This window comes from Cervus canadensis, chromosome 25 (genome assembly GCF_019320065.1).
Source record: "Cervus canadensis isolate Bull #8, Minnesota chromosome 25, ASM1932006v1, whole genome shotgun sequence".
Lineage (NCBI taxonomy): Eukaryota > Metazoa > Chordata > Mammalia > Artiodactyla > Cervidae > Cervus > Cervus canadensis.
The window spans coordinates 9711893-9856071 of NC_057410.1; the positions used below are offsets into that span (position 1 = coordinate 9711893).

A 144179-nucleotide genomic window follows, 5' to 3' on the forward strand; every position below is an offset into this window, starting at 1 on the left:
TAAAGAATCTGTCTGCAATGCGGGAGACCTGGGTTCAATCCCTGGGTTGGGAAGATCCCCTGGAGAAGGGAAAGGCTACCCACTCCAGTATTCTGGCCTTGAGAATTCCATGGACTACAGTCCATGGGGTCGCAAAGAGTCAGACACGATTGAGCAACTTTCACAAAGATTAGGGAAAAGGAGAATCATTAAGTGTGGAAAATTCTGAAGGAGATGGGAATACCAGACCACCTGACCTGCCTCTTGAGAAACCTATATGCAGGTTAGGGAGCAACAGTTAGAACTGGACATGGAACAGACTGGTTCCAAATAGGAAAAGGAGTACGTCAAAGCTGTATATTGTCACCCTGCTTATTTAACTTATATGCAGAGTACATCGTGAGAAACGCTGGGCTGGAAGAAGCACAAACTGGAATCAAGATTGCCGGGAAAAATATCAATAACCTCAGATATGCAGATGACACCACCCTTATGGCAGAAAGTGAAGAGGAACTAAAAAGCCTCTTGATGAAAGTGAAAGAGAAGGGTGAAAAAGTTGGCTTAAAGCTTAACATTCAGAAAACTAAGATCATGGCATCCAGTCCCATCACCTCATGGGAAATAGATGGGGAGACAGTGGAAACAGTGTCAGACTTTATTTTTTGGGCTCCAAAATCACTCCAGATGGTGACTGCAGCCATGAAATTAAAAGACGCTTACTCCTTGGAAGGAAAGTTATGACCAACCTAGATAGCATATTAAAAAGCAGAGACATTACTTTGCCAACAAAGGTCCATCTGGTCAAGACTATGGTTTTTCCAGTGGTCATGTATGGATGTGAGAGTTGGACTGTGAAGAAAGCTGAGCCCCGAAAAATTGATGCTTTTGAATTATGGTGTTGGAGAAGACTCTTGAGAGTCCCTTGGACTGCAAGGAGATCCAAACAGTCCATCCTGAAGGAGATAAGTCCTGGGTGTTCATTGGAAGGACTGATGCTGAAGCTGAAACTCCAATACTTTGGCCACCTCATGCGAAGAGTTGACTCATTGGACAAGACCCTGATGCTGGGAGGGATTGGGGGCAGGAGGAGAAGGGGACGACAGAGGATGAGATGGCTGGATGGCATCACCGACTCGATGGACATGAGTTTGAGTAAACTCCAGGAGTTTGTGATGGACAGGGAGGCCTGGCACGCTGCGATTCATGGGGTCGCAAAGAGACAGACACAACTGAGCGACTGAACTGAACTGATACAAAATAGATTTGTGATGCACAAAGAAAGTATACAAGATAAAATAGTGACATCATTGACTTTGTCCATTTGTTAGGGGAAACACACTGACTGAAACTTCCCTCCCTGGCCCATAGTAACTATTGGCATGAGTTGTTTTGCAACAGGAGGTCCTCGTAAGGAAAATGGAACTAATAAGCCACCACCAACCAGAAGAGTTCAGGAAAGATCAAAAGGAGACACCACCGTGTCTGACCACATCCCAGAATCCCTCTCGCTGGCGTCCATCTTGGCTGAGCAATGTGTGTACCACCAGGAAGGACACTTGAGTCAGAATGACTGGCCAAAGACTATTTGGAAATTAATCCCATCACCAGAAAACCCAAGACTGCGAGCCATGCGGCAGAGCAGTCCTGGGTTCCCTTACCCTCCTGCTCTCTGCCCGGGTGCCCTTTCCCAATAAAAGCTCTTGCTTTGTTAGCTCATGTGTCTCCTCAGACAATTCATTTCCAAGTGCTAGACAAGAGCCCACTTTCAGGCCTGGAAGGGGTCCCCCTTCCTGCAACACATTCAGAGCCCAAATCCAGCTGATATAATTAGCGAATTTTCAATTTGATATACTCACAGAGAGATAATATCTGGGTTTTTTTTGAGGATCAGTGTCTTGTTTCAAGTTTTCTAAATAAAACTACCAACTTGAAAGTGCTATTTTTACTATAGAAAGGAACTATAGAAAAGAAGCTCTTATTCTAGAAGAGCACCCAAAACATGGCACACCCAAGAAAAACAGTCTGTTGAATTAGAACCTCAATCATACTTGCAAAGACAATGATGAGATTATCTGGCACCACAGAGAAACTGAGGTCATGTATTTTCAGCACATAAACTCCTAACTATCCCAAGAGTTGTGCCTGTCTTTTTTGAAAGAAATGTACCACGCATTTTGAATTTCCTTTGATCAATCCTGTTATTTTCCAAGTATCTACCTATATTTCAACAGATACAAACATAGTGTGTTGAATTCAAAGAAAGAAAGGAAAAGAAAAGGATGAGGAAGAGAGGGAGAGAAGAAAACATTCAGAGAAAAGAGAGATACAGAAGAGAGAGAGGGAGAAGGAGAAACAGAGAGAGATCAGAGGGGCTGGAGGAGGAGGCCGAGGATAAGACAGTGATGGGGCAGAGATAAGAAGTCCAAAGAGGGAGGAGGGAAGGGTGGGGGACGCAGGAAGGAGGGAGTACAGCACAAGAAAGGTGAGAAAGGAAAAAGAAAAAGAAAAGCAAGAGAGAAAGGGTAGAAAAAGACAGGGAGAAAAAATTACCATGGAATAGAGGGGAATGAGGGATTCCCAGGTGGCTCAGAGACCAACTGCCAATGCAGGAGACACAGGAGGCAGAGACGTGAGCTCAATCCCTGGGTGGGGAAGATCCCCTGGAGAAGAGAATGGCAACCCACTCCAGTCTTCTTGCCTGGAGAATTCCATGAATGGAGGAGCCTCCCGGGCCACAGTCTGAGAAGTTGGACACGACTGAGCACACACATACACACACACTCTCTCTCTCTCTCTGAATGAAAGAATCAAAGAAAGGTAGTAACGGATGGATCCCTGGAGAGGCTGAGGAACAAAGGTAATGACCTGGTTACCCAGCTGTTTAGAAACTCAGCAGGTCCGAGATGGAAGGAATATTATCGAACATCTCCTCCAACCCTTCAGAGTACACATTCGGAAATAGAGTGCAGGGGAGGTTAAATTACTAAATGTAAGTCACATACCTGGATATCACTGTTGAAAATAAGTCACAGAAACAAAGCAAACTTAGGCACCGCAGCTTTTCGATCATCGTATAAACGCTTGAGCATCCTCCTTGCGCTTCAGACGGCTGTTGGATTAGTCTGAGAAATGGAACCCAGCATCCGCAGCGGAGGGTGGTCCGCGTGCCAAGAGGAGGCAGAGGCGATCGTGATCCAGCCTCCTCTGAGGTCAGCACTCCATTCCCAGCGCAACCGACAGCTCCATAATCAAATAGAAGTATCAGAAACCAAGAGCAATAATAACAAAACTCTAATCCCTCTGGTATTTAGAGGAGGATAGGAGCTTGAACTCTAAGGTCAGACTGCCTCCGTGTGAATCCTCACTGAGCCACTGTCCTGTGACCTGAGCGAACATTTTCTTTACCACAGTTCCCTAGTCGGAACATTGAGGTAATCACAGTATTTGCCAGCTCAGTGTTACTGTGAGGATTAATTAAAACAATCCGCGGAGCGTGTTGACGGCAATACCTGGCACACCAAACACAAATGCTTTGGGATTCTTGTTGGCTGTTTTCAGCTTCAGCACCACCCAGCTGTATTTAAAGTATGGAACTGACTACTTCATTTTTGTAAAATACCTGATTATGAAAACGCCTTTGGCAGTTATTTTGAATGAATGAGGAGGACGAGTACTAGGCTGGCATCAAGACAGTTTAAACCTCTTTCTTAGAAGACCTCTGAGGTGAGTTTTCCAAGCACTAGTCACCTAGTTTTGAGACTTCAATGCCCAATGTTATCAGTTATGAAGGATAAACCTAATTCAGCATTTGACTTGATTGGCTGCAGACCTGCTGAAGGCGATTTGCTTTGAAATGAAAATGGAAACAAAGGCAGGACTTGTTCATTTACAAACATTAATGTTGATCTGTTGCTTTTACTATTAAAATAGCCTTCTATCCATTTCAGCTGAGGTGCTGATCCCTTGGTGACCACCTCCACATCTTTAATGCCACTTCTGAGTGCTCTTTTATTACAGGAAGTGGGGCAAACCAGTGGGGAGGCTGATTAGAATCCCCTTTAGAGGCAAGTGGATAAAAATGAGATTAGGGAATGTGAGCGCATCTCTAAATCACTGCACTTGCCCGAACGAATTACATTTAAATGTGCCTTCTCCTCCAGTCCAAAGGAGTGAGCAGTGATTGGAAAGAAGAGACGCAAACTCTGAGGTAAGCTATTGTCAATGGCTTCTCACACACACACACACACACACACACACACACACACACACACACACACACACACACACACAGTATGCGTGACTTTCCTCAGGTGAAGTGGTATTTTCCCTTTGTAACTTCTCCAGATGTTCTAGCTTTCCAATAACAATACTTCCTATTTATGGTGTACAGTTTCGGGTACTGGGCTGGGAGTTTTACATATGTAATTTCATTTAAGCATCATAACAAATCTGTGTGTTGCCTCTTTAAAGATGAGGAAACGAAAGCTCTGAGGATAAAAATATTAATAATAATAGTTACTTTTTAAAACACGAACATGTGCTAGATGGTTTTACACACACTGCTTCATCTAATCTTTTATAATAATCTAATAATTTTGTGAGATAGATTTTTGTCCCCATTTTAAAGGTGAGGAGAATGTAGCTCATGATTATTTATAATAGCTACCACTTATTACATACTAATTATGTGCTGTAGGTACTGTGATAATCACTGTATCACATTTTCTGTGTATATTATCTTTTAAAATTTTTATTTATTTATTATTTTGGCTGCACTGGGTCTTCATTGCTGCTCCTGAGATTTCTCTAGTTGTAGTGAGTAGGGGCTACTCTTCTTGTTGTGGTGGCTTCTCTGGTTGTGGAGAATAGACTCTAGAGTTTGAGGCCTCAGTAGTTGCAGCGCACAGGCTTAGTTGCCCCAAGGTATATGGGATCTTTCCGGATCCGAAATGAAACCTGTGTCCCCTGCATTGGCAGGCAGATTCTTAACCACTGGACCACCACCAGGGAAGTTTCCACAGTATCTTTTTAATTCTTACAACCTAGTAAATCACTGCAGATGGTGACTGCAGCCATGAAATTAAAAGATGCTTACTCCTTGGAAGGAAAGTTATGACCACCCTAGATAGCATATTAAAAAGGAGAGACATTATTTTGCCAACAAAGGTCCGTCTAGTCAAGGCTATGGTTTTTCCAGTGGTCATGTATGGATGTGAGACTAGGACTGTGAAGAAAGTTGAGCACTGAAAAATTGATGCTTTTGAACTGTGGTGTTGGAGGAGACTCTTGAGAGTCCCTTGAACTGCAAGGAGATCCAACCAGTCCATCCTAAAGGAGATCAGTCCTGGGTGTTCTTTGGAAGGACTGATGCTGAAGCTGAAAGTCCAGTACTTTGGCCACCTCATGCGAAGAGCTGACTCATTGGAAAAGACCCTGATGCTGGGAGGGATTGGGGGCAGGAGGAGAAGGGGACAACAGAGGATGAGATGGCTGGATGGCATCACCGACTCAATGGACATGAGTTTAAGTAAATTCTGGGAGTTGGTGATGGACAGGGAGGCCTGGCGTGCTGCGATTTATGGGGTTGCAAAGAGTCAGACACGACTGAGTGACTGAACTGAACTGAACTGAGTAACGTAAATCTTATCATCAGTTCAGTTCAGTTGCTCAGTCGTGTCCAACTCTTTGCGACCCCGTGGACTGCAGCATGCTAGACTAAATGAAGGTACAGCAGAGCAGATGATTTGCTCAATATCATTCAACTAAGACAAGATGAAGCCAGGATTTTAACTAAGATTTAGGTAATTCCAAAGCCTAAATTCTATACTTAACCTATACCATGCACTATCCCTATTTCATTGCTTTTCTAATTTTGCACTTATTTTTTCCCTTATTTCCATTTAATGTAATGTAAATGGCATTATAAAAGAAACTTCAGATCTGGAAAACATGGATTCAAAACCAATTTGAAGGGGCTCCCACTGTCTAAATCTGGGACATTTGAGCATCAAAATAAAAAATGACAATCATGGATTATGATCCTTTTGATAAGAATTCATGAGTCCATGCTGATGTGAATGAATAAATGAAGAGAAAGTTCTTCCTGAAAGTAGAAAAACTGTCAATAAATACAGAAAGAATGATGGAATTAGAAAACCACTATAGTGGCAATCACCACAGTAATAATTTACTCTCACAAGAAATATCGGTGGATGTCAAAACAAGTGGGTGGAAGTGGAGTGAGGAATATGGTCTCAAAGTATCTCCCCACAAAATATTTATTAATACAAGAGGGAAAATACTTTTACAACAGAGACACAAGGCAGACACCACAGTCTTAATCAAGAGATCAAAGCTAATACCACCAGTCACAGGACAGACACCACATGCCTCTCAATAAAATACAATAAAGAGAACGCAGCATCTATGATATCATAGCCAAAAATGCATCCTGGGGTCTAATCATGAGAAAACGTCAGAAAAACACAACTAGAGGGACGGTTTACAAAATGACAAGTGTATAATTTTTAAAAATGTCAAGATCATGAAAAGATTGATGACGTGTTCCAGAATAGAGAGACTGAAAACACAACTGAGAATAACATGTGGCCCTGGATTAGATTCTTTGTTATTCAAGGTATCGCTGGGAAAACGGGCAGCATTTAAATGGGGCCTTTAGGTGAAGAATATACATTTCTTTTTACCTTTCTTGCAAATTTTCAAGTTTGAAATCTGTCAAATAAAAGGCATTTTGAAAAAAATTCAACCACTTTCCATGTGACCTTGGGCAAGTCAATGAACTTCCCTGAGTTTGTTTTTTGTTCTGTAAAAGTGGGAAATAATTCAATAGTTTCATTGAGGCCACAAGTGAGATGGTATATGAAAAATATTGGGCATTTATCAAGGGCATCTATAAATACTTGTTTCCTTTTTTGGCCTGTTTACCTAGTACTTTGAACTTGACCTTTTAGGGGTGAGGGTTGAGAAGAAGAGCATGACTTATGCTTTGTTTTACAGGGTGAACAAGTCTCAGCATTAGAAACATCCCAGAAGTTCCAAATCTGATGCTCCTCCTTGGATGACCTTATCTGCTTGGGAACTATCATTCCATTGGGTAGTGCTTCCAAAATCGGGGTCCTTAGATGTAGCCTGGGAGATCCAGAGAGTTTTTTTGGAGTAAATTTTGTGTTTTCATTTAAATTAATGTAAACTAACTAATTAATTAAAATTAATGTAATCTTATCAGCGTGAGCTGATCATAGTTAATTAAGTGACTTTCAGTGCCCACGTTTGCAATTGTCTTTGAAATTTCAGAGCCCACATTTACAGCGGTGCTTACAACTGTTTAGAAAGCAAAGAGTTCCACTTTGGTTATCACAGGCTAGTGAGAAAAAGAAGTGGATTCTATCGGTAATTTATGAATTCACACCAAGTGACGGCTACTGCCAGCAAATACAGAATACCCTGTGACTACAAAAGAGATGCTCCTTCCTTGAGACGTCTTATTTCCACCTATCCAACAAATTGTTCTCCTATAAACAATAAACACAACAAATTAGTAAGTGATGTACTGCTAGAAAGTGATGTGTTGTCGAAAAAGAAAAAATAGAGCAAACTGGAAGGAATCAGAAGTACTGGCTCAGGATCAGGGAGCGGTGTCAGGTTCAGTATTAAATATATTGGCCTGGTACTTCCCTGGTGGTCCAGGGGCTAAGACTCCACACTTCCAGAGCAGGAGGCCTAGATTCAATCCCTGGTCAAGGAACTAGATCCCACCTGCCGCAACTAAGACCCCACAAAACCAAATAACCCTGGAGTCATCAAAAGAGACCCTAAGAGAGGTAAGAAGTGGCCAGATTATGGGTCTCTTTGGAAGTAGAACCAATTGAATTTGCTTAGAGATTGGAAAGGGATGTGAGAGAAAGAGAAGACTCATTGATGACTCTGAGGTTATCAACCTGAAAGATGGATGTTCCAATCACCGAAGGAGACAAGGCTGAAGGTAGAGCAGTTTTAGAAAGGCATACTGAGTTTCAGATGTCTGTTAGATATCCCAAAGGATATATGAATATGGAGCTCAGAACTGGCTAGCAGTGAAAGTGGGGTGTCCTTGGTACAGAGAGCCCTAAGTCTACAACGTGATGAAAAGCGAATATAAGCAAATAGCAAAGAATGCAAAAGAATGAGCCCTGGGAATCTCCTGCTGAATGCTTGGGGAGAGAAGGATCTACAAAAGAAACTTAGAAGGAATATTCAGGGCCATGCCAGGCTCAGTCACTCAGTCCTTCAACTCTTTTGCAACCCCAGGGACTGTAGCCCACCAGGCTCCTCTGTCCAAGGAATTTTCAGTCAAGAATACTGGATTTGGCTGCCATTTCCTACACCAGGGGATCTTCCTCACCCAGGGATTGAACCCGCGTCTCTTGCATCTTCTTCACTGGCAGGCAGATTCTTTACCATTGTGCCACCTGGGAAGGCCAATATCCAGTGAGGCAAGCAAATAATCATAAGATGTCTTGGAAGCCAGATGAAGACAAGGATTATTGATCCAGTTCTTCACTTACCTGTCATAGGACTATAGCCCCATACCGTTTGCCATGTAGCTTTATAATGCCTGCCCACTGCGGGTGAGGGTACTTCCTCACCTCCCCTGGGCCTGGGTACATGACTTATTTCCAGTAGGTGTGAATGAAGCAGAGGCTTGACGTGCACTTGCATGATTTGTTCTATTTCTTGCTTTCCTGGCATTTCCCATGAGAAGAACATGTTCCAGGTGGTTGCTGGTTGGACGAACATGAAAGACTGGTGGAGCACACCTGAACCCAACCTATACCCCAAGCAGATCTGCTCTGTCTAACTTGCAGACCTGTGAGGACAGGAAATAAATGTACTCTTGCAAGCCACTGACTTTGTGATACATCACTGAAGTGATCGCTGACTATCATAACCACAGAGAAGTCCCCAGGAACACTTATACAACCCAAAGAGATTTGTGTGATTTAGATAAATGATGTGACATTTCTTGCACCTGCATGATGTGGTGTAAATTCATTCCTGCCAGTATGTGTGATTGTGTGTGTGTTTGTTTTAATATTTCTCAGTTGATGTTCATGGCCAGGCCCAGGAACTGCTACACTAGGTGACCTCCAAGGTGTCTTCCAGATTCTCAAACTTCATGATTCAACACGATCCAGCTTGTGCCATTTATTCACTGTGTTACATGTAGCCTCTCCATTCTGACAGCTTCTGCTTTAAGTCAGGCAGAGGTCATTGTGTGCCCCTGTGCTTTGGTACCATTACTTCTGAGATCCTTGGCAATCAGCAAATTCAAGAGGCCCGCAACTTTTTCGAGGCTTATGCACAGCCTTTAGGTGACGGGGAAGGAGGTGCATACAAAGATGGAAGGGGGCGTGGCATGAGTTACCGCAGGATTCAGGGAGGAGCAGGGAAGATGGTTGGCGTTGCAAGATCCTGGGTCTCCAGGTCAAATGACTGCTTGTAATAAGTTGGGAGGGGGGAAATAGGTCAAATTTTGATTAGTAGTACAAACGTGGAAAATAAAAGTACCATACTGGAAATATTGGATAGACATTAGGGACTTCCCTGGCTGCCCAGGGATTAGGACCCTGTGCTTCCAGTGCAGGAGATATGGGTTCAATTCATGGTCAGGAAACTAAGATCCTGCGTTCCGAGTGGCGTGGCGAAAAAAAAAGTGCTGCCTCAAAGGTCATATGGTGGTCTGTACTCCGCTTTGTGGATAGATATGAACACTTAATAGATACTTGGTTGATTTGTCACTTGAATAGAAGACCTAAGATAGAGGAAAAATGAAACTATGTGGAATATTTGAAAGTCTCACCATCACAGATATTCCATTGATATACTGGAAATTCCTAGACAGGGCCTGACCTTAAATGTAGATGGATATTGGGAAAATAACTGCTGTGATATCTGTCTCCCTCTTTTTAAACAAGCTCCCTGTAACTTCTGGAGAGCAGACGAAGTTAGTGGGAGATAAATTCCACCTTTTGGGGAACTCTTAAGCACTTTTAAAGTTGCAGTTCATCTTAATAAGGCGTCAACATAGAAAGGCAACCAGTATTCACATGAGCCTGGAAAGAATTCTTCCTATCTAAAGAGGCTGAAGTTAGATTGGATGAGAAAGGCATTTCCCTCTTTATCTTTAGAGATTTTAGAATTCCTTCCTTTATTATTACTTCCTTCTCTTTCTCTCCTGGAAGGCTCATCTCTTTCTACTTTTTTACTGATTCATCTCAGCCTACTCCAAAGCAAGTCAGCTTAGGTTTAGATAGATCACAGACTAAATTTCATTGTTCAACTACTGTAAGAGCGTCATAAGGATCCGAGAAGCACAGCTAACTTTTCTTAAACATTTTTAGTATCTTTCTTAGGCAACTTTTCATTGTAATTCAGGTGGTGTCTGGGTGTGCGTGTGTGTGTGTGTAGGCATATGTGGAACTAAAAATATTATATAAATATACATATTCATTTTTATTTTTTGGCTGCACTGTAAGGCTTGTGGATCTTAGATCCCTGACCAGGTATTGAACTTGAGCGCCCCCTGCAGTGGAAGCTCAGAGTCTTAACCACTGGACCACCAGGGAAGTCCCAGTGATAACATATTTTTAAAACATAAAACAACTTTCTTCAAAAATGTACCTGCTGTTAAGTGCCTCTAGGAGGCCATATGCTTATTTCAGCTTTGAGGTATTTGTTCATCAAGATATTTCTAAAGGCTGGCTACATTGACGGGAATATAGTCATTTGACAATATAATTTCTGTTGGGTTCATCAATCTCAGTTAAATAAACCAATTTAAGCTAAATAAAATTATGGTGCAAACATACAATGGAAAGTATTCCTGACTCAGCCGTTGTTAAAATGAATTATTTAGCTCACCTCCAGGATACATTAATAAGTGAAAAAAGACAGATGCAACAGTGTGTGGCGTGCTACCATTTATATGAGAGGAAAAAAGAATATATATGTGTGTGTTTATAAAAGCACAAACTATTTCTGAAAGGACACATAGGAAATTTTGCCTGCGGTGGGTAGAGGCAGTGTGGCCGGGGGAGGAGGAATGGAAGGACAGGAACCTCAGCGTGCCCGTCTTTGACTTTATCATGCATGTGACATCCACTCCACAAAAAGGCAAAATAATCAGAAAAAGTCTCCCTGGGCCCCCTTGTGAGTTCTCATGCGGTAGAGTGCCCCAGTGGTGGCTCTAGTGGTAAAGAATCCACCTGCCAATGCAGGAGACGCAGGTTCGATCCCTGGGAAGGGAAGTTCCCTTGGAGAAGGAAATGGCAACTCCAGCATTCTTGCCTGGAGACAAGACAAGAGGAGCCGGGCGGGCTATATATAGTCCATGGGGGTGCAAGGAGCTGGACAGGATTGAGCAATTGGGCGCCATGGGAACACAAAGGGCTCTGCGGACACAAAGTCACACTCTGGGGTGAGCCAGGTTAAGATGTGAACCCACATGTTAACTGAGGGACTTCCTATGGGTCCCTTAACTTCCCTGAAGTTCTCTCCTCCGTGAAATGGGGGAAATGATAACTACCTTAGGGAAGGAATGGCAGAACATAGTAGGCACTCAGAAAACCCTAACCCCGATTCCCTCCTAGCATGTAGGAAGGGACTTGCTCTGGTTATATGACGTCCTTAATAGCTTTTAAAGAGTTAATTGATTGCAGCCTGTCCCTTTCACCTCTGCCACTTTCAAAGGTTATAAACAAGCCTTTAATGAGGAATGCCTCCCTATGCCACAGGGATCAGATCTTGGTGCCTCAAAATCAAGATCCCGGTTGAGGCATTACCATGAGAGAAAAGGTGGGTTTGAAGGCAAAAAAGGGAAAGGAACTTTTACTACTTGTCTTGGTACATGAAATTTCACCAATAAATTTCTCTTTTATATCCTAGTGGCTAGTAAATCCCTAGCAGCCTTGGTATAGATGATATTTAAACCTCATCTGCTAACACTTTGCAGGGAATTAGTTTAAGCAATTAAAATCTTTCCCTTCCCCAAACACCACCACCCATAAAACAGAGGACCAGTGAAAAGGGAGGCCGAGAAGCCCCTAGCCCAGCACCAACTGCAAGTTAATTTTAAAAGTACCGTGCCTCAAGACCCTTTACTGCCATCTGCTGGAAAACTGTAGGTATGAACTATCAAGGTTCATTGGAGACAATAGCACTCCAGGAATTGGGAGCTGCAAAGCCGGCACAAATGGTAATTTAAAGGGTAAAGAATCTGCCTGCGAAGCAGGAAACCAGGGTTCGATTCCTGGGTTGGAAAGTTCCTCTGCAAAAGGGAATGGCAATCCACTCCAGTATTCTTGCCTGGAGAATTCTGTGGACAGAGAAGCCTGGCGGGCTACAGTCTGTGGGGAGACTAACAACAGTCCACAAACCTGCATGACTGTGAGCAACATCTCAAAACAAGCTTCCTAGTTTTGCCAAGGCACAACGCCTGCAGGACACATCACTGATGAGTGGCTGTCCCCTTTAGGAGTGGGTCTTGCATGAATTCTTCTCCGCAAGTACTCTCCTTGCCCACTGATGATACTGCATTAAACACTGTTCCCTTTTCCCAGAACCTCTGGACTGAGAATATCATTTTAAAGACCCTTCATCAGTCCATAACCTTCCCAGGTGAAAAAGTCTTTAAGGAGTGTGAATTCATCTTTCCATCATTGTTTGAGGCAGCACCATAAATTGTGACGGTCAATTGAGGGCCAGTGGAATGCAGCATCATATGCAAGCTCTGTGGATGGGAAACAGATCTGTCTAGGTGCCATCAAAGCATGGAACTGGCCATTAGTAACTCTGCTGAGGTCTCGGGTGCTGGGGAGCAGGAGGAGGAGAGGAGGGGGAAGAAGTCCTGTGGGGCTCACGTAGCCAGCCAGCTCCTCATCTCAAAGACAGAAATGAGGTTTGGCTTCATTTCAGCCCACTGATTGCTTTATTTCAAATTACCCTAACTACTTAGCATGGTAAATTAAGTTGAAACCCCCAAAAGTTTGCAGAGGATGTCATCTAATCTGATTAAAAGGAATATTCCCGTCACAAGCGAGGGAGGAAATGGAAATTACACTGAGTGCACTGCTATTAAATAATTTGCATAGACTTGCATATGCTATACATCAGAAAAGCATATGCTCTTTAGATTTAATGAAATAATTTTCCTTCTCTAAAGACTGCTATAGTCTCTGTCCTTCCCTATCTGTCTTTTTCTTTTCTCATCTGTCTCTTCTTGAATGTTAAAATTATTTCATGGGAAGAGTACATGGTTATGCACAAATTACATGAAATATGCTAATAACCTTCCTGCTGGCAGGGCTGGGAGGTCCTGAAACTGCACTGTCAAACTTCCCATGTACCCTCCCCATTTCCCCAACTCCATCCTATCCCCTCATATAATTAAAGGCTCCCTTTACAGCCCTTGAAAAGTTTGACTTAATTCATTTGGGGCTTCCATTGATGGGGGGAGGGTGGTTATAACCAACCCTTTGGCTCTACTTTCCAAGTCATATGTTCCTAACCCTTAAGCAACACCACCTAAATCAAAATGAAAATGAAAGGAAAAATCTCCAACACGCTCATGTCATCTCTATCTGTTGAGTCTATGATGCTGCCATTGTGGTTGCAAGTGTACAATAATCATCCTTGAAAGATTTCTATACCTGCTCCGCTTTTCAAGGTTCAAAGCCCTTGACAAACGCTGGCCGCTGCTAACGTGTCACCCCCGTTTTTATCAATGGAGACAAGGAAGCCCAGATAGGTGAACAGGATGCCTTAGTGGTGGTGGGGCGTGGGGGACGGGGGATGAAATCTATCTATTTTTGCATTCTCCGTGGATATTCACTAGTTTGGGGTAATATTTTAGCAGATCTCATGTTCAGTTGTAATGTAGCCAACAGAGGAATTCTAGTGAATTCCCCAACAAAATTACATTAGGATCAAATGTGATCGTTATAAACACTATCCAGATGTTGAGGATGGACTGGATATAACTCTTTAAGCCCCAAATTACAGTATAATAAATGCAAGCATGGGGATCTGCCAATACATCTGAATTTCGTGTCGGAAACCAGGTCTGACCTTAATTTAACTCTATAAGGAACTAAGAGTTTCCCCACTTGGATAGTTAGGATGAATCCAAAGATCTCCAAGTGCTATATTGTCATGAGTTTTATCACTTACTTGAAGAATGACTGTATCAGATTCTGGAGTCAAGCCAATCTTAGTGCAAGCATTTTATTAACACATTTAGAAAGGAAACAGAATTGCAAATATAGAAATAACCACTGAGGTTATGAAACAAACCTGTGAAATGAAATACAATGTAATATTAAAAATACATTTGTCCTTGGTAAATCTTGCAGAGTTAAGATACTATAATAAGCACTAAAATATTTTATTATATAAACCAGGGTTGCAAACTAGCAGGGCTCACGGAGAAAGATAAAATTTAGCAAGGAAAAACTTCATCCTTTGTCCCTGAATTTTTTTTCTATGTTCAGGGCTGATATAAATGGACAACTTGGTATTGTAGCTCAAGATCAGTACTGAATGTATTCTAATTAGAATGGTGGTGGTTATAAGGGAAGATGAATATTTTAAATATTCTAATGTTGATATTTTTTAAAAAGCAGGCACTCTGGAAAGTGAGAATTCATAGACTAACCAAGCTGTTAAGTGTAAACTATAGCATACCTACTAGCTCCATAATGTTGTGTTGACGTTGATGAAAGAAACAGAAAGTATTGGGCTGGCCAAAAAGTTCATTCAGGGTTTTCCCCTAAGCTGTAACAAAATACCCAAGTGAACTTTTTGGCCAAAAGCCATTTAAAAAACAAAAGTGATTTAAGGAGTGCCAAGTATGCATCAAGTTCTTAAAGAAATGTTTTTTGTCTGGATATATGAAACCATAGAATGGTCTCCTCCCTGTAGAAACTTATATCGTGCCAAAGACATGAGATTTGCAGCCCCCTAAATTCAGAAGTCAAACCCCAAACAAAATAATAGATGAGACAAGCAGAGCACTGCACTGAAGGGCACTGGGTGTCTCTACCACCAGCTTGCCAAACAACACAAAAGCTATTTGTCGCAGTCAAAACGTATTGAAAAACACAAGAAATCAGCTACCAAAAACATGTGAAACCTACAGCATTATAATTGTTAAATATAAGAGTATATTTTTAAACCATACATTTGTTTGGTTTAAAAATAACTCATACTTAATAATTATTTAACAAATTATTTAACAAACATTATATTTAACAATTATTTAATGAACAATTATTTAACAAACAAACACATTTGTTTGCAAAAAGAAATTAAAGATCTATGGTAAAGAATCTGCCTACAATGTGGGAGACCTGGGTTCGATCCCTGGGTTGGGAAGATCCCCTGGAGAAGGGAACAGCAGCCCACTCCAGTACTCTGGCCTGGAGAATCCCATGGACAGAGGAGCCTGGCAAGCTCCAGTCCATGGGGTTGAAGAGAGTCGGACATGCCTGAGTGATTTTAACTTTCACCATCATATTTATGTGGCCTGTGACCTCTCCCTCTGCTCCTTCTCAACCTTTGTCCTCAACATTTTTCTCACTCAGTATATGACTCTGAGGCAGACAAAGTGTACAAAGGCGTTTCCAGAAGGGAAGGGTGTCTGAGAAAGAAGGACTTGGATGGGCCAGCACCATGGGCTTCAAAACATTCTCAACAGAACCATCTAAATGTCCGTAGACAGATGAATGGATAAACAATTTGCAGTATATCCATACAATAGAATATCATTCAGCCATTAAAATCAAAGTCTGACACATGCCACAACCTTGAAAACATAATGCTAAGTGAAAGAAGCCAGTCAGGGAACAATGAACACTGTATAATTCCACGTGTATGAGGTATACTTAGAACAGGCAAATTCGTAGAGACAGAAAGTCAAATAATGGTTACTGGAGGCTGACAGGAGGGTGAAATGCGGAGTTATTGTTTATGGGGACAGTTTCTGTTTCGGATGGTGGAAAAACTTCTGGAAATGGATTGTGGTAATGGTTGCACCACATCTTGAATGTACTTAAGACCATCTGAACTGTACACTAAAAAATGGACTAATTGGTAAATTTTATGTAATGTGTATTCACCATTAAAGACAGGATAATCTCAGGGAAAAGACAATGGAAGCCAAGGTGCCTGGCAGACAGTCCGGAGTACATAAGGGAAAGATGTGTGAGTGCTGGTAGAACAGGACAGCAGAAAACAGACTTCCTCCCAGGGTCAGGAAACTGTAGAAAACAGGAGGGCGGAGGGAATTTACAAGTGTCTGACCCACCTAAAGGCAATATTCAATTAAACAACAAAGCAAACACTGCACAAAGCATCTTCTGGGCAAGGATGCCAGTTTTTCACTCCTGCCATCAGCCATCAGTGTGATGTTAGAACTAAAATAAACATTTACTATGGGGTTTCTACTTCTAAGCATATGCTACCAGAACCTGGAGCTAGAACTTGGGGAGTAAAGGAGAGAGAAGAGGAGATACATAACAGCGGAGCAACTACCACCGTTTATAGTAAACTCACTGTGTCCTACATAGGCACTGGAAGTGTTATACATGTATTTTCTTATTTAATCCTCTCAAGCACCTGTGAGGTAGGAATTGTATTTATCCCCATGTTACAGATGCAGAAACAGAGGTATAAAGAGGTTAGGTCTCTGGCAGGTAGACAAGTGGAAGAGCCAGCTGACCATCTGGTTCCAATTTAGGGTCTCTGCCCTCGAGGCATAAAAAAAGGGTAGACCAGTAATCCTCAAACTGGAACTCTTTTTTAAACATACAGGGTTAAGAGAGACATAATACTTAAAGCAGTGAAAGTAAATGAGGATAAGGTAAAAAACTCATCTTATATGCGTATTTGAGTGGAAAATGAAGGAAGAGCATGCCGTGGGGCCTGAGGATTTTAGAGATGGAGGAAAATACCAAGAGTGTGAATGGTACCACATCAAAGGAAAAGAAGGTTTCAAGAATATCAATGATATCTATTTTTCAATGATATCAAAGGCTACAGAGAAAGATGGAACAAGATCAGGCTCATACCGCTAGGTGAGACTGCTATAGCAATCCACCCCAAACCTCAGGCTTTAGAAAACAAAGTTTTGCTCAAGATACATGCCCCTCACTGGGTGGCTGGGAATTCCTCTCCACACTGATGTTCTTTCTCCAGGACCTGGCAGCCACCATCTGAAGCACTGCCCTTTACATGGGAGAGAGAATAGGAGGGTGGTTGACTAAGGCCTAGCTCATAAAAGATTTCACATGTAAATGCACGTGTTACTTCTACTCATATCTCACTGGCGGAAGCCAGCCATGTGGCCAAATCCAAATGCAGGGGGTGGGAAAGTGAAATTTTACCATGAGCCTAAAAGAGATCAGAAATATTTGGTGGACAGCACTGCTAACTACCCATGAGGAGTCTCAATTACAATACACCCCCAAATGTTTATAGTGCTCCCCAGATTAAAAACTTTTCTTACCTCCATTATCTCACAGGAGACCCACAAATCAAGATATGTTTTATTATTTCCATTTTAAAGTCAAGGAAACAGGCTTAAATAAATTAAGTTACTTAATTACCAATGTCACATACTACTAAGTGGCTCCTCTGTCCTTGGGATTCTCCAGGCAAGCATACTGGAGTGGGTTGCCATCTCCTCCTCTGGGGGATCTTCCTGACCCAGGGATCAAACCTGAGTCTTCTGCATCTCCTGCACTGGCAGGCAAATTCTTTATCACTGTGCCACCTGGAAAGCCCTTACGACCAAGTAGCAAGGCTGGGAATTGAACTCTAGTTTCCTGACACTTAGTCCAGTCTAGGGCTGTTTCCTGGATGCCTCCAGGCAGATGGATGGGGGCAGATGCCAGATTCCAGTGGTTGAGAAATTAGCTGGAAGTAAAGATATGGAAGAGCGTACACACTAAGACACTTAGATTTGATCTTGCAGCCATGGGAAGTTTCCTAGCTGGAGAGTGACATATTGAAAGGAATGTTTTAAAAGCTTAATTTATAGCCCTTCCAGTATAACCCAGACAGGCAGTCACACGCTCCAGGAAGGATTATTAATTGTTTCAGCCTTTCAGGAAAGTGAGTTGACAATATAGATCAGCAATCTTTTTAAGAGAAGTTCATTCTCTTCTAAAACTCTTCTACAAGAATATATCAGATAAGGATTAGTAAGTCCATTATTATTACAGAGAAGTATTTTAATCACACGCACACACAAAATATTTCGGAAAAAATTTAAACACTCAAACATAGGCAAGTAAGAAAATGTAGTTAACCCACAAGATAGAATATGAGGCTACCTTTCAAAACATTTTGTGGCGTAGGGAAAATCCCTATGATATAAAGTTAAAAAAACAGAATATAAAACTGTACAGTGTTGAGACAGTTATGAAAATATAGAGATATATATTCTCTGGGTGGTTGGATTATGGATGATTATATTTCATGTAGACTTCACTGGGTTTTCTAATTTTCTACAATACTTGCGTTACTTTTATGAGAAAAGAAATAAGAAGTTGATAACCAGACAGGGTAAATGAGAAGAGAGTAGAAACAAAGAAAAATCTAGCCTTTCAGGGGGGCACAGGGCCAGAGGAGAAGTTTGTTATTGTGTTTTGTTTTAACTGAAAGATGTTACACTGCCTATGAGGTAGAGACACCAGTGGACAGTCTGGTTATTAACCACAGCAGGAACAGAACTGAAGAAAAGACAACTTAACTACACACCATTGCTTCAAGGAGCTGCCCCTCTTTTTCTAACTTTTTATTTTATGTTGGAGTATAACCAATTAACAATGTTGTGACAGTTTTGGGTGGACAGCAAGGGGACTCAGCCATATATAAACATGGATCTGTTTTCCCTAAAACTTTCCTCCACCCATGCTTTAGCAGTCCCTCTTTTTATACAGAGGAAAATAACAGAATTAACTTTGACCTTAGAATGCTACATTTGTGTGGCCAGTTGTCACTCCCCTAAGGTTTAGAAAAAGATTGTTCTGAGAAGAGACCTGGGCTCTGAACTGAGTCATGAACTCCTGATACCTAGGGATCTCAATGGTTTCCTTCTTTGTTAACAAGCACAGGATTAAAACAGACGATCTTTGAAACATTTTAAGTCTTAAGACTATTTTAGTCCATATTAATTCATGTTAATGAAATCAACCTATAAGAATATTTCTTTGAAACATTTTCAGATAGACCATCCACCAAGTAAAATTAAAATGAAATGCTTTTTTTATATGTGCCAGTATTCTAGGTGCCATATTAAATTTAAGAGTACTTTCTCCATCATCTAACATTTCCAAAAATGCTTCATAAACTTAAAAGTTAGCTGTGAGATGTTTGAAAAGCTTTACAATGGAATTATCCTCTGTTACCCTCCAAGACTAAAGTGTGAAGTGAAAGTCACTCAGTCGTGTCTGACTCTTTGAGGCCCCATGGACTGTCCATGGAATTCTCCAGGCCAGAATACTGGAGTAGGTAGCCTTTCTCTTCTCCAGGGGATCTTCCCAAGCCAGGGATTGAACCCAGGTCTCCCACATTGCAGGCACATTCTTTACCAGCTGAGCTACAAGGGAAGCCCAAGAGTACTCGAGTGGGTAGCCTATCCCTTCTCCAGTAGATCTTCCTGACCCAGGAATCGAATCGGGAAAAGAGCCCAATTAGAAGTGAAAGATGTGGAAGACCTCTTAATACACAGACAAGAACACACCATAAAGGACATTTTTGGTATTACCTACTTTGCTTTGATAGACAGTTAACTTGTATTTTTCTTTTGGATACCACTAACTGAGAAATTTGGGGGAAATTTGCAAATATAAAATGCAACTCAATTTCACTAAGCAGGGAGACATAAGGGCTTCCCTGGTGGCTCAGATGGTAAAGAATCCATCTGCAATGCCGGAGACCTGGGTTCGATCCCTGGGTTGGGAAGATACCCTGGAGGAGGGCATGGCAACCCACTCCAGTATCCTTGCCTGGAGAATCCCCATGGACAGAGGAGTCTGGTGGGCTACAGTTCATGAGGTAACAAAAAGTTGGACATAACTGAGTGACTAACAGGGCATAGTACAGGGAGACACAAAATAGCCCAACTCATCTTAATTTACAGATAAAGAACAAAAGCCTTCATTTAATAAGAACAGAAAATATCTTAAAGCAGGATTCAGCAAACTTTTTCTTAAAAGGCCAGATAGTAAATAATTTGGGATTTTCAGGCTAGAGAATGGTCTCATTCATAAATATTCAATTCTGCCTTTGTTGCACAAAAGCTTCCACAGAAAATAATGTACATGAATGAGTGGGTGTGGCTATGTGTCAGTAAAACTTTATTTATAAAAACAGATGGCCAGCCAATTGGCTTGACCCTGCTGTAAAGCACATACTCTTCTCTTTATGCATCCAGTTAAGCTTAAAAGATGAGGGTAAAAAGGAAGAGGAAGAAAAATACAGTAAGCAGAAAAACTGAGATGAAAAGGGAAGAGCCAAGTAGAGAAGCAGAGAGAGAATGCAAGAGCAGTGATTTGAGCCTAAGGAGGAAATTAAAATAATATCCATACAGGAAAAGAGGTCAGTGTAGAAAAAAAAAATTTTTTTTAAGAGGAAAAAGGAAGAAAGACAAAGTGAAATAGGTAAGAAAGACAGCACAGAAGTAGGAAATCTATTTCAACTATTGTCAGTGGACAAATTTTCCACAAAGAAAAATGCCAGGAGTCATTTGTAAACAAAAACACAACTAAACTTGATGGGATTTTTTCCCCCCTCAATAGTAAGTAAAGAATGTTTCACTCAGAGCTTTAAGTTTTCATTAATAAAAATTTTTTTTACAATATATGTAAGAAAAACAGACTAAGGAATACAGAGAAAAGGGAGGTGCAAAAGTGTATCAAATGGGGACAGGACAGGGTGGTGACAGTCAGGAAAAAAAAAAATGTGTAAACTTTCCCTGCCCTCTCAGTCTCTGCTCTCTGGAATTTAAAGTGCCAAGTTTGATCTGCAACCCTCTGGTCTTGCTGGAGATTTCCTGGAAAAAAAATTTTGCTGGCACGTGGCTAGCAGTGACACGGCAGCTGAACCCTCCCCCCAGCCCCTTCACTCATCCTAAACCCAAGTGGTTCCAGCCTGCCACCCACTTGCCTTTCCAGAAACTGCTCAAGGTCAAATTCCTTCCTGGCACTATGAACTCAGAGTGTACACTGGTCTTTAATGACTAGGGTGGAAAATCAACCCCGGGTTAATTTCCTCATCCACTGGTCACACCTCAGCATTTCCTTTCAATTAAGAATCACACCAAAAGGACCTCCAGACCTAGGGGGTCCTCTGGCTCTTTAGTTCTAATGACTAGAGTATACTCTTCAGGTCTGACCTTTCAAATTTCAAAACCTGAGAGGTATGTGTGAGAAAAGAGAATAAAGGACTCATAACCACTGGGCAGAATTACATTTAAACCATCTTGATTAAGTGAGGGGCCTCCCACTCTCCGCCCCCTTCCATTCCTTTCTCTAGCACTCTCTTTCTCGCTCCTCAAGAGAGACAATTCAACAGCCTCTTCTCAATCCAAACCTGGCTTTAAATAACACTCACATTCAGGAAGTTCTTCTTTACATTTAACCCAAATTCCTTCTGCTACAGTTAAAACCCATTTCGTCAGTGTAGATTCAGAACAGCTGGTTCCCATTCTCTTCACGGTGATTCTTCTTAAAGATTCATAGGCTTACAAAGGAGGACCATACCAATTTCACCCAAGGCATACAGCTTCCCTGAGTATTTTCCATGAATATTTCACTATATTTATCAATAACCAATTGCCTAGACTGTGGAGAGGTTACTCACTGAGCAAATTTCTACAGCTGAATAAAGACAACAGCCCCTATCCAATTACTCAAGGGACTCCTGCATAAATATCTACGCTTTTGTGAAGACGATACTAGTTTGAAGTTCAGACAGAACAAAGGCTAAACCTAGGGCAGAGTACTTATGTCTGAGTAGGGAAGCATGTAGGAATGACCAATCTTTGGCCAATTGCCTACAGCTCTGCTCAAGAGTATCACCTCTTTGTGTGAGCAAGATGAAGTACTTTAGAATTTTGAAAACCAGCACCCCACGTTGGTCTCCCACTGTAACTTTATCTCCCTGCCTCTCATCACATAGTATAGTTTCTTCTCTAAAGGATTAAAAAACAAAAAATATATAAAAAATAAAAACAAACATAAAAATAAAACCCTGGAGCAATACAAAAGATCTTCAGCTGACTTTTAGGAGCAAACAACATATGTTCTTGAACATCTGTGTTCTTCCCAAGCTATTTTTTTTTTCCATTATTGTCAAGAGAAAAGAAGTTTAGTGGAATGTTTCTCCACAGAGGCACAAGTCTGTGATACTCCCTGTTGATTACATATAAAAGACACAAAATATTAGTTTATTAAAAGCAGCTTCAACCACTGCTGTACAAAGCAGTTCTCTGATGGAACAGATTTATGAAGTAACAGCTGAAAGGTATGCAGATCACAAGATACATGACAAATGTACTTTATTACACGGATCAGAAATACCATATGTACGAGCGGTTACTGTACAGTGATACACAACAGCCAACTAAGACCCTTTAAAGGTTTTGCTGATATTGAAAACTATAAAGACACAATGTGAGAGTGAGAAAGTGTTTCATAAGATAGCAGAATGCCAAGACAAGTCATCGCTTTAGGAAGTTAAATATACTCTGCATATTATAAACTTAATGTATTATAAAACAATGCCATTCTTTAAATTAAAATGCGAAGGACTGCACCCTATTCATTGTTTAAAGCAGATGTTTATAACGTTTTTCCATACTTTAAAGCAGAACTCGGAGTGAATACCAGACTTAACGACATTAACAAATTTAAGGAGATTTCAGATTTTGTTATTTCCGCCAAAAAGATACTTAAGTCTGCAATCATGGAGCGCCAAAAAACTAAAAAAGGGCAAAATAAGTACAGTACATTTCAAAGTGAACAACTTCCTGCAAGGCACTCCTTGGCTGGAAGACTTAGCCAGCTTTCCACTGAAATTCCAAGTACAATATTTGGGTCCATTCTGCCATATTCCAACCAAGTGGCTGTCCAGCATGACCTCGACAGGACAGTCCTCCCAAGGCTACTTGTTTCATCTCTCAACAGACATCTTAGTTACAAGGCTCTTCCTTAAGATTGAATCGAAACCAGTCTCTGAAGCATACCATCAGAGACATTCATTCTACACACACAGCCTTGATCACAGTTTCATAGTTGAATAGCTTTGGGCAAGTTTACTTACCTCTCCGAAGTTGGTCCCTCCTCTGCAAACAGGGATTATAAGAGTATTGATCTCACAGTTATTGTCTCAGGGATTAAATGAAATGGTATAGGTAAAGAATTTAACACATTAAGCAATCTCTAAGTGTTGGCTGTTATTACTAATATCCTAGGAAATTAGGCTTCCCAGGTAGTTCATGGGTAAGAATCTTCCTGCCAATGAAGGAGACGCAGGTTTGATCCCTGGGTCAGGAAGATGCCTAGGAGGAGGAAATTGCAACCCACTCCAGTATTCTTGCCTGGGAAATCCCATGGACAGAGAAGCCTGGTGGGCTACAGTCCATGGTGTTGCAAAGAGTTGGACACGACTAAGCACGCACGCGCCTTTTTTTCCTGCTCTAAAACATGTGTAGGAGACTCCCGGCATTCAACTGTGTAAAGTTTAGGGGGTTTTATAAGCAGGCACAAAGCTGGGCTTGGCCTTCCTGCTACCTGATGGGACCCTAGGAACACCAGAGTGACCTTAAACTGGCATGAGGATTTAACAGTTTCCTAATACCCCTCACGGACAGAAGAGTTTGGCAGGTAACAGTCCATGGGGTCTCAAAAGAACCAGACGTAATTTAGCGACTAGACAACAATCCCCCTAAACATTTTCTTGTTAAACTGGTATGTACCTAATGCAATGGAGTTTTTCTATTCTGGCAAATACAGAGGAAAAGCAAGATTATTTTGTGCTTGGCATGAATGTGAATGTGAATCACTCTGCCAAGTGGCATCAGAAGTCAGTCTCTCAGCTCATAAGCTTAGTCAACAACCCACCATCTGCATCTCAGGTATAGTATTTAAATATGTGGGAATTCCCTGAAGTCTCTTTAGATTCTTCCTATTTGTTCTATTTGTGGCTACCACTTCACTTCAATACTCCTACACATTACCCTTCACCATCAACACACTCCAGATATTTAACACACATTTCAGATATTTAAAACAAGTCATTTATAGCCCATTACTGCTTTCTCTAACTCCTAAAAATCATATCCCAGATATATTGACCCAAATTTTGAAAATATCCAAATTTCCTCATAAGCAAATATATTCTGCTACCTATTTATTCTAGGCAGCATGTGAACTAGTAATGGGGAAATGTATATAAAATGACATTAGAGGAAGAGATGTAGTCAAAACCACTTGATTCTACCTTACAGCTTCAACTGCAGTTTACATTTCTACTCTGATCAGTAGCTTGAGTACCAATGAGTGTGGGCTATACCATTGGGATGGGGTCAACCCATTCTAAGGGTGTGCTACTAAAGGAATGCCAGTCTGGTTTAAACCTGGAGATTTGAGATTTGAGAAGAGGTCTATACATAATTTCTCTACTGAAACCTGCTCTTTATCTGATCTTGAGTACCCTAAATGGACCCAAACCGAAAGTATTCTATCCTAAAGCTACTTTTTTTTCTTAGCGAGAGTTTGCACACCCTTAAGAGGCAGAATGGCATTATAAGAGGATAGGCTCTGGTGCTTGACTGTCTGAATTTGAGTCCCAGCTTTATGGTCTGTCTGCTTCAGTTTCCACTGGTGTATATAGAGATAATAGGATTGTTCTTATTGCTGTCACTATTATTGCTCATAGGATTGCTGGGAAGATTAAATGAGTTAATACTTGCAAGATTTTAGGACTAAATGACTAAGGCCTGATATGCAATCAATAAATGAAAGCAATTTTGATTGTCCTTAGATAATATTTTAATTTTAAACTTGATTTCTTAAAAAACAAAAATAAAATGTCACATTAAATCCCTAATGTGATTTAGCCCACTCAATCTCATTTCAAGAAAAAGGTTTGGTGCTTAGCTTGAGCTCCATCTGGTGGTTTTAGAGAATTCTCTGAAAGACATCAGTCAAAAAGATGACAAAAAGCTAAGCTAAATCATTTAAGGGATTAGAGGACTTTGCTATACTTCCTAATTTACAACCTTCAGGAGAAAAGCAATAAAGGAGTGATCACACGCTGTACTTATTTCAGAATGCTACAGCTCCCACCATATTTGTTGGTAGCAAAAATCCTGCTGACCACAGTTCAGGAACTCAGTGACCTCAGAGGCACCCATCACAAGCTCTGCCAGTTTCTGATAGCCAACTTGTCAGAGGACATAGGACTCTTGAGAACATATTTCTCAAATACCTCTTTATAGTATTTTGATTCTGTTAACCTTTATGTAAAATCCTGACTGTACAAACTTCTTGAGTAGACAAATGTTAAGTGAACAGCCTAACATCACTGAAAGGCCCTGGATGAAAAAAAAGCTACTGTCTACCATTGGGAATCAAACTGGAGATTATCAGTCTCAAAACATGAACAAGTACTTGGCACTGGCCTCTAACCTCCAAGTTAAAGAAAATCTGGCAAAAACATACCTGACAATGCTGCTTAATTTTAAATAAACACCAAGTGTGTAGACAATTCCTATGATGGGGGAAGAGAGTAAACAACTTAGCTGGTATATTTATCCTGATATTGTCATGGCTTAAATAGACAATATTAGTGACTTATTTCATGAATTAACATTTATGTATTTCCTGTTCCTCACAAACTCTGTTGTTCAAAATTACACCAAAAGGCAAAAAAAGGCCATGAACTTTTTTGAACTTTTCAACTCACATCTTCTATTAGCTTAAGTATTTAAAAATAACCCACTTTTTGGTGAACTAACCACTGAGTAGATTGAGAAGTTTATTATATAAAATGATCCTAAGACTTTATTAGCGTTAAATTTCAGCTTCACCTCTCCTAAAAGATCTGGGTTGTGTCCTTTTTATTTCTATATTGTGTCCCAGCCTAGCAACGTGCCCAGTACATTTGTGTCTTTATGATTAAGTGACTATTCTAATAGGTCTCACTTTTAACTTGGTTTTCCTAAGAAGTTAACAGCCTCTTCTGAGGGTGAACACCTTGTCTTGTTCCCTGGGTCCCTAACACCTAGAAGTCTGCTAGATTTCTACATGACCACATAGGCAGACCTCATTTTATTGCACTTTGCACATACTTTTTTTTAAACAAACTGAAGGTCTGTGGCAACCCTCTGTTAAATAAGCCTATCACTGCCATTTTTCCAATAGCATTATTTTTTTAAGGTATATATATTTTTAAACATAAAAGACTGCTGCAAAATAGACTAGTATAAAAATAATTTTTATATGCACTAGCAAACCAGAAAACTCATGTGGTTCCCTTTATTGTGGTGGTTTGGAACAGTGTGCAGTATCTCCAAGATATGCTGTCCTAAGCTAATATTTTCTTTGAATCTTCAAGAATGTAGCACTTCCCAAACTGATGTGACCATGTAATGTATTTTTTTCACAATACATCCAGAAAATCTGAGAACTATACTCTGAGAATAATATAAAAACTGAAGAACATTAAACTAGTTCCCAGGATGTTTAAATCCTCTGAAAAGATGGAACACACTAATTTGTACATGTCAATATTCTACCTAAAAATTTAAGAGTTTTAAAAATTGAAGTGAAGAATCTGGTCTTCTCCACTATTAGGAAACCTTAAGGATATGGTAAAGGACAGATCTTCAGGATCTAGATGTATCTTTTATTCTGAATTATACAAAATCAAAACTCCAAATAAGGACTGATTATATGATCCACTGACATATTTTTCAAGTGATAACAACAGTTTACTTCAAATCTGAGTTAGCTCAAATTTGTCAGCATGATGTCATATTTTACTTTTTCTAAGACCAATTACAACTGTATTAACACTTGAGAGAATCTTGATGTCTGATAATCCCTGCAGAGAGGACAACATGCAATTAAAATATCAGTGTACTTTCACTCATCAAATAACATATTTTATTCAAGTTACCAAATTTGAGGAGTTATGTTGGGCTTGAATTGAAGAAAAAGGCAAAGTTAAAAAAATGGAAATAAAGTTTTCATTTGGTGGAAGCTGAAATCCATGTATGCTTTCTGATCAATTCACCCCATGTGGCATTTTTCAAGTTTTCAGAGTCTACCAGGTCAAACCCTTTGCTGCCTTCATGGCTTTTACTTTGCTTTTCCCCTTCTTTTTCTCACGTTTTGCTTTCAGTCTTTTCCTTTGCCTCTGGTTCATCCATATGGGGTACTGCCCATGCTGGTCCAGAAGAGTCTTTTTGTTTCTCTTATTATCAGTCTCCATCTTCATGTCATCTGAATAAAAAATGGAAAAGCTATTAATGCTCACAAATGAAGAAATGGCCCCATGATAAAGCACATCAATGTGATGAGGACACTGAGTTTAAAAGTGGCACGCAACTACAAAAGCAAAAAAAGTACACATCCTTTATTTGTGCAATGCTCTGAGTCACACTCAAAAACACTCCTTACAGCACATTCAGGAGAATCACACACATGCCAAGTGTTCCCACAACCATGAAAGACATAAAAACTACCTGTGAGGAACTAGAAACATCATCTATTTAATCACTAAGTAACTTTCTAAAGAAGGTTGGTATGCAATCCAATCAAAAAATAGGCAAAGACTAACAGAGACATTTTTCCAAAGAAACACACATGGCCAATAAGCACATGAAAAGATGTTCCCATCGCTAATTATTAGAGAAATGCAGATCAAAACTACAGTGAGGTACCACCTCACACTGGTCGTGGTCATCATTAAAAAGTCTACAAATAACAATGATGCAGAGAGTGTGGAGAAAAGGGAGCCCTCCTACATTGCTGGTAGGAATGTAGGTTGGTGCAGCCACTGTGGAAAACAGTGTGGAAGTTCCTCAGAAAACTGAAAATAGAACTACCATATAATCCAGCAATCCACTCCTGGGCATACGTCCAGACAAAACTATAATTCAAAAAGATCCATGCACCTCTGTGTTTGCAGCAGCACTATTTACAACAGCCAAGACATGGAAAGAACCTCAACGTCCATCAGCAGATGAATGGATAAGGAAGATGTGGTACATATACGCAACTGAAAACTACTCAGCCATAAAAAAGAATGAAATAATGCCATCTGCAGCAACATGGATACAACCAGAGATTATCATACTAAGTGAAGTAAGTCAGACAAAGACATACATGATATCACTCATGAGTGGACTCTGAAATATGACAAAAATGAATCTATCTATAAAACAGAAACAGAATCAGGGCTGCTGAGAATAAACTGGGGGCTGCCAAGGGGGAGGGCAGTGGGAGAGGGCTGGATCGGGAGTTTGGGATTAGCAGATACAAACACGTACATGTAGAATGGATAACCAACAAGGTCCTACTGTATAGCACATGGAATTATATTCAACATCCTGTGATAAACCACAATGGAAAAGAATGTGAAAAAGAATGTATATATATAACACTTTTGCTATATAGCAGTAATTAACATAACATTGCAATTAAACTACATTTCAACTATACTTCAATAAAAAATAAATTTAAAAAAGAGAACACTGTTACCATTGTCCTTACGAAAGTGAAAGTTAAATAGAAAACATTTAGGAGATACGGATTTGAATTACTGCATTAGGGGTAAGTATATGGTTCTGAATACATGTGAGTTAAAAGAACACTTCTCAGATTAGTTGCTTTCTTGAGCTAACTAAAATAGTTGCGTCAATAAGAAGTACACTCACCCTTCTGACAGACAGGCCTTAAGAAGAAAATAAACTGTTAGGAATGACTGGTCACTTTCACTGAAGTGTACCTGGAAGAGGTTCAGCAGCAAGCAGCACGCGTCTGATGACGGAGCAGACCTGAGGCCGAGCTGAACACATCTTTACCCAGGTCACACTCAAGGCACCCGCTCTTCTAACAGAAGCTCAGCACAGCAACGCTGTGGTCCAGCTCTCACCAACCTCATCTATTGTGGAGGACACGTCCAGAATGTCCTCCTCCGGGAACTCACCAGGGTACACAGGTCTTCTGTGAACTCTGCTACCTGACATTATATCAGTTCATCTGTCTCGTTTACTGTCTGTCTCCTCCAATGTGATGTGAATCCCATTAGGATGGAGACCACTTCTGTTATTCATCATTGTTGCCTCAGGACCTAGAACAGTGCCTGATATATATTAGCCATTCAATAACTGGTCAGTGAATGTTTATTCTGGGTGCGGTTCTAGGGATACAGTGGTCCAAATAAGCTTTGCCTTCATGGACTTCTCAATGTTCTGTTGAGGGGAGAATAACAAAGCAAACGTCAGCCTGTGGTTAGAACCTTTTCAAAGGGAAGTATTGGGATGAGACTAAGTAGGACCAGGCAGGCTGTGGTAAACACATGGAAAGATAATGAGGTGACAGAAGCACGGGAGTGACATAATTGATCTATATCCTGAAAAGATCATACTGGGTGATGTGACAAAAATGGGTCAGAAATGAGCAAAAGCTGAGACAGAAGTAAAATGGCTACTACTGTGGTTCAGGCAAGAGATAACTGGCATTAAAGTAAAAGCGTGAAGGCAGAAGAATCTACCCACAGGGATCTATCCATTCCTAATGCATTTTGGAGATAGTCAAGACGTGCTGATGGTTTACAGGTGGGTGCTAACGGAAAGAGAGACCAGGGATAATGACTATTATATAGAGACATTACATACATATATCATATATAATATACATATAGTACATATATATAATACATTTATTATGTATAATACATATACATGTTATATAATGACACATTATATACAGCCTCCAACTTCAGACTATATTAAAACAGAGCACCCAGAATCTGTCAAAATCAAATACAGGGAAACAGATCTTTTAAGGTAGTAAGGACAGAGGACTCTCAGAATGGAACCTAGATCATGCAAAGGGTAAAATGAGGAGAACTCCTTCTATCCTGCCTAGCTCTTGATTCCTCTGTACCCTTCCAACAAGCGTGTGTCTAGGTTTGTCTATTCCCATAGTACTGTCTATTTCTGAGACACTTAGGCTATTGTAGCGTCTGTGCACAATGTGGGTAGACCTGGGTTCGATACCTGGGTTCAATCCCTGGGTTGGGAAGATCCCCTGGAGAAGGAAATGGCAACCCACTCCAGTACCCTTGCATGGAAAATCCCATAGACGGGATAGCCTGGTAGGCTACAGTCCATGGGGTCGCAAAGAGTCAGACCCGACTAAACGACTTCACTTCACTACATAGGCTATTGTATAAGCACCAAAGGTTCTGAATAATCCAAAACATGCTTACTCACATGAACTGGCTTTAAACTAGCTTAGCATAGAATCTCTAGTAGCAGCTACAAAAAATTATGTGGCATGGCAGGTTTGTAGAGAAGCAAGTGTGAGAAAGAATGGAAGATAGTTGAAAAGGAAAAAGTCACAAAGGGAAGTTTGATATAATGTTTAAAAATTTTTTTTAAAAACATAATCTCACCTGTTTCATCTTTCACCACACACTGCGTTTTCTCTTGACAATGTCTGGGTTCCACCACAGTTGCTATCTCTTGAACATCTTTCATTAAAACATCACCATCTATTTTAAGAATACTTTTAAGTCTGCTGAGCTCCTTTGGGGCATTCTTTTTTCTCTTTTCAGCACGCATCTTCCTTTTCCACTTACTCCGTAAACTTTTAGCCATATTTTACCTGGAAAGTTCACAAAATTACATTTTTAAAAGCAACTATTTACTATTAAAAAAAAAAGGCAAATCTTTGGAAAACCAAGTCAAAAGGTATCTCTGCACCACATGAACAATTGGAAAGTAAACTCTTCACTCTGTTCATGGATTATGATGGCATAATGTGCAAATTATGTGAGGCTCAATAAGACATATACAGCCACTAAATAACAATTAAATCACCAAATCCGACAGCCACCAAATAACGAAAATACGAAACCAAACTCCCTGTGGCCACTGGCACTATACTGTGTCAGCCAATTCTGAAAGCTCCTATAGTTTCCATACGAGATGTAGAAATTTAACCATACATGATGTAGAAATTTAACCATACATGGTGTAGAAATTTAATTTCCTCCAAAACACGAAGAGCACCGTCTCCTTACATTCATGTAACAACTTACAAAATATTTCCTAAATCTTTTAACTGCATCTTAATTTCCCCCAAACCTACAGGTGATCTTACCCACCCCAATTTTCCTCATTATCCACCCTTTTAAGTCAATCTAGGTATTTCAAGGGGTTCTCTTGTAGCTCAGCTGATAAGAGTCTGCCTGCAATGCAGGAGACATGGGTTTGATCCCTGGGTCAGGAAGATCCCCTGGAGAAGGAAACGGCAACCCACTCCAGTACTCTTGCCTGGAGAATCCCAAGAACAGAGGAGCCTGGCAGTCTACAGTCCATGGGGTCGCCAAGAGTAGGACATGACTTAGTGACAAAACCAGCAGGTATTTCAAACTTGTATATTTCTATTCTTGATTTCTCTCCACCCCTTAGGCCCAGCCTGTCCCCCACAGACCAGTCAATGTGAGCTTTTAAAAACTTGAAGGGCATATACAGTCTTTCTTGAAATTAACGATTTTCCACCTCTCATATTCAAGATCTACAAGGTTATTTGTGACATGGCCCCTGCCTCCTTCAACTCCTATCTCCTATGCTCCACCCCTCCACAATTACATCTGAAAATAGCCCAATCAATGACAACAAGTGTGGGAATGTGATGAGGGTTGGGAAGTGATTGCAGAGATTATTAAGAGTTTAGAGGGAAACTTATAACATCATCTTAATTGTGCCCACAGATTTACGTTTGTCTGTGTGTATATATATTTCAAAATATTCTACACACTTTATGTGCAGTTTGTTGTGCTAAGTACACATCAATAAAGCAGTTAAATAATAGAAGACATTATTTTGAAAAAAGAGAGAGAAGTGTCCAAATGACGTTGACTTTAGTATCTTTACATTTGTCCTTCTTTTGCCTAGGAATTAATCCTTCAGTACCTCGGAAAGGGTTTTTCTGACCTCTGTTAAGCTCGCCTCCTTTTATTCTCTACGTCATTCTTTTCTTTCCTCCTTAATACGTGTTACAATCTAAAATTGTTTATTTTCTGTCATTCCCGGTGGTCTGTGGTCTATTTATCCCGAAGGCAGTGGATAAACAGATCTCGCTCACTGCTGGACCCCCCAGTGCGCAATGCTGTGCACAAACACTCGCTGAACGGATGACTGGTGGAGTTAACATTTCTGGACGCCAGCAATCACAAACTAACTCTGTCTTCCTGTGTACAACTCAAGCCCTGCGAGGGGCAGGAAGAAAAAGGTTACGGAACACAACTCTGAGGGCCGAGGTTAACCTGAGCTGGGCTGAAGGAGGAATCCACTTCCCACAGAGCACTGGGAAGCCCGACCAGAGCCGCCAAGACGACGGGAGACCCTAGGTGAAGCCCGCCTCTCTGGACAGGGCTCAAGCTTGCCCAGAGAGGGACAAGATTTGAGAGGAGACTCTCCATAGGCGGCGGAATCAAGTACCACGGCCCACGCCTCACTAAAGTCATGCGGTAAAGAACTCACCTGCGAAAACCCAGGAATTCAAGTAACGCACGAAGCTCACGCCGACCGGAATTCTCTGCACTTCCGCCTTCCGGCCAACCCTCTCCTCTGGCCCGCCCCTCCCGGGTGGCGCGCTGCTTGCCGGGAACCAAAATGTCCCGGATGTCCTGGAGAGGCGGGTCCTCTGGAGTCCGAAGGTGACGCGCTTCCTGATATTTGGGTAAGTTCCGCACCGGGAGCTGGGCTCCTCCCAGATAGATTCTGAAGTTGGTTTTGGAGAGTGCGACGGAGTACCCGAGTCAAGAGTTCTTGACACAAGCCAGGCCTGCGTCCTGAGCGTGAGCGGGATAGCCCTGAGACTAACCACGGAGGGATAACCGCCAGACGACTTTGCCCGTCAGGTTGGGAGCTCAGAGCCGACCTTTAGGTTTCCTGTCGCGCCTCCCCGTTCGCAGGACCTTCACCACTGTGATCTGTTCTTTTAGATGCCAAATTAAGATCATCTTTATTTGCAGCCCTTAAACTTCCCCATCCCAACTGGTTTCATCGTTGTACACGTCAAAACTTGTCAAACGATATCCTTTAAATACAAGCAATTCATTGTATGTCAGTTATACTTTACAAAGCTGTTACCAAAAACAAAAACCCCCTTTTAATCCCAAATACAAGTTCAAAGGGTAAAATGATCAAACTAATTCAGTTCAACTCACGTTTACCTGACTAATCACTTACTGTGTACCAGACGCAGTGCTTAGCCTAGGACACTTGGCGTAGGTGGTGGTCACATTGATCACAAATACCACCAGTTCTTTTTATGATTGCTTTACATGTGTTTCTGATAGTATTGGCTTTGGAACAGTACAGGTCTGTGGTATTTATGGTTCTAACACTTCTTGTGAGTGATGTGAATAATATCTCAGAGCCTGGACTTCCTTATCTATAGAATGAAGCTAATACAACCTAATAATCGTAGGGGATATAAGAGTTCAACAAATGGCCACTCTTTATCATTTTTACATAATAAATTCAAACATGCACAGGACTATTTGCAAGCAGTATTTTCTAGAGATTTACAACATATATCTAAAACCAGGAAATAAATTCTATAACCATAGCCTAGTAAACTGTCAGGTTACTTGTAAGAGTTCTAAGAATTAATGGGTACCTTTCTTTCTTTAAATTTGCACCCTTGAAGAAACTGTGCATCATATGGAAGTTACTAAACTCCATATGAATACAGCAAGGTTTTTTTATGGAACAGAAGCTGGAGAAAGCTCATAACATATGGTATTTTTTTTAAAAAAAAAAAAGGCTTGAAAAACTTGCTTTCTTTAGAGATTAAATTCCTTCACAGCAACTGGATTTCTATAATAAAGTTAACTATATATCAGATCTTAGCCACCTCTCCCAAAACTAATGTTCACATTGCATTTTAAATTAGAACTCACTTTCAGACAGTCCAAATTGACAGCACCTTGCTTAACATACCAGGCCAAGACTTTTGAATAGATACTTGGCACAGATTTTTTTAAAAATTATGTTATGAAAATGTCATGGTGTTAAATATATGCCATAATTCTGCAGAACTGGTGCTTTAAAAGGTTGAATCCTAGATTACATTGGGCTTCCCTGGCCCTCAGCTGGTCAAGAATCCACCTGCAATGTGAGAGACCTGGGCTTGATTCCCTGGGTTGGGAAGATCCCCTAGAAAAGGGAACGGCTACCGGCTTCAGTATTCTGGTCTGGAAAATTCCACGGATTATCCATGGGGTCACAAAGAGTCGGACATGACTGTGCAACTTTCACTTTCACTAGACTGCATTATTGAGGGAAAATAATTTTTTAACATGTTCCTCATCAGTTCATATAAAAGCAGTTCCAACAGAAGAGTTAAATGGCCTTGGTATATTTAAAAATCCTTAATTCATTCCCTCATTCATAGATTTGAGTATGCATTCTGTGACAGGCACTGTGCTGGCTATACAAAGATGCTGCGGCTGCTGCTGCTTGGTCACTTCAGTTGCGTCCGACTCTGCGACCCCACAGACCCCACTAGGCTCCTCTGTCCCTGGGATTCTCCAGGCAAGAACACTGGAGTGGGTTGCCATTTCCTTCTCCAATGCATGAAAGTGAAAAGTCAAAGTGAAGTCGCTCAGTCATGCCCGACTCAGTGACCCCATGGACTGCAGCCCACCAGGCTCCTCCGTCCATGGGATTTTCCAGGCAAGAGTACTGGAGTGCGTTGCCATTGCCTTCTCCGATACAAAGATGATGGGAACCAAACTACTGTCTTTAGGAAACTTTAACCCCTGATGTAATAATGTTTAAGGATCAAACTGGACATTGCTTCATCTCCATTACAGAGCCAGAAAGAGCCTATGGGATGGGAGGCAGTTGAACACCTGGCAAGCAGAATGGTTTCCATCTCAAAGCCATGCTACACCACCAGCACCAGCTAATGGTGCCTCTACACTCAGACCTCACCCATGGAACTCCTGCTCTGACTGTCACTTAGGAAGGACTAGGAAGACTTAATAGGATTCAAATGGTAACTCCTTGTTGCCCAGGCACTAGGTGACAGGAATTTCAAAACACAGCTTCACAAAGAGAACAAGCAGAAAGAAGCTAACTTCCCAGCTGCTCCAAAAAGACCCACAACCGACTACTGACACCACTAATCCCAAGAAGTGGATCAAGTGGATAAAAGCCAGGTGTGAGATCTGGAGAAAAGAAGTGAATGTGGGCAGAAGGGCCTACTGCACTTCTTTCCCCAAATTATACTCAGTAAAAACAGTTCTCAGATACTGCTCTTTCCTATTTTCCTCCTACTTCCCTGCTGTACTTTGTACATTCAGGTGCCTGTCACAGTCCGGCTAATGCCACTTTCTTATTCTCTGTGCAGTCTGCATATTTTCACCTTGACTTACAGTAGTAAACTGAGGCTGCATATGCCCTTTTGTCCAGCAGTCCCACTGCTAGGTATATTCCCTACCTAGGCAAACTCTCCTATCTGTGCACAGGGGGGATACAGGGATGCACATGGCAGTGCTGATTGTGGTGGTAGAAAAGGAAGAGCCATATAAAGTCACTGATGCAATCATACATGAATGACTGTGGTTGTTTTTACAGAACATAACTACACCAGTGGTTAAAGAAACTATATTTCCTGAACCAAACAATGATTTGCTGGGTAAAAAAAAAATAATGACCTTGTTACAGAGTAAAGAAAATGGTATTGTTCAGAGTGAAGTAAGCCAGAAAGAGAAAAACAAGTATCATATTGTAATACATACATATGCAATCTATATGGTACTGGTACTGCTGAACCTATCTGCAGGGCGGGAACAGAGATGCAGACCTAGAGAATGGACTTGTGGACACAACGGGGGAAGAGAGGGTGGGATGAACTGACAGTAGCGCTGACATACACACTGCCGTGTGTGAAAGAGCTAGTAGGAAGCTGCTGTGTAACACGGGCAGCTCAGCTCAGTGCTCGGTGATGACCTACAGGGGTGGGAGGGGGGCTCAAGCCGGAGGGGATACATATAGAGAGCTACAGAAACCAACACAACATTGTACAATTATCCTCCAATTAAAAATAAATTTTAAAAAATGGTATTGTTTTACATTTTTTAAATGTCATTATCTGCATTTGCTTATTTACTATCTTTAGTCACAATTCAGTACATTCTCCCTTTGGACCAACAATAATAACATTAATAACAGCAGCTGACATTAATAAACACTTAGTTTATATGATATATTCATCTCACTTAATCCTTGTAACAATCAATAAAGAAGGTGGTGTTATTCCCATTATAAAGATGAGGTAAAAGACCTAAGGAAGGAAGGGTAAGTAACGTGCCAAAGGCCAAATCACCAGTTGGTTACACAGTAAGCATTCCAATTCAGATTCTCTTACCTACGATGCTATGTTAACTTGAGTATAGCATTATGCAACTGGATATTAGTGATGGAGTCAAATTTACATCTAAAACTCACCAAAGGCTGTATCTATATATTACTAATTTATTTCAGTTTAATAGCTTGGAAACAATGCTTAGTGAGTGTTACAGGCTGAGTTGTACCCCCTGACAATTCACATAATGAAGTCTGTCTTAATCTATTTGGGCAGCCAAAACAAAACACTATAGACTGGGTGGTTTATAAACAACAAAAATTTACTTCTCACAGTTCTAGAGGCTGGGAAGTCCAAGATCAAGATGCAGGCATATTCAGTGTCTAGTTTAAAGGTCCTCTTCCTGGTTCATAGACTCTCTTTTCATCATCAGCTCATGTGGCAGAAAGGGTAAGGGGTGTCTGTGGGCTCTCTTTTATAAAAAGAGCACTAATCCCCCTTGTGAGATCTCCATCCTCATGACCTAAGCACATCCCAAAAGCCATACCTCCTCATAGCATCACAGGGGGTATTAGGTTTCAACAAATTTAGTGAATGCAGACATTAGGAACAGTGCAAAGTCCCAATTCCTGGTACCTCAGAATGTGACTGTATTTGGAGACAGAATCTTTATAAAGAGGTAATTAAAGTAAAATGAAGTCATTAGGGTGGGCCCTAGTCCAGTATGACTGGTATCCTTACACGAAGAGGAAATCTGAATACAGACAAGTACAGAGAGAAGGTCACATGAAGACACAGGGAGATGACCATCATGCAGGCAAGAGAGAGACCTCAGAAGAAATCAACCCCACCTTGACCTCACACTTCCAACCTCCAGAACTTTAGAAAATAAATTTCTGTTTAAGCCATGCAATTGGTGGTACATTGTTATGGCACCCTAGCAAATGAATGCAGTCAGGAATTTGCTAAAGTTTTACTGATCACTGTATACTGCTATAATTTTTAAATGAGACCTGTACTTTAAAAACTAAGAATGTTAAATTTTATGTCAAAATAACCGACTTAAGCACACTTTTAATTTTTAATGCATACTATAATGAAATGTCATTAACATTTTAATATAATTTTATTGTAATACTGAATAATTGCCTGTCATTTATCTTTCATACTTTTTCCTTTCTAAGTAAGATTAAAATCTAGTCAAAGGAGATTTATACTTTATAATACACAGCATACAAATAAGATCTTAAAACTATTTAACAATTATATCTCAAACTTTATTACTTAATGAATCAGTTTCTACATACTGCTTTCAATCACTTTTTATTAACTGCTTCCAAAACCCGCAGCAGGTGCAAGAAGAGATTAATGATATCCAAATAGAGGTTGATGGCCGCTAATACATACTCTTCAGGTGACAGCCGGTGCATCAGTGAGTGTGTGTCATAGATGATGAATCCGCAGAAAAGGATGGCTCCACCAGCAGCCAAGACCAACTCCACTGTCTCACTGTAAAAAAACAACTAAAGGCAAGAGATTACTGTAATAGTTTTATATTTAAGGACAGCATTAAGAATACTTAAGTTACTTATACTCTACATACATATTTAATAATTCTGTACAACTTTGAATACAAATGTTAAAAGTAGAAACAGGCAGGGCAGGTCCACTTGTGTTGGATGAAGGGGTGAATGGAGGAACCAATGAATAGCCTCCTCTCTATTAAATTACCCACCTGACTTTGATGAGTACCATTCCAAACATAAATTATTTAAAATCTATTTCTTACTCAGAATTACATGTGCCACTTGAAGATTAGCAATTGCAAGTGAGGGCCTCTTTCTATTTCATTTAACTCATTTGTTCATCTTTCTTTCAATTAACATAAGACCTTGATTTTTAAAATATCATTTTAAAATCATTCTACATAAATATGTTCCAGATAATTATAACCAAGTGTTCTATAATAACATGTTTCATAGCTTTTTGAGATTATTTGTATTTCAAGATACCATTCTAAAACAACTTACCCTCAAGATTCCTGACAAACACAAAATCCACAAACCAGCAAACAGTCTATAAAAACAAAAATTTTAATACTTTAGAATACTGTTCCTAATGAAAAACCTTTGTAAACTCATTCAGCATTTTCTGAATAAATAAATCCATCCTGATATTTGCCAAAGAATCACTGAAATGTAAGAATTCTTAAACGTACAATGAAAACTGTACAAGACCCAGAAACTGAAAGAACAGCTATCTACTCAACACTTGTTTTTATGGTGTATGAGACTAATTAAGAGTGTGATTTTTAGAGTCTTCAGTTGGAGTATAAAGAAAGTACTGACATAAGCAAAATATCATTAGAAATATCATTTAATTCAGAGCTATAAAACTTCTTGAAAATATATACATTTATCAATGAAGCATAATTGCATTTTTAACCAAAGAATAAATTATTCTGTGAACACGCATATCCATTAGAGTTCCCAGTGTACACTGTTTTATTCTGATGTATTAAAGAACTTAATTTATGCACATAAATTTGCCACTGCTATAATTTTATGAGTTATCATTCATTATATATATATAATAAAATTACATATTATATATGTAAGGTTTAATTATATGACAAACGACATCCTATTATCTGAGACTTGGAAGCCCGAATATACATCTGCTGCCTCAGGCCACAAGAAGTACACTGATCAAATTTATGTTCCCTCCTTAAATAAAAATGAGACAAAATATATGAAACAACAGTTTTCAAACAACAAGCAGCACAGGACAATGATTCCTGAGATAAGGGAAACAAAGAAGGTGAGCTCCACAAATGACCCAGCTAGAGTTCCCAGGCAACAGCGCAGGGACAGGAATCCATATGCAGCGTTGTGGTTTGAGTTGGAGACGAGAATTCAGAGCTCAGAGAAGCTAAAGTGGTAGACTCTGCAGGTCCAAGTTGTAGAGGAAAAAAGAGTAATACAGAGAGTTCTGGTGGCATGCGGAGGGTTCTCCAGTCTTCAGCTGAGTGCCTATCAATGCATGGTTGCCACAGTCTGGAGAAAGCCGCCAGAGAGAAGCTGGCAGAAAACTCCTCACTCACTAAAGCCAGGAAGAGTTCTGATCCACACCAGCCAAAGTGGAAAGACCTGAGACATCGGGCTGTGAGTGAACCTCAGGAGGATACTATCTCAAGAGTCGGACCAAATTAGCCCTAAACTAAAAGCTGTTCTGGATCCAGCTAACAGAGCTTAAAAACAAGCCTCAAAAGGTTCAGACAATTTCCAAAGAACTTAATTGCTTCCTAGAAGAACAGAACCTAACACATATGCAAAACAGGAAGCAAAAAGAAAAAAAAGAAATATATATATATATAGCGCTTCTCCTTAAATCAAACTCCATTCTAATACAACTGTTTATGCATCCTGCACCATTGTCAGTGTTGGCTGACCAATTGATATTTTATCCCAGTAGAGACTTCTGATAATCTGGTGGTTGTTCAGTCGCTAAGTCGTGCCCAACTCCTTGTGACCCCATGGACTGCAGCATACCAGACCTTCCAGTCCCTTCACTATCTCCACTATCTGGAGAACCAGGAAAAAAGGGGGAGGAAAGAAAGTTTTGCGACACTAGACTGCTTGTAAATTTTTAGTGCTGTAACAGGAAAAAAGAACAGAAAATGTTTGGATGATTATGTGCCAAAAGAAAGCCATTGTGAGTTTAGGAAAGATTCTATGCATTCTTACCAAAGTGAGGGCAACACAGTACCATTATCTTAATAGAAAAAGGATCATTCCTTATATTAGTTTGAAGAAGGATATAAGTTACTTAAGATGGATCAAAAAGATTTAAAGTTCATGCAGGCTTCTCCAGCACCTGGGTCACAATTACCTTGCTTTTGCCACAAAGATGTGGATGGTAACATTTCTAACATTTATGTTAAGATCTAAATAATTCAGGTAAATTTCATACCATTTATAAAGCATGCAAGCCTATAGCCTCTCTAGAAAGCTTAGATTTCAGGGCATTCACTTCCCTTTCAATATAGAGGCGAAGCAAAAAACTCAAAGCTATTTTCCATCTCCTATCATGTATGCTCCAGGAGAGTAGGGCCCTAGTACCCAAAGGGATGACTTCTCATTACCTCCATTTTTAAAGTAGCCAAAGCTAACGGTATAGCACCTCTCTCAAAACTGGGTAGTATTAGAGATATCTATCATAGCCATGATAAATGTATCACTTACCCTGCTCCAAATTTGCTGAAATCTCTCTTAGACTGTAGAGTATATACAGTCAAACCAAGAAATACTGCACAAGTCAGTATGAAAGCTTGCAGGACAACATACACATCATAGAAAGTAACTGTAAAATTACAAAACACTGATTAAAAATACATATAAACAATATAAAAGCTTTTTTCTGTCATATAATAGAAATGTCTTATTTTGTCCTGTACTACTTGCCAATAAAAACAATTAAGAAAAGATTCCTTATTCATTCTTCAACTCTTGTACGGTAAAACCACACCCATAGTGCAATAAGCAGGCTCCAAAATGTACAACATAGTATTAATTGCTCAGTTGTGTCTGACTCTTTGCAACCCCACGGACTATAGCCTGCTAGGCTCCTCTGTCCGTGGGATTCTCTAGGCAAAAATACTGGAGTGGGTTGCCATTTCCTCCTCCAAGATACAACATAAGGGGGTCACATTATTATGAAGTTAAAGAAATGGCTAGAAGATAATACACAGCTAGCTGGTTTAGGAGTTTAGGGAATATGGTGAAATTATTTTCACCCATTTCTATCCCAGCTGCAGTTTATCACCATTTGTGGTGACTGTCAGCTATGGCTTAAACAATCAATAGTGATGGTTCTGGGTCCTGTGGCTGGTTGGGAATTCCTAGGCAAGAAAAATATTGGGGCTGTCAGGGGTTGTCTGCCATTCACCAGCACTGTAGGGAATAGAAACCAACCACGAATTGCTTTATATCCAAGTCTATATTATCCTGGAGTACATTATTGGGGTTTACTGGATATATATCAAATTTACTTCAGAAATTTTTAAATGACCATCTAGACTGACTATAGCTATTATAATAAAACTGCTTAACATTTTACAGAATACTGAATTATAACCTCTTTAAAGGGAACTGAGTGTTTTGAACTCAAATCCATTTAAGTAATTTTTAATTTGAGGGGGATAAATTATCCAAGTTACTTCTGTTCCTAAGTAGTTAGACTTTATTTATCCCATGCAGGGTTAAGAAGATGAATGCAGAAAAGATAAAACATGAAATCACTTTTGCTTCTTCTCAGAAATTTCAGTTTAAGTTCGGGTGGATTCCATCTCTCTCCAACATCCCTTACGAATGGTGGGCACCAGAGAGAACAGAGATGGACTTAATAACATCGTAGTAAGGAACATTAACAGATAATAACATTAATAATAATAAGTGTTAATAATACTTCCTTTCCATGTTGAGAAATTTCAACCCTATTTAGTTTGGTGGTTGTTGTTCTTTATTTATATTCAGATTCTTTTATAAAAAGAAGAGATGAATTACCAAAAACATATAGACAAAACAAAACCTAATGAAAAAGTTAAAAACAGTAATGACAAAATAAGAAGAGATAAATATATTAACAGTAAGGATCCACAATTTACTGCTATTGACAGTAACAGTAAATTGTGATCTTTTTTGGTACCCCAGATAAATAATTTTGAAACAATCAGGATTTTTATTGTTAATCACAAAATTTACTTGAGGTATTATTATATAGGGTACATCAAATAATTATAACAGATACTTCCTTTTAAATATTATATATATATTTAACACAAAATACAAAAGAGAAATGACTATTGTTTCTTGTAGTGCCATCTGATGAAATATGAGGATGTAATAAGGTACAGTTCAGAGCAGGCAATTTGAGATACTGAGCTCATGTGATGAAAGAGCATGGTTCCAAACATGTTATTAGTTCTTTTAAGATCCCTTTAAACAAGGAAAAAGATTAGCTATAGTTGTCTTTTTTTTTTTTTTTTTTTGGCTGCGCTATGCAGCATGTGAGATTTTTAGTTCCCTGATCAGGGATTGAACCCATATCCTCTGCAGTGGAAGGGCGGAGTGATTAACCACTGGATTGCCAGAGAAGTATCTGATGTTGTCTGTTGGATAAACAAAATGAATATTGTTCTCTGTTCCTATTGTTTTCCTAATTCTTTTCGACTTCCTCTAAACTCAGCTGAACTATATAAGCATTTACCTTTTGCTTATATTTTAGGAATTCTTCATTCTATGCCACATTTTTGAATATGACATTACATGATGTTAAGCTTTAGCCCCAAACTCTTTTTTACCCAAAAGATTTATCCACATTAAAGTTACTGTAATATACAGAAGTACAATTATGGCTTACCAACGAAGGCCACAGTCAGAGATTCCAACAGTGTCTAAGAAAAAGAGACTGAAATTACATAGATGCATGTAAAATTTATACTATGTTAAGAACATATTCTGATTTCCAGGAATTCAAGGTGATTTCATACCCATGATCTAATTTTAGCTTCAGAGCAGCCTTTTGAAGTATATGGGACATATAATAAGCCCCCCATAATGAAAATGAGACCTCAGTGTATTAAAAGAAAATATTTAGAGTCTTTTCTTGACTGTGCTGCACAGTTTGTGATATCTTAGTTCCCCAACCACAGCAGTAAAAGCAATGAGTCCCAACCACAGGACAACCAGGGTATTTCCATGAGAACAGATTCCAATTGTGATACCACTACTCCTTAAACTCAACTAGATTTTTCATATCTGTAACAGGGAGATTCTAGAAGTAATATAGAAAATTCTATTTTTCTCTTTATAATGTAAATAAAGATGAAACTGTAAATCACATGCACATTTAAAAAACCTCACTATCTCACACAAACAAACATGGGAAGAATATAATATTTAGACAGTATTTTGGTGTGGCAGAGTCTTGAAACTGTCTCCCAATATTCTTTTTTTCTTTCTTGGTAATAGAATTTTGCCTAAACATATACCCGTTCATACTAAGCATTACGTTTTCAGCTTCCCTTGCAGCTAGATCTGCAAGAATCTAGATCTAAAAGCTAGAATATAGTGTGACTATATTCTAGTCAATAGAATGTGAATAGAGAGACATACAACTCTGAGAAGCAAAGAAGTTAGCTCTCTTCCTTTCTCTTTTCATTTTTTAAATAGAATGCAGGTATGGTAGTGAGCTATCTTATTTGATGCAACTTTAGAAATGTCTGAACTATAGCAGTGTCTGGGCCCCTGACAAGTTCACTAAACAGTCATTCAGATTTTTATATGAAAGAGACGTAAACTATCTTGTTTAAGCCATGTCAAAAGTAACTGAACCTCATATCATAAATAAGAGTTAGGGATACTGAGCTTCATCCTCAAGCTTCTTTCCCCTTAATTACATCTTTGTTTTATTTGCTTACTCTAGTTAGATTTTACCTGATAGACAATTACCATAAAGGTAATGCCTTGATTTTTTAAAAAAACTCATTAATTTGGTTCTGCTACTGTTACATATATATATGCATTCAAATAAATAAATTTAAAACTCAGGAATAAATGTTAAGGGAAGACACTGTCAAAGTACTTACAAATCCAAAAAGCAGGTATAGGTTAAGGGGATGCTTATGTCTGTTTACAGTCAAGGCTAAAATCAAACCCAAGGATCCAAAGGCCAACACCAAAATTAAGGCAGGACTGAAAGACAAAAAATTAAAAGCATTCTCAACTTAAAAAAATACCATAAATAACATCCAATTTAATAATAAAATTTCTCTATGTGTTCATGAAAGTACAGGAAAAAAAAATTTGGAAGGATCTAAACCAAACTGACCAAAGAAATTATTTTTCCATGGGGAAAATTTGAGGACTGTGAGATGGGAAGGAGCAGGAGGACAAAGAATCTTTCCCACAATGAATGTGGAAAATGTAACCTTTTTACTTCATGAATTTCTATTATATTGAATAATTTTTTCAATTAGCATACTGCCTTTTTTAAAAACTAAAACTCAAAAAAGAAAAACTAATAAATAATAAGCAAATTTTATACCTAACTACTTTTTTAGGGCATTTACTATATAGCTGTAACTTACAGAATTTACTCCAAATAGCAAACTAATAGCTCAAGATTCCCCTTTCGTAAAGGGAAGATAGAAATTATCTACTTCTAAGAAAATATTCATTCTTTACCTTTCCTTTTCTTTAATATAAAGTCTATATTACTCTTACCCATGGAAATAATTATTTTGGAGGTCAAATCTTAAACAAATTAGGGAAGAACCACATGGAACTCCTCTAAAGGTTTTCAGTGAAATTTTCCTAGCTGTGAACTAACACTAATGTAAATTTAACTTTTCAAGCATGGTCTTGGGCTTTGGGGACAGGGCATAAGTCTAATAAAGACACACACAAAAAATTACATTCAATAAAAATTCTTAATGGAAATGAGGGATTAACTCTATGAAACCAGGCTAAAAAGGTTAGCGGTAAATACCATATTGTAGATTATTTTTCTTGTAAAAATTTATTTACAAGAGTTAATGAATCTTTTTTACATTCTAACCCCAAAAGTTAATAGAAAAAAAGAAAAACTACCTTTGCTCATCTTATGCCCTTTCAGTCACATGCAGTGGCTGAAAATGATTCAGAATCATGTCATTACCTTACCTTTCATGTACAAATGTCCGTATAGAATCAAAGTATAAAAAAATTGCCGATGTCACTGTAGTTAAGAGAACTTGCAGAGAAAGGATGCTGTAGACTTTTCTTAGAAAGGCTGAAAGAGAAAAAAGTTACACATGACTGTTTTCTTAAGCATTTATCAGAGTACAGCAAGATCAGGTTTCTTCTTAGACACATTAAATTACTATGTAAGTTCTTTCTTAAATCTTAGTCCAAATATCACAACTGTAACTAAAACTTAAAAAAAAAAAGCCTCCCAGAAAATAAAAAATTTTGCTAACTATACTCCAGGAAGCATGAGCTTAAAAAAATTAAGTTAATGGGCCAGAATACAAATGTTTCTATCAAAATAAAACAAAACCATCAAATGCATATTTGTGCAACATACAACAAAGCAAAGGACTAAAAGCAGAACATGTTTTAAATAATGGAGCTATCTTGAAAGTGAAAAGCAGGAATAAAAAGCATATGGTTAGATATAAAATTTAAAAAGAAATCTTAATTTCCAAGCAGTGCAAATGTTTCCCTAAAATGAAACTTCTCCATAAAAGGCAAATAATATATAAACTTACTTTCATTACCTATTTTTATTTCTCACTTCTAGTACCTTTGCCTCTAGTTTCTATATAAGAAATTCTTACTTTCAAAATATGTTATTACCAACATCCATAAATCAACTCCAAAGTGCAATGATCTAAAACTATTTATAAAAGTCTTCTGATACACAGACGACTTCCCAGGTGGTGCTAGTGGTAAAGAACACACTTGCTAATGCAGGAGATGTAAGAGACATGGGTTCGATCCCTGAGTCAGGAAGATCTCCTGCAGAAGGGCATGGCAACCCACTCTAGTATTCTTGCCTGCAGAATCCTAGACAGAGGAGGCTGGTGGGCTACAGGCCATAGGGTCACAAAGAGTTCCTCATATTCCTGAAGGATCCTAAACAGACTTCTAATCACTTTATTTTATAGTGATGTCTACTTGCCCTTCACTATTAAGACTATGAAGACTAAAGAGCTCCCTAATACTAGGATAATAATATTTATTTTAAGCTTCCCATTTTAGGACACGACTCAGCATGAGTCCCTAGCACTCAGCCAGGGGATGGCACAGAATGTTGCTGTCTAATCGCTAATTCTGGTCCGACTCTCTGACCCTGTGGACTACAGCCCGCCAGGCCCCTTTGTCTATGGGATTTTCCAAGCAAGAGTACTGGAGTGGGTTGCCATTTCCTTCTCCAGGGGATCATCCCAATCCAGGGATTGAACTCACATCTCATTCATCTCCTGCATTGGCAGGCGGATTCTTTACCTCTGAGCCATCTGGGAAGCCCTTGGCACAGAATAAATACTCATTATATTTTATTTGCTTTTAAATAAACTTATATTGAATTAATGAAAAGTGAATTTTGCCAGTCAGAGAATAAGTGTTATTCTGAAACAATAATGGAGCCACATAATTTCCATAGAGCACTGTTCTTAGGCAAGAACAACACTGTGGAATGATTTTTACCCAGCAAAAGATGTGATACTGTCTCTTGACTCTCATGACAATATGCATGCGATAAATGTTCTCTTTGAAAAAAATTCCTACTAAAGACCTCATCCTTCAAGGAACAATGAAGTGCTTTGATGGCATGTCTGCCAAATATCAAGAAGTAAAATAAATATTTTATAAGAATAAGAGAATGTTCATAAATACTAAAGATTTAATCCTTAAAGGCCCTCCCATTACATCTTTTTTAAAATATAAGATTATTTATTTATCTTTTGGTTGTGCTGGGTGTACACTGCTGCCAGGGCTTTTCTCTAGTTGCAGTGAGTGGGGGCTCCTCTCTAGCTGCATGGGCTTCTCATTGTGGGGGCTCCTCTCTAGCTGCATGGGCTTCTCATTGTGAGGGCTACTCTCTCGGGTACACGGGCTTCAGGAGCTGTGGCTCCTGGGCTCCAGAGCACAGGCTCAAGGGTTGTGGTGCACAGGCTTTAGTTGCTCCTCGGCATGTGGGATCTTCCCGGATCAGGATCAAACTGGTGTCCTCTGCATTTCAATGTGGACTTTCAACCACTGGATGCCTAGGGAAGTCCTCTATACTCTTTAAAAATGAGAACTTAAATCCCACAAAAAGTAACATTTGACACCCATTTTGACTAATATAAAAAGTGGCAAAAGATATACATACACACCCACAGAAAGAAAATAAAAGATCTGATAAGAAAACAAGTCAAACTGCAATCTTTCAGTTTTTTGTTGTTTTTTTTTTGAGTTCTATTTCTGCCTTTCTACTTTTCTGCTTTCTACTTCTACTTCTCCCCTTTCTACTCAAACTTGACAGGCTGAAACATTAACTTTTCATTTCTACCCAATCTGTAACCAGCACCAACCTCCTCCAAGCCAAAAACGTAGGAGTCACCTCTGATTCCCCTCTTTTCCCAATCCATCAACAACTACTGTAGCTTCTACTTGCAAAGTCATCCACCTCTGTGGTCTCCTTTGCTACATTTCCCGTCAGTCTTATGATCTAGCACCCGCACTGTTACAGTAGCCTTCTAACTGGTCTGCATGCTTTCACTTGTCCCACCTATAGTCCCACAGCTGTCGACAGCTATCTTTTTGTAAAGTAATCCGTATCATGTGACTCCCTGCTTAAATATTTTTAATGGTTTCCCTTCTGCTTACAATAAAATTTTAAAGTTTTTATGGGGCCTACAGGCCCTACATGACATTTGCATGCATGCTCAGTCATGTCCGCTCTTTGTGACAGCACAGACTGCAGCCCACCAGGCTCCTCTGTCCGTGGGCTTTCTCAGAAAAGAATTCTGGAGTGGGTTGCCATTTCCTTCTCCAGGGGATCTTTTGGACTCAGGGCTTGAACCTGTACCTCCTGTATCTTCTGCATTGGCAGATGGATTCTTTACCACTGAGTCAACTGGGAAGCCCGTGATTATCATAACTAGGTCATAAAAGGCATGGTAGCTTCCTTAATGGTCTCTCCTGGGCTGCATGCTCTTGAGGAAGTCAGCTACCACACCATGATGCTCAAGCAGCCAATGGAAAAGGTCACATGGCAAGGAATTAACAACTTGTATCAACATTCACATGAGTGGGGTTTCCAGGAAGCAGATCTTCAACCCAGTCAAGTCTTCAGCTGACTGCAGTCCCAGCTCACATCTTGAGTGGACTCTCCTAAGACACCCTGAGCCAGAACCACCTAGCTATGCCTCTCCCAGATTTCTGATTCTCAGAAACTGTGTGAAGTAATAACTGTTGTTTTAAGCTTCTAAAATTTGGAATAATTTTTATAAAGCAATAGATAACGAATACACCTAGCTAGCGCCTTCTCAACAACACAACTGCCATCTCCTTTAAAAGTTCTTTCCCTGACCATTCCTTAACTAAAATAGCTACTATGCTACTATTCTAGACTCTAACGTCTATTTCATCACTGTTTCTTTTCTTCAGAGAATTGAACACTGCTAGTAGTCTATTTATTTGCTTAACTCTTTAGGGACTATCTCCCTTACTCCTCCACCCAAATAATAACTCTAGAGGACTCAAATATTATCTGGTAACTGCTATATCCTTAATATCAGCAGGGAGCCCAATTAAATTGTATAAACAAAAGAAAAATGCTCACCTTCACTTACCTGGCTAAAAAAATGTAGATTAAAACAAGATTACATTTTTTACCCACAACAAGAGGCAGTAAACCATGGCTAAGGACCAAACCCAGCACATCACCTGATTTTATAAGTAAAGTTTTCCTGGGCACAGTCACAGCCATTTCTGTGTCCTCTATAGCTTCTTTTCTTGCCTGGATAATTCCATGGACAGAGGGGCCTGGCAAGCTACAATCCATGGAGTTGCAAAGAATCAGACACAACTGAGTGACTAATTGTAATTGTATAGCTTCTTTTGCATGACAATGGCAGAATTTTGTAACTGTGCCAGAGTACTTTATTATGACTCCACAAAGCTGAAAATATTTACGATCTGGCCCTTTGGAGAAAATGTTTGCTAATCCCTGATCTACCGGATTGCCAGATACTAAGAAGTTTGATGATCTCAGTGCTGGTGAGAGTGCAATAACAGGTACCCTCATGTATTATTTGCTGGAAAGTCAACAGGTGCAATCTCTTTGGGTAGTTGATGACATAAAATTTTAAATGCACATATTCTTTGGACCTATAATTTCACTGCTAAAAATTTATAGAACAATAATTGGAGAAATTCACAACCATATGGAAGAATGGCCCCTAAAGCTCTATTTGAAGGAATAAAAGAAAGTAACAATCTAAATACCCATCAAGAAAGGATGATTAAATAAATTATGGAACATACATATTATAGATGATCACCATAGTTAAAAATAATATGATAAAGCTATAAATATATGTACTGCTATTTTTCAATATGATGCAGTAAATAAAAATACAAAGTTGCAGAAATGGAAGAAATAATCATAACATTGTGCTTCTGAGTATAAAACAGTATGTCTTAGTGTTTCAAAAATACAAATATAGTAGACTGCTAAAACAGCCTAGTTTAATAGACTATATTACATATGTAACAACTAATTATATAAACTAACTTAATGGCACTATAATAGTGCTCAAGGTAGAGACTGTACTGTTCAATTCATAAAAATTTTTGACAGACCAGATACCATTTTAAACTATAGATGCAGTCAGCTTAGTCACAGGTCCAATGACCATGACACAGGGTTCCTTTCTGGTAATTTCCTGGTAGGAGTGTCTTTCGATCTACTGAGATAACACTGGGTGAATCCCCGTTTGAAAGCTGTTACCAAGAAAGGAGCCATGATTAGACTTCTCTAAATATATGTCTAAAGCTTAGAATGTTCAGCCCCACACCCTTTTCTCCTGAGAAGAGAGAAGGGCTGAAAACGGAGTTAATGATCAATCATGCCTTCGTGAGGAAGCCACCGTTAAACCCCAATAGTACGGGGTATACGGGGCTTCCAGATGGGTGAACACAGCCTCACACCAGGGCATAGAAACTACAGAGACAGACGAGGACACAGAATCAGCCCTTAAATCAAAAACAGAGACGCAGATAACTCCATTCAGATGTACGTCACAATGATCATATAATAAACGTACTTTCACGGAAGAAAAATAACCCAAGTTTCTCTTTAACTGAAAGATGCCATATTCAAGCTAGTGAGGTTTTCAACCCCTTCTCCACCGAAGACGATAGGGTGGACTCAGTTTCAGGTCTCTGGGCACACAGCTGGGGAACCACCTCGCCTCTCCCTCTGAGCCCCAGCGGAGGGAGAAAGCTCCTCTTCATCCAGCCAGGGGACCGGAAGGAGGAGGGAAGACTGCCCTCTGAACCCAAGAGACCGGCGGTATCCCCAGGCCCCAGTCGCGGAGGATGCTCGCCTCAGAAGCCGAAAACTAGCCCCCAGAGGCCGGCGACGCGGCGGGACCGACAAGGGGCGGCCGGAAGGGGCCCGGCGACGTACCCATTCGGATGTGCACGCTGGCGGAGGCCACGCAGCTGCCATAGTTGAAGTCGTCCTCGATGGAGGAGCAGGGGTAGCGGGGGTCAAGGGCCGCCATGTCGACAGAGCACCCCCCAGGGCCCCCGAGGAGCTAGGCGGGCAACGCCAACACAACGGCCTCCAGGCCACTTCCTGAGGAAGCGATACAGCCCCAACTAGCCGAGCGGCCGCGCCCAAGCCAAGCCCCAACCAATCGATGATGTCGCCTCGAACGTTCAGTTCATTTCCGTTCAGTCGCTCAGTCGTGTCTGACTCTTTGTGATCCCATGGACTGCAGCATGGCCGGCCTCCCTGTCCATCGCCAACTCCCGGAGTTTACTCAAACTCATGTCCATTGAGTCGGTGATGCCATCCAACCATCTCATCCTCTGTCGTCCTCTTCTCCTGCTTTCAGTCTTTCCCAGCATCAGGGTCTTTTCCAACGAGTCAGTTCTTTGCATCAGCTGGCCAAAGTATTGGAGTTTCAGCTTCAGCATCAGTCCTTCCAGTGAACACCCAGGACTCATTTCCTTTAGGATGGACTGGTTGGATCTCCTTGCAGTCCAAGGGACTCTCAAGAGTCTTCTCCAACACCACAGTTCAAAAGCATCAATTCTTCAGAGCTCAGCTTTCTTTATCCAACTCTCACATGACTACTGGAAAAACCATAGCTTTGACCAGATGGACCTTTGTTGGCAAAGTAATGTCTCTGCTTTTTAATATGCTGTCTAAGTTGGTCATAACTTTCCTTCCAAGGAGTAAGTGTCTTTTAATTTCATGGCTGCAATCCTCATCTGCAGTGATTTTGGAGCCCAGAAAAATAAAGTCAGCCATTGTTTCCACTGTTTCCCCATCTATTTGCCATGAAGTGATGGCACCAGATGCTATGATCTTAGTTTTCTGAATGTTGAGCTTTAAGCCAACTTTTTCACTCTCCTGTTTCACTTTCATCAAGAGGCTCTTTAGTTCTTCTTCACTTTCTGCCATAAGGGTGGTGTCATCTGCATGTACAAGCTATGAAATACAAATTAATGTAATTTTGGTCGTTTCTCACATCAGTTTGCATTTAAAACTGGCATTGCACAATATAAGGATCAGAGGTAGGGACTTCCCTGGTGGTCCAGTGGTTAAGAACCCGCCTGCCAATGCAGGAGACCCACGTTCAGGAGGCAGGTAAGCCCCTGTGTGCCACAACAGCTGAAGCCCATACCCTATAGCCCTTGTTTGGCAACAAGAGAAGCCACCGCAATGAGAAGCTCAAGCTCCCGCACAGCAACTAGAGAGTAGCCCCTGCTCAGAAAGCCTGCTCACAGCCACGAAGACCTCATGCAGCCAAAAATAAGTAAATAATAATCATAAAAATTGTTTTTTTAAAAAGATCAATAGTAATTTATACTAATAACTTTAAATGATATCTTTACTTAAAATGACATTAAATAACAAGTTAAAAAATCATGGCAAGTCAAGAAACTACAAAAGAAACGAAAAAGCTTTGTGTTTTAGCACTTTTAATGGGACTTCTCCCTGCATTTGAAACAAGGGGCCCCACATGTTTATTCTGCACTGGGCCCCACATATTATGTAGCTGGCTCTGTGAGTGCCACTGTAACAGAGAGACCACTTTGGAAAACTGCCAGTGTCTACCAAAGCTGAACATACACAACAAGGTCTATGACTCAGCAATTCCACTCCGAGGTGGAGTATACACCCAAAAGAAACGCATGCATAGATTTGTAGAAGATGTCCCAAAATACACATAACAGCATTATTCATAATAGTGCAAAACTACAAACAACCCAACCATCCACTATTAGTAAAATGAACAAAAAATTGTGGCATATTCATATAATTGCATGGTTTCTATAATGAAAATGAAAAAATTACTATTATATGCAACATGAATGAACTTCACAAACATAAAGTTAAGCAAAAGAAACCAAATACAAAAGAATATATACTATGAGATTCTATGTAAAGTTAAAAAGCAAGCAAAAATAATCTATGGTCTTAAGACATCAGGAAATTATCTTTCAGGAGGAAGAAGGGATAATAATTGGGAGAAGGCACTTAGAAGGACTTCTGGAGTTCTGATAACATTCTACTTTCTGGCTGATTACACATGCTTTCTTGTGATAATAGCAAGCTGCTTATACTAAGGGTTTGTGTACTGCTCTGTGTATTATACTAAAATTTTAAATTGTATTTTAAAAAGTGGAAAAAAGTTATTTGCTACCTCTCAGTCTAGATAAGATAGTTATGGCAATAAAGCATTTACTTACAGATATGAAATCCAGTGACTCGGTATCCTTTATTTCTTTAAAGCTGCAATTTTAAGAGAAGTACTTTGTAAATAAAGTCATTAAAGAAATTTCAGTGGTTTTATTCGGAATTGAAAGAGACACATGTACCCCAGTGTTCATCACAGCACTGTTTACAATAGCCAGGACATGGAAGCAACCTAGATGCCCATCAGCAGACGAATGGATAAGAAAGCTGTAGTACATATACACGATGGAATACTACTCAGCTATTAAAAAGAATACATTTGAATCAGTTCTAATGAGGTGGCTGAAACTGGAGCCTATTATACAGAGAGAAGTAAGTCAGAAAGAAAAACACCAATACAGTATATTAATGCATATATATGGAATTTAGAAAGATGGTAACGATGACCCTATGTGCGAGACAGCAAAAGAGACACAGATGTAAAGAACAGACTTTTGGACACTGTGGGAGAAGGCAAGGGTGGGATGATTTGAGAGAATAGCATTGAATCATGTATATTATCATATGTGAAATAGATTGCCAGTCCAAGTTTGATGCATGAGACAGGGTGCTCAGGGCTGGTGCACTGGGATGACCCTGAGGGACGGGATGGGGAGGGAGGAGGGTGGGGGGGTTCAGGATGGGGAACACATGTACACCCATGGCTGATTCATGCCAATGTATGGCAAACCACTACAATATTGTTAAGTAATTATCCTCCAATTAAAATAAATAAATTTAAAAAAAATAATAAAATTAAAAAAAATAAATTTCAGTGGTTTTAAAGACCTATCTGCATCTCTCCTCTTCTCGCATCTTTCCTCTTCTTTCTGTCTCTTCATCTTTCTCCCCTCCTGTTCATCTGTTTGTTCTATCATCTCCAAGCTAAAATCTCTTCTAGATTATTCCCAGACTATAATAATCCTATCCTTATTCCTAGATTGAGAACATTTTTTTCTTTTTTTGGCTTCTAGATAATCTTTGACATTTGACATTGAAGGAGGTAGGGACTTACACTACTACTATCTTCGATTTTTTTTTTTTTAGAGAGAGAGTTTTATCTTTGACTCAAGTTTAGGGGCCAGAATAGTAGAGGTTCACAAATTTCAAGAATTACAGAAAAAGTCCATGGGCTTTTAGAGCTAAATAAATTTGAGTCTGAATCCTAGCTCAATCACTCACTAACTTTCAAGCAACCCAAACATACATCTCCAGGCACAGACTTTTTCTACCGTTAAGCTAAGAATGAGAACACTTGAACTGTGTTGCTGGAGGATTCACGTCTGTAAAGTTGGAGACGACAGAGAGAAAGCATTCAGCTCGGTGATGGCAGGTGCTGTACTGTCTCTCCCTCACTGAACCTAAACAGGTAGGATCTGATAACTACTGAGGAATGGGGCGAATGTCAGAAGGGAGGAAAAGCAAGCATTAAGAATGGCCCGAGGTAAAAATAAACACAACCACCATGAAACAGACTTTAAAGAAACTTGAATAATAAAACTTCAGTATATCATCGAAAGTCACTAAGGAGGTAATGTGATGAAATCTCTGTTTAAGGGAGATTATTTTGGAAATAAACTGGATTGGGAGAAAGCTGGGCTAGAGGCAGCACGGCTTTGAGGTTAAGTCTGTTTCCTCATCCGTAAGGTGCAGATGGCATTGATACCTACCTTCAGGAGTCCTTGTGTGAGTACTTATTGTACTCGCGCTTAGTTGCTCAGTCCTGTCCTACTGTCTGCGACCTCATGGACTGGAGCCCGTCAGGCTCCTCTGTCCATGGGATTCTTCAGGCAAGAACACTGGAGTGGGTTGCCATTTTCCTCCTCCAAGGGATCTTCCTGATCCAGGGATTGAACCCTCATCATCTCATGTGTCTCCCGCACCGCAGGCAGATTCTTTACCAGCCCATATATATGTGTGTAGTATAATAAAAAAATGTGTTTTGTTTTTGTTACCGGGTTTTGGCACAGAGTTTCAAAAAACCTTGGAATCTCAGATCAGAGTATCTGTTGTTATTCACAGAGACCCCCTTTCCTCCATATCTGAATGTATGCTAATTCACAAGGTGGCTTACGATGGGCCCTGAGATAGTTACAAGGAAGGGGCTGGCCATTCTGGAAAGACCTAGCCTGTGACTAGAGACTTGGAACTTTCAGCCACACCCTCATAGATCTTGAATTCAATCAAGTGGTTGACGATTTAGCCAATCATGCTTATGTGACAAAACCCTAGATATAAACTAAGAAGCAGTGAGGCTCTGGGAGCTTGCTGGTTGATGAAAGGATCCATGTGCTGGGAGGATGTACGCAAGGAGGCAAAGGACCCTTCCAGACCTCTTTATCTTACTATTCATTGCTTCCTTTTTAATAAAATGGTCACCATAAGGATAGTACTTTCCTGACTTCTGTGAGTCATTCTAGTGAATTGTCAAATTGGGACAAAGAGTGGATTCTGGGAATCCTCAAGTACAAAGCCAAATAGGCAGAAGAACAGGCAGCTTGGCGATACCTGAGACTTGCAACTGGCATCTGAAGTCATGCAAGACTAAGCCCTTAACTTAAAGGACCTTTATTAACTCTGGGTAATTAGTATCAGAAATGAAGGCCTTGGACCTTAACTTGTGAGGTCCATGCTAACTCTAGCAGTGAGTGTTAGAATTAGACTGAACAGCAAGACACTCAATTGGGATAAGCATGTTGTAATTGGAACACAGATGTAAATTACTGACAAGTTGCCCAATGCAGGCTATTGGTGCTCAATAAATGATAGCTGTAATTATTTGCAAGAGGCAAGGTCATCACTTTTTTCATTCATTAGGCATTTATTGAGCAGTATGCAAAGTGCACAGTACCCAGAGATGACTAGAACTGCCCCCACTACACCCCAACCCTCAATAAGCCCACAGGGGAATAACAACAACAAAGAAACATGATGACGGAAATAAGTGCTGAGTGTTATGGAACCAAAAAATAACTGATTAACTTTAGGGAGATTATAAATGGCTTCACAGAGTATCTTAGCTTGCTGCTGTAACAAATTACCACAAACGGGCTTAAAACAGTAGAAGTTTCTTTTCTCACAGTTCTGGAGGCCAGTCAAGGTGTGCTCAGGGTTAGTTCCTCTAGAGCAGGGGTCCCCAACCCCTGGGGCTATGGACCAGTACTGGTTCACGGTTTGTTAGGAACTGGGCCACACAGCAGGAAGTGAGTGGTGGGCAAGTGAGTGAAGTTTCATCGGTATTTACAGCTCCTCCCCATCACTCGCAGCACCAGATTCTCATAGGATCACGAACCCTACTGTGAACTGCGCATGTGAGTGAGTGAGATTGCAAGCTCCCTATGAGAATCATTTCAAAACCATCCACTGCCACCCCAGTCCGTGGAAAAATTGTTTTTCATGAAACTGGGCTCTGGTGCCAAAAAGACTGGGGATCACTGCTCTAGAGGTTCTTAAAGAGAAATCTGTTCCGTGCCTCTTCATTGATCCCTGGTATTTACCAACAACCCTTGGATTTTCTTGGCTTGTGGCTGTATCATTTCAGTCTCTGCCTTCATTGTCTAGGCCCTCTACTTTCTGTGTCTCTATGTCTAAATCTCCCTCTTCTTATAAGACACCAATCACTGGATTAAGGGCCACCCTCATCTGGTATGACCCTGTCTTGACCGCATCTGCAAAGACGTTATTTCCAATTATAGTCACATTTAGAGGTATCAAGTTTTAAGATTTAAACACATATTTTGGGATTACACAGCCAATTCACAACACAGAGGTGGTAACTTTTCACTTGGTCTTATTGGATAAGTAGGGGTTCACCTGGCAGGAGATACTAAAAAACTAAAAAAATATAAGCATAAATAACTGGTAAGGACAAATTGAAAACAACACAGACACTTATGGGTGACATTATAGAAGCATAAGATTCGGTGACTTATTGAATATAGGCACAAAGTACGATGTCTGACACAGCAGATGCTGAGAAAATTCCTCTGAACAAATCAATCTTAAATTACTTAAATCTTAAATTACTAAGAGTTTCGTTGGCTTATTTCACCAGAAACAAGGAAACTGATTTTTCAGGAAGTGATCCGTTTGGGACATGCTGATTTGAGATGAAAGCAAAAAAAAAAAAAAAAGACTGAAATGAAATAAATACTGGAGACTGGAGTGAGAAAGGAGTCTGCAGGGTGGACCAGGGCTGAAGACATAAATATGAGTGTGGTCCACATAGAGATAATAGATGAAAATGAGATTATATGAAATCTCTAAGACCTGGAATAAAAAGATTCAAGAATTCAGCCTGTGGGTACATATTACAGGCTAGAGAAGTGTCAGTTAGGAAAACAGAAGAAACCATCAGGAATATATGAGGAAAATACCAAGCATCATCATAGAGGGGAAAAAAGGCCAAAATTCAAGAAAGATGCTCTGATAAGGGACTGATGCTATGCAACTGTCAGAATAAGCACAGAAGCCATTTACCTGGAAAATTACTAATATCTTTAGACCCAAATATGCTGGGTATTTTCATATACAGACTTGTTATTGCTTTCATTATCAAGGCACCAGATTAAAATCCAAGCTTTCATTTTTCTTTCAAAAGTTCAGAATAATGAAATAAATTCAGAACAAAAGGCCACGATGACCACGATGAAAGGCTAGGTGATGCGGATAACTAATTAACAAAGTGTTGTTAGGATGTGTACTCTGGAGCCTGGATTATGTGATGTCGTTTCTTACGTGAATTTATGTACAGAGAGTTTATTATGAACTGAAGTCTGTGTCATTCCCCCTACCCCAATTTATATGTTGAAGACCAAACTCCCAGTATGGCTGAGTTTGGAGAAGGAGTTTCTAAGGAAGTAATTAAGCTTAAATGAGGTGGTAGGTGTGTTGGAGAATGGAGGAGATGAAAAGTATCCACTGAGCTGAGAAGCCATCTTGAGACTGAAAAGTGAGTCAGGCAGCTTCATACAATCGATGGATGAGTTTATTACGGGGTAACTTACCCACAGGGTGGGATCAGTTGGACAACAGCCTGAAAGCATTCAAAGCTGCACTCCACACAGCTGAGAGGACACTGAGACAGTTTTATAGGGCATGGGGGTAGATGCTTGGAAACAGGACGTGAACTCATAAATCAAGATTTATAAACGGGTAACTAGCCTTGTGGGCACAGAAAATAAGTCGGCAACAGTCCTCATCATTGTTTGGAGACTAACAGAGCATAGAGGCCATCTGGACCTAATGATCACTAAACAATATCTACTAACAAGAGCAGAAAAGAGATTCACTACACAGTACGGCCCTGGGTAGGGTCAGTGGAAGGACAGGAGGAACTGAACAGGCCCAAGATGGCCCGGTTTTACTAACAGTCATATAGGGTGGGGCCCTGATCAGACAGATTAGTGTCTTTCTAAGAAGTGACACCAGAATGTCATCTCTCTCCTTCTCCTCTTCCTCTCTTTCTCTCTGTGTATAAGCAAGAGCCCAGCAAAGGCTATCTACAAGCCAGGAGGAGCACTCTTACCAGAAACTCAACCCCTTGGACACCTTGAACTTGTAGCCTGTGTAGCTGTGAGAAAATAAAATTTCTGTTATTTAAATGACACAGTCTGTGGTACTAAATGCCAGCTCGAACAGACTTCATAAAGGGATTCCCTGAGGGGACGGCAAGAAAAAGGGAGCCAACTCCTAGAGTGGGAAAAATAAACAAGATTGATGCTACAACTTGACAAGGAAATTTTGGAAATCTTGAATGAGGCTGGGGAGGGGGAGGATTTTTTTCAACAAATAGCCTCCAGGGTTCTTACATCCAGCAGCTGTTTTGCCGTCTGCAAAGTGCAGGAGTTGGGTTAGGATCTCTAAGCCCTTTTCCAGTCTCAAGTTGCAAACAATCTGAGCAGATATTTTACTGCAAATGAAAAAATTTTGCCATGACCCCAGATTTCTTTCACATTTGAGGTTCTTCTAAGGATAAATAAATGTTTCAAAAATAGAATGTTAGCTAATATTGAAATTGTCATGAAAATTCCTTGACTGAAAACTATTCAATTATAAAAATCAGACTTTTAGAAGTCAGTGGTGACTAGGCAAAAGTTATTACAGAAATATATTCTGGGATGAAAAATACTATGAAAATGATTTAAAAATGAAACAGTCAAATAGGATTAATCATAAAAGTGTTGGAAGAGGGACTTCCCTGGTGGGTTCAGTGGCTAAGACTCTGCACTTCCAATGCAGGTGGTCTGGCTTTGGTCCCTGGTTAGGGAACTAGACCCCATATGCTGCAACTAAAGATTATTCATGCCACAACTAAGACCCAGTGCAGCCAAATAAATAAATAAATATTTTTTTTAAGTGCTGGAAGAAATTATTTTCTATAGTTGAGGGTCTTCTAATCACAGAAATAATACATGCCAACTTTAGTAAGTTTGGAAAACACAAAGTGAGAATAAAATCCCCCAAACCCTATCAACCCTAAAAGGATAATTGTTAAAATTTTAGTGTATATCATGTTGTGAAATAATAGATTTTTAGAAAAATGTTTTGATACTTTTTGAAAAGGCTGAGTTACATGACAATGTAAGCCTAATGTTCTTTAAAAATACATAGAGAGAGAGAAAAGGAAACCTGGGGGAATAATTATTGCATGTTATTTTCACAAGGTCTTTTTGATGAAAGCCCAAGAAACCAGTGAACTTCCGCTTTTTAAAATTATCAAGTTAATGCGCACTACAAACATTCCCACCCCATTACTGATCTTTACCCTATTCCTGAACCCCGGGGCACCTATGACCCTCCAGGATAAGGCTCAGGGATGGGATGAAGCTCAAACATGGGACAGATGAGTGATCTTTGTCTTAAAGTTCTGAAACCAGAAAATCCCCCATAACCCACAAGCCTGGGTGTCCTTTGAACATTCAGCCCTAGAGACACTGAGCAGATAGCTGTCGCCGAGGTAGTTGTCTCATACACATGAAGCGCTGCTATGCGCCTCACTCTCTTTGTCTCTCACTTGTTTTCAGATTTCTGAGGCTCTGATGCCTGTGCTCACCGGGACTTCACCACTGATGACACCCCGCGTCTATGCTGCTGTCACTCTGGCCATCAGGGTTTCCCTTAGCATCTCTGTCTGTTCATCCTTGCAGCGCATTACTCTCTTACCTCCAGCTGCGGAGGAAACACTTTCTTCTTGTAACGTCCAAAACTTGAGGGAGAGGGTGGAGCTGGAGAGCATTCTGTGGCGAGGGGCTAGGTCACAGCGTGAGGCAGTTCTGAGGTTTCACCACAGCCCTCTTCACTCGAAAGCATGTGTGCTGGCAGTGGGTCTGGGTCTGCCTGGGTCTCACGTGCACGCCTAGGACTTCACGTTACTTCCACCGCCACTGCCAGGATCGTTCTCCACTAACACTCACTTTCTCTCAGGGGCTCAGTTGTCTCTCTCTGCAATCCAGCTTCATGCTCACCTCACATTCCACAGCTCTAGCTGCATTTGTCCACTTGAGCTCCAGTTTTGCATAGAGGTTAGAGGTTTTACGGGCCTTCAGCAGAATCAGGGAGTTTTACCAAATGTCTGTTCAGTGAATCAATGAGGATGCATTCAGCTGCAAATGACAAGGTCCCTGGTGTAAAAAGTGATCTAATAAGGGAATTTATGTCATATAAGTCCATGAGCAGGACATTCTCCAGGCATAGAACAAATGAGCTGGTTAATGACCTTATTAAGGTCATTCCCTCACCAGACCATCCCTAGGACTGACATCACTCAATCTCTGTGTGGTTGCAAAATGGTTCCAGAGACAGCCAGAGCTGCCCCCTTGTTCTTATTTCAGATCAAGAGAGGTCGAGAGAGAGAAATCTGAATGAGATTTTGGTCCCCCAAGCCATAAATTGTTGCCAGTTCCAGTTACATGCCAGCCTAAATCTGAGTACAAGGACCAAAGCAATTTTAAATACAGAGGTCAGGGTAGATCGGAGGCATAGGGGAAGAGCATACCAGGCAAGAGAATAGCAGATACAAAGGGCTCTAATGGGGGATTCTGCCTGCTGTGTTCAAGGACCAGCCAGGAATCAGTGTGGCTATGTAAAATGAACAAGGACACATGATCACAGGGTAACAGGGTGGACAGCGAGTGGCAGAGAGAATGTAGCTCAGAGGAAGAATCTGACTTTCTTCTGGCTGAAATTAGAAGCTGTTGTTGGCTTCTGAACAGAGGAGAGACATGATCAGATTTGATTTAAAAGGATCAGGCTGGCTGCAGTGTTGAGAAAAACCTGCAGGAAGCGATAGTGAAAACTACTTTTAGTTAGGAGACAACTACAGCGATCTGGACAAGACATCATGATGGCTCAGACCAGGGTGGCAGTTGTGAAAGTGGAAAAAATATATATTCTGAATTGTGTCAACAGGATCTGCTGGTGGACTGGACATGCGCTGTGAAGAAACAGAGGAGCCAAGGATGACTCTACAGTTTTTGGGTCAAGCAACTGGAAGGATGGTGTAATCTAGATGAGGAACAGTATCAAAAGGTAGGTTCAGGAGGCATGATCGAGGGTTCAGTTTTGGACCTGAGTCTGAAGTCGAAGAGAGATGTCTAGGCTAAATAAGTACATTTGGCAGACCTGGGTAGATAGCTGGTGTTTAAAGCCTCTGAATTGGCTGAGCTCACAAAGGGAGTGGGTGTCAATAGAGAGAACTATGGACTGAGCCCTGGGGTGCTCTGACATTAAGAGTTAAGAGAACATGGAAGCAACCAAGATGTCCATCAACAGATGAATCGATAAAAAATTGGTACATATATACAATGGATAAAGAAGTTGTGGTACATATATACAATGGATAGGGCTCCCTTGGTAGCTCAGCTGGTAAAGAACCTGCTTGCAATGCAGGAGACCCTGTTTTAATTCCTGGGTTGGGAAGATCCCCTGAAGAAAGGATAGGCTACCCACACCAGAATTCTTGGCCTTCCCTGGTGGCTCAGACGGTAAAGAATTCACCTGCAATGCAGGGTATCTGGGTTCAATTCCTGGGTTGGGAAGATCCCCTGGAGGAGGGCATGGCAACCCACTCCAGGATTCTTGCCCGGAGAACCCCCACGGACAGAGGAGCTTGGCGGGCTACAGTCCATGGGGTGGCAAAGAGCTGGACACCACTGAGCGACTAAGCACAGCACAGAGCTGATCCAGTAAACAGTGAGAAAGTGCTGATCTTGTAGATCATGAGAACAGCTGTCTTTAATGTCTAGGAGTATGGGACAGGAGATAGGATCTATTGCCCAAGTGAAGGGATTAGATTTAGGAGCCTAGATAATTAATTCATGAAAAAGGCTGGGGAGAGGGGAGTGTATTTTGCTACAGATACTGGTAGGTAGGTAAGTATGTGGTAATGAGGAAGTTTTCTCCTGATGGATCAGTGCTCTCAAGCTCATTAGTTGACCATGAGGATGGGAGAGAAGGTGATGGGATTGAGAAGAGAGATGGCATAAACCGGTTGCCAAGGAGTTCATAAGAGTAAATGAAATAAAATCACAGATGTGACTGCCTGGCAGCATAAAGAACCCACATGAGGGCCAAGGCTTGGATTTTAAATTGTGTCCAACAGGGTTTTTATTGCCCCTCCCCCTTCCAGCTACATTCAGATGTATGGGTAGAGCCCAAAATTGGAAAATTGGATTCAATCGGGATGCTCGATTTGCCAAGGGAGTTCAACAAAGTGACAGGGGAGCAAGAGTAGAGACAGCATGTGCAAGGGAGGGACTATAATAATTGAGCATGAACTTTATGGATAAAGAGAAAGGTGAGAACATCAAGAGGGTGGGGCCAGAGAAAAGGTAGCAAGATAGTGGATTTGGTATTCTGGTGAGGGTAGGGATTGTTCGGGTCAGAGGACTACAGGATAGATGTGATCAGAGAACAGATTCTTTAAGTAGCATTTACAGACACAGTGCAGTTATTGATAATGACAAGTTCTAGGGAATGAATTAAGTGGCTGAAATAGCGTGAAGGAGAAAATTACTGATGGAGAAGACATATCAAGGAACTGAGAGTCCAGGATACTAGAAAGATCATCATCTATTCTACATATATTTTAAATCATCAAGGATTAAGAAGAAATTAGCATTGGAAAAAAAACTACAAAAAAAAAAAAAAAACTACAGTAAACCGGAGCTATCTAGTTGAAAAAGGAGGAGGAGAAATTGAGATGGGGGAGAGCAGTGGATGACAGCAACATTGAAGAGTAGCAGTCATACAACCTGATGAAATAAAATTCAAAAGTCAAAGGCAGTTTTAAGGAATAGGGAGGGAGCATGGTCCGATACTAACTGCCAATACTGAAAATAAAAGACATTTGACATAATCTATATCGATTTCCCATAATCCCGCTTTCACGTACAATTCTTGATTCTCTGTAAATCAGACACTCTGGCAAAGCAGGCCTTGCAGACTGCTTCACCGAGCCACAGCAAATTCCTGGCTCCTTGGCGTATTTGAATTTGGCTCTTCGGTTCCAGCAATTCAAGAGCGACAAGATACTTGATCACCTCTACTAGCCACTGTTGCTGAGCTTATTCAGGTAGTCCCTTCGAGGCATATAGGGCTTCTTAAGTGTGTGCAGATTGACAGGAAAACTTTAGCCATTTGAACATTGAAAAAAGGGGTAGAGAAACTCTTGCCCAAACGATATTTTTTTTTATTTTTTATCAATTTTCAAGTATATTTTGTGGAATACTTAAACTGAGAACGACTTCGAAATTGAGGCAGCTACCAAACGATGGTGCATCATCACTATTGACCCCTGCTGCTGCTAAGTCGCTTCAGTCATGTCCGACTCTGTGCGACCCCATAGACGGCAGCCCACCAGGCTCCCCCGTCCCTGGGATTCTCCAGGCAAGAACACTAGAGGGCGTCATTCCCAAAGAGACCAACTCTGAAAGGCTGCAAACAGATCCTGATTTTTTTCAATGGGGGCTTCCGTGAAGGATCAGTGGTAAAGAAATCCTGGGCCAGTGCAGGAGACGCGGGTTGGGAAGATCCCCTGAAGAAGGAAATGGCGACCCACTGCAGTATTCTTGCCTGGGAAATCCAATGGACACAGGAGCCTGGCGGGCTACAGTTCATGGGGTCGCAGAGAATCGGGCACGACTTAGCGACTAAGCAACAAGAACAAATTTTTCAATGGCCATCGTCCACTCTTCAGTCCTTCAGGCTGGGATTTTTCTCACCATGTTCCAAGTATCTCCTCTTTTTGGGGGGCAGTAGCATTCGTATCAAGTCCATGGGGTCTCAAAGAGTGGGACACGACTGAGCGACTAAGCACAGCATTCATATCATGCCTGCGGTGGGATATTATAGCAAAAATGGTAGAAGACTTCAGAACAATATGCAATTTTACTTAAACTTGTTGACAGCTAGAGGAAGATTTCGCGAAGCATTTTGAGGAAGGAAAAAGTGGTCGAACAATATTTCATCAGGAAAGTCCATGGACAAGACTGTAGTAAAACCAAATAGTTTGGAGAATGGACAACTTCATGAAGAACGGCCACAATTTTATCCCACTTCTTTCTCTCTTTTGTTTTTCTGTTGTCTGTATCCAGGTTCGTCTTTTCCAATAATCATTTCAGACATGCCCATTTATCTAACTTCGGTAAAAGGTCGGAGGAAAATGTGCTAAACCTTTAGAGTGGTTGGTTGTCCTCAGCTGAGTGGGGCTATGAGTGTTTATTTTCCTCTTTCAGTTTCTCTGGGTTTTTCCAAGTGTTTCCTCAAAGAAGAGGATCAAAAGATATAACTTTGTAAGAAGTCAGTGCAGACCATCTCCCGTCCATCCGGGCCAGGTCGAGGGGATGGCGGACTCTCCATCAGTTCTGCGCTTCTGGTCTTTCTCACCCCTCCCTCTTTTCTGGGCCTCTTCAGTCTCGCCTCAAAGCCGGAGGAACAGAAATCCAACCAGCCAGGGAGAAGCCGGGACCCGGTGAGCCGCGGCGCAGCAGACCCGGCGGCCGCTGGGGCCTCGCCGGGGAGCCGCGCCGTGCGTCACGGGGGGCCCGCCCTCGGCGCGGCCCGGGCTCCGGGCGGGCGGCCTCCTTGGCCGTCGTCGTGCTAGCAGGATTTCCGCGGTTGAGTAACGGCACCGCGCGGCCGCGGAGAGCCCTGGGCTCCGCATCCCTCCCGGGCGCGGTCCCGGGTCCCCCGCGGCGCAGCCATGGCCTGGGCGGCGGGGAGCGGTGGGGCCCGCGGGGCGCTCTCGTCGCACACGCTCCTCTTCGACCTGCCGCCCGCGCTGCTGGGCGAGTTCTGCGCGGTCCTGGACAGCTGCGACGGCGCGCTCGGCTGGCGCGGCCTCGGTGAGTGCGGCGGGGGCGGCGGGGCGGCGGCGCGCGCCCGTCCAGACGTGCGGCCCGCGCAGCGGCGGGCCCCGGGGGCTGCGGGCCCGCGAGGCCGCCCAGGCTCCCTGTTGCGGACTTGCCCTTTCCCCATTCGCCCTGGGAGGGACGCAGATACTCCCGAGACCCACCCCAGAGCTCCATTAAGGCAGCGGAGCCCGTGGGGGAAACCGGCCCCCCGCGTGAGACCATCTAATGTTGCGCCAGGATTCCTGCCTTGCCTGGTTCGGAATATTTTAAAAAAGAAACGCCTGTGAAATGTCTCTTGTCATTGTGAAGTGACCCCCAGAGTATAATTTTCGTATGAAGATATGTTTATACCTGTAAAATATTTATCAAGTGTTGTTTTCAATGCACTCCCCTTAATTACATTTCAGGTGAAATGCTAGATTAAAAAATTATTTGTAATTAACGTGCCTTCCAGCGTTCTTAATTAAATATATCTTGCTTATTTACCCAATCTGGTGGAAGGAATGAAGGTTAAGTTAGAGAGTGGCTCTTGAATTTAGCAAGTTGCCTCCAAGGCTCCATTTTATGCAGACTTTGGAAAGTTAAGCAATGGCCTATTGGAAGTGTTGAGTGTGATAACAGAAATAATTCAGACAAAAATCTGTAAATATCTGCGTTTATGGTTCGATTTGATATTGCATGATGTCACATTTAATGTTACTTGAAAATAAACACAAATATGTCAAAAGAGTATAGCCTTAATTCTCTGAAATAGCTATCTATTATTCTTACCCAAAATAGCAGAAATAATGTGGTCACACTTTATGAAATGTGGCATTATTGAGTTTCTAGTTGTATAAAGATTTTCTAGGTATTATAAGCTCTATAATTTTATATTACAGCCCTGCAGTAAAAAATGAGAAAACTCTGATTTCTGAAGACCATGGACATTTCCAGTATGCATTTGAGAGTTAAGATCCCTCTCACACCATATCTTTTTGAAATGGATGATGGCATGGCAGTTTTTGCATCCCTTGGTTTCCTAGTTACCAAATTTGGAAGAGGAAAATGTCTTTAGTTCAGTCCATGGTTAAAGAGCGTTAGGGCTGAGCAGGTATCATAAATGAGGGAAGTGGGTTGGTATAGACTATGAAAATGGAAGAACATTTCTCATCTAAGAGGGGCAGTTAGTACTCAGCCCTAGGCCTCTGCTCCTTTTCAGGAAGTTCACCTCAATGTTGCTGAATCTTGTCTCTCCCATTCTCCTCTCTCTTTCCCTCCCTCCGCATGAAATTCAGATATTCATTCATTATCTGGGTTGTCTCATATACTCTTCCAATATCCCTGTCAGGCAGGTGCTATCATCAGCAGTGTTTGAACAACTGTGGAAACTGGTGCAAGTTGGTTAAGTAACTAGTCCAAGCCAACAAAGTAAAAAGTCCAAAGCCGGGAAGTGCAAAGCAAGAATTTGAAGCAGGGTATACAGAAAGGATAAAGTGTATGAGGACTCTTTATAGTCTTTAAAGTCTGAACTTTTCTGTAAATTTAAAACTGTTCTAAACAATAAGGTCTATTTGAAATCAAAAAGAAAAAAGACATGTAGGCCTTGGCGTTTTATAACCTACAACTTCCCTCTCTGACTTCGTCAGGGTCACAAATATTACTGTGTTCTTTCAGCTGCATCTCGCAGCCTCCCTAAAGTACAGCTACTTCTGCCATGAAAGAACCATTCAGGGAGCCATTTCAAACACATAGCCCTATTTTCCTAGTAGTGGAAATAAACGAAGACCACCCAAATGAGAACAAGCAAAGGCTATTTATTCAAAGCAAGGGAGTCAGCCTCCATCGCTTGCATTTGACCGAGAGGCAAAGGCAAGCAGAGAAGTGGAAAAACTATAGCTCAAAAAGAGAAGGCTTCAGTCAGATATGCCCTGACTGGAGGCTGTTGGCATGGGGAAGCTGGACACAGGCCACTAGAAGTGGGACGTTATATGTGATAGGGTACATATTTGGTTTTCTCCAGTTGACTGTAAGTTGGAATCAGGGGCAAAAATTAGGAAAGCTGTCAGCTATTAATGAAGCCCTGGCTATTTGGGGCCAATCACTGTAAGTGTTATTGTTTGGTTTCCTGAACTAGTTGCTACTGATAGTAGTTTGACCTCCCAGACTGGTTACTCTAGATAGAACATTGGCTTCCTGGGCTAGCTGATGCATGCTGTGGGTCAGCGTTGTGTTTTATAGGTAGCCTGACCATTGTTCCTTTGTAAATTTGTTCTCTCATAGGGGAAGACTGTAAGCCGTTTCCTCCTTCATACTCTAGCTATAATTCATTGTGTCCCTGACTGCTTGGACCATACTCTGACCTGAGACCAGGCATGGACCACCTACTTCATGAATTGTTGGCTAGGCAGAAAAGGAAGGCTGGGTTGGTTCCTGGCAGTTGAGGGCAACTGCCTGTGTTAAATAGGCCAAGTTTCCCCATTGGCACAGTGAAAGTAAGAAGGAAGGAAAGAGGTGCAGGGAGGGGAACTTGACTTTAGAGGGCAGAGGGGAGAATGTTGGAGGACTGAATCGAGGAGATAGTTTCTTTTATATATATAATTTTATTTATTTATTTTTGGCTGTGCCGAGTCTTCGTTGCTGCACAGGCTTTTCTCGAGTTGTGGCAAGTGGGGGCTGCTCTCTAGCTGTGGTGTGCTGGCTTCTCTTGTTGCAGATCACAGGCTCCAGGGGGCGTGGGCTTCAGTAGCCGCCACACACTCCCACACTCTTGAGCAGAGGCTCAATACTTGTGGTACATGGGCTTAGCTGCTCCGCGGTATGTGGGCCTTCCTGGATGACGGATTGAACCCGTGTCTCCTGCATTGACAGGCAGGTTCTCTACCACCGAGCCTCCAGGGAAGCCCCGAGGAGACAGTTTCTTTTATGCTCAGGACAGCTGAAAGCCTGAGGATGCAGAGGGTCCAAAATTCCATATAGAAAACAACTGTAATAGTGATAGGCAAGAGAAGAGAAAAGCAAAAGGGAAGATTAACTGAACTAAGTGTTGGTTCTCACTTTAACTGATCATGTTGTTGATGATGGTGAATATCAAGCTGTCTTTACAAAGGCAGTCCTGACAAAGGCAGATCTTATGGCGGCCTATATGATACGATCAGTGTGTACTGATAAGCTAGACTGGACACTGACAAATGGGAATCACCTGCAAAGTCTTTTAAAGCTGCAGATGCCCAGGTTCCACCCCTGCATAGGTCCAGCTTCTTTCTGTTTTCTGCCAAGCGCCAGGGTGAGTCTGATGCACAGTCTGGTTTGGGAGTCATTTGCTTAGGCCAAATTCTCTTCTTTAATAGTATCTTAATATAGCAGTTATTTTACTGTAGTCTTTCACTACTCCACTTAATTCTTTCCATTTTTAAACACATCCTACACATTAATCTTCAAATCACTTTTACTTCATTGTTATTAAAATAGTGTAATCACAAGATTATTTATTCTCTGGTTGATGTTGATGAGTTTATGGCTTTGTAATGAAAGTAGGAACCCAATTTAGAAAATGCAAAAAAATGCCATTTATCTTATACTACCTCAAAGACATAATAACATATATTCAGAGCCTCTGGTGACAACTGATTTCATTACATTACATGGAACTAGTGTTTAAATTGTTTGGAGCAGCTTACTTTGTAAAACCTCTCAACATTTATGGTACAATGAGAGAAACCCTTCTTACAGATACTATGTGATAGGTTATATTCAACTTTCTTCCTCTCAAAAAAGGAAAGAAAATTCCCATAGAAAGTATTATGAATCTGTTTAAAACAAATTAAATGTAAAATCACATTAAATGTGCATCTGAATATTTAGTAAAGATTTAAAGCAATAATGATACTAGTAGTTGCCACCATCTATTGAGTGCTTGTCTATGCATACTCAATGACTCAGTCATGTTGGACTCTTTGCGACCCCGTGGACTCTAGCCTGCCAGGGTCCTCTGTCCATGGGATTTTTCCAGGCAATAACAGTAGGAGTGGGTTGCCATTTCCTCTTCTAGAGAATCTTCCTGACTCAGGAATTCTTTTCCTCTGTGCCACCTGGGAAGCCCCTATTGAGTGCTTACTATTTGCCAGAGACTCTGTGCTAAGCACTTTACCTGATTATTTCATTATTTATCACAAAAGCTCTTAGGACACAGGTACTCATCCTATTTCCATTTTATAGATAGGAAAACTGACTCAGAGAATTTAAGTAATTTACCTTAAAATCAGGGATTTCCCAGGTGGCGCTAGTGGTAAAGAACCCTCCTGCCAGTGCGGAAGATGTAAGCGACGTGAGTTCAGTTCCTGGGTTCGGAAGATTCATGACTGAAATGACTCTGCATGTACCTCAAATCATAGTCTAATAAGTTGCAGACTAGGATTCTAACCAGATGGTCAGATTCCAGAGTTTATGTTGTTGTTTTTATTTAATTTTAAATAGACTTTGTTGCTTAGAACAATTTTGAGTTTACAGAAAAATTTAGAAGATAGTACAAAGAGTCCTCACATACTCTGTCCTTTCCATATACTCTGCACCCAGTTCCCCTGTTATTAGCATCTTGCATTAGTATGGTACATTTGTTCCACTGTGGATACACTGTTATTAAATTGCATTCATACTTTATTCAGATTTCCTTCGTTTTTACCTAAAGTCTCTTCTGTTTTCCAGAATCCCACCCAGTATATCACATTTCATTTGGTTATCATGTATCCTTTGGGGGCTTTGGGCAGTGATAATTTTTCAGATTTTTCTAGTTTTTGATGACCTTGCAGTTTTGAGGAGTACTGGTCACTACTGATCAGGACAGGTCTACTGTTTTGAAGAATGTCCCTCAACTGAGATTTGTCTGATGTTGTTCTCATGGCTGGACTGAGATTGTGGATTTCGGGGGAGGGCAGACCACAAGAGGTAGAGTGCTGTTTTTATTACATCATATCAGGGGAGCACAGTGCTTACGTGACCAGTCACTGTGGACGTTAACCACGGCTGGAGTAGTGCCTGTGGTTTCTACACTGTGAAATCACCCTGCCCCACCCGCTCTTCATGTTACGCTCTTTGGAAGGAAGTCATTGTGTGGCCCAACTTAAGAAATAGGGAGTTAAGCTTCCCCTCCCTGAAAGTGGAGTAGAACCCATGTTCTTTGTCCACTATATCATGTCTCACATCTTACAGTGTTCTGTCTAGATCAGACTTTTAATTTGCCACCTCTGTCTCTGTTCCCCTTTATGGTAAAATTCCTCAAAAGGGTTCTTTATACCCCAGTTTCTCCATCCTCCCTTAAACCTGCTCCAGTCAGGTCTTCACCCCCCTACCCCACTGCTCCGTTGACGTTTCGCTTGTCCAAGGTCATTGTGGTTAAATCCAATGATCAGTTCTCAGTCTTCATCTTACTTGACACATTTGATCACTCCTTGCTCCTGAAGGCTTTACTTTACTTCTGGAACACTGCACTCTCTTCCTTCTCTTCTTACCTCGTATGCTCTGTCTGATCTCTTAGAGTACCACTGGGATCATTCCATGGGCCTCTTCTCTGCTGTTTATCTATCCTACCCACTGTCTTGTCAGTACCATCTATGCGCTGACAGCTCCCAGATCTCTCGCCTGGGTCTCTGTCTTGAACGTCAGCACCATCCACCTATTTGCCTACTTGACAGTTTTCTCCACCATAACAGTCCAGAAGTGTTCCACGCCTCCAAAGTTTTTCCCCATCTCAATTAGTGGCAACCCTATCCTTCATTTGTTCAGGCCAAAAGTTTAGTCTCCTGTGACTTATTGCTTTCTCTCACAAACCACATCCTGTCTCTCAGTAAATGCCATTGACTCTGCCTTCAGGATCTATCTAATAATCTGACCACTTATTATCTCTGCCACCACAACCATCCTGGGCCAAACCACCGTCAGATCTCACCTGGATAATTCAGCAGTTTCCTAATTGGGTTCCTAGTTAGTCCCCTGCCTCACCTTGAGTTTCTTTATTTCTTTTAAAAAGTCAATTAATTATTTACTTCTTTTTGGCTGCGCTACATTTTCTTTGCTGTGCACGGGCTTTCTCGAGTTGCAGCAAGTGGTAACTACTCTCTGCTGTGGCGCGCCGGCTTCTCATTGTGGTGGCTTTTTGTTGCGGAGAACGGGTCCTAGTTGCCTGGGCTTCAGTCATTGCAGCTTGCAAGCTCAGTAGTTGCAGCTCATGGACTGGAGAACATAGGCTTCAGTTGTTGTGACATGTGGGCTTAGCTGCTCCACGGTGTGTGGAGTCTTTCCAGATCAGGGCTGGAACCCAAGTCCCCTGCGTTGGCAGGTGGATTCTTATCCACTGTGCCACCAGGGAAGTCCCTTGAGTTTCTTTTCAACACGGCAGCCAGTAAGCCTGTTAAACATGTGAACTGTCGTGTGTGTGTGTGTGTGTGTGTGCGCGTGTGCTAAGTCACTTCAGGTATGACTGACTTTTTATGACCCTATTGACTGTAGCCCACCAGGCTCCTCTGTCCATGGAATTCTCCAGGAATACTGGAGTGGGTTGCCATGCCCTCCTCCAGGGGATCTTCCTGACCCAGGGATCGAACCCGCATATCCTATGGCTCCTGCATTGCAGGTGGATTCTTTACCGCTGAGCCAGTGGGGAAGCCCAGTGTCTTATACCATTATCCTATTAAGAACCCTCCAGTAGCTTCCCATCTCAAGTGCATGCATGCCAAGTTGCTTTAATGGTGTCCAACTTTGTGCGACCCTATGGACTGTAGCCTGCTAGGCTCCCCTGTCCATGGGATTTTCCAGGCGAGAATACTGGAGTGGGTTGCCATGCCCTCCTCCAGGGGATCTCCCCAACCCAGGGACTGAATCCACATCTCAAATGTCTCCTCCATTGGCAGGCAAGTTCTTTACCACTAGTGCCACTTGGGAAGTCCCATGTCACAGTAAACGCCAAAGCCCTACATTGCTTTTCTTACTTCCTTCTTCTTAATTCCTCAACTCCGAATTAATTGGCCTCCATGGACATTCAAGGAATTTTCTTCCTATAGGTAACCTTGAGTCTTCCTTCTTCACATCCTTCTTGGATTTTGATGAACTATTATGTACCCTGCCTCTGCTTTTAAAATTCATACATGCTCCCTTATGCTCCTTTCCTGCTTTACTTTTCTCTATATCACTTATCATTCCTTGTATACTTTATATATATGCATATACATACATATATTTCTTTGTTTATTGTCCATCTAGAAATAAACTTTATGAGGGCAGGGATTTTTTGTTTACTTTGTTTCCTGCTTACTACTCGAGCATCTAATATTGTACCTGGTATAGAGAAGACATTTCAGTAAATATCTGTTGATTGAATGAATTAATGAATGTCTGTTAAACATTCAAAACCTTGTTGGGCAGACACTTAAACAAAGCTTTATACTAGATACAATGTCATGGTCCCTGCTTGTAAGGATTTTCCAATTTAACATAGACAACAGACCAATATAGATCTATGAATTTTAACGAGAAGGAAGTACAGGAAAATCGTACTGATCATTACCTGAGTGTGGAAGGACACAGCTTCTGAGTTCCACGCAGAAACACTGCTGTTGAAGGTGAAATGTTCTTCAGTTATCTCATTAATGTTAGATCCTTCCCTGGGTCAGGGATTCAGAGATCAGGGCAGATGGAAGGATCCCTCATGCATAGGCTTTCCCATTTATGAAATATGAGTCCTACTCAGGTAGGGAGTAAAAAGTACACATAAGCTTAAGTATGGACAAGTATTGTTTCTTGTAAAATGTATGAGTTAGTGGGTGTTAATGCTATGGTCTGGTAAGGGGAGTTGAGCTCACTTAACACTTTTGAGTTTTGTTTTGCTTTTTGTGGGAATTAAAAATGTTATTTCAATCTTAAAAGTTTTTTTTTTTTTTTTTGCCTAATTTGTTTGTGTACTAGTGGGAAAAAAAGAAAAAAGGCTTCTTTTCCTTTTCCCATTTTGTTATCTCAAAACAAACTTTGCAAGAATGTAGATAATTTCCTAGGGGTTTTGGCATGTGGTTATATGCAAATACAGAGATTCCAAATACGGTATGTTGCGTTATTCTAAAAAACCCCTTCAGAGACATATTTGCATGTGGAGAGTGATTTCTGCAGCTGAATTCCCCAGTGGTTAGCACTCCTAGATAGTTCTGCCCTCTCAAAACAGATCCCCGATGACCTTTGAGCACTGAATAATTATTAAGCTATCAGTATCTTCAGATTAATTTCTTTCTGGACTTCTCAGGTACTTTTTTGGCTTATATTATGCCAAGATGACTTTCAACCTTCCAAAAAATGATTTAAAACAGTGTTTAACTACAGCATATTTTTCCAGATGTATCTTTTCATTTAGAATGCTTTTCACTTTCACAACACTGTGGTCACTAAGAAACTCACTCTTTGTTTAGGATTGTTTAAATAAATAAATTTCTATGTTCTGGAACAAGTAAGGAAAGACTAGAGAAGACTTTGCATATTGAAGAACATAACAGGAATCAAGAATTTGTATTCTTGGGTACATGTATATGCATGTCTGAGTCCCTTCGCTTTTTACCTGAAACTATTACAACATCATTAATCGGCTATGAAAAAGTGTAGTTGTTCAGTTGTGCCTGACTCTTTGAAACCCCATGGACAGTAGCCTGACAGGCTCCTCTGTCCATGGAATTCTCGAGCCAAGAATACCAGAGTGGGTTGCCATTCCCTTCTCCAGGTAATCTTCCCGACCCACAGATCGAACTTAGGTTGCCTGCATTGCAGGTAGATTCTTCACCACCTGAACCACCAGGGAGTCAGTCCCCTATACAAAATAAAAAGGTTTTAAAAAATAAATTAATTTAAAAAAAAGAATTTGCATTCCTGTCACATCAAATTAATGTTGTTTTGCAGAATTTGATTTAAATGAATTATGCATTTTATGGATGCTAATAATATTCTTTAATTATTTTCTATTCCCAGTGTTTCTATTCCCAATGTGTCATCACTGGAGAAAAGCTATTAAGGTTATGCCATGAATCACCAGTTATGGAAAGAGAATACATTTCATTTCCAGTCCTGGAAGCAACCCGTGCTTTCGGGATCCATTTTCACTGAGCTGGGTCAGTTTCAGCACTGTCAACTATTTACTGTTAGAAAAACACCTTTAGCGTTCCTTAGAGTTAATGCAAACTCAGAAACCTTTGCCCCAGGTCACTGTTAGGGAACTGTAAGAACCTCAGCACATTTGGCATCTGTTCATTCACCCTACGGCTAAATCTCAACTCGAGGGAATCTTGGCCTCTTGCACTTTTAAAAAGGAAATTCAGAAATTAACAGAAAGAAAAATGGGTAATAGAATCATGTGGGAAAGCTGACATGCCCTGGAACTTGAAAAGTTAACTCCAGATTTCTTAATAAACTGTTGCTTTCCTACTGTGAGAATTGTAAGCTATAAAATGTTTATACCTTTTTATGTGCAAATGCAGTCTATGAGACTCCTGCTGCTATTGCCACCAGATGGGTCTTCTGAAAACTAAAGCTTTCATCTCTGCATCACCTCCTTAAGAATCTTAGATTTGTCCCATTTTTCAGGATAAAGTTTTAAGTTACACTGACACTCAGGGCCTCTTGTCTGTCACTCAGCAAATATGCACTGGGCGTGGACTATGTGCTAAGCACATTCCTACGAAGGTAACATGGACTTCATGGAGCTTACTCACCCTGTCTTTAACGTGAACCCTCTCCTGCAAGCGTACTGGTCTCCTCTTGGCCCCTCATGTCCTTTCCTTCATTTCTGGAGCAGTTCTCCATCTGAGAGGCCTCAATCCCCCAACTGTTGCAACGTGAGCTGATGTCCCATGACCTCCTGCTTCTTCCCTGGCTATGGGAACCCACACGGCATCTTCTCTCTTCACCCCTGAGAAGTTATGTGTGGATCTTATCTCACACAGTTGAAGTGGAAAGAGAACTGTTTTATTAAGGAAAACTAAAGCCCTGCTCTATGGTATATGAATGTTGTTAGTTTTTATGATACCTTAGAGCTGCCCTGGTGGCTTAGTCAGTAAGGAGACTGCCTATGCAGCAGACCGGGACTCGATCCCTGGGTCAGGAAGATCCCCTGGAAAAGAAAATAGCAACACACTCCAGTGTTCTTGCCTGGAGAATCCCATGGACAGAGGAGCCTGGTGGGCTACAGTCCATGGGGGTCACAAGAGTCAGACAATGACTTAGAGACTAAACCACACTTGGTGCATTATGCCTGATTCCTATGAATGTTAGCTGGTTGATTTACTAATAGACAAAGTAGAAATCTAAACTTTTCTTTTGCTGAAATTTGATATTTAGCATTCTCTTTTTGGAATGTTAATTTGGAGACTGGGAAGTGTTTTAAAGACTAAAAGTGTTTTAAAATCTGTGCTTATATAAGGCAGGCCAGGGACTTCCCTGGTGGACCAGAGGCTAAGTTTCCATGGTCCTAAAGCAGAGGACCTGGGTTCGATCCCTGGCCAGGGAACTATATCCCCTATGCCACAACTAAGAGTTCGCATCCCACATGCAACAAAGACTGAAGATCCTGCTACAGTTAAGATCATGTGCAGCCAAATGAATAAAAAACAATAATTTTTAAAAACTCAGCAGGCCAGTGAAGGGCAACCAAATGTGGTATCTGTTTTTGGGAGGGGCTGTTTGTCAAAGGACATTAACTGATGAGAAATTTGAGATTGCTCAATGAGCCTGTGACTTGTCTGGAGTTGAACTGTAGGTTGGTGACAGATCCGTCACTAAACCCACGTGTTCCTACATTATTCAGGGGGCCACAACGATGTCTGGACTGGTGACTTTTCTCATTAGAAGAGAGTATATATAATCCATGGGGCTCAGAGGTCATTCTTTGTCTTGTTTTCAAATTGGAACTTGAGTGATTTTTTTTCCTCTCCGGGGTAGTATACTCTATCCAATTATTCCATAAGAATTGGCATCTCTTTAGAAATACTCGAAGTTTTAATCTTGACTCAGGCTCTGGAAACCACTCCTCAAGGGAGCCCACGATTCCCCATCTTTAGTTAGGGACCTGTCTTCATGCCCCACTCACACTTACTATGTGCAGTTACTACATTGCTAACAGTCAGTAGATACTCATCAGATGTTTGAATGACACTGATTTGTGGTATTACTTCTAGGACCTCTTAGAAAGAGTTGAAGTGTTCATGTGAAAGTGAGTTGTGAGATGTGACAGTTGGACTGTAAAGAAGGCTGAGCACCAAAGAATCAATGCTTTCTAATTGTGGTACTGGAGAAGACTGTTGAGTGAGAGTCCCTTGGACAGCGAGGAGATCAAACCAGTCAGTCCTATAGGAAATCAACCTGAATATTCATTGGAAAGACTGATGCTGAAGCTGAAGCTCCAATACTTTGGCCACCTGATGCGAAGAATTGACTCACTGGAAAAGACCCTGATGCTGGGAAGGATTGAGGGCAGGAGGAGAAGGGGGCTACAGACGATGAGATGGCTGGAGGGCATCCCTGACTCAAGGGACTTGAGTTTGAGCAAACTCCAGGAGACAGTGATACACAGAGAAGCCTGGTGTGCTGCAGTCCATGGGGTTACAAAGAATCGGACACGACTTAGTGACTGAACTGCAAATGTTCATAAAATTGTGTCTCAATCAAATAGACAGATGACATCATCTAAAAATACATTAAAATAGAGTTAGCGTGTCTTGCCAAATATTTTGCTTTGAAGGTAGCTTTCTATTTTTTTTAGTGATATTTTGTCTCAAACGTATATTGGCATTTGGATAGTCCTTGCTTCTTCATGAGACATCATCTGTTCCAAGAGATGTGAAAGGAAGATGTTCTTGCCAGAACCTAAAATGTGGAAGAAGGCCAAAGACGTTCTAACTAAATGAATGATGTTAGATATTTTGTAGTAACTCTTCCCCTCCCCTCCCCACTTAAGCCTCAGCATGCATGCCTTCAGATTGAATATTTAAACTTTATCTTCCCTTGTTTGATTGTACTCACTTCCTTTCACTCATTTCGGGCATAAGATGTGACTGAAATAAAACATTCAAGATAAGAACTTCGTATGTATTAGTTGGGTTAGTCTAAATTACACTGCAGTTTAAAAAAAAAGCCCAGCACCTAAATCTCAGTGGTTAACCTAAGAGAAGCTTCCTGTTTGCTTGTGGGAAGAGCGCTGAGAGTCCAGGACAGCCAGTCTCCACTGTGGTGGTGCAGAATCTCAGGCACTCCTTTCTGGACATGTGCTTCTACCGTGGCTGCGGCAGGGATGGGAGCCTGGTGAATTGCCCCCTGGCCCTTCAGTGTTTCTGGCTGGAAGAGACACGCAGGCATAACCACCAACCTAGAGCAGGAGAATCTCATCCTCTGATGAGATTCAAGCTGGAAGTACTGGTGGGCACCAGGACTAGCTACCAAATCTGTTTTGTTCTGTTTTCTCAGAAAGAGGGATAGTAGTGGTATCATTTAGGGCTTCCCATGTGGCACTGGTGGTAACGAACCCGCCTGCCAATGCAGGAGGCATAAGAGACGCTGGTTCAATCTCTGGGTCGGGAGGATCCCCTGGAGGAGGGCGTGGCAACCCACTCCAGTGTTCTTGCCTGGAGAATCTCGTGGACAGAGGAGCCTGGTGGGCTACAGTCCACGAGGTCACAAGGAGTCAGACACAACTGAAGTGACTTTGCACCGCACAGTGGTATCATATTGTGATCTCTTTCTACTTTCAGGATTTACTTATAATCTCAGCAGAAACATAAAACTGAAGGAAGTTAATAGTCCTGCAAACTCATGTTGGGCTGAAAACATGGGGGGAGGGATGCCACAGTAAGCAGAAGGTATTTACCTTTCTGATGTCTTGATTTAAATACTGTAACTGGTGTAGTAGTTCCTTAAGAAATTTTAAAACCTGTGGAGTCTGAAGCAGACTGAACAAAAAGATAGTGACCTCAGGCTTATTGCTCTGCTCAGAGCTGAGAGCCTGTTCACCTTATAGTTCACCTTATAAAAGGACATCAGCCTTTGGAGAACATCTTTGGTGGCTAAGTGAGTCCCTCAGTGAGACTGCCTCTGTTACTACTGGAGGGCAGCTTCCAAATGTGTGTGTGTCAGAGGGCGAGGGGGCTGATTCCCACGGCCAGTTACGGTGAGGTGTTGGGGTTCCCCGTGACCACTTTTAGGTGGCAGTTGGATTTTGATCTGTAGACCTGTATCTGACTTCCTGGAGTTTTAAGACTTTCTGGAGGATAAAGGTATGAGGGGGGTGCTGCCATGACCATCACTGACCCTAAAACACATTGTTCATTTCAAGACTCAGGATGGTTGGACTAACCTGCCCAACCATGGTTGGGCTAACCATGCCCATCCATGATCTGATGGTTGGTCCCGTCCCAGAGACGAGAAAGCTACCTTCCATCTGTCATTTGCTTGATTTCCCCACTCCTTTGCCTTAAGATACACTTTAAAATTTGGAATTTATGTGGAAAGGTTGTATAATTTTTTACCCGAAGAATCCTATTATCTCACAGTGCCATAAAAAGTGATACTAAATCAACTATACTCCAGTAAAACTTTTTTAAAAAGTCATATACTTCCATTTAAGATATTTATAGGGGACCCTAAAAAAGTCATAGAGACTGTTTTAGAGTAATTAAAATCCTATTATCCAGCAGAACATATTTCCCTGACCCTACTCAGACCCTACCCAGATAATAACTTTTAATTGTTCAAACATGTTCAGCAAGACAATCTAGAATAAAAAATTTAAACAGCATTTCATAAAAGTTTCAACAAATGAAATCTAACTAGTAATATATTATCAGTGACCACACGGAAGAAAATGAGAAAGAAAAGAACTAACCTAAGTAACCTTGGAAAACAAGCTCTCCCCAGAATACTCAGGCTGAGGACAAAAACAAGTGTACACAAGTGCTGTAATTTGGTTAGCTAATCTGTTCCTCACCGGGATATGGGTTAGCCATTCTGAAAGTACTTTATGTACACAGTGGAAGGGAACAAACAAGAAATATATTGTAGATAATGAGAGCTGTTTCTCACTGTGTGAGAATGAAACTGTACAGGAGACAGGACTAGCATGTGCCGTGTGGTATTGACTTGGATCAAAGGAATCAGTAGAGAATCGTGGCTTTTCACATGTGTACCGATAGGGAAATACAGATGTATGGGTGAGAGCACATACATGTATGTGTTCCCAGCTCTGTCTGCTTGGAGGACCTAACAACAGGGAATACCTCTAGCATCTAGTTCTTGCTTTCTAAACACCATTATCCAAGAAAAGGAACCAGGACTCCTGGGAAAAGTAATTATATTGAAGACTTGGGGAGAGAAAATGCAGAATGAACCTGGAGCAACTTGTACAGCCAGAAAATAAGGAACTGTTCCCAAAATCACAGGGCTTGTCAGAAGAATGCAGAAGCCAAACTGAATGGACAAAGCTGGAGCAATTTTAGCAGCAGAATAAATAATGATAGTATTGGATGTTAACTTGTAGAATATAATAAATATTCATGAGTCCACACTCATAAAGATAAATTAATTACCTAAATAAATGGGAAAGAAGAGACAACACTTTCTTATAGAATTACCAGTTAATGAACATAGATGGAAAAGCATGAAATAGAAAAAGACTATTAAGCAAATCCTGCAGTAATGATTATTATTAATGAGAACCACTGATAGTTGCAAATATTTGTAGGCAAAATCTGAGAAGCAAGATATTTCCATAGTCTCCAGTATCTCCCCCAACATAGTTATTAGTTTAAAATAATTAATAATAATTTTATAGTGGAGAAACCTGCAGACACCACCTTAGCCAGGGGATCAAGATTAATATCACCAGTAATGAGACATGGGCATCACAGAGAAGGATACAAGCATTTCACCGTCCTGAAAAACAAGGAAAGATTGAGGAACATCAGATTAGTGGAAATTAAGGAGAAATAACAAGTAATTGAAATGTGAGAAACTGGATAGGATCTTAGAACAGAAAAAAGACATCAATAGAAAAATGGGTGAAATTAGAATGAGGTTTGCAACTTAGGCTTCCCTTGTGGCTCAGCTGGTAAAGAGTCTGCTGCAGTGTGGGAGACCTGGGTTCGATCCCTGGGTTGGGAAGATCCCCTGGAGAAGGGAAAGGCTACCCACTCCAGTATTCTGGCCTGGAGAATTCCATGGACTGTATAGTCCATGGGGTCACAAAGAGTTGGACATGACTTGAGTGACTTTTCACTTTCACTTGCAGCTTAATAACCACTGGGTCTGATCATTGTACTGTGGTTATGTAAGATCTTAACATTAGGGGAAGTTAGGTAAGGAGTACATGCTAAAATTAGTTCAAAACAAAAATGTAAATAAAATGTAATAAAACATACCAGGGACTCCAATGAAAGTAAACTATTCTTTGGTTCTTCCTATTGCAATTTCCACAGCGGAGCGGCTTTCAAGCAGCTGGCTGGATGTTCGTCACATTGAAAAATATGTAGACCAAGGTAAAAGTGGAACAAGAGAATTGCTTTGGTCCTGGGCTCAGAAAAACAAGACCATCGGTGACCTTTTACAGATCCTCCAGGAGATGGGGCATCATCGAGCTATCCATTTAATTACAAATTATGGTAAGTTTTGATTCTAATGATGTGGCTCTTGGTTCATTTTATATAAATTGTAACTTGTAAATATTGTATTTTATCCAAGACATTGACTGGTCATGTTGTATGTCAGTGATTCCTTACCTATGGCTTTTACCCGAAGGGGAGTTTGCAGCTTCATATTTTTGTGACACTTTCTTTTCTTATTGCCTAATTTATACAACAAATTCCTTTCCACCACTTTATAGTTTTTTTAAATTTATTTACAAGCTATACTTCTTAAAATGTTCATTCTTACTTAGTTAAGAAAATCAGCTCTTTCCAAGACTCTGAAACTGAGTCATAAACATGATCAGAACCATGTTTGAATATGAATAAAATGAAAATAATGCTATAATTTATTTTACCTCATAATAACAAGTTAAAAATAATTGAATTTCCCCTGTGAATTTTAGGGCTTTCTTGGTGGCTCATCGGTAAAGAATTCTCCTGCCAATGTAGGAGACATGGGTTTGATCCCTGGGTCGGGAAGGTTCCCTGGAGGAGGAAATGACAACCCACTCTAGTGTTCTTGTCTGGAGAATCCCATGGGCAGAGGAGCCTGGCGGGCTACAGTCCATGGGGTCGCAAAGAGTTGGACATGACGTAGCGACTAAACAATAGCAACCACCTGTGTATTTTGGTGCAAATAATAACCTCCAGAATGACCCTGGGATTTCTCTGTTATCTTCACTGCTGAGTTTATGCCATGGCTTCTAACTCTACTTTACCTGGTTACATCTATTTCATCATGTCCTGCTTCTCTCTCTGTCTTCTCTTTCTGACGCTGTGTCATCCCTTACATTTAGAGTTACCTGGGAAGTAAAGTGTGTGAAGTTTTCCCTGTACAGTCTTTGTCAATAAAATAATCTCCTAATGTCCCTTGTTCTGTTTATTCCACTTTGGATTCATTGACATCGACAAGAATGATCTTGCGTGATCTTGGGTCTTCGGTTATGGATGCGGCACTCTTAGGTGGGAAACTCCTTTAGATCAGCAGCCTTATTCTTTGAATCTTTCATCCAGGCATATTTTTAGTTCTATGTATTTGCACACATGCTGTTTGATAATATATTTAGTCCAGGCAAGCCACTATCTCATCACTTAAAGAAGCTTTACACACATGAGAAGAAATCCTGAGAGATTTGTACCAGAAAACTGTAGCTTCAGACTGACTTTTATTTTGTAGGGTTTTCATGTGAACTAGGTATTAAACAGTTCCCATAGGTTTCCAGCATGATATTATCCTGTTAGTGATATATGTGTAACTTGGCTAATACCTTGTGTCTGTTGCACACTATTTCTTCACTGAGTTTTATACAGCACAATGCTTCACTATGACACTGACTGATCTAGCAAAATGCCGTTGAGTCTCTGGGAGCTGTAAAGTGATGCTTTTTCATTATCTGAGCCTTAGCCACCCATACAACTTGTTCACAGTATAAACTCACACCAATATATTTTATACTTCAGAATATTTTACACTTCAGTTTTCTGGAATAGATTGCAGAGTGTCTTTTCACACTCTATGTTGTTTATTTATGCAGTGGAGAATTATATGGACAAAAATTCCACATCTTTGGTTTGACTCCAAGGCTGTGGCACATGCAAAATTTCTTTTTTTTCTGAGTATTTTTTTTTTTATTCCTCCCTTCTTTTTGTTTATTTTTGGCTGTGCTGGATCTTCGTTGCTCTGTTCGGGCTTTCTCTAGTTGCAGTGAGCAGGGGCCACTCTCTGGTTTTGGTTCACGGGCTTCTCCTTTCAGCAGCTTCTTTTGTATAGCCCTTGGTGTGCAAGCTTCAGTAGTTGCAGCATGTGGACTCAGTGGTTGTGACTTGTGGGCTCTAGAGCGTGGGCTCGCTGGTTGTGCGCCAAGGGCCCAGTTTCTCCGAGGCATGAGGGATCCCCCCAGACCAGGGATCAAACCTGCATTCCCTGCCTTGGCAGGTGGACTCCCATCCACTGTGCCACCAGGAAAATCCCTTTGTTTTTTAAAATGTGAGATTAGTTGATTGGTGGAAAGACAATATACTGCCCTAATACCAGAAGATAGATAAATTTGACATGAAAACGAGTGTTTTGTTCTGAATCCTTTGCTAGGGAAAATAGAATTATTTAGTTGGAATTTGGAGAAGGCAATGGCACCCCACTCCAGTACTCTTGCCTGGCAAATCCCATGGATAGAGGAGCCTGGTAGGCTGTAGTCCATGGGGTTGTGAAGAGTCAGACACAACTGAGCGACTTCACTTTCACTTTTCACGTTCATGCATTGGAGAAGGAAATGACAACCCACTCCAGTGTTCTTGCCTGGAGAATCCCAGGGACGGGGGAGCCTGGTGGACTGCCGTCTATGGGGTTACACAGAGTCGGACACGACCGAAGTGACTTAGCAGCAGCAGCAGTAGTTGGAATTTATTCAGTAAATGCTTTTAATTATAATCTTATAAACATTAATTATGTAGCTTATTAAAAGCAGCCAGGTGATGACTCCTTGGAAACATTTATTTTTGGCCATATCAGGTCTTAGTCGAGGCATGCGGACTCTATAATTGCAACACATGGGCTTAGTTACTCCATGGGCATATTGAGTCTCAGTTCTTGACCAGGGATTGAATCCGAGTCTCCTGCAGTGGAAGGTGGATTCTTAACCACTGGATCACCAGGGAAGCCCCACAATGGAAACATTTAAGTGTAATTTGCTACACTTGTGTTTCCTATGACACCAACTCACTGAGTCAGGAGTTGGAGCTCCTAACTGAAAGTACATAAAGAGTTAGTCTTTCTTTGTTGTTACCATGAACAGAGTTATCACTTATCCAAATAATCTGTTTTTGTCTACTTTTCCTTAAAATTGTTTCATTTTGGGGGGAAGTGATTTTCATCTTAGAGGATTTTTTGGCATTTCATATTCCCATCTCCAGAGATCACTTTCTAGATTTGGATTTTCTTTTGAGTAGTAAATCCCCTACATACCAAAGAGTTCCATTCCCAGAGTGCATTCATAAATCTAATTTGTAAGTCCAATAAAGTTGGCCTAGGTACCCAACTCATACTATCAGCTAAAAAGTATTTGTACTTAATAGGTTTATAATACTTTTCACACAAATAAAACATAAAAAGCAAACAAACACAAAAAATAAAGTATGTTTAATCTTATAGTACAGTACCTTGAATGGTACAGTAGTCTAGGACAGCAGCTGGCCTACAGGGCCTGGCGTTGAGTGAACAGGCAAGAAGGGTCGCTCGAGGTGGGAGAGGAGGTAGGAGACGGTAGAGCTGAAGGATTGTTAGCAATAGGAAATGGACGGCAAGCTGCAGTTACACCTGACATTGAGGGAACACGTTTGAACCTTTGAAAGTTCTCAACTTGAAGGCTCATGTGCAGAGGACTTAACTGTGTTACAGAGAAAGGCCTTGTATTTCTTCCCAGGCACTGTTCCTGCAATTCAGGTGGATGCCCCTAGGTGGTTTCTTCACATCCATGAAACATGCCCTCAGGTCTCAGGGCATAACCAAGTTGTTCAAGAAACTAGAATTTTTACTTGCTGTCATTATTTCTGGCATGCATATCCTGACATGGGCTTCCCTTGTGGCTCAGTGGTAAAGAATCCACTGCAGTGCAGGAGACACAAGAGATGTGTGTTCAATCCCTGGATTAGGAAGATTCCCTGGAGGAGGACATGACAAACCAAACCACGGAGAATCCCATGGACAGAGGAGCCCGGCAGGCTGCAGTCCATGGGGTCCCAAAGAGTCCGACAAGACTGAAGTGACTGAGCGTGTGTGCATATGTCCTTACGTATAACATTTTGCATGTAAATCTCAATGATCAGTGGTTGTCTTTTCATTTTCCTTTTGATGATTCTGTTTATTTTTTTATGGCTGTGCTGGGTCTTGGTTGCAATGTGGGCTTTTCTCGAGTTGAGCGGGGGCTTCTCTAGATGCTGTGCCCAGGCTTCTCACTGCGGTGGCTTCTCCCGTTGTGGAGCGTGGGCTCTAGGCGCGTGGGCTTCCGCGGCTGGAGCACGCAGGCCCAGTGTTGTGGTGCACAGGCTTATGGGATCTTCCTGGACCAGAGATCGAACCGGTATCCCCTGCATTGGCAGGTGGACTCTACCTCTGAGCCACCAGCAAAGCCCGGTCTTTTCGTTTTGACATGAAATCTGCAGCTTTCTGCTGGCTTCTTAGGAGAGCCATTTTGAATCTTTCATTTTATCAAGACAATGAAGTCTTGTCTATTTATATGCAACAACAGGACAATGGCTTTTAGTGCCCTTGCAGCCTGAAAGCTTCAAATTTTATTCTATACACCAATACCTTATTCAGAATGTTTGTTATTTATTTTTCTTGCCTAATTGTCCTGCCTGAAGCCTCTAGTATAACATTGAATAAAAGTGGCAAGACCAGACCTTCTTTCTTGTTCCTGATCTAAGGGAAAAACATTTTCTTTCACCATTATGTATGATGTTCACTGCAGGTTTTTCACAGATGCCCTTTATCTAATTAAGGAAATTTTTTCTCCCTAGAGTTTTATCGTGATAGCTTATTGAATTTTATGTTTTGTTCATTTTACTAATGTGTATTACATTGATTGATTTTCAGATATTAAGCTAACCTTGGATTCCTGGGATGAATCCCACTTGGTCATGGTATCTCATCTTTCTTATTTGTTTCTGGATTTAATTTGCTAATATTTTGGTGAGGATTTTTGCATCTATACTTATAAGGGTTATTGCTCTATTGATATAAAAATAATATTAGCCTCAAAGAGATTTGGGAGTTGTTTCCTCCTCTTCTATTTTGGTAAAATTGGTGAAGAACTGGTCTTAAGTCTTCTTTAAATGGTAGAATTCACTTGTGAAGCCATTTGGACCTGGGCTTTTCCTTATGAGAGTGTTAAAATATTAATTAAATTTCTTCCCTTGTTACAGATCCATTCAGATTGCTTATTTCTTCTTGACTTAGTTTTGGTAGTCTGTGTCTTTCTAGGAATCTGTTGATATCATTTATCTAGTTTTTGGACAAATAGTTGTTCACGGTATTCCCTTATAATTCATTTTATTTCAGTAAGGTCAGTAGTTATGTCTTTTGTTCTTCATTATGATAATTTGAGTCTTCTTTTTTTCTTTTTTGGTCAGTCTAACTAAAGGATTGTCAACTATGTTAATATTTTCAAAGAACCAACTTTGATTTCATTGATTTTTCTCTTTTGTTTTTCTATTCTGTTCTTCTGTTTCATTTATTTCCCTCCAGTCTTAATTCTTCCTTCTTTTTGCTTCCTTTGGTTTAGTTTTCTCTTCTTTTTTATTCCCTAATGCAAAAGTTTAGGCTATTTATTCGATATCTTTCCTCTTTTTAAAGGAGAGCATTAACAGCAAAAAAATTTCCGTTTAAGCACTGCTTTTGCTGCATGCCATAAATCTTGGTGTGTTGTGTTTTTGTTTTCATTTATCACAAAGTTTTTTCTAGTTTCTTTTGTGATTTCTTCTTTGATTCAGTCATTATTTATGAATTTGGTGTTTAATGTTTATGTGTTTGTCAATTTCAAAAACTTCCTTTTGTTATTGATTTCTACTTTAATTCCAGGTGGTCAGAGTATATGCTTTGTATGATTTCATCCTTCCAAGTTTATTAAGGCTCATTTTACTGCCTAACACATGATCTGTTCTGGAGAATGTTCAGTGTACAATCGCAAAGTATGAGTATATTGTGTTTTGGATGGAATATAAAAGTCTGAATATAAAAGCCTATAAAAGTCTGTTTGGTTTAATTGGTTTGTAGTTTTGTTCAAGGTTTGTTATTGTGTTTTGTTGCTAGCCTTCTAAGCAAACTAATCTAAGAAACACTAGAATACAATCTAAGGAAAACTAGAAAATGAAATAAAACTTTTCTAAAGTCTGAATCAAAATGTCAGAAGTAACTGCAAAATGCTGCAGCTTTAATTTTTTGTAGGAAGCCACCACAGACTTCCTTAGTTCAGGCAGAACCATAACAGACAAAAGTAATAGTCCAGCTGGGGAGAGTGTGGGCGTTTGTGGTTGGTCTCTCTCTCACACACATGCACACACACACTCCTCTAATACCTTCTGGTGCAAGATAGGATAACAAGTAAACTAACCCAGAGGGATATAATCCCATAATTGTAAAAGTTTTAAATATATGTACAGAAAACTGATAACAGTGTTGCTTTCTTCTTATCAATTCTCACCTTTGTATTTTAATATTTTTGATGATGTTTAACAAAATCTGAGAAGCAAGATATATCCATAGTCTCCAGTATCTCCCCCAACATAGTTATTAGTTTAACATAATTAATAATAATTTTATAGTGGAGAAACCTGCAGACACCACCTTAGCCAGGGGCTCAAGATTAATATCACCAGTAATAAGACACGGGCATCACGAACCTCTTGATATTATGCACTGTCTGAAAAACAAGGAAATATTGAGGAACATTAGACTAGTGGAAATTAAGGAGAAATAACGAGTAATTGGGAGAAGGCAATGGCAACCCACTCCAGTACTCTTGCCTGGAAAATCCCATGGACGGAGGAGCCTGGTAGGCTGCAGTCCATGGGGTCGCTAAGAGTGGGACATGGCTGAGCGGCTTCACTTTCACTTTTCACTCTCATGCATTGGAGAAGGAAATGGCAGCCCACTCCAGTGTTCTTGCCTGGAGAATCCCAGGGATGGGGGGAGCCTGGTGGGCTGCCGTCTATGGGGTCGCAGAGTCGGACACGACTGAAGAGACTTAGCAGCAGCAGCAGCAATAGTTTAAGATAGGTACTGATGAAGAAAAAAAAAAAGATGGATACTGATGGACTTCCCTGTCAGCCCAGTGGTTGAGACTCCACACTTCTATTGCAAGGGTGCATGGGTTCAATCCCTGGTCAGGGAACTAAGATCCTGCATGCCACATGTTTTTTGTTTAAAAAAAAATACAAACAAAAAGATAGGTGCTCATATTTTAAGTGAACAAAGGTATGTTTTTATATTTGATCATTAGAAAGCTCTTTCATGTATGGAAATTTGTAACCATTCAATGGGAATGAAACTGAGCTTTAGAAATGAACCTTACGAGCAAGGTATTTATTTTCACAATGTAAGAAAGAAAAAAACAATGTTTGTTAAGAACATAACAGTTATAACTAACTTCTCTTATTCCTCTTTCAGGAGCAGCCTTGAATCCTATAGAGCAGAGTCATCGGGGAAAAGAATTTCCAAACATGTTACAAAAGGTAGAATGTGTGTGCATAGATAATGACCCTTGAACCCTGTTGCATCTATAATCGAGTGTAAGGAGTGAAGCTATCAGGCAGAAAAATGCTGTTATTTGCAGCTACTTTTTTAAAGCCAGGAAAGCTTTCGTTCTCATTCTTCTTCACTTATTTGGGAATTTAGGAGATTGTGTGTTAGTCACCCAGTCATATCTAACTCTTTGCAACCCCAGGGACTGTAGCCCGCCAGACTCCTCTGTCCATGGGATTCTCCAGGCCAGAATACTGGAGTGGGTTGCCATTTTTTGGTAACTGTTTGAAGAGTTGAGCGCTTTCTCCTCTTAGTGATCTGTCAGAGATGAGTCATAGAACATTTAAGAGTACTGTGAATTATGTATTTGTCTTAACTCAATTTTTAGTTTTCCTGTTCTAGTTGACGTTTTGCATGTTACTGTTAGTTTTTATTAAAGCAAATTAGAGATAATCTGTTTTATAGGAATAGAAGTCATTTAAAATTGACTATAACTGACTGTGACATTGATACTTGAGTTTTTAGTGTTGGTGTAGAAGCCTGTGTTGGTGTGGAAGCCTTAAATATATATGGCAGTGAATACTGTCGAATAGAATAAAATAACTTTGCATTCTACTAGCTTTCTTCTAAATTAGATTCCATTTTCTTGCACTGTATAGTCCCAGGGGTAGCTTTGGATTTCTGTTGAGGTTCTGTTCTTTCTAGACTTATGAAATTGAATTATTTTAGTATGTATTTCTTCTCTTAGGAAACAGCCAATGTCACAGTGGATAATATTCTTATTCCTGAACGTAATGAAAAAGGTAAAAAAAAAAACCCAACTTTCCTTTAAATCATGCTTTCCTTTAAGTGAATTCATGAATTCCTTTAAGTGAAATTTAGACATATCCAATAAACATGGTAACCATTAATATGCAAATTCAGGATAAATTTTTCATAGATATCAAAATATTCTCAATTTTGACCAATCCATTGTTCTGATGGATGATATGTTGCTATTATATTACAAATTCATTGTCCAATAAAGAGCATAATTGTGGTTTCACTTATAATTTCATGACATTTGCTATTTTTATGTGTCATAGGAAGACATTTAAAAGTTATGTTGAGTTTTGTATAGTTTTAGAAATTTTCATAGCACTTGTAGAGAAATATTTAGAGGTTATTGTAAAGCAGTGCTGGTGGTCACTATGAAAAACAATTATTTGCCAGATCAACTTTCCTATTCTATCAGCCAAGAGAATAATTTCCTTCTATCTGGGAATCAGCCTGATAAACTTTAGTGGCTGTTTAAAGCTGCTATGCCTTAATCTTCGCCACCAGATCTGATGCTTCTTTGGTTCAAAAGAGAATTTAAAAAGTTAGATAAGGTTATGGTCTTTTGAAAGTGAAGATGTTAGTTGCTCAGTTGTGTCCGACTATTTGCCACCCCATGGATTATAGCCTGTCAGGCTCCTCTGTCGGTGGAATTCTCCAGGCAGGAATATGGGAGTGAGATAACATTCCCCTCTCCAGGGGCTCCTCCAGGGATCGAACCTGGGTCTCCTGCATTGCAGGCAGATCCATCTGAACCACCCATGCATGGTCTTTTAAGATTTTGCAAAAAGGTCCAAATGAAACACGAAATGTGTAAGTATAGCCAGAATTGGTCTCTGCAGGATTTATTTATGCTTTTCCCTTTTGAATTTGCATTTGGTTACCTCTGAAATATTTCCTCCTATTCTCTGCTTGAGATGATTTTCTCATAGAGCTGAAGCATCTTCCCAATTTACTCTGAGGAAGTAAGCTGGATTTGGCTCATGAAAAATATTTCTACCAGTCATGCTTAGCGAATATTATTTAGTCATATTAAGATTTCAACTTCTATATATATATATATATTTTTTTTTTTTTTTTTACTGGTTTGGGGTTCATCATGGGTCACCGGTAATCTGTTGATCTAATGACAAGGAAATAACCTTAGGAAAATTACCCCAACTAAGTTGTCTGGCTGATCTCTTTGGAAAGGTGATAGAATCGCAGTGTAATTGTTTGAGTATCTAAGAAGCGATTTGCTCTGTGGGATGGTGGGAGCCAGGCCCTAGTGAGAGTGCAGAGAGCTCATGGTAGGTGCTGGTGTTGGCTCCTGGGCTGTCTCTACTGACTTTTCTCTGAACTCTGATTTGTCTCTAAGAGGGAAGTCTTGGTTCTTTATAATGATGGCTGATTCTTAAAAAGCAAAAAGATAACTTATCTTCTCCCTACTTTCCTTCCTAAGGAATATTGCTAAAATCCTCCATCAGCTTTCACAACATCGTAGAAGGAACCAAAAATTTCCACAAAGACTTTTTAATCGGAGAAGGGGAAATTTTCGAGGTATACAGAGTGGAAATCCAAAACCGAACATATGCCATTAAATTATTTAAACAGGTATGGAAAGAATTACTATCACAGGATATCTATTCCATTTATTTGCTCATATTTCATATTAAAATGTGTCATTTTTCATCAGCATTGAAAGGAGGTGTACTTGAGAATAAAATTTCATAAATGGAAATAAGATATATGACCTCAGGTGACTGGAGAAATGACTGAGAAATGAATGCCTGTCTTGCAGGAATGTGGGAGTTAAATCCTTTCCCTCCCCAGGTGTATGGCCTGAGAAAGACTTTTCTGAGAAGCCTTGTAGGGCCATCGGGACTTTGCTTAAGATGGTCAGATTGTGTTGGTCTGCTCCAGTTTTTCCGGCCCTCTCCAGGCCGCTTCACAGTCTAAACCATAGGCTGGTATTTGGTGCTACTAAATTGTCTTCAGTTACAGTCCAGGAGAGCAGGAAAGAGGAGGCTTCAAGAGCAGCAAGGCAGCCGTCAGAGCAGGAGGTTGGAACACAGCTGAGAACAGCCAGGAAAGCAGAAAGGGTGTTGGGGGTCTGACTCGGCAGTCAGGAGGAGATAGGTTCACACATGCACACCAAAAGAGCTGGTCTTCATTGCTGGTGAGCAGCCAGCAAACTTTTCCTAAACTCCTTTAAGGGCTGGGTACTGGGCAGAGATGAATCAAGCATAGTTGTGTCCTCTAGGAGTTCCCAGTCTTGTGGGGAAAACAGGTGAAGAAAAGATTGAGTTGTAGCGTGATAAGTACCTTAGCAGAGATTCGTCCTAAAGGTCATGGGAGCACAGAGAAGATAGCCAGAGGAGAGGCCGGTGCTGCCAGCACCCGGAAGAGTGCCCAGCACAGAGTAGCTACTCAATAAACGTATCTGCAGTAAATCAAATGGACAAGTGGATGAAAGAAAGTGACCTCTCAGCTTGATTTTGAAGGACAAAGAGACTTTTTGCCAGGCAGGGAGGGAAGATGGAAGATATAGCAGGTGCCAAGACCTAGGGGGTCATGCATGGGAGAGCATGTCTTTTCACAAATATCAGACTGGTACAGCAGAATTTAGCGTAGCAGAGTTTACTGTGAATGTAGTGGCAGCAGATGATGCTGGAAAGATAGGTCAAGTCCACTGGTGGTTTCTAAATAGGAGAGTGAAAGGACTAGATTTGTGTCTTGAAATATCCCTTTGATTCCAGGTTGGATGATGAACTGGAAATTAGCAGGGAAATTGGAGGAAAGGTAGCAGGAATTAAACTAGAAGTGGAAAGACCTGGCAGAGGGTGCTTCAGACGTGTAAACTGAAGTGGACAGGGCTGAAGCCTGTATTCTCCAGTCTAATGTTAGAATCACCAGGAAGGTGTTGTTTTTTTTTTTTAAAGGAATGTAATTGCTTTACAATGTTATGTTAGTTTCCGCTATACAATGAAGTGAACCAGCTGTGTGTATATCAGCTGTGTGTATGCTAAGTCACTTCAGTCGTGTCTGACTCTTTGTGACCCCATGGACTGTAGCCCGCCAGGCTTCTCTGTCCATGGGATTCTCCAAGCAAGAATGCTGGAGTGGGTTGCCATGCCCTCCTCCAGGGAATCTTCCTGACCCAGGGATCAAACCTGCGACTCCTGCATTGCAGGCAGATTCTTTACCACTGAGCCACCGGGGAAGCCCCTCCACATAGCCACAACAAAATAACTGTCTCTTAGTATCACCTTCTTTATCTGCCTCTCCCAGTGGACTGGATGGTTTTCTTTAGAGAGCTCTTATGTATGTTTGTATCTCAGTGCCTTATTACAGGGCCTGGCCTATAGTAGTTGTTCAATAAATGTTTGTTAGGTGAATTGAAAGAAGCACATATGCTGTCTTTATGCATTTAGTTGCAATTCACTATTAGTAAAAAGATAGAAGGTAGCAAAGTTACCCAAGCCTTAGAGGTTGATCAAAGTCCTATACACACATCAGGAAAAAATGAGATAATTTAATGAAGCTTTAGCCACAGAGCCTTTTATTTTTTTTTTTTAAACAAGAAATGGAGTTTTGTAACAATTGGGACCTTAACTTCAGTAACCTTTCTTAGAGGGCCTGAGGCTGGGAAATGTACGAGGTGTGTTAGATTCATCCACATCACCTGGGGTCTTACAGCACAGATTGTGATTCAGTGGGTTCATGTAGCGACCTGAGACTTAGCCTTTCCCACCAGCTCCCAGAGAAGCTGGCGTTCCTCCCGCACAGAACACAGTTTGAGCCGCAAGACTGGGAGGGGAGCATGAACACAAAAACTCACCCTTCACGTTTTCAGGCTGAGAAAACTCGGGCCCCAGGGAGTTTCAGTGACAATAAGTCACAAATAGTGAATGTTAGAGGTAGGCCTGAGACCCAGCCTGCTTGGTTCTCAGTACAGTGTTTTTTTTAATCTAAATTCCCATAATGTGGTCCTTGAAAATGATTTGTTAGCCGAGTTTATTGTTTCTGACTTCTTGGGTTAACTTAGAAAATAGCTTCCAGGATTCCTGTTGGCTTTCTCTCCCTTTGTTCCTAAGGACAGAGAACTCTAAAAACTCTGCCCTTTCTAGCAATTTACATGTGGTAACTGGAACACACTTTAACCCTTTCATGGGATAAGTTAGGCATTTGAGGTTCAGAGACATGCAACGCTGTAAGATGTAGGAAGCCATCAAAGACAGTGCCAGGTACAGAAGAAGTCCTCCAGATAATATTATTGAATTCATTGATTTGTCCATATGTCAGGCACTGGGCTAGCTTCTGAAGCTTTTTGAAGTAAAGAGTTAAATTTTTCATTTTTCTAGTGGACCTATTTTTTCAAAATTAATACAAAGGTAAACTTAAACCAACAGCCAAGTGACCCAAGTCATGAATGCCAAATTATTGAAATCACTTCTAAGTAGGATCACAACCTGGATTCTTTGAGACCAAGTGGGGAGTTTCTGTCATGAGATTTTTCTTTGACTACATAAAATATTTCTGAATTTATGTAAATGTGTACAAAATAAGGTGAAAGTGTTTAAATATAAAATGTAGCAATCTGATACATATCATGAAAAACTTCTAATTCAGAAGCAGCGGTTCTAAATCAGTTTTGGCGTTAATGGGTTTTTGAAAGACTGATACAAGCTAAGGATCTTCTCCCCAGAAAAACGTTCACATGTGTTTATACCAAAAAGTATCTAATTTCATAGACCCCAGGTTAAGAGCACCAGAAATAGATCCTTTCTTTCTTTCTTTTTTTTTTTTTCTTGTTTTTCTGTATTTAGGGGAAAAAGATGCAGTGTAAGAAGCAATGGAAGAGGTTTTTGTCTGAGCTTGAAGTTTTACTACTGTGAGTATATTGCTTGAAATTTCTCCCCTTGTGCCTGGCTTTCATCTCTGTTCATCTTTGATTCTACAGCACAGAGCTTGGCATGGTTGGCATTTAATAAATGTGGGTTGGAGGTTAGAACACTGGGTAAATTTTTGACATCTGCTTTAGTATATTCTTTGGAATACATTTTAAAATAGACTATTTACATAATTCACTTGAGCATATTTTAACAAGAAACTGTCACAAGGAAGTGGATTAAATCATGTGTGACTAACATGACTGAATGTAAAATGATTCTTAGAACATTAGAATTGTATATATTTTACCATTGCTCCTCTTTCTTAAGAGACATTCCAGTCAAGAAGCTGTTTCATCAATATAAACCTCTTCTGGAAGAGAGTTTAGACAAAGAAATCAAGTGCTTTTGATGTGCATGTTATTTTCTGGGAATTCATTCACGAGCCTGAAAGTCCTTGGAGACAAGCTAAAATGACTTCATTTTCATATATATTCATATCTGCAGCTGTGCTGCCTGCTTCTTCGAAGGCCCCTAACCCTATAGAGTTCAGTTATCACGCTTTACAGATAGAAAATGTTCTTTTCAGATGTTTTCTAAACCAATATGTGAATTCAGGGGAGGGAGGTATTATCCTAAATTCTTTTCCTTTTATACCCAAGACCAGAAATCAAAATGTTAGAGGCTAAGCATAAAAACTTAATATATCATTTAGTCAACAAAAAAAAACTAAAACCAAAATTGTAATAAGAAAGTTTTTATATTTAAGCTTTATTTCTTTGCTTATGAATAAATAATAAGTTCAGACACTCCAGAATTCCAAAAGGGCAGAGGGGTAAGCCAAGAAGAGAGTTTCTTCCATACTCTCATCCAGCCACCCAGCCACTTTCCCCAAAGGCAACAGTTTTATCAGTTTCCTGTATATCTTTCCAGAAATATTTTATTTGTAAGCATATATGTATTTTGTTTTCTTACTTTCTTCTTCTCACACAAGAGGCAGCGTGTACACATTGTTTATGTTGCTTATTTTAGTATTCCATTGTGTGCTGTGGCTTCCCTGATAGCTCAGTTGATAAAAAAAAAAAATCCGCCTGCAATGCTGGAGACTCCAGTTCAATTCCTGGGTCGGGAAAATTCCCTGGAGAAGGGATAGGCTACCCACTCCAGTATTTTGGGGCTTCCCTGTGGCTCATCTGCTAAAGAATCTGCCTGCAATACGGGAGACCTGGGTTCGATCCCTGGGTTGGGAAGATCCCCTGGAGAAGGAAAAGGCTACCCACTCCAGTATTCTGTCCTGGAGAATTCCATGGACTATATAGTCCGTGGGGTTGCAAAAAGTCAGACATGACTGAGCGACTTTCATTTACACTTTTGTGTGCCTGTGCTATAGCGTAACTAACCATTTTCCCATCAACGGATTTTTAGATTTTTCCTAATCTTTTACTTAAAATAAGGCTACAGTGAGAAAACCTTGTATATTGTTATTTTGTACGTGTTGAAGTATATCTAAGAAAACTTCATATAAATAAATTTATAGGGTCATGTTCCATGCCACCAAATTGTCCTTTTGTAGAAACTATACTAGTTTACAGTTAACACCAGTCATATATAAGAGTGCTTGGTTCCCTATATTCTTGCCAATATAGCATTTATTCTTTCAGTTTTTTCTGATCTGCTAAGTGGACATGGTTTTTCAGTGTAGTTTAAATTTCTTTTTCTATGATGAATGAATCTTTTCACATATAAAGAGATTTATTTCCTTTTCTATGAAATATCTGTTAATATCCTTTGTCCATTTTTTATTAGACTGTTGGATTTTTTTTTTAATCTGTTTTTGCTGCTGCTGCTAAGTTGCATCAGTTGTGTCTGACTCTGTGCGACCCCATAGACAGCAGCCCACCAGGCTCCCCCATCCCTCGGATTCTCCAGGCAAGACTGGAGTGGGTTGCCATTTCCTTCTCCAGTGCATGAAAGTGAAAAGTGAAAGTGAAGTCGCTCAGTCGTGTCGGACTCTTTTTTTTTTTTTGTGTGTGTGTGTCGGACTCTTAGCCACCCCATGGACTGCAGCCTACCAGGCTCCTCTGTCCATGGGATTTTCCAGGCAAGAGTACTGGAGTGGGTTGCCATTGCCTTCTCTGAATCTGTTTTTGATTGGAGGATAATTGCTTTATAATATTGTGTTGGTTTCTGCCATACATCAACATTATTCAGCCATACGTATACATATGTCCCTTCCCTCTTGAACTTCCCTCCCACCTCCCACCCCATCTGACCCTTCTAAGCTGTAACTAGAGGGAGGTTGAGCTCCCTGCGTCATGCAGCAAATTCCCGCTGGCTGTCTATTTTAATATGGTAATGCGTCTGTCTCAATGCTATTCTCTCAGCTTTCCCCATCCTTTCCTTCCCCCACTGTGTCCACAAGTCTGTTCTCTATGTCTGCATCTCTATTACTGCCCTACAAATAGGTTCATCAGTACCATTTTCCTAGATACCCTTCACTTTGATATATGTGTTAATATACGATATTTGTGTTTCTCTTTCTGACTTATTCACTCTGTATAACAGGCTGTTGGTTCATCCACCTCACTGCAACCAACCCGAGTTCATTCCATTTTATGGCTGAGTAATATTCCATTGTATATATGTACCACAACTTCTTTATCCATTCATCTAGATTGCTTCCATGTCCTGGCTATTGTAAATAGTGCTGCAATGAATACATGTATCTTTTAGAATTGGGATTTGCTCAGGGTATATGCCCAGTAGTGGGATTGCTGGGTCATATGGTAGTTTTATTCCTAGTTTTTAGAGAAATCTCCATACTGTTCTCCATAGAAACTGTATCAATTTACATTCCCACTAACTAGACTGTTGGGTTTTTTCCTTAATATTTGTCAGAGCATTTCATATATTAGAGAAAATTAGCCTTATTTTTATGTTTTAAGATACACATAGTTATTTTTACCCCATTTTCATTTGTCGTTGCTTATTCTAGTTTTTTGCCATTTGGAGATGGTTCTCGTGTAGTTGAATTTAATCTATATTTTCTTTTATGGATTCTAGGTTTTATTTTATAGTCTAAAGACCTCCCCAACTGAGAGGTTTTAAAATAATTTTGCCATTTTTTTCAAGTACCTTTATATTTTCACTTATATACCTGATCCATTTGGATTTATTCTGCTGAGGCATTTCTGTATTAACTTGAGAGAGAACTAACAACATTATGGCATTAGATGTTTCTGGTATGCCATCATTGTCATTTATGTTGCTAATATTTCTTTAGTTTTAACCCTATGCCAAGTGCTTCATGTGTATTCATTCTTTAATCCGCACAACAGGCCTGAGGTGAGTCCTGTTATTATCCTCATTTTGTAGATGAGGAAACTGAGGTAGGTGCTACTTTTTTTTTGCAAGATCCAACTTATTTCCTAAATCATACTCACCCTTTCTCTTCTTAGACTTTTACTGGTAAATAAGTCAGAGGCGTTAGAACATACTGTCTGGAGTGGAATTAGGAGTGAAGTGCACAAACAACAGATAGTTTCAGTGAGTTAAATAATAAGCAGGTACAGAGGGCTGAGGGCTTCCCTGGTGGGAAAGGATCCTTCAGTGGTAAAGGATCCGCCTGCAATGCAGGAGACATGGATTCAGTCCCTGGGGTTGGGAAGATCCCCTGGAGAAGGAAGTGGCAACCTACTCCAGTATTCTTGCCTGGGAAATCCCGTGGACAGAGGAGCCTAGTGGGCTACAGTCCGTGGGGTCACAAAAGAGTCGACATGACCGAGCGTGCTCACACACACACCCAGAGAGCTGAGGGAGGAGGAGATGCTAACTTGGGGGTGGGGTGGGTGGCAGAGTAGACATCTTGGAAAAAGTAAAATCTAAGCTGAGACCTGAGCATGAGTTTTTTTGTTATAATATTAAGGGAACTACTTAATGGATTGTGTATGTGTTTATGTACACACACACACATACATACACCCACACTCCCTTTCTTGAAGTAGGAACAGAGGGACTCAGAAGGGATATATATGTGCTTAGTCGCTCAGTCAGGTTCAACTGTTTGCGACCCCATGGACGGTAGCCTGTCAGGCTCCTCTGTCCATGGAATTCTTCAGGCAAGAATACTGGAATGGGTTGCCATGCCCTCCTTCAGGGGATCTTCCTGACCCAGGGATCGAACCCAGGTTTCCTGCATTGCAGGCGGTTTCTTTACTGTCTGAGCCACCAGGAAAGCCCAAGAATATATATGTATGTATTATATAGATGTGTGTGTATACACACGTTTCATAGGTAAGCTTTACAACTGAAGAAATGATTAATTGGACTTTATATATAGCACCATTTTTTTTTTTAAATAGCTTTATTTGTTTTAATATCCCCAAGTGTGACTTGAGGAGCCTGGTGGACTACAGTTCATGGGTTCGCGAAAGAGACACAACTTAGCGACTAAACAACAGTAAGGCTTGCCTAAGACATAAAAGGTGTTCAACAAATAATTGTTGAACTGAGTTCACAGTGTGTGAGATTCACATGCTGTATATTTCATAGCTGTTATATGGGTTACATTGGTTTTCACTGTGATGATACATGCCCTCAAGAAATAGTTTAAAAAAGAACCTGAAAAATGTATACGATACAGACATAGAATTCTATGATTTAAACATCAGTGGTGTGTTTTTCAACATCAGATTTTACTAATCACATGGATCTTAGGTAACAAAACAAACTTCATGAAAGCGTTGGATGTCTCTTAACTGTGTGACTTGGTGCCTAGTACTTCAGTCCCTGACGCAGTGGCATTCAGTAAATGAATAAATGAAAACAGTCTTCCGTACTCTCCTATTTTGGTGATTTTAGTTGTGCATGTATACCGAAAGCAATGAAATGGATCATTTCAGTTGCATTATGTTTATTTATGTAAAAAATAAGTCATATTGGGTTTCATGTTGATAAAAATAAGTTAATATTGAATATTGTTTTCTATATTATAAAGCTCCCAACACCCCAAATGTTAAGAACTCTCATTTCTGAACATTTCTGTCATATTTGGATATCAGCTCGTATTTGTTAGAATGTGTGCATGTGTGTGTGGTAAGTCACTTCAGTCGTATCCAACTCTTTGCGACCCTACAGACTGTAGCCCACCAGGCTCCTCTGTCCATGGGGTTCTCCAGGCAAGAGCACTGGAGTGGGCTGCTGTGCCCGCCTTCAGGGGCTCGTCCTGAACCCATGTCTCTTATGTCTCCTGTACTGGCAAGTGGGTTCCTAGCCACCAGCACCACCTGGGAAGCCCATTTGCTTTAAGCCCGTTTGGAAGGAAAACGGTCATGTGCCCAGTGAAATTCCCTCTCCCTCGGCCAAATTTATATTCTGCTTTATGCCTGTTCCACAGCCCACCTCACCGCCCCCCAAACAGTGTTGTTCATTTCCTATTTGAATAACCAGTTTGACAGACCTAAAAAATCTTTTGTTTCAAGGTTCCGTCATCCGAACATACTGGAGTTGGCTGCGTATTTTACAGAGAGTGAGAAGTTTTGCCTGGTTTATCCATATATGAGAAATGGATCACTTTTTGACAGATTACAGTGTGTAGTAAGTCATATCCATCCCTCTGCCTGATATTCTGACCCTCTAAGCCCTGGGGGAGCTGCTGAAACCTTCTGAGAGAACCAGGAGGCCAACATGTGTTCATGTTGGGATGCCAACAGAGGGTTTCCCAAGGATGTAGAGGACTTCTCCATGAATTAATTTCTTACTCTTAGAAGGTTGCATAAATACCCGAGTTGTTGTGTGTTGTGCAAAATGGTGGTCAGAAGAGTTTCTGGGTCCTCACTCCTCATTGGTACCATGTCTCAAATGAGTTTAACTACCATTATTTCTCAGGTAATTTTTATTTGCATAACTTTATGCAAAGTACCATTCAATATGAAGGGTAGACATAAAAGTGGTACCTATATCACTTAAAAAGAAGGAGGTTGAATAAATGCCATGGTTTCTCTTATGATGTTTTTGAAAGATAAGTTAAAAAACATATTCGAAATATGTAAAATTGCAGTTATGATGAGAATAAAAACAGATTATTCTCAATTACCCACACTGTTGTACCACAAATAATCTAAAAATCTTACACAATGAAATTTTAAGCATAGTTATCTTATTAGCCATATTTCAATTTATATGACATTAAAATTATTGGGTATTTCCATTGCCTATAAAGGGACCTAGAACCAGCATGGGTAGTAGAGGAAAACCCATCTTGGATTAAAAATAGGTTATGGTTAACTAAAATATTGATTCACCCACTTTATCTTTAGAGTTTGTTCTGGCATGCACCTAGGTAATGAATACAGACATGGTTTTTACTCAGAAAATACAACGAAACCAACCACTGTTGTCTTTTCAGGGTAACACAGCCCCACTCTCTTGGCACATTCGAATCAGTGTATTAATAGGAACATCTAAAGCCATCCAGTACTTGCACAACACGGAACCGTGCTCCGTCATCTGTGGCAGTATATCCAGGTAAATTATCCCAGAGCTCTAGGTTACACCTGAAGGCTCCTTTCACCATCCCTGGTAAGTCAGACTTCACCCTATTTTCTATCTGTAGTTTCCCTGGTATGTATCTGTATGTGTTAAGAATCCTCATGAAAGTATTTAAAATCTTAGCTTTTTAATGAAAACATGTCTATCGAATTTTAAAAGCTACATTTGTATTGCCAATGGAAGAGTTTATATTATTTTTAGGAATTACTGATGAGCAGTGTAGGATAGACAGTTTTGTGTGTTTTATTAATTATTCTGCATAAAAAAACTGTGAAACAATCTGCTGTATTCATTGCACTTAAAAAACAAACTGACGTCTAAGAAAAGATTAAGTGGCTTATACAGGGATTCTTCACAAGATTAACAGTAGTGGTCGGCAATTTAAGTTCTTTGTCCTTGAGTCTCCAGCGTCTTGCGTTGCCACTGAGCCTGCTGCCTCCTAGCTGCACATATTCCCCGTGACAAGCCGAGCAGCCCTCCCAGTGTTCCTTCCTGATCCATGAGAAGATGAGAAACATCTTCCATCTTTTTCCCTCTTCAGCCGACATGAATCTTTCAGACAGAGAGTAGATACCTTCCAAACCTCCACCCACTGTGAATTTTTCCTGTGTGCCCTTCATGATGGACTTGTCCCAAAATAGATATACCTTTGCTGAGTAGCAGGGTAGACTGGATTTAAAAGGCTCTGCCTCTTCTGAGCCATCATCTAGTGTCTTTGAAAAAGCTTTTAGTGTGCTTTTCCAGTTGAGCAGAAGAGGAACTGATTGCTTACTTCTTTGTTTTTCTGGAGAAGTGAACTTCATATAAAAAGCCTCTGGATTTTACTTCATCCTGGGGGAGTGGCAGCAGTGGGGACATAGCCACTCGGTAGCTTCTCCTGTTGGGAAAGTGAAACTATTAGTCACTCAGTCATGTCCCACTCTTTGCGAACCCATGGACTGTAGCCCGGCAGGCTCCTCTGTCCATGGGATTTTCCAGGCAAGAATACTGGAGTGGGTAGCCTTCCCTTCCCCAGGGGATCTTCCTGGCCCAGGGACTGGACCTCGGTCTCCCACATTGCAGGCAGATTCTTTATCATCTGAGCCACAAGGGAAGCCCCACTTTCTCCTGCTGCAGTGTGGCAATTCATCAACTGCCAGTGACCTTATAGAATCAGCATAAAATTGGTGCAGCCTCAGGGGGCCTGGGACACAGATGGATGGTGAAAGTCTCAGAGGTCAGTGGAATCAACCACTGAGGTTGGTTCCGGAGGGCTAAGGTGGCCTCCTGTAACCTAAAACAATCCCTCTTCTACCCAGCTCGTAGCCCGCTCAGCATTATAGGTGCTCAAATATATGTTCAAACTGAGTTGTTGTTCAATCACTAAGTCATGCTCAGCTCTTTGTGACCCCATGGACTGCAGCATGCCAGGCTTCTCTGTCCTTCTTACTGGGTAGATAAATAAATAAGTGGAATTTCTTCTTTTGTTTTAATTTCTTCCTTTGGTGCTTGATAGGAGAAGGGGATAGGGAAGTCCACTGATCGGAGCCCAAGGGAACCTTAGGGTGAAGGACACAGATTCAGGCTCTGTCTGAGTCACAGGGCTTCCCCAGGGACACTGGGCGGGGAGATGTGCATGCACTCTTCCGGCATCCTTCTCCCGCTCTTAGGTCTAAGCACAGACTGTGACCCAGACTGCTGCTTTCTCAGGATTGGCTAGTGTCTTCAGGCAATTCCAAGGAAACAGGTGCAGTGGCAGAGATGTGCCTGCAGGGGAATTTTTTGAGTGCTCTGAGGAATAACAAAAGTAAGAGAGGAAGACAGAGTCGAAGAGTTGGAAATGCTGAGCTGGGGTGTTATATTTATAGAAGAGGCCAGGAAGATCCCCTGGCAGAGGGCATGGCAGCCCACTTCAGTATTTTTGCCTGGGAAATCCCATGGATAGAGGAGCCTGGCGGGCTACAGTCCATGGGGTGGCAAAAGTCAGACACGACTGAGTGACTAAGCTACCACCACCAGAGGCCTTGGCCGATGCCGTGGGGACTGCTGAATCTGGGGTGGCCCTTCAAAGCTGTCCCCAGATGAGGCAAGGCACTGGATTTTTGCACCCCTGCACCCTACCAGCCATGAGTGGGGCTGTACGGGGGGTGAGGCAACTCCCTTCTGCCACTGGTGGTTCCCAGGTTGGGGCTTAGCTGGGAGCCATCAGCAGCCACCCATCCCTCATGGGGAGTGTGTGCCTTCCTGGATCCTAAGGGAGGGTTGGGCCCATGGCCCTGTAGCCACTACAGTTCAGAAGACCTGGCTGGATGGCGTTCTGCAAAACATCTCTAAATGATTTGCTTTCACATGTACTTTCCTCCCACTTCTTCCTATCCTTTCCTCTTAGTTCAGTATCCACAATTGTTTAAATCAGACAGATCTGTTTTAAGAAGCCGACTTTTCACTTAAATGTGATTCTGAGCCAATTGCTTGCCTCTTTTAAGCCTCAGCTTGTTTCCTCAGCAGATGCTAATAAAAGAGCCTGGCTGACTCAGTCGGTAAACGTGAGACTCTTAATCTCAGGGTTGTGGGTTTGAGCCCCACATTGGGCGATCTCTTTTCTTGGGCTTCCCTGCTAGCTCAGTGGTAAAGAATCCTCCTTCAATGCAGGAGATGTAAGAGATCCAGGTTCGATCCCTGAGTTGGGAAGATCCCCTGGAGGTGGGCATGGCAACTCACTCCAGTATTCTTGCCAGGAGAATTCCATGGACAGAGGAGCCTGGTGGGCTACAGTCCAGAGGGTTGCAAAGAGCCAAACATGACTGAGCCCAGCAGCTTCTACCTCTTCAGGTTAAATGGCATAAAGTGTACCTGGCACTTAGCAAAGCGGATGCACTCGCTCAATGCTGGCTGGCTCCTGTTACCGTAGTCAGGAAGTGGGAGGAGGAGCAGAGGCCGAGATGTGACGGCCAGCGAGCTTTTTTACTTAGCACTCGTTTACTTATTGTCGTAGTCCATTTGGACTGCTCTGACAGAAATACTATAAACTGAGTGGCTTAAAAGTGTTACATGTTTATTTCTCACAATTCCAGAGGCTGGGAAGTCCAAGACCATGGCACTGGCCAATTCTCTGTCCCAGGCAAGCTCCCTTTCTGGTTCAGAGGTGGCTGTCTTTTCTCTGGTGGAAAGTGTGAGGGGTCACTGTGGAGTCTCTTTTATGAGAGCACTAATCCCTTCCATGAGGGGAGTCCTTATGACCTTATCACCTTCCAAAGGCCCAACATCCTAACCCCATCACAATGGGGGTTAAGATTTCAATATATGAATTTAGGGGGATACAAGCTGGAATCAAGATTGCCGGGAGAAACATCAACAACCTGGGATATGCAGATGATACCACTCTAATGGCAGAAAGCAAAGAGGAACTAAAGAGCCTCTTGATGAGGGTGAAAGAGGAGAGTGAAAAAGCTGGCTTAAAACTCAACGTTAAAAAAACTAAGATCATGCCATCCGGTCTCATCACTTCACAGCAAATAGATGGGGAAACAATGGAAACAGTGAGAGATTTTATTTTCTTGGGGTCCAAAATCACTGCAGATGGTGGCTGCAGTCATGAAATTAAAAGATGCTTGCTTCTTGGAAGGAGAGCTATGACAAAGTTAGACAGTGTAATGAAAAGCAAAGACATCACTTTGCCGACGAAAGTCCATATAGTCAAAGCTATGCTATTTCCAGTAGTCACGTATGAATGTGAGAGTTTGACCGTAAAGAAGGCTGAGCACTGAAGAATTGATGCTTTTGAACTGTGGTGTTGGAGAAGATTCTTGAGAGTCCCTTGGACTGCAAGGAGATCAAACTAGTCAATCCTAAAGGACACTGACCCTGAATATTCATTGGAAGGACTGATGCTGAAGCTAATGCTTCAATGCTTTGACCACCTGATGCAAAGAGCCGACTCATTAGAAAAGACCCTGATGCTGGGGAAGATTGAAGGCAGAAGAAGAGGGCAACAGAGGATGAAATGGTTGGATGGCATCACCGATTCAATGCACATGAACTTGGGCAAACTCCAGTTGCTGGTGAGGGACAGGAAGGCCTGTCATGCTGCAGTTCATGCGGTTGCAAAGAGTTGGACATGACTTGGCGACTGCACAACAACGAGCATTCAGCCCATAGCACTTACTTCTATCATCAATTTATTGTATTTGAAAAGTGGACCCACAAACTAACTCTATTTTAATAAAAGTCATTTCTGTATTAGGATGTGTTTATTGAACATTTTGAAAATCACCTTCCTTTTAGTTCACAAATATTTATGGAACATCTGCCATGTGCAAAGCATTGACTTATACCACAGTGGGGGCAAACATTGATAATCATAGTCTTGAACTGGAAGCTTCAACCTGGTGACCAGATAAGATAATAAGAACACAGAGAATATAATACATGATATGACACTAAATATGCCCAATGTGTGTTTGGTCTGAGAAGGCTAATGCTAATTAGATAGTTCTAAGCCAGCTCTTTGAGGAGATGGGTTATGACAGTGGGTTGGTTGAAAGAAGGGATGAGAATATTGCTGGCGGAAGGCAGTAATTCGTTCAGGGGAACAGAGTGAAGAATTGCAGGGTGTATAATGAAAGCAAGAAGGGTTGGTTGGAGAAAAGAGGAAGAGATTGGCGAATAAGGAGAGAAGAGTAGATAAAAATAAGGAAGTGATGGGATGAGGGTTGGATGATACTTTGAACACTTACTAGGTGGACAACGTGGGTTTGATAAGCTAGGCTCTTAAAATGGACTCTGAGGCTTCTTCTTTCTGGGGTCTAAATGGGAACAGAAAGTTTCTGGAGTTTCTTAGGTGGTATCACAGTTTAAAAGGAGGCTATTTCTTCCAGAACAGTATCTCAGATATTTGTCTAGATGTGCCAAGCTGTGTGTGTGTGTGTGTGTGTGTGTGTGTGTGTACATGCTCAGTCATTTCAGTCATGTCTGACTCTTTATGACCCCGTGGACAGTAAACCGCCCAGCTCTTCTGTCCATAGGATTTTTCCCTGCAAGAATACTGGAATGGGTTGCTATGCCCTCCTCCAGGGCCTCTTCCCCACCCAGAGATGGAACCCACGTCTCCTGCATTGCTGGCAGATACTTTGCCACTGAGCCACCAGGGAAGCTGTGCCAAGCTATAGTATCACTTAAATAACACTGTTAGACAGAGTGCCTACCAGGTAACATAGATATGAGTACCAAAAGAGATCTGTTCAGAGAAAGGGAGAACTTCATGGACGGAGCAGGATTTGAACTGGAAATGCAGTTAGCAGTGTATTTTATTTTATTTTTGGTAAAGGGGCTGCTGCTGATTGGGTTTTCCAAAGGGTTCGGGGACTCAAACATAACCATCTCTAGATTACACCCACCCAGGCATGTGTCAGGGTGTGGAGTGCGGAGGCCATGGGCACTGATGTGAGAACTGTGGTTTCACAAGGGCTCGTCAGCGGGTCCGTCTCTGTTCCAGGGCCAGTCAGCCCCCTCCACAGCCTCTGAACTCTTGGCCTTTCTGCCGAGCCTGCCAGGGAAGATGTTAACGAGTGCCAACTATAACAGTTGACGTTCCCTCTTTTCTTTGGTGATGTGCACACCTGTTCTTTAGAAACTGGAATGAGACCAACTCATTTCATTCAGGGCACTGAACATCTGTCAGATGGTAATGCATTCAGTTCCCAGCAGTCCTGGCCAAACGTGAATTGGCTGAGCTGGATGACCCTCCTGAATCTCTTAAATGAGTCCTTCACTTGGCTCGAACCTTGGGCCTCCCTGATTCTTTGTCCCTCTGTGTATAGCCATGTGCTTTCAGGAAGGTCTGAAATCCCTGCTCTTCTGACTTCATCGTATTCATTTTCTCATTCTTTGCCAGGAAAGGCAGCTTCTAGGAGAGATGTCATTTTATTGTACAGCCTGATAACTGGCTCAAAAAAGGACATCTCGAACTGTGTTAAACAGTGACCCTTTCTCTGGGTAAGTCTGGGCTCTGTTTTTGTTGAAGTGAGACATGGAAAATATTGTTACCTTTGTTTTCTTTTCTGTATTTGGGCCTCAGACCAATGAGTCACAAAAGAGTTACCATACATCATTTGACATTTTAAACATTGCTTTTAATCCTATGAAGTAACACAGTATACATAAAGTGACAGTAAGTAAAAAAAGACACATTGAAATAGTAAACAATATACAATTATAACTTTGTAAAATTACAAATTCAGGAATTAAAAGATTAAAAGTGAAACAGACCAAAATATAAATAAAACTTTCATTAGATGGAGAGACCGTGGCATTTCATTTAATGGCTTATTTTTTTTTAACTTCTACTTGATGTTAAATTCTTATTTAAGGATTACATCTTCTTTTATAATAAGAATAAAATTTATTAGGGAAAAAAATAACTTAGCATCAGACCTTTCTATCTCAAACCGGGGAATCAGACATTTCAAGGAGTCTTTAGTTAGTGGATAATATCCCAAAGTTTCATTTTAGTCACTCTGTCTGCAGAGAAGCTTGATAATCTCATACCTTGGTGGTTTTTATAAATCCATGGCTGATTCATATCAATGTATGACAAAACCCACTGGAAAAAAATAATAATAATAAAAAAAAAAAGAAAAAAAAATAGTTTGAAAAACAAAGATTGTAAGGGAGATCATCCTTCAGCAGCCTGGTGCCCAAAGTGTGAGCAGCACCTTTTGTCTGAGCAAAATGAAATGCCATCACTGGGGATGACCTGGGAAGAGCACCAGAAATCTCTGTTCCCGCCCAGGTCCTGCCTCCCTCTCTTAGACCACGGTTTCCTCACTTGTGCGTCAGAGCCAGCCGAGATCATCTCAAGTTAGACCTCTTCTTGATTTCAAATTCTGTGCAACTACACCTGCTTGTTTTCGTACCATGCTCTAAGACTCACAAAGCTAGGGGTTATGGCAGGAGAAGGACGTGACCCCATGTTTTGGTAAATCTTGACCAAGCCTTACTTACCCAGGCCAACTTGGAGCGAGGATGAGCTCAGACAGGTTTCAGGAGGCACCTTCTGACACCTGCTCATCCTGGAGCAGGTCAGGCAAAGTCCTGACCCGCCCGTTCTCCAGAAGTGCCCCCAGTCTTTCCCCTGTCCTGCCCTCTTTCCCGCAGCCATCCCAGTGACCTCACTGCTGCTCCCGTCTCTTGTCACTGGTTGAGGGTGTGGCCTTCGGGTTCTCCCAGATCTGAGACCAAAGGCCAGCTCTACCACTTTCCAGCAGTGTGATCTTGGCTAAATCTCTCAGTTCCTTGGGGTACAGTCTCCTTATCTGGAACTGGAACCTCTGTTCTTATTCCCAGGTTGTGAGGATGAAATGAGCTCATTTCTGTGAAGCACAGCCCAGGAGTTGGCAGTAAGTATAGTTCCTCTCAGCTAACAGAGACTCAGGTATCTCATCTGACCCGTCCTTGGACCCCAGCACAGCGCCTTGTTAGAGCTCTATTTGGGTGCACCTCTGATTGTTAGAACTTCTCTGTATTGAGCTAAAATCTGTTTTCCAGTGACTCACCCATTTGCCATTGTTTTCGCACTAGAATTACCTACCTACAACTAAAGGGAAGAAGAGAGAAAATTTACTTCGTTTCTGCCTTGTAATCAACAGTTTCTTAATCTTTTATGAGTAGCTGAATAAAAAGATGTTTCTTTCAGTTAACTGCAAGTTGGAAGTGCGCTGAAGAGAGATGTAGGAGTGCTAGGCTTTAGCATAAGCTATTTTGCATAGAATGAGTGATTTCAACCAGCTGGGCCTCATTTGCCTCATCTAAAAAAAAGCAATTGTGCTTATAGAAGCGATGACAAATCAGTTTCGTCTCACATTCCATCTTGGATTGGTTGGTAATGAGTTCCCATGGGCAGAGTTGAAAGGGAATCTTGGGTGGGTACTTTCTGAAGTCAATTAGTGATGTCTGCCAAGAATATGGGAGGATGTCTTGGCAGCATTTGGGCCACGTATTTGCTGTATGCCGAGTGGTCCAAGGCTACGTGTGGTTTCAGATTCTCTTCATTTACAAACTGGTTATATCATCAGATGTTTATTTAGTATCTTCTATAGATTCAGCATTATGCTTATGCAAACAGAAGCTGGCCTCTCTGGGAGTGCCACGTGAAGGAGTACAGGCTGTACTGTAGGAACTTGGAGAAAAGAAGGCCGCTGGAATTCAGATTAGTGAAAACTTCCTGGAGGGAATGAATCAAGCTGCATAGAGGAATTGGATAACCGTAAGTGGGAGGGGAGTACTTTCCAGGTAAGGGGAACACAAGGAAAGCCCCCCCTTACAGCAGTAACCACAGTCTATTTGGGGCTTCCAAGGTGGTGCTAGGTCAAGGACCTGCCTGTCAGTGCAGGAGACCCTGGTTCAATTCCTGGTTCGGGAAGTTCCCCTGGAGAAGGGATAGCCTACCCACCCCCGTATTCTTGGGCTTCCCTGCTGGTGACTGAGTCTGTAAATGCAGCAATGCAGGAGACCTGGGTTCGATCCCTGGGTTGGGAATATCCCCTGGAGAAGGGCATGGCAACGCATTCAAGTACTCTTGCCTGGAGAATCCCCATGGACAGGAGCCTGGGGGACGACAGTCCATAGGGTCGCACAGAGTCAGACTCGACTGAAGCAACTTAGCAAGCAGACATGTGTCCTGACTGCATCGATAAGTGTTAGTGCATTCCTTGTGACTGATAGGCTGCAGAGACGCTTTAGGGAACTCAGTGAAAGCCAGAGGACGGAGTTTACACATCACTGGTGTTATCTTTGGTTTGACAGAGAAGAAAGCTGAGATTTACAGAGGTTAGTAACCTGCCTTGGTCACATGCCGATAGATGGAGGAGAGGAGATGGGGTTCCATGCTTGTGTGAGTGGAACAGCATGCTCATATTAGGTCATTAAGCCAAGACTCCTGGGAGCATGTTGGTTTCAACAGCAGAGACAGGGAAATGGGGCAGAAGAGGAGAATATAATTAGTTTGTGCAAATTTGGAAAGGTGGACGTTGGGCTTCTGGTGAGAACTGCTGCAGGCAGCAGTCTTTGTGGGGGCTGGGGAGGTAAGGCCTGGTGGTCTGCATTTGGAATGTTCGCCTTGTGCAAGCAGAGAGGAAATAGTCTTCGAAGGAAGACACTATCAGGGACACAGCCGCAGAACACACAAGGAGGAAGCCAAACCCACATTTCAAAGCTATTTTCAAGAAGTCTGCTGGTTTAGTTAGCCCAAAAATGTCTTAGTAATTCGAACTCTTCAAAAAGCATGTTATAAAAACAAAATTCATTTCCAGATGGTGGAATTTGAGGAGGAAAAGGATTTAAAGAAAAGAATCTTGAAGAGTTGAAGTCTTTATTCTTGGCAAAAGACCCTCACATTTTTATTGGGGGAAACAAAGATGTTTTTGAATTACAGGATCACATAAAAGCATCTGAAAGCAGTAAACCTTCTTGTTATTTCCATCGTATCCCTCAGCAAGCTTAATTGTTTTCACATTTATGAACGATTTTAAATTGAAATGCGTTTTATCCCTGGCATTTTTCATCCCAGACGTTCATTCTTGTTCATGTTGCCAAAGCAAGGAGATAATCTTGGGGAACATTTCTAATGTTTCCTACAAGATCATTTTGTCTTCTGCTATGGCCGTGGGTCTCCTGCCAAGTGAAACAAACTCTCTTACTAGGGAGGTGGTCTCAGAAAAAAAGGGAAGGAAGTGGCCATTTGCTTAAAAATGAATTTTGTAGAAAAAAGGAAATTGATCAGAGATGTATGGGCGTAGTAAGTGCATGGAGAATTTCCTTTGTGAGGGACTAAGAGTGGTTGGGAAGGGGATGGGGGACCACAGAGGGGCCCTCCCTGTGACCTTGTCACCCTTGCTGGAGGACCCAAGGTCCTGCCTTCACTCCCAAGACCTGATGTGTGTGGTGAGGCTGCTGGGCTCCAGCTCAGGGTTTAGCAGGGATAGAAAGCCTGCAGGGAAAGCAAATGTTTATTTGACTGGTGGTTTAATTAACTATCAGTCTCCTCCCTCTCCATTTTCCCCTACCCCCCAAGAAAACTACTTTTGTTTTTCAAAAGCATTTTAGATATAGTAATTCTTTTCCTTAGATTTTTTTCTATTTTCCTGCTAGTGCCTGCCTTCTTCTAAAATATCCATATATGTTCATTTTTTTTTCTAAGGGATGCCGAAACATGTTACATAAATTAAAACGCCCCCTAGGAATTTTATTTACCACTACTGTCTCTAAGCTCCAGTGTATACTTATATACATGGACACATACATGCCTGTACACATACACACCAAACAATATGTATATGTTTATCCCCATGGTCTTAAAATATCTGAGAATATTAGTTTAGTCAGGTTCTTCCAACACTTCTCTAGAACTATTTTGAAATATAGCTGATGCCTTGAAACTGATTAACCCAAGGATGTTCAGATCTCCAGGCTTAATCCTGCAACCCCTGTACCTTTGTTACATCAAATTGGTGTCCTTAAACTTCTCGAGTTACCCAGCCAGGTCCAGTGGGGTTTTCAGGTAAAATGACCAGTATAGGATGGACAGTGGGCAGCTTATATCCTTCAGAGCAAATTTCAAGGCTCTCCCTGTGCGTCAGGCACTCTGCTTAGGTTTCCTCACTTAACCCTCACAACAACCCTGTGAGGTCTGCATTATCAGATCTTTTTACCTACAAGGAAATCAAGGCTTAGAAAAGTTGTGCTAGTTTGATCAGAGAGATGAAATTTCACATTCAAAGGAGGTTTACCCTTTCTTGACTAAGCCTTTACTCAAGAGAGCCTAGGACTCATAAGGTACCAATAAGGCAAAAACAAGCCATAATACCAAGTGCTGCCTAGGTCAATGAGAAAGATCGAGAAGGCTGTTTACACCAAAAGGGGACTCAGGTTTCAGTTCTGTGTCGTTTATGCTGGATATACTGCACGCTGATGTTGGCGGGGGAAGGATGTGTATGATTTTTCCCAGTGATCTGCAGGTTTCTACAGAAACTGTGTCTTGCTACATCTGGTGAGGGAAGGCAAGATATCTGGTGAGGGGTGTCTTACTGCTTCAAACAGCAGTGAAACAGACGGCAAGCTGTCCTGTTGCCTCAGGCAGTCATTTAGAACCCAGTGAGGTGCTCTTTATCTCTGAACCCAATTAAGTGAAGTCTGGACTTTTCCAGAGTATTGCAAAGTCCTCAGGGACTGGGCTACTGAGCACCAATAACTCTTCCTAAAATTAAAAATATACATCCTTAAAAACCAATCATGCACTTACATGTCAAACATAAAATTTACACTTAGATTCAGATCCTGCATTATAATCTGGGTGTATCATCTTGCTTTATATTTAAGGCTCAAGAACTTCAACTTTAAATTAGGAGACAAATGTAAGCAAAGAAAGCAAGTCTTGTAACTTTGGAAGGGCTTAAGTACCCAGAAAGAATTGTCCTAGAGACCCCTAGCCATAGAGAGATGAACTAACATTCCCAGATTCAGAATACAAACTCACTACTTTGTGTGAGACTTTTCCCATCACCTTACTGTGAACCATGACTAGTCCTTCTGCCAGAAGTGTTATCTAGAGAGCTGATGGTCTCTCTGCTACCGAAAGTAGCTTGTGGGAAAGACTAGGAGAAATAGGTTGTAGAAACACTAAATCGAAGGTGTGGGCCATTGGGTGTTTCTTACCTGTTCCCTGGTAGCTCAGATGATAAAGAAGCCGCCGGCAATGCAGGAGATCTGGGTTCGATCCCTGGGTTGGGAAGATCCCCTGGAGGAGGGCATGACAACCCGCTTCAGTATTCTTGCCTGGGGAATCCCCATGGACAGAGGAGCCTGGCAGGCTACAGTCCATGGGGTCACAAAGAGTTGGACATGACTGAGTGATTAAGCATGGCCTGCACAGCACCTGTTTGTTGCATTATATTGTTACAAGATTTTAGTTACTTTATGTTGTCTTTATTTAGTTAGTCTGTTTTTACTGGCATAGAATGAATGTATTCAGTTGACCTGCAAGGTAGCTGAAGGCACTTTATGTCTGAATATTCTATTTGAGGTTGAAGCAGGAGAAAGAGTTTGAGTAGAATTGATTGTTGAAGGGCCTTTTGGAATTCCCACTTTCCTGAAACAGAACATCCTTCTTCCTCAGCTGCCATTAACCTTTATTTAGAACAGAGTAAATCACTGAACTTAAAATTTATGTTATACACTAAAGTCTGCTGGTAAACAACTTGTCTTTTCACCAAATACCATTATTCAAAGTGCGAATGCAGTGCCCTGGAACAATTTCGCATTCTTATTGATGGCCTTTCACTGACCCAGAGTCATCTGTGGGTTTTATCGGGTAACGTGCTGTGGTTACTCAGCTCCCCTCTGCCTAACTCTTACGGAAGTATAAGTCACCAGTCGCTGCAAACTTCCCCAGTTTTTCTGAGGATCAAATAAATGGGTTAGATTATGAGTGTTGTTGCTGCTTTTTTTCCCCTTTTGTTCTTGGGAAAGACCTGTTCTTTAGGGATTTTAAGTGTTTCACAAATTCAGCTTTTTGCATTCTCTTTTAAGTTATGGTTTAAGTTAAGTTTAGGTTCTTTAAAGCTGGGTTGGAAGAAGGGAGGATGAGACGCTTGACATTGAAAATCTGGCACGCAGATCTTTGCATTCCTCCTCTTGTTGCTGAAATAAAGTGGGGAGCAGTGGTAGGGCAAGGGGTTCAGAAGAGAGCCAGACTCTCAGCGTGGCAGAAGCTGGAGGAGTAGACGCTTGGGTCCTGATAATGAGAGTTAATGAACCTGTCTGCCCACCTCACCTCCTGGCACATGTGGCAGACTCCTGCATTAGGTACCCAGTGATCAGGGCATCTCCAGAAGCCCCAGCTTTGATCTGAATAAGTGAAGTGTACATCTGGTCAAGAAGTCATTAAGAACTACGTGTCTGTTCTAAGCTAGAGCAAAGGTAGGATCTGGCTGTAATGTATTGGCTTAGTGGTTCTAAGCCAAGCATTCCACAGCACAGCCCTGTGCATGTCAGATACTTAATTACTATCTGATCAAAACTCATTTAATGTCCTTATTACATGTAAGTAGAACACAAGGAAAGCTGCTTTGGTTAACTTTAGTTTCTCCTATTGACGAAGCATCAGCTTCACCCACCAACTCCATATATAGACCTGTGAATCTGAAATGCCTGCCGTTCCAAGGTCAGGTTTTTGTTTTAGGTTTTATATAATGCTTGGATTTATACTTTGAGAAAAAAAGAGAAAATCTCCTCTAAAAAATTCATGGAAAATAATGTATGACTTTATTTGGAATTGACCAAATATGAAAGCGAGCTTGTCCTGTTGTTTTCCGCCGGAATACCTTTATGATGTCTTTGTCTTGTTTGCCCATGATCGCAATTTCAGTGCAAACATACTTCTGGACGATCAGTTTCAACCCAAACTAACTGATTTTGCCATGGCCCACTTCCGACCTCACCTAGAACCTCAAAGCTCTGCCATAAGCATGACCAGCAGCAGCAGTAAGCATGTGTGGTACATGCCGGAAGAGTGTATCAGACAAGGCAAACTTTCCATCAAAACAGACGTCTACAGCTTTGGAATTGTAAGTACCAACTACCAGTTAATGAAGGAGAAGAGTTTACCACCAAGAATGCTCTAAATTCTAAGAACTGTTTTAAAGACTTTAACTTTTAGACCTATTGATTTCCTGTCACTCATTGTATTATATCAATACATTGATTTTATGTCGTCAAACAGTCAAACATAAAGTGATTAATTAGAATGAACTATATTCAGTATTGAGGTTAACTGAAAAAAGACACATGTACCCAGAGCACTATTTACAACAGCTAGGACATGGAAGCAACTGAGATGTTCATTGACAAATGAATGGATAAAGAAGTTGTGGTGCTTATGGAATGTTACTGTAATGGAACATTACTCAGCAATAAAAAAGAATATAGTTGAGTCAGTTCTAATGAGGTGGATGAACCTAGAGCCTATTATACAGAGTGAAGTAAGTCAGAAAGAGAAAAACAAATATATATTAATGCATATATGTGAAATCTGATGAACCTATTTTTAGGGCAGCGAAGAAGACACAGACATAGAGAACAGACTTTTGGACTCAGTGGGGGAAGGAAGGATGGGATGATTTAAGAGAATAACATTGAAACATACACATTACCATTTGTAAAATAGGTGTACATGTGTGTGTGTGTTAGTCACTCAGTCGTGTCTGACTCTTTGTGACCCCATGGACTGTAGCCCGCCAGGCTCCTCTGTCCATAGAATTCTCCAGGCAAGAATACTGGAGTGGGTTGCCATTCCCTTCTCCAGGATGCAAAATAGCCAGTGGGAATTTGGTGTATGATTCAGGGAACACAAATCCAATGCTCTGTGACCACCTAGAGGGGTGGGATGGGGTGGGAGGTGGGAGGGGGGGTTCAAGAGGGAGAGGACTTACGTGTATCTATGGCTGATTCATATTGATATATGGCAGAAACCAACACAGTATTGTAAAGTAATTATCCCTCAATTAAAAAGTTTTAGAAAGAGCCACAACTAATTTCGAGTATGGCTCAGATGGTAAAGCATCTGCCTACAATGAGGGAGACCCAGGTTCTATCCCTGGGTTGGGAAGATCTCCTGGAGAAGGAGATGGCAACCGACTCCAGTATTCTTGCCTGGAAAATCCCATGGACGGAGGAGCCTGTAGGCTACAGTCCATGGGGTTGCAAAGAGTCGGACACGACTGAGCGACTTTGCTTTCACTTTTTAAAATATTTATAATATTTAATAATATTTATAATAATATAATAATTATTGTGTATATTATTAATATTATGTATCTGACCTTCTATATATTCCCTGTAGGTAATAATGGAAGTTCTGACAGGTTGTAAAGTGGTGTTAGATGAGCCAAAGCATATCCAGCTGGTAAGAGTTGCCTCCACCTTTGCCCCTGTCTCTTGGTCACTCTTTGATCGGTTCTGAGTTCTAAATGATGAGCTTGTCCTCTTTTCTTCCTAGCGGGATCTTCTTGTAGAGTTGATGGAGAGAAGAGGCCTCGACTCATGTATCTCCTTTCTCGATAAGAAAGTGCCTCCCTGCCCACAGAACATTTCCGCCAAGCTGTTTTCCTTGGCAGGCCGGTGTGCTGCAACACGGGCAAAATTAAGACCATCGATGGATGAAGTGCGTACACACGTGATTTTGTTAAAAGCAGTCTGTGGAACCCTGGAAAATCTAAACTGGATAAACTGTGTATCTAAGTGAATATCAGTGTGACAAATGCAGCCCCCGAGAGAGTCTTCTCACCTAATAGATAGCTTTTCTAAATCAGAAAGTTTGGTACTCTGAAAAAGGGCATCATTGGATAGTACCAGGGCAACCACAAAAAAAAAAAAAAAAAACTGATGAAAAGACATAAATGAGTAATTTGGAGAGAAGACTTTATTCACCATTCATTAAGAGATCTGGTCCAATAAAATGGGAATTCCCTGGTGGTTCAATGGTTAGGACTTAGGCACATTCACTGCCAGGGTCTAGGTTCAGTCCCTGGTTGGGGAACTAAGATCCTACATGCCACATGGTGTGGCCAAAATTTTTTTTAAATGCAGCATGTATTTCTCTTGTTGAATTTTAAACTTATTTGTCTGCCCATCAATTTAATCATCTAGATATTTGTTTATAATAAACAAATATTTATTTAGTACCTGCTTTCATGTGCCAGACTTTGGACTAGGTGCTGGTGTTGCAACAGGGATCAGGATACTGAATTGCTGCTCTCAGATCACAGTTCAAATGGACAGTCAGACTGATAAACATGAAATTTCGCTGCAAGAAGATAAGCATCATAATAGATGAGAACACAGGCCAGAATGGGAGCATAGAGTCAGAATATGTGCCAGCAAGGAAGTTTCTTGATGGAGGTGATAACCGAGTTATAATCTGAAGAATAGGTTGGATTTAGGTGGCCTTAGGATGGAGGGATATTCCAGGGAGAGAGACTCTATGCCTGCAAAGGCTCAGAGGTGCAGAGGATTCCATGGCACCAAGACTGCAGATAATGCTGCCTCCAGGGAAATGCTGCACTGTTTTAAAATAATAGGAGGTTCCAGGTGATCGAGGGACGTGAATTCCATTCTAGGAATTTGGATTCCATCCTGAATCTGTTGTCGAGCCACGGAAAAGTTTTAAACAAGGAGTTGACATAATCAGGATATAAAGACCATTGGCCTGGGAATCAGGAGAGCTGTGTTCTAGACCTGACACCACCAGTAAGAGCTGTGTAACAGCAGTTTTGAGCTCTGACTACGTAGTGGAGAGAACATGAAATTGGGAGCCAGGAGACGTGGGGTTAAGCCACAGGTCTGCGCCTTACTGGCTTGTGATAGTGATTCCCTTTTCTGAAAGGGACTCAGCCTTATCATCTATAAAGTGAGGATAATAATGTTTGTGCAGATTAAATGAGATGATGTGTATGAAAACACTTTGTAAATTATAAAGCTGTTTATGTGTATTTTTTAAATTACATGTATGTGTGAAGTTATGTTATTTTATATCAGGTTAATGGTTCTCAATTTAGCTGCACATCCAAATCAACTGGGAAGTTTTTAAAATACAGATTCCTGAGCTCCCATCTCCATATTTTTTGAATGAGCATCTTTAGGTCGGTCTAAGGGATCTTTAAGAGAGATTTTTAAGGTATTTTAAGAGAGCTTCCCTAGGTAGTTCTAGTATTTGAGAACTATGGATTGGGTTCACTGTTCCCTGACCCCTTCCAATCTTTTACATATTAAGGTTGAAGTGAAAAATAATCAGAGATTTGTCCAAGGTCACAAAGTAGTTAGTGGCAAATCTTGGCCTAAAGTCAGTTCTTTTGTTTTTTAAAAAAATTTCTATTTACTTAACTCGTTTATCATTTTTGGCTGCGCTGGGTCTTCATTTCTGCCCTTGGGCTTTCTCTAGTTTCAGCGAGCAGGGACTCCTCTCTAGTCGCGATGCTTAGGTTTCTCATTGTGGTGGCCTCTCTTGTTACAGAGCATGGGCTCTAGAGTGTGCAGGCTTCAATAGTCGTGGTACATAGGCTTAGTTGCCCCGCAGCATGTTATATCTTCCTGGACCAGGGATCAAACCCGTTTCCACCTCATTGGCTGGCAGACTCCTAACCACTGGACCAGCAAGACACTCCAGATCTCTTGATGTTGAATTCAGTTCAGTGGCTTTTCTACTTTGCTTCAAGTCATTTAATGTAGTTATTAATGTGAAGAATTTTAGCTAATCTTTAATTCCTTCTCATTTCAAATTCTATAAAGACAAAGTGTTAGTTGCTAAGTTGTATCCGACTCTTTGCAACCCCATGGACTGTAGCCTCAGTCCATGGGATTCTCCAGGCAAGAATACTGAAGTGGGTTGCCATGCCCTCCTCCAGGGGATCTTCCCAACTTAGGGATGAAATCCAGGCTTCCCACATTAGTTAAACTTATTTCATGAAAAAAGAGAATATTCCTTAATAGGTAGACAGGAAAAAAGGTAAGGAGAGGTTATTCAGACTTCATTCAGTGTGTGTTTGTTTCTTGGTTATTCAGGTCCTAAATATTCTTGAAAGTACTCAAGCCAGCTTGTATTTTGTGGAAGATCCTCCCACATCCCTCAAGTCCTTCAGGAGTCCTTCTCCTCTGTTCTTTGATAATGTTCCGAGCATTCCAGTGGAAGATGACGAAAACCAGAATAATCCATCGCCACCTCATGGTCAAAGTTTGAGAAAAGATAGAATGACTCAGAAGACTCCCTTTGAATGCAGCCAGTCTGAGGTCACATTCCTGGGCTTTGACAAAAAGACGGGGAGTAGGGGGGATGAGGACTCTCCCAATGGGTCTGGGCCTCCTTGTGAGGAAAGCTGGTCTCCAAAGTGTGCAACTCCATCCCCGGACTTGAGGGCCCCCGGTGTGCATATGGACCCTTCTGCAGAAGCTCCAGGCCATTCCTATAGGAGCAGGCCAGTGGAGACTAGCTGTTCCTCCGTATTTTCCTGGAATGAATGCGAACAGTACAAAAAGGCATCAGTTTCTGCTGAGGATAAAGAAGAAAGCAAGAATTGCTGAGGCATTGAGTAAGGTCTCATCTGGGGAAGCCACTGTCTTCATCAGTAGGGCTGCAGGATAAGGGATGATACATGTGGCTGATGCCCATCAACAGTGTGACCAATCCCATTCCATTCCTTCCCTTCCAACTTGTAGAACAGAGTGGCTTAAAAGTTTGTTTTAGTAGGATCATTGCCTCATGAGCCAACCTGGGCTAAATTAAAACCATTCAGAATTACTTAAGATCGTGGACTCCGACTTCAGACAAACAGAGCAGTCAAAACCTACTAGAAAGGAACTGGATTATGGTGTCTTCTCTGTCAACATCCATGTGAGTTCTCAGAGCCTCCAATCTGCCTCCAAGTATGTTCAGTTCAGTTGGATTCCATTGTTTTGGTTTAGCCTGCTTGCAGAGGTTGCAGGAAATGTCTAATTGCAAATGTTAATAGAAATCTTTTTAAAGAATTGCCTTTTTGCTTATTTCGATTGACTCTTAGCATGTTTCTTTCATCCCTGTCAAGTCTGCGTATGTGAAGATGAACCAGTTTCGCCCTTGTTCATTACATGCCCAAGATCTGTATTTCTGTATTTAAACTCTTAGTTTATTTCATATAATATAGTTGCTGACTAGTATTATAATTTTTTACATACTTAGAGACTATTACATCCTGAGTAGACTATGAAATTGTAATCAAGTAATTCTTGTTCCTAAGAAACTGGCTGGTCATAAAGGCCTCAGTCAGCTTTTTGTTTGATTCCAACTCTATACCTTTACTCCTCGTGTTTACTAAATCTCTCCCTTTTGAACGTCTAGCCAGTCTTTCAGGGCCCACCATAATTGCCTCCTCCAGGAAGCTTTCCTAATCTTTCCAGCCAATATTGCTTACTTAATCAGCATTTCCATAGCAATTTCTTTTTTTTTTCCATTTTTAAAGATTTTTTATTGAAGTATTGTTGATTTACAATGTTAGCTTATGGTGTACAGCAAAGTGATTCAGTTATATGTATGTATACACATATTCTTTTTCATATTCTTTCCCATTATGGTTTCCTACAAGATATTGACTATGGTTCCCTATTCCATATAGTAGGTGCATGTCTACTAAGTTGCTTCAGTTGTGTCTGGCTGTTTGTGACCGTATGGACCATACCCTGCCAGGCTCCTCTGTCCATGGGATTCTCCAGGCAAGAATACTCGAGTGGGTTGCCATGCCCTCCTCCAGGGCTATATAGTAGGACCTTGTTGTTTATGTTTTATATATCATGGTTTATATCTACTAATCCCAAACTCCTAAACCTCCTTTCCTCTTTAATAATGATAAGTTTGTTTTCTGTGTCCTGAGTCTGTTTATATCTTGTAAGTAAGTTTATTTGTATCATCTGTAACAATTTCTTTGCCTTTCTGTTTTATACCTGTCACTTTCTGAATCATATCAAAGTTACCTATGTTATCTTCTCTCTCTTACTAGATAATAAACTCCCTGTATTAGTTTCCTATTGTTATCACAACAGTAGGTTACTGGGTTAAAACAACATAAATTAATTATTGTACAGCTCTGGAAGTCAGAAGTCCTTGGCATTCCTTCTGGAAGATCTAGGGGAGAGTTCATTCCTTTGCCTCTTCTAGCTTCAAAATGCGATTTGCATTCTTTGGTTCATGCCTTCTTCCTCTATCCTCAAAGCCAGTACTGTCACATCTTTAAATCTAGATCTCTCTTTCTGTCTCTCTGAGCTCTTCTTCACCACCTCTTTCTCTTACTTTGGCCCTCCAAAAGGTCCTTGTGATTGCATTGGGCACACTCAGCTAATCCAGGAAAATCTCTGTCTCTTAAGATCCTTTGTTTAATCACACCTGCAGGGTCCCATTTCTCCTATAAAGTCGTGTATTCAGGATTAGGACACGGACATCTTTGGGACCATTACTGTGTTTATCACACTCCCTGACTGTGTAGGGTCCATCTCTTCTGGGCCTAGCATGTTATCCTATACAGAGCAGGTGTTTCCTTATAAGTTAAATTGAGTGACATTATCTCTCTGAACCCACATAATCAAAAATTCAGCTATAGTAAACATTCCTGAGTAAATTAACCAAGTAGGGATAATGACCGTCTTTACGATGATGGACAGAGACACTCATGAAAACCATTTCCAGAGGATTTACAGAATCTCCCTCTCCAGGATGTTTACTATATAAGGGCAGAGCTCTACTTTTCTCTGTATCAAAGGAATAGGCCTATTTTTTTGTTTTTTGGTTTTTTTTTTTTCCGGTGAATCAGTACAGTTGGGTTAATGATCGTCAGATTGGAGTCCAGATTCAAGAGCACTTATTCAAAGAAGGAAGTCATCAGAAATCAGGGTCAGGTTAACAGACCAAGGTCCAAAACATGGAGCTATGGTTCTGGGAAAAAGGATCTTAGGGCAGGAAGTGAGGTTCAAAACACAATAAGCTGTGTTTTGACACAGCCTCATTGACAAGTCAATTAAAAGCCCCAGGCAAGCAGCTGGGAGAGGCCATCTCTGAGGGCTGGTCTGACACATCCTGACTTCCCCATCTGAGCATAAAGTATGTGTTCACGGTGCTCCCAAACTGCCCCTATGCTGAGACTGTCGGGGGGAGGGGTTGCACTAGACTTCACTGATCTTACTTCTTGTGATGACCTGGCCTAGTTTGAAAACTCTTTTGATTATACCCAACTCCTGATTCCTTGTTAATCACAGGAAGCAGTGAAAGTCTTCGACATTTGGCTTTATAAATAGCTAGCCATTCTGAGGTCGATTTAGCTTGTCTCATGTACGCTGAATGTATTTTGGCTGAATCGGGCAAATAAGCTTGGAATCGCATGAAGTTGCCACTAATAATTCAAATGAGGTCATCAAGATAATAAAGAACTGACTCTTTGTTAAACTGCTCTTCACTTTGAATCTGAATCCCCCAGTACCTTCAAAGAGAAATCATTAGGAAGTTCTGATTGACACCAGGCCCACACCATTATTCAGCACATGTGTAATCTGTTGGTATGATGTTGATTGGAACTTGCTTAATTGACTTAAAGCAGCGTTTGTCAAACTTTAGTGTGCAACAAAATGACATGGACGGCTTATTAAAAAACACAGATTGCTAGCTCCCAATCTATTGCATGAAAGTTTGCTTAGCATTGAGTAGAAGGTCTAGAAATACTATTCATCAATGATTTTTTTACTAGATCACCTTGCTTGGGTGTGACTATTTTGGACATCTTAAAAACCAAGTCAGATTAACTGACAAAAACCTAATTAACAATATGGTAAGCAGATACTACTGTGGTTAGAAATAATTTTCTATTGAGTGACCCAGTCCTCCTTACTAGATTTGCCTTCTAATGGGTTTGTTAATAAGTGTTAACTGATAGGAATTAAATCTCCCATCCTGCTATAGGCAATAAGAGGATACTTTAGTGGCCTCAGGATGTAAAGACTAAGACACATGAAGAAATCAAGAATGAGTCCCCAAGTGTTTCCTATGATCAGTAAAGATAGATTAGTAAAGAATCTCACTCACCTTCATCTTTGTAATGTACCATGGGCTACCCTTCAGGTCGATCGTATTTACTTGAGAGATTTTTGTCCCATTTTATAGTCCCCAAAACATGAAGGCGTTTTGTTGTTTTTGAAGTTAGCTATGGGATTTCTGGCATAGTCAATTTTATTGGCTTCTGGAGAATTGTTGTAATGATCTGTGACCCACTGTGTCATTGCAGAGTTTCGTGGGTTGGTAGAACAGCTTGTATAAAACAGCTTTTATGACCTGAGATAGAGTGAGTCTAGGAAGTGAAAGTTACATGAGAAGCATTTATGAAGCATCTGCCAGAATCAAGGTACTGTGTTAGCTACTAGAGTAGCAGGTAAGGAGCAAACATTTTATTAAGGATGAAAAGGCATCTGCCCAAGTTAACTGTTCTATTACAACATCTGTTATTTGAACCACAAACTTTTGGAACCAAAAGTAAGGGCTGAAAGAGTAAGGAGGAGGCAGAGATTACTAGTATTGATGCCATCTTCAGCAGGCTTCCAGTGAGAAATCTGAAGCGTCTACACATGCCTCACCACACCCTCACCCCACACTGGAATTGCTTGTTGACTTCTCTCTCCTCCATAAAACTGAAACTTCCCTGGGGGTAGAGGCCATATCCTGCTCTTTATGGTATCGTTAATGGCTAGCACGGTACCTGACACATAATATGACCCACCAAATGAATGACTGAATCGAATAATCCTTCAAACCTCTGCAGGATCATTGGTATCTAGTATCTCAACACTGTAATCTAGTTTGCACCCAAAGTCTGTCTTTCCAATATCTAGACTGTCATCAATCATTGGTTTAAATAGTTCCACTTCATCATTCTTGGTTGAAAGTCTAGTTTCAAATACTAATATCTGAGGCATTGTTGAAAAGAGGACTTAAAAATTGTGTACACTGCTTATAAATTTGCCTCCTGGTGAAAAACATTCCCAAATCATGTCTAGGCAATAATAAACCAACATTTTGAATTTTGACAGAGAAGCTGATGTTTCTTATATTTTGCTTCCATCATTATGTCCCAACTTATTTAGGTATATTAATGGCCCATTGGATTGCAAGTATTTCTTGGGAAGCACTTTTATTCTGAAGATGCCTCCCAAACCTTCAAAACTGCTCACCAAACTTTCACTTAAGAACCTTCTTACTGATGTCATCTGCCTTACTGCAATTTTTTATGGTCATCTCTATAAATATAATAACGTGAACATCTCCAATGTTTTTCAGTGACTCCTTAATTTTGAAAGTTTCTTACAGACTGAGGTTAATTGGGATGGAGTGTAAGAAGGTAGTAGGAGTGTACTTGAAGGAGGGTCAGACCCAGTTAATATTTGGGTGTGTGAGCTGCAGTCACACATCATCTAAACTATTGAGCTGTGTTCTGTTACTATAAGATCAAGGAAAATGAGGTTCAAAGAAGTTGACTCTCATCCTAAGTAACACTACTGATGGACTGGGGATACAAAGTGAAAATTATTTAAGCCCAGGACATACCTGCTCTGAAAAGGAATTACTTATATTAGAGAAATGCAAGTCAAAACTACGATGATATACCACCTCATATGAGTCAGAATGACTTTCATCAAAAAATCCAGAGACAACAAGTGCTGGAGAGGGTGTGGAGGAAAGGGAACCCTCCTACACTGTTCGTGGGAGTGGAAATTGGTGCAGCCTTTCTAGAAGACAGTATGTATCAAAACTTTAGATGGTTCTGTTTACCCATTGCTTTCACCCAGAAATTTGTTTAGGAATTCATCCTAATGAATAAAAACTTCACAAGTGTGTAAACATGAGGGCAAATGGGTACTTTTTAATGTTTGTGATATTAAAATACTGGAAACAGCGTACATATCCTTCAATAGAAGACAGATTAAATAAATTATAGCACAAGTCTATAATTGAGTTATACGCATCTGCCTGATTTAAAATTGTTTAGATCTATGTTTACTGCTATGGAAAATTTGTCCTTGAAATGTTGGTGAATGAAAAAGCAGACCACAGAATAGCATGTTTAATATGAGCCCATTTATAATACTAGATATTTTTAAATAATATATGTTTCATAGAGAAATCTTTGCTAAAAAGTTAGTAATGGTTTCTTTCTGGGCTATGGTATTTGGGTGATCATTACTTTTGTTAGACTTTTATGTATTTGAAATTTTTATAATGAGCATGTATCACTTTTATTATTAGAAAACAATAAAGCTATTTTTATTTTGGAGAAAATATTCTCTACATTTCTACCTTTGTCTGACTCTTTGCTCAGCTGTGTCCTTGATAACAACTGGCAACTGGTAATCTTGCTTTTATTCCAATGCCCTTTATTTTTTTTGTCTTCCAACCTCCATGATATGGAAACTTCCATACAGATTTGTCTGGTATCCTCGGAGTAACAAGTTTTTAGAGGCAAAAGGCAGCCCAAGAAGCGAAAATCAGATGAGCAGAAATACAGAAGAATGGAGAAGAGATCACAGTACACAACTGAGAATATCTGTAATCAAATATTAGTTGATTTTGGTAAAATCTTTAAAAGTTACTTTTAACATCTATGCTTACTTCAAGAAACAGCCTACAGTTAAAGATCTTTGGGGAGGTAAATTTTTCACCCTTAAGTATCCATATCCTAGTCTGGTGCCCCATTATCCATTTTTAGCCTACATAAAAATTTTAACCTGCTGAACGTAGGAGACTCTTAATTGTAGTTACCAATTGAAAATAAAACTTGCAGTCGTGCAGAGCAAGAATGACCGGACACCGAGCTCTGCTGCAGCAGGTGGACATGGAGGTTATGAAACACGTCTAATGGGATCCACAATAATGTGTTCATCATAAAGGGAAAAAGCAAAATATATATCCTCCAGGGTAAAATACCAATTCTAATGATTTCTGTTTGAGACAGTTGTGGACATAAGGAAGTTACAGAGTATATGAATATGATAAAAAAAAAAAACACTTCCTTAGTAAATTCAGCTATAAGATAAATGAGTGTTGACTTCTTAAGAGCACAACACAGCCACAAATTTTGGTCTTTTATACCAAATTAATGTGCTGGTGCTATTCTTGTGTTTCCTAGAAGAGAAATGCCAGATAACACCAATGGCGCCATCATTACAAAAATTTCAACAAAGAAAAGGAAACCAATACCTAAATACAGTGTAAAATGGAGTCATTCTGAACAGCACTCTAGAGTGAGGTATAAATTTCTGGCGGTCTTCTTAGTCCCATTATTTACTGATGATAATTTCATGTCCTTCTGAAAGTGCACAGGTGAATTATAATGTACTTGCAGGACCATTAAACACTGGATCTTGTGGGGTTTTTGAATGTTTATATCATATGACTTTTAAAAGGGCTGCAGTGACTTCAGCCAAGGGCACATATTAATCAATGACCTTTTATTGTTTGTATTTTATATACCTGGAGAAAAATGCGTGCTTATTTTCCAGTATGCTTACAAACCCAGATACACATGTTTATGTTAACTCACTGCCTGCAGCTCTAAGGCTCTTGCTTGCTATGGTAGACAGAGCAATCTCTGACATTTTCATTATGCATTTGTCTGGCAGTTTGAAGAAGGAGAAATAATTCATGTGATTATCAGTATCCTGTTAAAATGTATTTTCTTAATAAAAAATCATCACCATATTTTAGGAAGCATGGTCTGACATGTGTTCATCTTTCTTCCCATTTCATATCCTGGCATTTTTTGCTCTTGATTTCTATAGTCATGTGAATGAACGAGGTAGCATCACTGCCTCACAGTTAAAAGAACTCCTCCATTAGACGGAAGCCACACTTAAACTTCTCTTCAGCCACTATTCCCAGGGCCACACGCTGGACCCGATAACCCCCCGAAGCTGCCAGGCCCCAGAGAATCACAGTGTGTTGTCCTTGATTTCATAGACTTAATCTGATCTCTCTATGTTGTCCTGCCTGTCTATGACCATTCTCTTCCTCTTCCAGTCTACTCCATGTATTTTCTTTGCACAGGCTGGGCCATGGGTTCATCTGTATCAGTGATTGTGCTTATGGAGAAATAGAATCTCTACTTTTTACCCACCACACTGAGCATATTACATTTAACTTAAATGATTATACATTTTCCCTTTTTTTCTGTTTCATCTGTAAGAGTGAGAATGACTTCCCGTAGTATTACTCTCCTACTAGCTATTTCAAACAGATGGAATTTAATATTGGGAATTGGTGATCAAAGGGATGGAAAGCCTAGAAGTGCAGAAAGAGGAAAACGTGAAGTTATCCAGAGAGTAATACTACAGGAAGCCATTCTCACTCTTACAGATGAAAGGGGGAAAAAAAGGAAAATGTATAATTAAGAGCGCATGACCACTGACCTCTGAGGCTGCTGAGAACTTGCTACTGATGCTTCTGAAATAGTGTTGCCAAGGAGAAAAGCAGTAACTTGGACATGACCCTTGGCTACTGCCACTGCCAGGGACCCAGTAAGAGACAGGGAAAGAAAAAGTTTCTCCATTTCTTCCACATCCCATTATGAGAAGTTAGCTGCCAAGGGCATCTAGGATGTACAGTTTTGTCTGAATTATAGTGGAAAGCACAGAAGGACAAGCATGGAGCTAAAAGCCAACATACAAATCCTGTTCTTCAGTCATTCAGCATTTATCCTCCCCTTCGTACCCTATATTTAACTTTGCAGTGACAATGACAGTATCATACAAATAACACTTAAGTAATTCAAGATGCTGTCGTTCTCCCCAAAGAGGAGACCCAAGGTCTCATCAGTCATCATTTCTGTCTCTAGGTGATCTTAATTTTTCTTCCACCTGGATTTTCTAACTCCACAGGCAATCATCCCCAACATTTCTTATACAGGAGAAAAGAGAGGGAAAATAAAAATTGGTAAATAATACACAAATAAATACAAAACCAAGGACATATGCTTGGCTGCTATGGTTTTTGTTTCTATTATTTGTCACAAGTCTGCAATTTGCGTGTATAATATGCTCTTTTTAGAAGTCTCCTTCCATGGTCCCTCTGCCCTCAGCCAGCACCCTGGTGATCTGGGTTTCCTTCCTGGAGGGTGTGCACCAAGTCTTCATTCCTGAAGGGTGTCCGTCTTCAGTGGCCCTGCCTTTATTACTGTGTGACAACTGTGCATTTACTTTCAATCCTGGGCATGGAGTTGTTAGCACACACAGTTTCCTAGATTCCCAACTCAGACCTCCCTGCCCTCGTTGCATTCACCAATCTGATTTCCCCTTGATAACTGCAATCAATACCCAGAAACAGTATAATAATCTACTTCTTTCTTCTTGGTTCAGTGGCAGAAAGAGCCCCCAAAGCCAGTCCCTCAAATTCCAATTTGTGGTTGTCTCCACATGGGATCATTTCTCACTTGAGATCTAGGACCTTTAAATTAGCAGAGCTCAGAGTCTTGGAAGAATGGATGGAAAGCCAAAAACCTATACGAGTGGGTTATTTTTATTTTTTACAGCATACTGGTCATTAAAAAATGGGGAAAAAATTTAATTGTCAATAACTCTTAAAATGTATCCTCAAGTTAAATGTAAGACATTCAATGTGGTGGGTAAAAAGAACATTAGTTTATTCTGTCATTTATTTTGGGTGTGTACTGTTCATTTTGTCTAAGGTCGTGCTGTTGTGATTGTTTAGTCAATAAGTCGTGTCTGACTCTCTTGCAACCCCATGTGAAAAACACCTCACGGCTTGGTAGATCCACAAGCTCAGTAAGAGCCAGGACAAAATGAATTTGACACACACACGTGTACCCCACAAACAAGTACGTACACGTGCATGTGTGCATGCATTTACCCATACTTAACACAACTTTCAGTGGTAAGGAATCCACTTGCCAGGCTCCTCTGTCCATGGGATTTCCCAGGCAAGAATACTGGAGCGGGTTGCCATTTGCTTCTCCAGGGGATCCTCCCAAACCAGGGATTAAACCTGCCTCTCCTGTACTGGCAGGCAGATTCTTTACCCCTGAAAGCTGTGTTCAGTGTAGGTAAATGCGTGCACATACACACGTGTATATGTGCTTGTCTGGCATTTGTGTGTGAGTCTCAAAGTCATCATTTTACACTAGCTCTTACTGAGCTTGTGGATCTATGAAGGCCTTGAGGTGTTTTTCACATAGACGGCTGACAGCACACCTCTCCTTCATCCTTTCCTTGTGTAACTGATTTTTATGAAATAAACCCCAGAGTGTATTACATTTGTATTTTTATAACACTCTCCAACCATTTTTAAATGACTTCATAGCCTCGTGCTTCAGCGCCATCTTGTTTGTTCTGATTTGTTGATTTCACATTTGATGAAGCTCCTGACTAACGTTCCATCTCTTCTCACTCTCAGTTCTTCTCACGCCCCCTTTCAGCATCAACTCCAGCCCCTCTAAACCTTTTTGCACTCAAGGCTCATTCCCCTGCAGGACCTTTACCCTCGTAGTTCCCCCGCCTGGAACTCTCTCCCCAGAATTTCTCTCTCTGTAATTACTTTCTATTACCTTTTACACTGTGTCTGTTTTCTTCAATTAATTTGTCAGTGCATGACACTATATTATATATTTATTTATCATCAGGCTTCTCTAGAGTATAAAATCCAGGAAGTCAGGGACTTAGACAATTTCCTAAAACATTGCAGATACTCCATAAACATTTTTTAAATACAAGAATTAGTCTTTAAAGAAATTTTTAATTGAAGTATGCTTGATTTACCATATTGTGTCAGTTTCAGGCATACAGCAAAGTGACTCCGTTGTATATATATATACAGATTCTTTTCCGTTATAGTTTATTTCAAGATATTGACTATGGTTTCTTGTGCTACACGGCAGGACCTTGTTGTTTATGCTATATATAGTAATCTATATTTGCTAATCCCAAACCCCTAATTTGTTCCTCCCCCCATTCATAGCCATCAGTTTGTTTTCTATGTCTGTGAGTGTGTTTTTATTTTGTAAATAATTTCATTTGTATTATTTCTTAGATTCCACATAATAGTTGTCTTATAATTTTTAGTTTGATTATCCAAGCTTTAAGTTCCTTTCAGACCTATATCATTGGCCAGTTTGATGAGATTGCTTTCTCTTTTCAAAAATTGTTGATAAAAAGTGCTCTACAGGGTAAGGTCAATTTCAGAACCATGTGGCACTTCACCAAGATCTTTCTTTGAGGTTAATGGCTTAAAACTCAACATCCAAAAATATCATGGCATCTGGTCCAACTTACAGAGTTGGACCATAAAGAAGGCTGAGTGCCAAAGAATTGGTGCTTTTGAATGGTGGTGTTGGAGAAGACTGTTTATAGAGTCACTTGGACTACAAGGAGATCAAACCAGTCAATCCTAAAGGAAATCAACCCTAAATATTCATTGGAGGGACTGATGGTGAAGCTGAAGCTCCAGTTCTTTGGCCACCTGATGTGAAGAGCTGACTCATTAGAAAAGACCCTAATACTGGGAAAGATTGAAGGCAGGAGGAGAAGGGAATGACAGGATGAGATGGTTGGATGGCATCACTGACTCGATGGACATGAGTTTGAGCAAGCTCTGGGAGATGGTGAAGGACAGGGAAGCCTAGGGTGCTGCAGTCCATGGGGTTGCAGAGAGTCAGACATGACTGAACAACAACAAATGTCTTTCCAGTATTCTTTCTTTTGGCCACACCACGTGGCAAGCAGAACTTCTCTGACCAGGGCTCAAACCCATGCTCCCTGTAATGGAAGCATGGGGTCTTAAACACTGGACCACCAGGGAAGTCCATCTGTTCAATAATTTTTAAAAATTATGAATAGAGTCAACTGACTCTAATTTCGTGTCATATTTAAAAATATACTTCTCCATCTTAAATGCAAGATATGATCCAAAGTTCTTTAAATAGAGCAAGAGGAACTTACAAACTTGTCCCAAACTGTTTTTCCATCATTTACATCTCATCACTACCTGCTTCTGTCTCCTTTCTTTAGACTTTGTATCTTTTGTTCTAGTCCCACTGAATTTGTTATGATCCCTGAAGCATACCACATCCCTTCTCATCTCCATGTCTGAGCACATGCATTCCAGCTATCTGGAATACCCTCCTCTCCCCACCCCACCTCCAGCTTGGCGCATCTTTATATACCATTCATAACCTAGCTAAATCACTTTCCCATGAATTGTTCTCAAACTCTCCTGAGTGATTAATTACCTACTCCTCTGCTGTCCTTCAGTAATTTAGATTTTTTCCACTTTCATCTTTTGCTTGCTGTTTGTAATCATAGCCAAGTTATTTACGTCTCTTTTCAGTGTTAAGATGGTGACCTCCTCCAGGTATGAAGTTAGATGCTCATTGCTGTTTACTGAATAAATTAAAAACACAACAAAATATTTAGTTCAGTATTTGTTGCAGTTTAAAGAAAGCAGGTCACCCTCAGTAGGACTGACTTCACCAAGGTTGGCATGGACCATGGTGAGTTTTTTGGGATTTATCTTAGCCTTGACATCTCAGAAACCTGAATTCATCAATCTCCTTGGAATGGACTTACTCTCAGTGGCAGAACTGCATTGATCAGGTTCATGGAGGTTTGTAAAAATCAGCATAATCCTTCTCTACTTTTTAATGAAAAAATATAATGGTACAGAGAACTGAAATTCTCAAGGCAACCTATTAGTGCTTTGTCCCCCTGCAGGCGAGTTATATTTGCAGCAATATGATATGGCCCAGGGGAATTTGTTGATCTTAAGCGTTTCTCAATGAAGCAAGCTTGAGACTATCTCATGCACTAGAGAAACAGTCTCACCAACGAAACTTCATGCTTAACCAAGACTGCCACCCCCTGGGCAGGGCCTGGGTCATCCCCTTCAACTTGTCTGCTAACTCTTATTTCCTGTGCAGCTGTAGTCAACCAACATTTCTTGGCCCAGGCAGGTCTTAAAGAAATTTCATTAAATGTCTGATGACAAAGTTCTGTTTGTATTTGAGTTCCCATTCTTCCCATTTATATAATCATGGATGCTCTCTTGGTTTGTTCCTATTCATATTTATTGTATACAGAATTAGCTAATTTAATTCTAAGGACAACTATATTTTCACCTCAATGGCAACTCTGTTTAATGACAGCAAGACCTAAAAAGGCTGAGTGACTAATCAAGGTCTTAGAACTTGTCAGTGGACGAGGCAGACATTCATCCCTGGTCTTGTGGCTCTAATCTTTATACTTTCTATTATTCTTTTCATGTGGAAATTCCAAGTAATTATGCAAGCAGGCCTAGTTCTTAGCCTTTTTTTTTTTTTTTAACCTGATTAAACATACAGTTTTTTGAAAGGCTTAAAAACTCTAACACATGATTGACACTTGTGTGATTTCTCTGGAAATCATATCCCATGGAGGTGCAAGAATTATAGCTAGAAGGGTATTCATTGCCACGTGGTCTACAATAGTAAGTAGCTGAAAAGAACCTAAATGTTCAACGACAGGAAATTTGTGAAATAAATTATAAAAGACCCTGACGCTGGAAAAGATTGAAGGCAGGTGGAGAAGGGGACGACAGAGGATTAGATGGTTAGATGACATCACCGACATAATGGACGTGAGTTTGAGCAAGCTCCGGGAGATGGTGAAGGACATGAAAAGCCTGGAGTTCTGCAGTCCATGGGGTCGCAAAGAGTCAGACACGACTGAGCAACTGAACAATAGTTACGTACATTTTTATATAGAATGGTCGTCTTACGTTGTTAAGTGGGAAAAGGCAGATTGCTCAACACTATGTAAAACAGGATCCTACTTTTTTTTTAATAAATGTTTTGACTGTGCCCGGCAGCAAGTGGGCTCTTAGCTCTCCAACCAGGGATTGAACCCACACCCCCTGTATTGGAAACATGGAGTCCTAACCACTGGACTGTCGGGGAAGTCTCAGGATTCATCATATTTTTTGCAAAAAGAAACTATATGGATACATAATTGTAGAAAAAGGACTAGAAGAAAACTAACAAAAGTACTAAAAGAAAGCGGGTAGGATTATAATGATGGTTCTCCGTTTTTTTATTTTTTCTACAATGCATATGTATTACTTTAATTTTTCAAATGATTGCCATTATTAAGTAGTTGAAAATTAATTTTTATAATCTTATTTGATGGGATTTGAACAGAAAATAAAACCATATGCAACAATATATCGATATTTTTATCATGTAGCTTTCTGTGTAAAAAAGCTGCTTTTATCTTTCTACTTCACATGTTATTAATTTCCTGTAGTGATATTCCACTGAAGGAGCTCTTTAAACTTATTAATTGCCCGTATTTCTATCTGTATAAATGCAGACAAGTCTTTTGTTGTTGTTATTCTCTAGGAGAAACTATTAAAAGATAGTGAGGATAATGACCCCCAAGCGAATAGTCAAGGGACTCAGCTGAATTTGTTACAATACTACAGTGATGTGATAACAATGTTGTTTCTATGAAAGCTGCAGAATGTACTTCTTCCTAGACCATCCCCCGCAAATATTGCTTGATTGGAAGGGAAGCCACAGGAGAACACAGGATAGACCAGCATGAAATATCCTCCCACTGATCCATCAGTCATGCTCTGTTTGTAGGTGAAGTGCAGCAGCAGTTGGATCAAGGAATGTTAATATTTCATCATAATTCAATTAAAATTTAATTCAATTTCTGAATTCAGAGGATTTGAAACCAGCGTAATTAACAGTAATAAAATGTAAAGTCCTCTGATTCCATTCTCTCTCATCCTCCTATACTCATCTTCCCCCCAGGGTTTGTTTGCTCACTGCCCACCTCCCTCCCAGACAGCCCCACTCTTTCTGATGGAATGTTCATTTGCTTGCAAAGAAACGTCTTTTTATTCTCAGCCTGCTCAAGATATTGTCACCCTTCCCATTATCTTCACAAAACCTGGCTCTCACAAGGAATACTTCTAGGCTTTTACAGTTTGGTCCAGGGAAGTGTGGTTGTTCTTCCATGAACCTGACACCTCCAGGGCTGGGAGGAGGAGGTCCCATCCTTTCAGCTGCTCACTGCAGCTCCCAGCCCAAGGAGTCTTCTTCAAAGCTTTGTGTGCAATGTAGTCAGACCGGGCCCCTATGCACAGAAGTGTCCCAGGCTTGGGGGTTAATGCTCTGCAACATTCATCTTGAAATTCTTAACAATTGTTACAAGTGAGTTATACTTCCCCCCAATTTATACTTTGAAATCCTAATCCTTAGCAGCTCAACAATGTGCCTGTGTTTGAAAATAAGACCCTTTAATGAGGTCATTGGGGTAGGCCCTAATCCAGTATGATTGGCAAGAAAAGGAGATTCCTAATCTTACAAAATTCATTGAAAGAAGAAGAGATAAGGTCACAGACACAAAGACTTCATAAAGACACAGGGAGAGAATGGCCATCTCCAAGCCAAGAAGAGGGGCCCCAAGATAAACTAGACCTGCCAGTATCTTGATTTCAAGCATCTAGCCCCCAGAAATGTGATAATATGTCAGTTGTTCAAGCCATTCAGTCTGTAATTCTCTGTTATAGCAACCTTAGCAAATTAACATAACAGTTTCACCTTTTAATTGGTATTTTGTAAGTGAGGTCTGATGGAACAAGGGAGCCTACATCAGGGGCTCGGAACCTTGGCTCTCGTGGGGTTTCACCTCCCACTGCCTCCACACCTTCCCTGGTTAGCGTCTTGCCTCCCAGTCTCCCCTCCCTGACTCCCAGCACCCTGGATCCCACCTTGCCTTTTCTGTCCTCTCCGCAGGACAGTGACTGGGTCATGTCAGCAGAACAAACCCACCGTGCCCCACTGCCGCCCTCTGCCCATGGCGAGGGACAGGATGCAGGCGCAGGCAGGGTGGGGTTGAGGGAACATTGCCCTGTGCCATCTTCAAGGAGGGTGTGGAAACACACCTCCTCTCTAGACTGGCGGGGCCACTGTGTGCTTGAATCTCTTGCCCACCCAAACCCAGGCACCAAGGATGGGGTTGTCCTGCTCTGGGGTGGGGTGGTGGGCTGAGGGAAAGTGAAAAAGAAAAGTGAAAGCGTTAGTCCCTTAATCGTGTCCGACTCTTTGTAACTCCATGGACTGTAGCCCACCAGGGTCAGGAAGATCCCCTGCAGAAGGAAATGGCTACCCCCTCCACTATCTTGCCTGGAGAATCCCATGGACTGAGGGCTGAGGGAAGGCGAGACTGATTTTTTTGCCTCCAGCTGGAATGCAGCATCTCAAGTGGAATTCCAAAACTAGTGGACCGTGCCCTGAGTCACGGGGCAGAGCAGCCACTGGGCATCTGTGAGGGTCTGCACTCACTCTGCAGATGTTCCCTGTGGCCAAGGGAGCAAGGCGTGAAATAGTAAATAAAAGCAACGTGACAGGTCAAGAGAGAGCGACTACAGAAAGAAGGAGAGAGTTTTTAATATTTCAGTACTCTTAACATCACTGTATTTGAACAAAAGCTCCTACATTTTCATTTTGTACTGGCCCCTACAAATTACATAGCCCTGCTGAGCTGCATACAAAATGATCAGCATTTTTAGGGCTGGTACATTCTGGCTATTTCACCCTCTCTCCTCAATACTCTGGCTTCTATTCACACAATTCGCTTCCTTGGCTAGCTTCCTTATCCCCACTCCTAGCCATCACGGTGTGGTAATCCATTACTAATGTGTGGACCCATCTACACGCTTAAGTCCAGTCTAGGAGAGGGATTCGCTCCTGCAGTCCATCCTTCTTTGCATTATCCAACTGCTCCCCGTCTCAGTCTCGGGGTCCTGATTTAATCCGTAAACTCTGGGGCAGATCAATCCGCTGCATGACGTTGAACAAGTTAGCTGCTGTATCTGAGCCCCAGTGGCCTCACCTGTAAAATAAGGAGAGTGCTATTAACTTCACAGTTTTGCTGTAAGGTTAAATTCAAATAACATACAAGATGCATGGTGCCTGGGACATGAGTGTTCGCATGGAATGGCTAGCATCTTCCTCTGGGATCGCACCTTCCTATCCTTCTGGCTCTCACCCATCAAACTGGCCTCCAACACTAAGAATTCCTGACTCTCAATTTCTCCCTTTTCTGTCAAGTTTCTTATGATACCTGCGCTCATCCCAAGGTTTCACTTCCCTTAAAAAAAATCTTGGCAGCGTTTTCATTCTTTTCTGCCATACTTGATCTGCAAAGTGTCTGATCTGTGCCACACCGCCCAGCTCCCCAGCGGTTCCCGGCGACGGGCTTTGTCTGCACCTGTGACCAGGTGAGTGGGGCAAGGTCCAGGGCAGCAGCGCGCAGGCGCGGGCTTGCGCACACGCCGCCGGCGCCTCCGCTCCCCGGTCCTTCCCTGGGGCTCCGCGGGGATTCGGAGGCTCAGGTCGACCTAACAGCGCTGGTTAGAAGGCGTTTCTCCAAGCTCCCTTTCCTTTCTGTCCTCTGAGCCACTATCCTCAGTGCCTCCTTCAGTCGGAAAAAGCCGACAGTGGGCTCGCCTCTGCCCCTGTCTTCTCCTGACGTTCAGCCCGCCTACCCTCTGCTCTTCCTTCCTCCAGGGGTCTTCTTGGCCTTTTCTTTCTAGACCTAGATGCTCTAGACCTCCTGTTTCGCCTGCATTTGGTCAGCTAGTCTTTGGACTTTCCCATCAGGCTCTTATTTTCCGTGGCTGCTTCTCCTCAACATAGAAACACGATTATGTAGATTTCCCCCTTGTTTAGGAGGGGAACCCCTTCTTTATCATGTCTTATCTAACTTCCTATTTTTCTCAGCCAGGCTCTTTAATAAAGCAGATAGCCCTGGCTCACTCCCTTCCGTTACCTCCTGTTTGTTCCTCAGCTCCTTGAAGAAAGGGTTTGCCCTCCATTCCATGAAAACTTCTCTCTCTGAGACAGTTACCTTCTAAGGGCAATCAACAGTTAGTCTTCACCACACCTGATTCCCCTGCAGTGTCTGGCATTGCCAAATTCTACTTCCTTCTGGAAGGGCTCACTCTCTCTCTGTCTCTCTCCCCTTCTCTCCTGGTTATATTTCTACCATTTTGACTCATCCCTCTCTTCTTTCCTTCTTCTCTTTCCCCCTTTTCCATACTTCAGAAGGAAAAATAAAAAGTATGGTTTTTCCATACTTTTCCATACTTTTCCAGGTTTCCCATTCTCTGGGCTCCCACCTCCACCCTTCTTTTCTCCTGCTACAGCCTCCCTTGATGAATTCACTTGCTTTCCTGGCTGTAGCCACTCTCCCTTTTCTGATGAGCCCACAGTGCCCGGCTCCAGGCCCACTGCAGCGGAGCAGCACCGCGGATTCAACATTGCTCAGCCACTCCTCGGACCAGCTGGATGGACCAGGAGCAAATCGGTTAACCTCTGTAAGTCTCAGCTTCCTCATGTGTATGATAAGATGAGTAATATATTTCTTTAAGGGCTTATTGTGAGGATTCAAATAATGCAGAAACAGCACAGTTCCTGGCACATATAAATGATTCAATAAATGCCAGTGATGCTGCTGTTGCTAATGGTGATGCTATTTAAGGGTCACTGTTATTCAAGCCTTCCTGGGTGTGTGTAAGATTCACCTACACCTGCTCTCTCCCACTGAAGAGACCGTGGACACTTTTTTTGCCCAGCCGCCCCTCTTTTTGTCCATAATCACAACATCTGGAGCTGCTGCCTCCTCTCTGCTTCTTCTGATGTCTAGCCCACAAAGACAGGGGTGCTGTATCTTGGCTTCCTGACTTGAATAATCTTCTATCTGACTTGGTCTTTCTGTGGGCTGCAAAATTTAAAAAGCCTGTTTTTAAAACCGCATAGTCTCCCATACTATGTGAGGCCTAGTTAATACTGACATTTTCGATGTTTTCTGGTACGGTATTTGTTACAGGTCTGTTTATACACATCAAGCGCAGTGTGGGGGACCCTATCCAACAGGATAAAAAGGCGTGATCCCGGCCTACTTTTCTCCTTTATCCACTCTGCTATAAGAGCTCATGCTTCACCAAATGGAACCACTGACAGTTTCCAGAAGCTACCATACTGCCCCAGCTTCTCCATTCGAGTAGCCTGTCTCCATTTCTACACTCGTCTGTACAGCCGCTCCTGACTCTCTCCCCAGCCCCTTGCCAAATGAGCTGTTTCCACTTTGTCTGCTTGGATGCAGCTCTGGTTGGTTCTATAAATGTCTGCCTCCCTCAGCGACCCTGAGCTTCACTTTCAATCATGTTTTTCCCCAGAGCCTAGCTTGATGCCTGGCACACGGCAGCAGAGCATCTATGCTGTGTTAATGTTGAGTCGCTCAGTCGTGTCTGACTCTTTGTGACCCCGTGGACTGTAGCTTGCCAGGCTCTTCTGTCCATGGGGGTTCTCCAGGCAAGAATACTGGAGGGAATTGTCCTGCCCTCCTCCGGAGGATCTTCCCAACCCAGGGATTGAACCCAGGTCTCCCCCATTGCAGATGGATTCTTTACCATCTGAGTATACAGAGATGGAAGAGATCCATGAAAAACACTGGAGAAATGCTTCCTCAAAATCCCACTAGGGGTCACTTTCTGTACGTTTTAGGAAGAAACAGGGCAGGCACTTAGTAAATCAATTCTCTATGAAAAATTCAGCTTTGTGTTTAAATTTTAAAAGTCATTTGTTGTTTATTTAATGGAAACTGAAATTCTGCCATGTTGTACAAGCCTTGAAGCACTGTACAAAGGCCATTTCTTTCTGGTTGTATGGATAATGTCAATATTCATGTTTGTATAAAAAACAAAATTGAACATGGCATTTAATTTTGCATATTAAAAATTCAGATCACTGAATTTATATGAGAGTTTCTTCCATATTTTTAGGTTAATATCCTTGGATAAGGTTAATAGTTAGATAGTTCATTTCAAATATGTTTTTTAATAGATTATCTCAAAAGCCTGTTCTTCTAAACCTTTGTTTCTTTACCAGACTTATTCTCATCTGATCTCAGTTGCAAAATTAATGGCATGTTCCTACTTATTATCCTGATCTGTTTCATACCACAGAAATTTTAATAAGGGAAGCAAAAAAGGGAGAAACTTATTTTACTAGCAGTTAAGAGCCACTTTTAAATACACTGCAAATACACTTATCATAGATATAATGCTTTAATATTTTAGTTACTCTCAAATGTATTAATATTATACTTGACTGGCCTCCAAAAGAGCCCTGGTATCAAGATTTTGTTCTTAAAGGAAAATACTGTTCTTAGCAACTCTGCAAGTGCAATATCACAGCTCTTGGTCAAACATTCAATTTATATTGACTGTCCACCTTCTAGTACACAGAAGCATCAGCAAATGGTTACCATGAGGTGGTTGCATTGACCACAGCACTGATGGATCACAGGGGAGGAATTAGCGGAAGGATGGTTGCTTGGTATAATAGGAAGGACTGCAAGGAGTATTTCTGGTTAGCTTGGGGAAATGTCATGAAATGTCTCCTAACAGAAGTTTCCTTCTCTAATGACTACATGTGGATGTGGGTTATTTCTCCATACTGTGTCAGGGAAACTGTCCTCTCAATGCATTAGGTAAACATAGCATGTGTGCAAGTACATTTCATAGGGTGTGCTTATTCATTTCGGGAATGGTCATAGCACTTTGTTTATATATATATACACACACAATTTTTTCATTTATTTCTTTTTGGCTGTGTGCTGGGTCTTCGTTGCTATGCAGGCTTTTCTCTAGTTGCGGCAAGCAGGGGCTACTCTTGGTTGCGGTGCACAGACTTCTCTTTGTGGTGGCTTCTCTTATTGTGGAGCACAGCCTCTAGGTGCCCGGGCTTCGGGAGTTGCAGCACGTGGGCTCAGCAGTTGCATTTTCTGGGCTCTAGAGCACAGGTTCAGTAGTTGTGGTGCGCGGGCTCAGCTGCTCCACTAGCACGTGGCATCTTCCCAGGCCCCATGTCTCCTGCATTGGCAGGCAGATTCCATACTGCTGAACCACCAGGGAAGCCCCGTCATGAGCTGATTTTGGAGAATTCTTGCAGTACCCTGACCTGCATGAATGCTTCTGGTCAGCTCTGCTCCAGTTCCCCAGCGCATGTGTTTTCTGAAATAATCGGAAGACATTGCTGGGTTCTCTGCCTGGAACACCCTACCTGCCCACAATGGAATGAACTCAGTCTTCCTCTGGACATTAACAGAAGGGTTGACCCCTTGGATTAGATCCGACTTCTGTTTTCAGACGTTCTCTGTTAGCTTTAAATGCTTCTCTTTTGCAGCCCTTATCACTGTTGAAGTTTAGCATTACTTTCCTGGTGTTCGAAGGTAAACTGAGGCATATTAAACATTTTAAGAGTTTCCTCAAGGAAAAATTGGTTAGAATCAGGCAGCGACAAACTGGAAGTGGCTCGGAGAGCTCCACCTACAGGAGGTGGGGATTTTTAAAGAGAAAGGGTGGAAGCAAGGTATGGAAGTTATTGATTGGCTGTAGCGTAAGGCCTCCCCTGGAGAAGGCAATGGCACCCCACTCCAGTATTCCTGCCTGGAAAATCCCATGGACTGGGGAGCCTGGTAGGCTACAGTCTGGGGTCACGAAGAGTCGGACACGACTGAGCGACTTCACTATCACTTTAAGGCCTAGTTGGCTGCTTGTGTTGGTTTATCATTATGTTTCAGGTTTGTAACACTGACGCATTTCTAGCTTACATTTTTGTTTTTGTAGCCTGCCATGGCACTAGAGTCCCCTCAGTCTAATGGTTTCCTTGTTTAACTAACACTGGTGATTATTTGATTCATCACTGACTTTCAGACTCAGCCGGAGCTCCAGGTATAACTTTACTCACATTATCCAGCTATGTCTGGTGCAAAATAACCATTCAATACATATTTGTTGAATAAACAAATGCACTTCATTTTAATTTGGCTACACAACCCCAGATTTCTATTTCTAAGACCTTACGAGCCTAGCACTGTTGTCTGCAACTTCCTTTATTAAGGACTGGAAGGATAGAGAGCAGATTTAAGTAGCAAAATAAAAAATTTTAGGCTCAGAAAACCAGACATTTCCTTCACACTGTTGGCCTTACTGGTGCACCTCCGGGGCCTTGCCCGCTGCCATATTGCTACTGTGCTCTCATGTACGATGACTCTCTCATCTCTCTTTCCCATTCTTTAGGAACCCAACCCTTTGTTCCCAGCCCCTTTCCAAACCACTTACCCCCAAAAGGCCTCCAAGGACGATGCCCTTTTTCATTTGATCTACAGCAGTTTTATCTACTTATGTTGAATATTTCTCATTCTTGCTAAGCTTTGCTTAGCCAAGAATTTCCCCAAAGCTGTTCACTCTCCCAGATGAACTCTGCTGCACTTTTCAAACAGTAAAAATTTTCCTTCCTACTGTCTACATTCTATTTTGATGAGAAAACAGAAGCCTCCAAATCCTCAGTGAATTCAAAGTTGCATAGCTTGTCAGTGATAGATTTTAAATCAGATTTTTTTTTTTTTCTTTTTTGAGACTTCTGACTTTGAACCCAGTATACTTTCTGTACAGATCACTCTCATTTTCTAGCCTGGGAGTTCCTTGGGGTTGTGGAATTGTTACCTAGCTTAGCACAGTGCCTGGAATAAAGTAAGATTATGCTCCATGACTGTTTGCTGAATGAACAAGCTGACCCACTGTCCCTCAGCCTTCTTTTAGACCTAAGCCACTTGGCTTATCCCTCTGGCTCCAGTGACCAACTGGGACCATTAGAGGTACAGAAAGCACCCCAGAGGGGATGGTTGAAGTGTTGCAACCAAGTCAAAGTCAGAAACCCCAGAAACAGAAGTGTTAAGGAGTACAAAGTGCAGGGTTGTTACATTTAGCAAATAAAAATACAGGACCTCTGAGAATACTTATATTCTAAAAGTATTCATTGTTCATGTGAAATTCAGTTTATCGGGGTGTTCTGTATTTCATTTGGCAACTCTGTTAAGTGCCATTGCACGTGAACTAAATTGATGCTCAAGAAGTGGCCTTGGTCCTTAGTAGGTATCTTTTGGGAAGAATTGGATGGGAAAAGTGTTGGTGAGTTTACTGAGGTCAAATGGACATGCTCATCACACGGGGATTGGCTAATTCAAGGTCAGCGAATATTAAAAAAAGACTTTGTACCTGGAGTGATCAGGGTGACAGGCCTTTCCTCTGTCCCTGCCTGCTCTGTGATGGAAACAGATGGTAACAGTTGAAAGAGGATGTGCAACATCTTCCTTTGTGGGCATAGACTGAGTAATAATTGTTAAACCCCACACTCTGTGACTGTTGTAACTTGTATCAATTCACCTTCCCTTTTTGACTTTGTGGTCTCTTATCTTGCATAACTATCCAATTCTCTTATATTTCAGAATCTGCCATTTTCCACATATTTTTTCCTATGACATTTCCTCTCCCCTAAGACTCATTTTCTTTTTTTTGGCCTCTCCTGAAATTTGACTTCTTAAGTGTATCTTTCTCTAATTAAAGTGGAGACATCCATTCTTAATCCAATTGTTAAACATGAAAACATTGAATAATTCAAGACATTCATTTCAATACACATTTATTAAGAGCTTACTGTATAGGAAAAGTTTCATCATTAAGAACCTCATAATCTAGTTAATGAAATATAACATTAGAAACTAGAGGGGAAACCCTCACTCTGAGAAGTGATTGATCCAGCTTGCCAGAGAACAACTGGCCCCTTTGAAAATCACTGTTCCCATGTTCCTATGAATTTACTTTTGGAAGTAACCTCAGAGTAAGAGAATTCATGAGTATGTTACAAGTGATTTATGAAATTGGACAAGTTATCAGTAGGGTCTTCTCTAAGTTCCTTCATTTCTCAGAGAGCAGTTGTTTGCTTCGTCTTTTGATGTAGGAAGAACTGACAAAATCTAGCCTTAGTTGTTATTCTGGATATAGAAGTGATAGAAGTACATCCCCCGCCCCCCACCCCTGCCCCGACACACACACACACACACACACACACACACACACACACACTGCTACATGGTTTCAGGAAGAATGGGCAATAGTGATAACCGGCTGGAGGAGGCGGCTTTTAAGAATCCTAGGATGTCCGTACTTCAAAGGGATCAATCATGTGATCCAACCTTCTTACTTACAAATGTGATACCCAAGGCCCAGAGTTTAAAGACTTGTATAAGATGATACACTAAGCTTGTGTCAGGGTTGGGATGTGAGTCCAAGTCTCCTGGATATGTCTAAGATTAGGTTCTGAAGGACTAGATATGATGCTCTGAGATGTTTCACTAGTAACTACATTTTTCCTAGGAGACTCCTGTAGGTCTTGTCTTCTGTGACCATTTCCCCCCTAGACTGTCTCCTCCCTCTCCTGATGCTCCTCCTCTGCCCTCCTCTAAAAAGGAATGTTCCTGAGAGTTCACTCCCTCACCTTCTCTCCATTAACAGTCTATCAACTGCCAGTGTTGTGGTTACCTTAAAAACTGCCTCTTTGAGTCACAAATATTTACCTTTAGTTCTGATCGTTTTCCTGGAATCTGTATTTTCAGCCGTTATCTGAATATCTCTTCCCAGATGGTCTACAGATAATTAGTCCAAAACTGAAACCTCATCTCTTCCATCATTCCCCCACAGACTGGGTTCTCTCTTCCCGTGTTCCATGTCTTAGGTAGTGACATCATCATACTTACCAGTCTCCTGGTCCCTCTCCCCCTCACTAATTGGTCACCAAGCCCTCTCACATCTGCCCCCTTAACATTTCTTCACTCATCACATCCTCTCAGCCACATGACCCCAGCCTTAGTCTAGACCAGGAGACATAGGTTAAAACGTCTACAGGAGAGAAGCATGTGAGATAGGACATGTACCAGTAACAGGACAGTGAGGACTGGGATCAGCTGGAGACAACAGGCCTCATCTAAAGAGGACCACAGAATACTTAGTATAAGCAGATTTTTACCCCAAGGGAATACAGTGCCAGTGTTGACATATATTCTCAATTCAGGAGAGGTCAACACTTGTAAATGGAATATTCTGATTTTTTCACTGGAGCAAATAACAATTAAAAAAAAAACACAAATATTGGATGGAAAACAAGCCCACCCTGTCCCCACCCTCATCCTTTATTCTTCCTGTAGCTCTGCATGTAGCATGGTGCCTGACACACAGCAAGTGATCAGCTGTTACTTAAGTGAGTGAAAATGGACAGTGTGGTCATAGTAAGCAAGGTATTACTGAGTTGTTTGCAGTTTAAGTTTTTTTTTTTTTATTGTAATTACTGAATTATTATGTGCCCATTTTATTGAATGAAACAATGTGGAAATATCTCAAGGAAAGGTCAGTTTTTTTTCCTGCTGTGTTCCTATGTCCTTTAGGTAACTGATGTTAACAGCTTCATATGTGTATTCAGCTACACTTTTCCCATGGTCTTAAAGCAGTTACTTGGATTTTTGTTTCTGTTTTTCAGAAATGTAGTAATACTTTACACGTTACTCTGCAACATGCTGCTTCAGCTTAATTATGCAGCATTGCCATCCTTCAGCTTAGTAACAATATATCTAACTTCATTCTTTTTAATAGCTGCATAATGTTCTTTAATATGATTTACCATAATTAATTCAACCATTTTTCTATTGATGAGCAATTAGATTGCTCCAGCTGCTTTTTAGCCTATGAGAAATGGCGCAATAACTATCCTTATAAATGGATACTTACACAGTGGTGCTTCTGCGCTTTCTATTTCAGTGGGAGAGATTCCCCCAGTGGAATGGCTATACTAAAGGATGCAGCTATGGATTTTAATAGACACTCTGCAGTTACTTTTAATTCACATTCCCATGAAAGGTCTCTGGCAGGGTGGACAGGGAAAGTCCCATTGAGAAGATGTTACATGAGCAAAAACTTAAAGATGGTAAGGGAATTTGTCACACAGATCCCTGGGAAAGACAACTCCAGACAGAGAGAA

General features: G+C 41.0%; 3 protein-coding genes across 3 annotated transcripts; 1 reads left to right on the plus strand and 2 right to left on the minus strand.

The window, feature by feature from the left end:
* Positions 1 to 26928: 26928 nt before the first annotated feature.
* On the minus strand, positions 26929 to 33055 carry LLPH (LLP homolog, long-term synaptic facilitation factor). Its single transcript, XM_043446450.1, has 3 exons — positions 32825 to 33055; positions 30730 to 30941; positions 26929 to 27548 (listed from the first exon to the last, which is right to left on the minus strand). The coding sequence occupies exons 2-3, from the start codon at positions 30932 to 30934 to the stop codon at positions 27370 to 27372; spliced, it is 384 nt and encodes a 127-aa protein (XP_043302385.1). The 5' UTR covers positions 30935 to 30941; positions 32825 to 33055; the 3' UTR covers positions 26929 to 27369.
* A 4862-nt stretch (positions 33056 to 37917) lies between these two features.
* Positions 37918 to 51094, minus strand: TMBIM4 (transmembrane BAX inhibitor motif containing 4). Its single transcript, XM_043446449.1, has 7 exons — positions 50886 to 51094; positions 45386 to 45494; positions 44311 to 44416; positions 43083 to 43116; positions 40907 to 41024; positions 38693 to 38738; positions 37918 to 38185 (listed from the first exon to the last, which is right to left on the minus strand). The coding sequence occupies exons 1-7, from the start codon at positions 50980 to 50982 to the stop codon at positions 37979 to 37981; spliced, it is 717 nt and encodes a 238-aa protein (XP_043302384.1). The 5' UTR covers positions 50983 to 51094; the 3' UTR covers positions 37918 to 37978.
* Positions 51095 to 64224: 13130 nt separating this feature from the next.
* IRAK3 (interleukin 1 receptor associated kinase 3) lies at positions 64225 to 119214 on the plus strand. Its single transcript, XM_043446908.1, has 12 exons — positions 64225 to 65512; positions 80986 to 81168; positions 88355 to 88419; positions 89178 to 89232; positions 90687 to 90838; positions 94054 to 94118; positions 99597 to 99711; positions 100523 to 100641; positions 114065 to 114263; positions 115538 to 115600; positions 115694 to 115858; positions 118255 to 119214. Exons 1-12 carry the CDS (start codon positions 65371 to 65373, stop codon positions 118768 to 118770), a joined length of 1839 nt encoding a protein of 612 aa, XP_043302843.1. The 5' UTR covers positions 64225 to 65370; the 3' UTR covers positions 118771 to 119214.
* Positions 119215 to 144179: the final 24965 nt, after the last annotated feature.

Bases quoted from the DNA above. Each gene is read 5' to 3' on its own strand.
- LLPH (XM_043446450.1), bottom strand. From the start codon at position 30,934: ATGGCTAAAAGTTTACGGAGTAAGTGGAAAAGGAAGATGCGTGCTGAA. The intron at 27,549-30,729 runs GTGAGATTATGT...TTTTTTATTCAG, and splicing joins TGTGGTGAAAGATGAAACAG to ATGACATGAAGATGGAGACT.
- TMBIM4 (XM_043446449.1), bottom strand. From the start codon at position 50,982: ATGGCGGCCCTTGACCCCCGCTACCCCTGCTCCTCCATCGAGGACGAC. The intron at 38,739-40,906 runs GTAAGTGATACA...TTGTTTTTATAG, and splicing joins TTCAGCAAATTTGGAGCAGG to ACTGTTTGCTGGTTTGTGGA. The intron at 38,186-38,692 runs GTAAGTTGTTTT...TCTTGCCTTTAG, and splicing joins GTTTGTCAGGAATCTTGAGG to TTGTTTTTTTACAGTGAGAC.
- IRAK3 (XM_043446908.1), top strand. From the start codon at position 65,371: ATGGCCTGGGCGGCGGGGAGCGGTGGGGCCCGCGGGGCGCTCTCGTCG. The intron at 94,119-99,596 runs GTGAGTATATTG...TTTTGTTTCAAG, and splicing joins GAGCTTGAAGTTTTACTACT to GTTCCGTCATCCGAACATAC. The intron at 114,264-115,537 runs GTAAGTACCAAC...TATTCCCTGTAG, and splicing joins ACGTCTACAGCTTTGGAATT to GTAATAATGGAAGTTCTGAC.